This window comes from Eurosta solidaginis, chromosome 2 (assembly GCF_040869045.1).
Source record: "Eurosta solidaginis isolate ZX-2024a chromosome 2, ASM4086904v1, whole genome shotgun sequence".
In the NCBI taxonomy this organism is placed as follows: Eukaryota; Metazoa; Arthropoda; class Insecta; order Diptera; family Tephritidae; genus Eurosta; species Eurosta solidaginis.
Window position 1 is genome coordinate 205,566,214 of NC_090320.1, and position 137,944 is coordinate 205,704,157.

Sequence of the window (137,944 nt, forward strand, 5' to 3'; positions counted from 1 at the left end):
TAAGGGAGCAGTGGTAGCAAGCTACAATGCTTGGATTTAAGTCGAACCGACCAACAATGCAAAAGTGCTGAAATTTGCATGAAAACAACAACGCGTCAACAAAAACAAGCAACGAAAAAAACGAAAAGTAGAGCAACAGCAAGAATATAAAATTGGAATAACAACATAAACTCGAAGCGCATGGAAGTAAAATCGAACAAAAAAAAAACCTTGCAAAAATGTAATATCCCCACAGCTGTAAAATTGCAGGCGCGCTGCTGGTAGTCACTCAAAAACAACAGCACCGCCTAATAACAGTTTTTACGCGGGCGAAATAAGCGCAGCGCGGCATTAATATTGTGGTAATGCCGTTACGCGCACAGTGGCTATAAGGATTGTGGTGGTCACCTACACCAATGGTGCGCTCAAGCGCCTTTAAGCGGCATGAAAAATCAGCCGCGCGTATCATGGAATATACCTACCGCGCTTACGTATTTATATGGGCGCACCGCAGTTGAGTGAACACAGCAGCAGCAGTAGAAGCATCAACAACAATAGTAAAAATAAACGACGCCATTCACAGTAACCAACAACAACAAGCAGAAGTAGCAACAATGTGCTCACCACAAACATCGAAACACTTATCCCTTTCATACGGCACATCAATACGAACACGAGCATGGTATGCGGTTGCAGGTGGTGGCGGGGTCAACAACAATACATACATGCATGTATGCATGCTAAGTCACACCCTTTTTCGAACTCGTCGTACCAAAGAGGATAGATATGTATCTGTCCTCTTCGGCTGAATGAACATTTTTAGCGCCGCCGCTTTAAATGTTTATTTGTGCAATGCGCTATATTTGTCTCTTTCACGCGCATGCAGCAGTTGTGATTTTTCGAACTTTGAAAACATTTCCCCTGTTTCTTAAAATTGTGTTGTGGCAATCATATAGAGACCCTGTAAATGTGAATGTTTAAACGTCCTTATTATGCTCTCAATACAAATAAATTAACTCATAATTCTATGAGCTAAATACAGGGAGTAAGGAGTGATTACAAAAGCCTTTCAATAGAGTGCAAAAGCCCTACCATATGACCTAATTATTACTACCTTTATATAAGGTATATTACTTCTAATGTTCGCCAATTTAAAGAAGAAATATTTATCCCTACTATATTCCATATATAAGTATAAATAAAATTAAAAAAAATAAATGTAAGGCGCGATAACCCCCGATGAGATTTTAGGCCGAGCTTCTCTTTCAATTTGCATCGTGCTCCCTTTTAATTTTTCATACAAATATAAGTATAAACCAAAACAAAAATTCAGCCTATAAATTTTCCAATTGTTTTAATGTGTAAACATATTTGCGCAAGGTATGGGGGAATCCTGAATGTAAGCGTAAGGTGTAAGTGTAATCGTTGTAAGTATGCAATATGGGGGATATATGTAAAATGTTAAGGAAGGCGTAGTAATATTGGTATGTATACTGCATGGAGAAATAAAGAATTTGTATTAATAAAATAAAAATAAATGGGTACCTATTAAAAAATTATTTCTTGAATTGAGAACGAAGACTGTTAATTCGACCACAAATCGTTCTCGAAGCGTGAGAACGAAAAATCTGAAATAAACCACAAATAATGTCTGAAATGAGCACAGAAGGTTCACACATCAATACCAAACTGGTCATAAAATACGAACGGCGTGCTTGGAAAAACTGTTCTTAAAACAAGCCCGTCGGCCACGAGTTAAGAAAAAACGTACTTAACAGACCTTTGTCAACGAATGTTCTTAATTTTGAACTTGTTTCGTTCGTTTTAGAACGATTTTTTCTCTGAGTGTACTCTGACCTTCAAGGCGCATGCCACCGAAATTGTATCTAAAGTACAAAGCGGCAACAAAATCCTCAAGTCGCTTGCCGGCAGCACCTGAGGAAAAGAGAACAAACGGTGCGCTAACCACATACAAAGCAATTGACCGACCGCTCATGAGCTACGCGTCACCAGTTTGGTCGCCTGGTCTTAAAAACACTTACTGGAAAAGGCTGCAGGCCTGTAAAAATGCTGCAATCAGAACTGCCACCGGATGTCTCCTTTGGAATACCACCTACATAGTGAGGCCAAAGAGCTCAACGTTAAAGAGCACAACGAAATTCCGAACAGGCAGTTTTTGCTAAATTGTCACAAACCAGGACATCCTAGCAAACAACTGCTTGATCTAGGCCTGCCTCCACGGGGATTAAGGGAACATCTCCATAAGTATTATGACGAGATCCGGCAACTGCCAACACAGCCGTTTCATCCAGAAGAGCATAAGCAGGCCCTTAGCCAAATCCACACAGAATTGGTAAACGCTTTTGCCAGGACGCGCCCGGTGAACCCCTTTATTAATATGCAATATCCTGCCCTTGCAGAAGAAGGAAGCAAACTACTAAAGGAGACACGAGTCACCCTGCCCAACTTCGTTCTGAATACTGTAATAGGTTAAACTCTTACTTGTCCCGAATCTACCCCGACATGCGTAATGTATGTCCTGCATGCGATGTATACCTACATGAAAGCAACCATATTTTCAATTGTATTGTTGAACCTATGCCTCTAACACCAATCTCGCTATGGTCCGCCCCTGTTGAATCTGTCTCCAGTTTCCTTGGAATCCCGTTAGAGGACTTTGATGACAATTTGTGAGTGGTCGTGCCCATTCAATGGGCGAAGCACTGTTAACACAACAAGAACAACCGAAGTCGGTAGACTCCCGTTTTTGTTTTTTTTTTGCGTAGTATCAAACTATTGATTTTCTACCTCGTCTATAAGTCTAAAGTCAGGTAGCTATACTCAATATATTATCTCATAATACGCCTTACATATATTCGTAAGGCTGGTTTCATTTGTCTTATCTTATAAAAAGACTTATAAACATAAATGGTCATGATGCAGCGAGTAATAAGCCGCAAAAAGGGGCTATTTACCATCCCTCTTATACGTTTTACTAGAAATAACATACCTACTATCTCTCTACGAATCTGTAAAGTAGGATGCTTGATAAGTTTTAAACGGCTTGATTTTTGAGGGATCGCACGTTAAGTCCATTAGCGCAAAAAGCAGTTATTGCCTTTGAACGCCAAGGTCTACGAAGCTTATGTCTTGTTTAATGGTATAGTTATCAATCATATAATATTAATTTATTGTGTAGCACATGAACTTGCACATCGGCAGGTTTGGTGACATTACATTTGCGCTACACCATACAACTAGGCTATTCAGATCCGATTGAAGATTTGATATATCCACTAGTGAGCGGATAGGCATATCAAGTTTAACATCCTCAGGGTACATTAGCGGCTTGCAGTACTTCAAATCATTTAGAAGGTCATTAATGAACGGCACGTCCATTTAAAGAAACTTAGGCCTTTTATTTTTGCGTTTGTAAGCATTTGTGTCAGTATCGCGACAAATATGAGCAATAATTTATTTTAAGTTAAATAGAAATTAAGACACACAATAACTAGGTTTACCATTTGTGTGTATTTCTTTATAAATAAGCAATACTGACCATCATATACATATGTAACGAATTTAGGGCAATTCCGCTTATTTGCAACTTTCTAATAACGTTCGAATCACTAAACTGTTGAGTAAATAACTCCACTATTCAATAATGCAAAATGGCCTTTATTAAAGTACTTCACAATAACACTTCTACTGCTCAACAGATAGCGTGCTTAAATCAAAACTGATTCCTCGTGCCTCAGCTGCTGCTGCTTTTATACTTTTTGGTTTCCTCGTTGACATATTTCTAGGCGTTTCTATTTCTAGAATTTGCTACCAGCTATAAAATTACCAGCTCTAACATAACTACAGATGCACGTTATAGCTTCCACAGATAATTGCCTACTTTTGGGAGCATCTCAGATAAGATATATGCATGTGTTTGCGCGTCTCTCTCCGCTGCGTGTACGTACATATGTGTAGACATAATGATTGATTCGTTTATGTAGATACAAGTGACTGCCTCTTTTATTGTTGTTGTGGCTTCATTTACTTAGCATCAGACTAGTGATGTGAGTCTCACTTAGTGTCACTAATATTCGTCACAAATATATACATGCATATACTTATGCAAAGTCGTTTACTTCAAGGGAAATACTTGGATTATTTCAATTAATATGGGTTATTATTCATTTATTTCAATTAAATTGAAAAGCTTTATTTAAAACTTTAATTATGTTTGTTATAAAACGAAATTTAGTCTTCGCTCCTTAACACTCAATCTCTTAATCTTTTTATACTCAGTTGAGCAGAGCTCACAGAGTATATTAACTTTGATTCGATAACGGTTGGTTGCACAGGTATAAGGGAATCGAGATAGATATAGACTTCCATATATCAAAATCATCAGTATCGAAAAAAAATTTGATTGAGCCATATCCGTCCGTCTGTCCGTCTGCCCGTTAACACGATAACTTGAGTAAATTTTGAGCTATCTGGATGAAATTTGGTATGTGGGTTCCTTGGCACTCATCTCAGATCGCTATTTAAAATGAACGATATCGGACTATAACCACGCCCACTTTTTCGATATCGAAAATTTCGAAAAACCGGAAAAAGGCCATAATTCATTGCCAAAGACGGATAAAGCGATGAAACTTGGTAGGCGGGTTGACCTTATGACGCAGAATAGAAAATTGATAAAATTTTGGACAATGGGCGTGGCAAGGCCCAGTTTTAAAAGAAGGTAATTTAAAAGTTTTGCACTATGTAATTTGGCAGTCGTTGAATATATCATGATGAAATTTGGCAGGAACGTTACTACTATTACTATATATGTGCTAAATAAAAATTAGCAAAATCGGATGAAGAACACTTCCCACTTTTTTAAAAAAAATTTTAAAATTCAAATTTTAACAAAAAATTGAATATCTTTACTGTATATAAGTAAATTATGTCACCATCAACTCCAGTAATGATATAGTGCAACAAAATTAAAAATAAAATAAAATTTCAAAATGGGCGTGGCTCCGCCCTTTTTCATTTAGTTTGTCTAGAATACTTTTAATGCCATAATTCCAACAAAAATTTACCAATCCTGGTAGGGGCATAGATGCTATGACGATAACTGTTTTCTGTGAAAATGGGCGAAATCGGTTGAAGCCACGCCCAGTTTTTATATACACTCGACCGTCTGTCCTTCTGCTCAGCCCTTAACACGATAACTTGAAACTTAGTCCACGTACTTATCTGAACTCACTTTATCTTGGTATAAAAAATGGCCGAAATCCGACTACAACCACGCCCACTTTTTCGATATCAAAAATTACGAAAAATTTAAAAATGGGATCTTTCCCCCCTATCCCCCGCTGGATACGCCACTGATTATGAGATACCGGGACACATATTTATCGGGTACAATTTCGCAACTTCTAGTCCAAGCGAAATGCAAAATTGCGCCCTCTTGTTGCAAAAGTTTTGCTTGAACGAACAGGATTTTTCCTAAGTTAGTAACATTTTGTTCAAGTTTTTATGAATCTTCACTCAGGCTGGTCTTGTTTACAAAGAGGTACAAGGTCCCAAATTGGACCAGGCCTAAATTAGGAGGGGTGACCTTACAGGAAAAACCTTGCACAAAATATTTAGGAATCATCCTAGACAGTAAGCTGTCATGGAAGCTCAACGTGGAGGAGAGGGTCAAGAAGGCCTCAACGGCACTCTATGCATGTAAAAGAATGCTGGGGTGTACGTGGGGCCTATCGCCCTCTCTTTCTCATTGGGTTTTTACAGCGACTGTAAGCCCTATTCTATACTATGGAGTTCTTGTTTGGTGGAAAGCCACACAAAAAACAACATACCTCAAAAAATTAGAGGGGGTATGCAGACTATCGATGCTTAGCATTACGGGAGCCCTGAAAACAACCCCGACGGCTGCACTGTATGCCATTTTGCACATCCCACATGTAGACCTGGTAGCAAAGAACAAAGCGTTAACGACCGCAACCAGGCTCGGTGCTTCGGGGCAGCTTGAGCGCCGACCATATGGCCATAGTAGTATAGCGTCATCAATCACAAGACGAACAGACTACATGATTCCCTATCTGCGCTTCGAGGGAGATCTTAAGGCCACAATAGAGGTGGACGGTTGGCGCAAATGGCGGACGAGGCGATACATGTGTACACCGATGGTTCCAAAGTAGTGGAAGGAGTAGGGTCTGCGGTATACTGCGCTGATCCGGAAATAAGCAGATCCTCCAGGCTGCCGGATTACTGTAGCGTTTTCCAAGCGGAAATATTAGCCGTAACCAAAGCAGTAGAAACCCTGGAAGATAATAGCTTAAGCTGCAACCGTGTTAACTTTTATATTGACAGTCAAGCAGCAATTAAGGCAATAATCTCGCATAGCACAGCATCTAAATGCGTGTTAGAGTGTAAGCAGTCTCTGGAGAGAATCGGGACAGGGAGAACCATACATCTATATTGGGTCCCAGGGCATATGGGAATAGATGGGAATGAAAAAGCAGACGAACTAGCTAAAAAGGGCGCATCCCTTGAAGCTTGCTCCGTAGATGTCCCAATTAGATTGGGCGAGATTAAGCGAAGGCGAGAGGTGCACATGATCGACCAAGCGGGAAAGGCGTGGGTTCAAGCGCGGGGCTGTAAAGTGTCGAAGATTATGTGTAGGCCTTACAACCTTAGACTAACACAGTTGCTCCTATCATTAAAAAGAGAGGACTGTAGACTCATGACGGGTATTCTGACTGGACACTGCCTTCTGGCGTCACATGCCTTTAAACTAGGCTTGGTCAGTGATGGCAGATGTAGGAAGTGCGGGTTGGAGGAGGAAACGATCGAGCACGTTCTGTGCTCGTGCCCTGCACTTGCCAGGCTAAGACTCCAGCTATTAGGAGTGATACAGCTGTCAGATCTAGAAGCAGCACGTGGCTTAAGTCCTAGGAAGCTTCTAGTATTTGCCAAGAGGACGGAGTTATTTTATAACATAGGTCCTGGTTTTTGATAGGGTTTTTCAGTTTGGTCGTTAAAACAAACTTCTGGTAACACTACGGACTCAATCAGTCTATGTGAGGTCCTCATGGACCGGCCAGTTCAACCTACCTACCTACCTCACTCAGGCGAACGAATCTAATAATATAATAAAAAACATCCTTTTTTAATGTTTCAAAATAAAGTGTTACGAAAATTAAACTTGCCGAATTACATGTAAAGTTACTCCAGTGGTGAATTACCTTCCTGCGATTTGATTCTTTACTTTTCTATAACTTACAAGTTCTCTTTTTAAAATCTTACGTCAAACATTTATACTACAAGTTTTGTTCGAAACAATCAAGTGTGGCAACTACATGCGACAGAAGAAATTGAGAATGAGCTGAGATGCAACTGAAAGAATTGAGAATCAGTTTTGTGACTACTATTTTCATTTCTATATTCATATGTATGTATATGTAGCAAGCATGCATATTTATGTACTCACATATTCACGTATTTTATGGCGGCCGCCGTGATGTGATGGTAGCGTGCTCCGCCTACCACACCGAAGACTAGTGTTGGGAACTATCGAATGAATTCAACTATCGATAGTTAGTTACTGAATGAGTTTAACTATCGAACGAATTTTTTCATTCATTCATTCATTCATTTGATTTGTTCTTTAGCTTGCCAGAAGCCAAAAGAACAATCTCAGGATTGTTTTAGTTACCCCTGGGGGTAGCTAAAGAACAAACCTATATAAGACAAAAAACGTCGTGTTCCAATGAAACGTGATCCAGATACGGCTAGAGATTTAACATGCAAATGCGACAACAATATGAACCATATGGATCAATTTGTTGTTGCATTTGTATGTTAAATTTCTATCCGTATCTGGATCACGTTACATTGGAACGTAACAAAAACGTTAAATATGACTAAAATGGTGTAAATTTTGCTTCAAGTAAATAATGAAAATATTCAATTTAAATGCCTTTTGTTATGCAAAGCGCATGAATGATATGCAAATGACCTTGGTTCGCAACCCACTGAGTTTTTTGGTCTCCCCCAAACCTGTGGGGAGATTTTATGCCTCTACAACAACAACAACAGGAAAGAGGGTTACTTAAGATGGATTTTTATCTGTATTATTCAAATCTGTTTCAGAGGCATTATTGATTGCCTTAACTTATACATAAGCTACTGTTTTTTTTTTTTTTTTTCAAAATTCAGGTCACGTTTAATTAATATAAAAATTGCACATTAAATTTCACTTATAAAAGAAACATAAAACAAATATTTCAAGCACTTAAATACTAAAAGTCGCTATAGTTGTTCTAGCCAAAATCGGATAGTGCATGAGGGTCTATATTAAATTTTCGCCGCAGAGATGGCAACTGATTGCGTTATTAAACCCCTAAAAAAATTGATTGTAAAGTAAATAACACAAGTATGTACATCGAGTTGACATGAAAAATACCTTCAATGTTTAAATTGCTGTTCAAAAATATTATCATATCCGGTTTCTCCTGTCGTTAATTATTTGCCCTGCTTTCGGGAAAACTCGTTCTGACGGAACCGATGTTGCGGGTATACATAAATATTTTTTCGAAAGCATATATAGTTCCGGAAATGTTGACTGGCTACGATTCCAATAGTCTAGGGGATTATTTGAGCGATCAACAAAATTTTGCCTTAGATATTGCTCCAACTGAATATTTGCATTGACATTGGGCGCGTTTTGACAAATTGTTTTTGCTTCAGCAACTCTTACATCGAGAAGGTCCCAGAGAGATACTTCGCTTTTATCGACCGATGCTTCTCTTGGGGTGTTGGTAGAAACAATTGTGTTTTGTTGCCGTATTAGGGAAGTTACTTCTTCCACTAGCCATTTTGTTTTATTATTTTCATTAATTTCATTACCGAACGCAATTTTTTTAAACCTAGGATCTAGGAATGTTGATTTGGCGCACATTTTGTCAGACTCCAACTGCCCTAATCGTCTCCAAACTACCTCTAACAATTTGCTCTTCAAACTTTCTCCCTCTACAGTTTTCATTTTGCGATTTCGTACTGCGTATTGAAGACCTCTGATCAGGGGGCACTACCAGTGACATCGTGGGATAATTTTCTCCTGACAATTCGGTTGTCATGGCCTCTACGGGCTTGAAAAGATTAGTGTAGTCCAACAATGTTTTCCATTCTGATGAATTGAGGAAATCAGGAGCATTTGGTAAAGAAGTTATTATGGCAGAGAGTGGTTCTTTTACCAAGCATATGCGCTCCATCATTATAAGGGTGGAATTCCACCGGGTAGGGACATCTTGTTTTAACCTCAGTTCAGTAACGCCCATTTGCTTTTGCATATTTTTTAATTTTTCCGTCGCTTGAGAACTATGGTTAAAGTAAGTGACTATGGCACGACACTTGGTTATGAGCACAGTAACTTGTGGAACAGCTTTGATGGCATCAATTACACATAAATTTAATGTGTGCGCTACACATGGGTGGTGGTGCTTCTGTAGCATTTCAATTATAGCCTTTTTAATATTAGCCCCGTTATCACTTACTACAGTAACTATTTTGTCAAAAACGGACCACTCATCAAATATTAACTTCAATTCTGTAGCTATATTTTGGGAGGTATGATTTCCTAAGATTTCCTTTGTTGATAAAACTGCAGAAATCATTTTGTTATCCCGAACGAAATGACTAGTAACTGACAAAAAAGATTTTTGACTATCAGAAGTCCACATATCAGTTGTAACTGAAATATGTGTTACAATGTTGAGCAAGTAATGCAGTTTCTTTCTTACTTCATTGTATTTAAAAGGTAGCATTGTATTTGATAAAACTTTTCTGTTTGGCAAGGAATATAATGGCTGAAGCTTTTTTGTATATTCTACAAATCCTACATTGTCAACGATGGAAAGTGGCTGCAAGTCGTTTGTAATCATCTTTAAAAGAGATTCATCAATATTATTTTTTTCTTGCTCTGAGAGCTCAGAACGTGTGCTGGTAACAAAAAATTTTGTTTGAACAGTCCTTCTCAAACATCCACTATTGGAAATGTCTTCGGTAGGTACTGTTAACGAACTGCGCGCTGCACTCCCTGCAGTAGTTGACGAAAGAGAAGTGGAACTACGTTCCTCTTCTGCAATTACTGGCGCTATTTCTCCTGAAGTTAGATTACTATGTTCTGAGCATGGTGGAATCACCAGGTGAAGTAAATAAAAAGAGATAGAAGGTGTACGCTATCTGAAACGGTAGGGATGTATTTTCAACGGTCAGAAGAGGGTAAAATGTTTACCCGCTTTGGAAAAGTGGGAGTAGAAAAACAAATGCCTTGCTACGAAAGCCATTACAGACTGTTTCTTTTTCAGCATATCAGTGCAACCTAATGCCAATACAAAAGGGATACACAAGACCAGTGCGAACTTATATTACTTTAGGCATCGAATAAAATTAAAAACTTAAACTGCGATGAGTAGTAAAATTCAAGAATGCGTCTAAAGTAAACTGACCTCAACTTCAACTTCAGTTGAAGCTTTTATCGAAAAACCGGACATAACTGGGAGAGGTGTTATCCATTATATAGTTGAACTGTAGGAACTTTGCGCACTTAAATGGGTTTCGGGTTTGATGAAAAGTTTTACAGTCACACTTGGAAGTGATCGTAATACTTTTAAATGTGTTTCGATCTCTAAAAATCCATTGTTCTTTCCATCTGCTCTGTTGATTTGACATTGAGAGTTGGAAGTAAAACATATGACCTTTTAATATATCATACAAACTTGATCAGAAGATCTCCCATAAGCTCTTGACAGTTAATTCATGATGTATTACTAATGGTCCCAAGTTATTATTTACTAAAATATGTCAGGGGATATAATAGGAGTCGGCCTAGAACCAGAAGGTGCTAATCCAAGCGAGCCGGATTCATATATTCTAATTTACAATCCATAACAGCAACATTCTTCTTATCATAGTGGTCTAATTTTTAGGCCAAAACAAACATAGTGAGTAACAATTTTTCGTAATTGTATTTAGAAATCCATTGTTTTAGCGAAGTGTTTACATAAATAAGGTGTAATACGATAGTTTTGTTGTTCTTGCACATTTTTCGAAAGTCTTCAGTAGCGCTGCACAGGCGAAAATCCTTGTTGGATATGACGCGAATTCAAATAGTTTGTTTTAACAAAGACCTGTTTAAAATTTTTTTGGAACAAATTAAACATACTTATATGATGGAAACATCAATAATATAAACGCAATAGTTAAGCACGACCTTACTTATGGAAGCCCACACCAAAGATACCCAAATATGAATCTTTGTAATTAAATCCGGTAAAGGTCCATCGATATTCACCTACTGGTTTAGATGAAAAAAGGACTAAAACTACCATATTTCACACCTGAAAAATGCAAAAAAACCACATTTTTCGGGGACAACATTGGTGAAAATTTTTCAGATAGCCGAATGATAGAACAAAGAAGAATTTAGAGCGAGACAATTGACGGCTTACTTCACCTGGTTATTCCACCATGGTTCTGAGGAAGACTGATGCTTACGGCGTAGAGGGTCATTTAAATTTGATGTGTTGCCAGAAAATTTAAATTTTTTTTTTGCATATATGGCATTTAACTTCATTGCCATTTTTGGTAAAAACTCCCAAACGGAAGATCTCTTCAATCCAGGCCGCATTATAAATATCTACACAAATGAAATCGTTAAAATCACTTCCTCAGTTAAAAATAGTTAATAATTACCACGCTTAAAACGTTTGTCGATTAGGTTGACGTATGCTAAATTTATTTTAATATCTTTTTAACACTGATATATGCACAGCAAAAATTAAAATAGAACGAACGATTCGAAGAAATAGTAATGAGCGAATCATTCATACCAAAAACTAGTAAAATAGTAATGAACGAATCATTCATACCTAAAACTAGTAATTCGAAAAAATAGTAATGAACGAATCATTCATAACTAAAACTAGTAACTCGAAAAAATAGTAGTGAACGAATCATTCATACCTAAAACTAGTAACTCGAAAAAATAGTAGTGAACGAATCATTCATACCTAAAACTAGTAATTCGAAAAAATAGTAATGAACGAATTTCAAATGACTATCGAATGAATGAAAATTAGTGAACTATCGAATAACTCGATAGTTTTCATTCGATAGTTCCCAACACTACCGAAGACCCTGGGTGCACACCCCGGGAAAAGCAACATCAAGAAACAAGCTTTTTCAATTAGAAGAAAAATTTTCTAAGCGGAATCGCCCCTCGGCAGTGTTTGGCAAGCACTCCGAGTGTATTTCTGCCATGAAAACCTCTTAGTGAAAACTCATCTGCCTTGCAGATGCCGTTCGGAGTCGGCATAAAACAAGTAGGTCGCGTCCCGCCAATTTGTAAGAAAAATTAAAAAGGAGCACGACGCAAATTGGAAAAGAAGTTCGGCCTAAAATCTCTTCGGAGGTTATCGCGCCTTACATTTATTTATTTATATGGCAACATAGGTTCCTTCATACAAAGCTGTCGCAACAACTTTTTTTTGTTTATTTGACTACTAAAACGGTCTATTACGAATCAACGATTTGTGCGCAGTTGATTCAACATTTTGTTGCGATGGATAAAAATTAACAAAAATTTCGGTTGAATTGACCCGTATTTCGGATGATTTTACCAGTCTTTTTCTTTCAGTGTACTTTATACATAAAAAAAATTCTGACGTGTACATGAAAATCGCCAATACAGGTGTATTTTTATTTTTTCTCCCCTTTCCGAAAAAGTATATTTGGGTTATAGGACAGAATGTGTGTAACGCGGTGTTAGAACTGAGATAAATTAATTTCTTTACGCTTGGAAACCCCTTGATTATTCTTTTCGAGCTGCCGAAGGAATAAAACGACTTTGGAATAGAGGAAATTTTGTGCTTAAACTGTTTTAAATAATCGGCATAATATTTTTTCTGTATCCCGTTGTACTTGGAATGTAAAATGGCATATGCTACATAGTCACTACTTGATCCGGTTAGTTGGAACACTTAAAAGAACGCGTTTTACACCATTCGTGAAAATGAAATAGTACCTATATTAAGTTTGTGGCGGACACCGTGGTGTGATGGTAGCGTGCTCCGCCTACCACAGCGTATGCCCTGGGTTCACACCCCGGGCAAGCAACATCAAAAATTTTAGAAATAAGGTTTTTCAATTAGAAGAAAATTTTTCTAAGCGGGGTCGCCCCTCGGCAGTGTTTGGCAAGCGCTCCGAGTGTATTTCTGCCATGAAAAGCTCTAAGTGAAAACTGGTATGCCTTGCAGATGCCGTTCAGAGCCGGCATAAAAAAAGGAAGGTCCCGTCCGGCCAATTTATAGGGAAAATCCAGAGGAGCACGACGCAAATTGGAAGAGATCTCGGCCTTATATCTCTTCGGAGGTTATCGCGCCTTACATATTATTTTTTTTTTTTATTTATTTTTTATATTAAGTTTGTCATGAATCTCAAGTCCTTAAAGGAAAAGAGATAGACCCACAAATAAGTATACCGAAATAATCAGGATGAAGAGCTGAGTTGATTTAGCCATGTCCGTCTGTCCGTTTGTATGCAAACTAGTACCTCAATTTTTGAGATATCTTGATAAAATTTGGTGAGCGGTTATATTTAGCTGTCCGATGAGACATTTGTCGGAACCGGCCGGATAGGACCACTATAGCGTGTATGGGGTATACAATCGATTTTTCAGAAAAAATGATTTTTGTCATATCCTCCTCAATTAATAAGATTGAAGCTTCTCACCATAAGCTTTCGTATATTACACATATTATTGTCTAAAAAAATGGATGAGATCGGTAGTATATATAGCATATATCTCATACAACCGATTGTTTAGATAAGAAACTTTTCGTAATTACTGCCCCATTTTCACAGCTAGAGGCTTCAAATTTCACCGAATGCTTATGTATATAGCATATATTGTTGTATAAAATCATAGAGATCGGTGGTATATATATTATATAACCCTTATAAACTGTAATTTCTGCCCACATTTAACGTCTACAAGCTTCAAATTTCATCAAATAATTACGTTTACGATATTATTGTTGAGATTCATTGTCATAGCTATTTCATGCAGACCACAAAAACCTGAAACTTTGCATCCTCACACAAAGTACGTACCTATTTTTTATTTTATATTTATCTTAAAAATCGTTTAGGTATGTAGATCTGTTCACTATATATTTCTTATCTTATACATCGGATTATTTGGATATTACGAATGGGATAAGATTATTGTTCAGCCCCATTCATGAGAGGTATGAAGTCTTCGGCTCAGCCGAAGACAGTCCCGTCCTTACTTGTTTATTTTTAAGATAAGGCAAATATTTTTTAGCGGATATACCTGCCGCGCCCAGCAAGGGCATAGTAGTATGCTAAAGAAACTTCCGGATGGTACATGTAGTACCGAGATAGATTACTACCCTCGCTAACACGGTTGTAATACCGTCATTCCAAGCAGGAACGAGTGGAAGAGAAACCCGGACATAAGGGTCGACGACATCCAAATCTACACTGACGGCTCCAAGATGGAATCGGGCAAGCCTGCAAATCACTGGAGAGCTTGAATGTAGCTGGTAAAGTTTGCATCCTGTCGGATAGCCAAGCAGCGATAAAAGCGCTTTCCTCGCCACACATTAACTCAAAATTAGTGTGGGCTTGTAAGCGAATCATATCCCAGTTATTCACCAATCTAGAACTACGCGTTATCTGGGTCCCGGGTCATAGGGGGATAGAGGGTAACGAGAAGACCGACGAGCTAGCACGCAGGGGCTCATCGGAGATGAACGAGGAAACAACCAGTGTCGAAGTAGGCATACCCTTAGCAGTAGCCAAGGGGAATATCCAAAGCTTCTAATTGAAGAAAGCACAAACAAAGTGGAATAACATCACCACCTGTGCAATATCAAAATCCATTTGGCCAAACTATGATGGAAAGAGGACGAGAAGTCTTCTGAACAAATCCAGGGCTAACACACGCAAACTAATAGCAGTCTGCACGGGTCATTGGGCAGTAGGTACGCATGCGGAAAACGACTACTGCAGAACCTGCAAAGATCCAAATGCCAGGGAGGCAGTAGAACACTTTATGTGCAAATGCGCGGCTCTAGCTAGAGCCCGACTAAGGTTCCTTGGAACCCCGTTTCTAGAAGACCTCAGAGAGTTATCTGTGATAGAAATCCCGAATATTCTTAATTTTATCAAAAACTCTGGCTGGTTGTAATACATTGACCGTAACATTCCGTGGGCACATATTTATACATAGATATTTTCATATTGCACTAATTTTGACTTACCTTATCAGATCCGGTAGGCGTTCCAAGACTTTGGGGTGGGTATGCTTTTTTGTGTAAGTTGGAGACATGGCTACTGAACAAGCGAGCATTAACTCAGTGGATAACTCAACAGGATGTTGTGGTGATTTTTCTTCGGGAAGCTGTAAATGAAGTCATTGCACATATAAAATTAAATGCATACAAACATATCATCAGCAAAGGAATATTTGGAGGATATATTCGATATGAAAGAAAATGAAATAAAAATAAGTCGGTTTCATGTCTTTATCACATCGTAAAAGCGGAACTACATGTAATTAATCAGTAAGGCTAGGTTAGGTTGAGCTGGCCAATCCATGAGGACCTCACATAGACTGATTGAGTCCGTAGTGTTACCAGAAGTTTGTTTTAACGACCAAACTGAAAAAGCCTATCAAAAACCAAGACCTATGTTATAAAATAACTCCGTCCTCTTGGCAAATACTAGAAGCTTCCGAGGACTTAAGCCACTTGCTGCTTCTAGATCTGACAGCTGTATCACTCCTAATAGCTGGAGTCTTAGCCTGGCAAGTGCAGGGCACGAGCACAGAACGTGCTCGATCGTTTCCTCCTCCAACCCGCACTTCCTACATCTGCTATCACTGACCAAGCCTAGTTTAAAGGCATGTGACGCCAGAAGGCAGTGTCCAGTCAGAATACCCGTCATGAGTCTACAGTCCTCTCTTTTTAATGATAGGAGCAACTGTGTTAGTCTAAGGTTGTAAGGCCTACACATAATCTTCGACACTTTACAGCCCCGCGCTTGCACCCACGCCTTTCCCGCTTGGTCGATCATGTGCACCTCTCGCCTTCGCTTAATCTCGCCCAATCTAATTGGGACATCTACGGAGCAAGCTTCAAGGGATGCGCCCTTTTTAGCTAGTTCGTCCGCTTTATCATTCCCATCTATTCCCATATGCCCTGGGACCCAATATAGATGTATGGTTCTCCCTGTCCCGATTCGCTCCAGAGACTGCTTACACTCTAGCACGCATTTAGATGCTGTGCTATGCGAGATTATTGCCTTAATTGCTGCTTGACTGTCAATATAAAAGTTAACACGGTTGCAGCTTAAGCTATTCTCTTCCAGGGTTTCTACTGCTTTGGTTACAGCTAATATTTCCGCTTGGAAAACGCTACAGTAATCCGGCAGCCTGTATGATCTGCTTATTTCCGGATCAGCGCAGTATACCGCAGACCCTACTCGTTCCACTACTTTGGAACCATCGGTGTACGCATGTATCGCCTCGTCCGCCATTTGCGCACCCTTGCGCCAACCGTCCACCTCTATTGTGGCCTTAAGATCTCCCTCGAAGCGCAGATAGGGAATCATGTAGTCTGTTCGTCTTGTGATTGATGACGCTATACTACTATGGCCATATGGTCGGCGCTCAAGCTGCCCCGAAGCACCGAGCCTGGTTGCGGTCGTTAACGCTTTGTTCTTTGCTACCAGGTCTACAGGTGGGATGTGCAAGATGGCATACAGTGCAGCCGTCGGGGTTGTTTTCAGGGCTCCCGTAATGCTAAGCATCGATAGCCTGCATACCCCCTCTAATTTTTTGAGGTATGTTGTTTTTTGTGTGGCTTTCCACCAAACAAGAACTCCATAGTATAGAATAGGGCTAACAATCGCTGTAAAAACCCAATGAGAAAGAGAGGGCGATAGGCCCCACGTACACCCCAGCATTCTTTTACATGCGTAGAGTGCCGTTGAGGCCTTCTTGACCCTCTCCTCCACGTTGAGCTGCCATGACAGCTTACTGTCTAGGATGATTCCTAAATATTTTGTGCAAGGTTTCTCCTGTAAGGTCACCCCTCCTAACTTAGGCCTGGTCCAATTTGGGACCTTGTACCTCTTTGTAAATAAGACCATATCCGTCTTCTCCGCATTGACTTTCAACCCGACATTAGATGCCCAGGTATGAATATCGCGAAGCGCCCGATCCATCAAAGAACTGATCGTTGGAAGGCACTTTCCACTTATGACAATTGCAACGTCATCTGCGTAAGCCGTAAGTTTTACGGGTCCCTCATCGAATTGCCTGAGCAGTTGGTTGATGACCAGCGTCCACAGCAGAGGTGATAGCACCCCTCCCTGCGGCGTGCCCCTGTCCACTGATTTCGTGGCCTCGTACAATCCCCATTGTGATGTAATCTTTCTGCAATTTAACATGCAGCCGATCCATCTGATTAAGGCAGGATGTACTTTAATGTAATTAAGACCATCCATAATTGCCCATTTTGCAACATTATTGAAAGCCCCGGCAATGTCCAAGAAGACTCCTAGAGCATACTCCTTATATTCCAGGGATTTATCTATGCTTATTACCACCCTATGCAATGCGGTGTCTACCGACTTGCCTTTGGTGTACGCATGCTGTGTTGTGGAGAGCAGCTTTTCATCCACGTTGGACTTTATGTACACATCTATCAGCCTCTCAAAGGTTTTGAGCAGAAATGATGTTAAGCTAATGGGTCTATAGTCTTTGGAATACATGTGACCGATCTTCCCCGCCTTTGGTAGAAAAGCTACACGAGCAGTTCTCCAAGAGTGCGGTACATGATTCAGTCGTATGCACCCATCGAATATTATTTTAAGCCATTCCACGACCGCCCTACTTAAGACTTGTAGCATGGCCGGGAATATACCATCTGGGCCCGGCGATTTAAACTTAGAAAACGTCTTCACTGCCCACTCGATCTTGGTATCGGGCACCAAGCCCGGCACTACTAGCTCCGTGATCGAAGTGTGAGTGATGTCTGCTGGCTCCTCTAAACCGTCTCCCGATGGGAAATGTGTATCGAGAAGCACCTCAAGGGATTCCTCACTATTACGTGACCATTCCCCGTTCTCTTTCTTCGCCCTGGTAATTTCACGCTTGTAGATCCTCAGTAGATCCCTGTACTCGTCCCGACACGCTTCGCTTTCCGCGGTCTTTGCGAGCTTAAACATTTCTTTAACCTGTCTTCTTAGAAGACTTAGCTCATTGCTCCACCATGGCGGCTTTGCTTTTCCTCTGAATCTTCTTAGAGGGCAAGCTTTGTTATACGCAGTCACAAGCGTCCTTGTTAGGAATTCATTCGACTCCTCCAGTTCCTCTACATTAGCAACCTCTTTGGGTTGTCCCAGTTTTGTTTCTACATGTTTCTGGAATTTAGTGCAGTTCGTTGACCTAGGGTTTCTAAAGGTTCCTCCCTTCTCTACCCTCTTTAGGGGGATGTTGAAGCTGATATACGCATGGTCGGAGAAGGATGGTCAATCAAGAACCATCCAATCATACCTTGATATATCACGCTCGGAGCTCAATATAATATCCAGAACATTGCTGGATGTTGGACCAATGTATGTAGGGACATTTCCCCTGTTGGCTATCTGCAAATTGGTTTGCAGGATGTAACAAAACATAAATTCGCCTCTCTCGTTCGTATCTGCTCTTCCCCACGCATTGTGGTGCGCATTTGCATCTGCGCCTATGACCAACCGCCCTTTGCGCCCTTCCTCCTGTACTAGCCTTTTACACTCCATCGGTGGGACCTCCGCAGCATGGGCCATGTAGCAGGACGCTCAACGGCCACCGCTACGAGATCCTCAGTGGTGTAATTAGGCAGCATATATGAATGCAGCTGTTTCCTTACCATTACTACAGCTCGCACCCGTCCTTCCGTTTGCGCGTAGTAAACGCCAAACCCGCGCGCTAAGTCCAGAAACCTTTCCTCCCGATGAGAGCCACGGCTCCTGGATCAGCGCCACGTCAAACGAACCCTCCTCAAGGGTTAGGAGGAGTTCGCTCGACGCCACTTTACTGTGTTGGAGGTTTATCTGTAGGACTCGCAGCACCATTGGGCTGTTTGTCCCCCTCCAGCACCTTCGTCTTGACGTCGTCGTGCTCCCCTTGCCCTTTTGCCTTAGAGTATTCGAGGCCCCCTTCAGCCTCTCGTGACTGTTGTGCAGGGTGTTCCTCTGTGTGAGTCACAGCACCATTTAGCGGTTGGTCTTCTTCTAGCACGTTCGTGGTGACGTCGGGGACCTCCACCTGTCTTTTTTCCTTTAGGCTTTTGAGGTCCTTTTCGACTTCGCCCACCTCTAGCGTGTTAGGGTTTTTATCCTCGGGACTTCTTTTCCTGAGTCGCATGTAAATTTTGCCAGTGCCAAAGGACATTTTACCAAGCTGCGTGTACAAAATATCCTCCGCCTGTAGAACTGACCATCCTCGGTAGGCCGAGATACAGTAAGTACCTTCCAATCCTGTGTCGGTATGTTCGGATTCTGATTCTGCAGAAGTCGCAGTGTATCCTCCGACTTCATCACGCATGGTATCCATACCTTAACTTTTGGTACCGTGGGGATTTGCGCTTTATCCACCACCTCAAACCGCGCGTTCGTGCCTTGCCTTTGGAGGTTTGGAACCACTTCCTCCAGCCACTGCAAGCTCGCGATGTTGTCGCACGCTATCATCTTCACACCGTTATACCATCCCCCCGAATCAAAGGTTGGAAGGGGCTTACTTGGTTGTTCCCGCATTATCTTAAGCATTAAGCTAATAAGCTCCCTTTCCACAGATCTCCACCTTTCAGTAGTCATTTATCCGAAAGGACTGCTACGATCAACCAGCGCCACAGTCAGTGACTGCTTTGCCACATCACTCATCTTCTCGGGAAAAGCAGGAGTCTTAGTGTTATCTCCCTTTGGCACCTCCGAGAAAGCCGAAGTCTTAGCGTTAACTCCCTTTAGCACCTGCGAGAAAGCCGGAGTCTTAGCGTTATCTCCCTTTGGCTTATCTCCTACTTCCTTAATTGGAACTTCCCTCTGACTCGCAGCTTTCGAGGTAGTTGCTACCTCGCTATTGGAGCCCATCTGTCTTACAGCTTTGGGCCTACTTGTCTTGTCTATGCGACTGCCCTGCCTCGCGGCTCTAGGACTGGGTCCTTTCTGCCTCTTGAAAGCAGGCTTGTCGCCTTCCGCCGAACGTTGCCTCTTCATTCTGCCGTTCGACGCTTCTTCCTCCTCGTACCGGTTGCAGAACCGAGGGTTTCTCGCAGCAAACCTTTTGAACTGCTTTCGACCTATTTCTACCGCTTCATGGGCCCATTCCATGCGCTCGATCTCCACTTCTGTTGGTTCGACCACTGCTCCCAAGCGTTGAACAATTCTTAGTGCCGCACGGTACTGCGAGAGAGCTATTTTACTTCCTCTGCTCCGTACCCTTCTCCACTCTTCTACTCCGTTTTCATTTGTGTGCTTCTCCAACACGGAGTTCATTGAATCAGCGCTACTCTCGCTCCCCGAGTCCGACGCATCGCTTAATTCCTTATTACAGTCAGTTAATGAGTCGTTCATCTTGGTCGTACGACCACCTGCCCGACAAGGCGGGCTCAGCGGTCCAGTATTATATACGGGGAAACAACCGTTCGCCACAGTAGCGCCCCTTGCTGTGGTAAGGCCATTAATAATTCCCGAGGTGGCCCGGTATCGGGAAGGCTCCGTTCGAATACAGCCGAATTTATCCCCTGGCTGCAAATCGTCCAATAGGCACGGTCCGCATAACACCCTGGATTAGGGGGTTGGCAGTTCTTGGTCACCGACATCCCGCAGCCCTCGTATGAGGCGAAACGGCGTAGATGTCAGTCCTAACCAGCTCCGCCTCATAGTCGGGCGCTATGGAGTTCGGTTAAGCCCTCACACCAACGACAAGGTGCCTACCCTAGTGAGCCTAAGGACAAAAATCACAAAATGCTAAAAGCAAGGGAGGTTCAAAGTAACATGGAGAACCTGCAACTTGCGGTAAAAAATCATAGGCAGTTCAATGGCCCTGCGAGTCTTCCTGATAAACCTCCAACACAGTAAAGTGGCGTTGAGAGAGGTTCGCTCGATGTGGCGCTAATACAGGAGCCATGGCTTTCATCTGCAGTAAAGATTTCTGGACTTAGAGCGCGCCGATTCAGCGCTTAAAGAAGGGGAAGCACTTTAGAAACCCTAGGGCAACGGAATGATACAAACATTCGAAATTTGAAGAAGCAAGACTTGGAGAACCTTTTGTCATCTCCGTGAGAACTACGTATAAGAGATTGTCCTCTAAGAAGAAGAATGCTTTAACGAGGTGGCGAGGTCTAGGAAAGTTCAATCGAGGGGAGTCCACGGACTGATAAATAAAGGCGATTGACGGAGAATTGCCACGTAGTGGGTACTTCTTATCGGACACTTCCCATCGGGAGATGATGCGGGCAAGTTTGGTTGCAACGTCTACATTCCAAATATGGAGCGCATAGTATCAGGATTGATGCCAAGCACCAATAAATATAGCTTAAAAAAATAGCGTGTGGTTCTTGATATATTAAATGTTACAATTATTATCTCTGAACGAGAGTTATTAAAATAGAGTACAATGAACCCCACACTTTTTACTTTGAATTTAATTACACCGTTAATAACATACATTTTCTTATAAGTAAAGTTATTATGAGTCAGTAATTTATGGTAAATTATTCGAGCTTCAACTGGTTTAACAAACTATTTGTGATTAAAAACGATTTTCTAATTTTTAGTTCAATAACCTATAAAGAGGTGGTTTTTTTGTTTCTAATTATTATTTATTTACAATAATAATAGTATTTTTCGTTAATTATTGTTTTATGGGTATTTGAAAGTTATTTTTAACTTTTCAGCTCGAAGTTATATTAATTGAAAATTTTTTAGTTCTTGTTCTTGTCCTGGTTTGAATTCATTAAAAATATGGTTATGGCCTTCCCCGAAATAGTCACATGGTCAAACGAAAATTTCCTAAACGGCCACTACAACAAATTTTGAAGTCACAAAATCATTCGACCTTATGGCCATTTTAAGGGCTAGTTAGTTGTGACATAACCATAACCAGATAAAGATTTTATTTATCGTTTTGGATACGTTTTGACTTATTTTTTGCCGTATATGTTTGTAATTTTTTGCGTTTTTTTATTTTTATGAAATATTGAGGATTTTTAGGTTAAGGCACCAATAACTCATGCGCGGTTCCAGGCGGACCGCCCCCTCCCCCTAGAGCTTTGTAAAACGTATTTTCATTATTTTCGACTGTGAAAAATTATGAGAGATATTAATTATTAATTTATCCAAAAGTGTGCAGAATTTCATTGTAGTTTGAAAATGAGGCTGTGAGGCTAGAAGCTAAATAAACAAAGTTTTCCGAAAATAGGACCACATGGTCTTGTTTTATGATTTTATTTTATTCAAGAATTGCATCATGTACAGAGTAAATATTGACTGTAATGAAATATATAATACTAATATACATAGTAGTTTCTTATCACAAACCGGATTTTTACTAATTTTTAATTTTTCTTGCTTGGTCTACTATTCATGTTATTACTATATATATTTAAAAAAAATTTCCCCCCCTAGAAGTGCTGCTGGAACCGCGCCTGAATAACTGATGCCAATTTAATATGGATAAGTAAAAACAGGGTTGGCGTTATGACTACGTCAACTTTAACTTGGGCTTTATATTGTGCTATATATATTATTATGTCCTTAAGCTAAGTTGGCTTTATGTTTTTGACTTTATACCACCCTACCAACATATTATTGCATCGGTCCTTGATAACGGGTTTTTTACTTGCCCTTATGGCAATTTTTATAAGGTTAATTGACCTTATGTACTTTACCTTATGTCACTCCTGCATTAAATTATTACATTGTCAATAGTCCATGATACATGTGTAAAGTTTCGACTGACCTTAATGCCATTGGAAGTGTTCATGAGGTCAATAGACCTTATGTCCGTTGAATTTAAGTCACCTCACCATAAAATTATTTTAATTTCATCGGCCCTTGGTACGTGCGCAAAGTCAAAATTGACCGTATGGCCATTTGAAGTAGTCAAAAGGGTCAATTGACCTATGTCCGTTGAACTTGTGTCACCCTACCATCTAGTTATTGCATTTTCATCGGTCTTTGATAAGTGTACAAAGTTTGAGTTAAATTTGTCCTTTTGAAGTGGGTCAAGATCGAGTCCAAAGGAGCCAGAGCATATTCATCCATTCGCCAGCAAAGCCAAGACGCGAATTCGATGATTATTGATGAGAACCATCTATTTTCGCCTCTTTATAAGAGGAAAGATAAGACTAAGCTTATAGTGCTTACTCGATTCTTTTATAACGTTGAAATGTATGATTGGCGATGTTAATATATGAGTCGGCTCCTTATTTTTGTTTCGGCGGATGTTTTGCAGATTGTTATCGATATTGCTGGTCTTCTACCGTATATTGATTCGGAACAATCCAAAAAATAGTACCATTAAGGTACTAGCCCGACCATCGCAGGAAAGATTTGATACGACCACAGTTAACCTTCTTCGTCATTCAGAGCATTCTAAATAAACAGGACTCGCTACGGGAAGGTAGGATTTACAATTGGGTTGGAGAAGTTAAAATTGCGCTGGCGCTAAACAACCCCTTCAAGTCCAAATATAATTCGTGCTCTGCATAGTTGAGAGCAATAAAACCCTTACTTACCTGCAAACTCTGGAATAATACATCGAATAGCACACTCAACGAATTTCCTAGTATGGCATGACGCGCAATTTGAGGACAAAGTGTACATGCGTTACGATACAGTTGCACAGCGAGCACCACAGCTCTAAAAAAGATAATAAATAATAAGAGAGTTTACTGAATATTTAACCAATTTCTATATATAAACCGCAATACCTTTTTGGAATGTCATTGTTCTCTTGCATACTTCTACTTATCACATTTGTAGTGATGACACCTAATCCATCCATGAGCAGAAAGCACTGAAAGTCGAATACTTGAGCCTTGCTCATAAGTCGCAATAGTTGACTAACAGCACGTTCCAGACCCTGAGAGCCACCGCCTTTGCTCACGAGATTCAAATATTTCGGCACTTGACTTTCACGCTTCATATGTAATGGCACTGGTTGTTGTTCCTTCATATACTCCTCGACGCTGTGAAGAAAAAAGTTAAATATTCAATAAGAAATTTAAATAAAATTGTACTTATATTTCAATTTACCTCTGCGACATACGCTGTTTAAGCTTTTTGATTTTCTTTTTATAACCACGCGTGTGTTCACGGCTGCCAACATCTGATACCGTCGACGACAAGTCACCATCCTCAGTCACACCACCAGCAGCAACTAATTCGCCATTCTCATCGCGTTGCATACCATTTTCATCTACATTGCGCGTAGGTATTGTTAGCTCTAGCGCGCGCTGTCGTATATGCTCGATATTTTCTTCATGACGACGCGCCGAGTCCTGTTGCTTTTGCAATATCTTGCGCTGCAACTCCTCGGTAGTTTGCTGTTGTTGAGTTTGGCGCGCCAACAAACGTTCCTCCCTATCGCGTGCTTTCTCACGCGCCAATGCCTGTCGCTGGCGCTCTTTTTGCTCTTGCATTTTACCAATACGCTGCTCTTTTTCCAAGCGTGTTTCATTCATTTTCTCCAACTTACGCTGACGCTCTTTTTCTAACTCTTGTCGTCGGCGCTCTACTGCTGCTTCACGCGCTGCTTTTTCCTCCAGTCGCTTTTGCCGCTCTTGTTCTAAATCCTGTAGGCGTCCTTCAGCATCCTTACACGACTCGAGCAAATCCAAGCGCTTATTTTGTGCTTCAATATTTTTTATAAAATTTATCTCCTTTAACTTATTTTCTTCATCGTGCGCTTTCTCAACTATTTGGCGCAAATATTGTTCACGATTCTCTGCGGCGCGCTGCATTTTATCTTCCATTTTCAGACGCTTATCTTCAATCAATTGACGCTTTGCCGCTTTCACATCTTCAACACGCGCAAGTAGTTGTTGTATTTTAATAGTTTTTTCCTTTTGCACTTGTTCGCGCTTTTGTTGCGCGCGTGCATGTTTTGCTTGATATTTTTTAAGGGTCTCATGTAAGGAACGGCGGCGCGAGGGTGAGGAAAGTTTTTGATGCAACTCCTGTGCGCGTCCAGGATGACGCGCCACGTAGGCTTGAAGTGTGGCTAATACTTCTTCGCGTTCAACGCGTGACATTTCGGAGAGTAAGGCATGATAGCGCATTTCCAAGCTGAGATTTGGATCCATCGCATCGTCACTCCCTGGAAAAACAGCAATCGATGAAGCATCGTTTAGTAATTTTTCCGCTGTTTCGTTGCTATCGTGTTCATGATCGATTGCCACTTCACCATCAGTTTCATCTGTTTCTGTATCTACATCGATTTCAGTATTTTCTAATTCGCGTATTTGCCGTTCCAAAGATTCTTGCTCTTCTACCAACATGCGCTGGTCTTCGTCGCAATCTGTTTCGCTTGCGAAAGTCTCTTCACTTTCATCACAGCTTGACAGTTTCCCCGCGCCGACTGCGCTACCACCGTGGTTGCTGCTGCCACTAAAAATGGTGGCTGCTTTAGCCGTTTGTGCAATGCTTTCGTACAGATCGCCTATAGTTTTGGAGAAATCGCGGTTGGTTTGTATTTTTATGTCAATCTTATTTTGATCAGCTTGCTCGTTGCTATCGGGCGGAGATTCGTTATTTATCACTTCATCGTTTGCTATAAAGTATAATGCAGTTATTTATATACAGCTTTAATATATTTCAATTACAAGTTCTTACCATCAACAACCGTTTCTGTCGAGCTGGCCGCCGAACTTTCCAGTGAACCTGCGCGTCCATTTTGGAGGCGCTGTGCATACTTTTCACTGCGCATATACTCCTTATGTAGCGATGTCATCTTGAGTCCTGTCAGATCAGATTTTTGACGTTTGATAATTGAACCGCGCGTTGGTACATTAGACGCACGCGCTGACCCAGCACCATGATTGGCGCCATCTCCGCCGCGTTGCGTCGCCGATCCCCCTGCCGATCCGTCTAAGCTTGCGTTCTTGCGTTGCGTTGGCAGTGAATTTACTTTTGCTTTAGCGTTCTTTATCTCAGGGCGCATAACATTTTTTACTGGTTTCTCCACGAGTTTCTGCGTTTTTGTCCCTTTCACTTGCTTGGTGCTTGATTGTTTTTGATTGGATATTATGTTATTTTCCGAAGGTTTTTTCGTTGACACTTTTTTGTTGTGCTGATGTACTTCATTTTCGACAATCAACTGCTCATTAAAAAGCGCCAAAGTAGGAAGACTGGCATAACCTGTTGGTTGACTAAAGCGATTGGCCCAATGCATGCTAGAGCGTCGACGATTCTTCACCGTTAACCAACCGTCATTCGTGTCCGACGGCAACTGTTTTGGTTCGGAGTGGCGTTCGTCCATATGCGGCACGGCAACAGATGCTTGTAATATAAGACTACCTCTAGAGGAGGACGTTATAAGCTCTGTACTTGCTTTAAGTGTTGAAGTTGAGCTGCCAATATCTTCGCGTGAAGACTTCCTTGAAGATGTCGCCCTTGCCGTCTGGGCAAAGCGTTGTGGCTGTTGCGCACGTCCTGATCGCGTTTTCTGCTCCTTTGGCTGCATTTCAATCATGGTACGTGAACGCGCTGATAAACGAGTGGCGACATTTGTAGGTGGTCCATAATGATCTGCTTTGCTTGCGGGACGCTGTGTCGGTAGGTAGCGTGCGCCAACGCCAGCGCTTGTTCCACCACTGGATAAGCGAACGGAAGTCGTTTTGGGTACCGAAGCAGTAGTAGCAAAGCGGCGTGAACTGGTATAAATAGTGCGCAGTGGTTGAGGAGGCACAGTTTTGTTTGCTACTGAGGCTCCGCTCACAGCACGTACAGTCGTGGACATTGGTTTTATTGTATTAATAGGCGGTATGCGTATGGCAGCAGGTCGATTTAAGACGTTTGAATACTTAAGAGGCCCATTTTGGGTGGTAGTAATCGGAACTGTTGCTTTCTTTGTGGAGTCATGTGCGACCGCTGCGGGAGTGCTTTTACTCTGAACTATATGTTCTATTTTTTTGAGCTCGGTAGTTGGTGAATTGTTGGCATCTTTGAGTAGTATTTTATTCTCCATTTCATCCAGCTTTTGTATCGTCATTTCCAGTGCAGTTGGCTCCCGATGCTTGCCAAAATGAGTGTCTCCTGAATCAGTGGCGTTAGCGTCAATACCGTTGGATACAATAGTAGTTTGTTTGTTGATTGCAGATATATCAAATGACGTATCATTCTGCTGCACTTCTTGTGGCAGCTGTTCTGTTGAATGTCTTTGCTGCGCAAGCAACTGTTGCTCAACTATTTGACGATCGCGCTCACGTTTTTGTTGTTCATGTATAAGCTGTTGTTGCTCTAGCTGTTGCTGCTCCTCCAACTTTTTATGTTGCTCTTTCAGTTGCTTTTGTTGCTCCTCAAATTGCTGCTGTTCCTTTTGACGCTGTTGTTTTTCGTACTCTGCGATTTGGCGCAATCGTTCTTGTTCTGCTTCTATAGCTTTTTGCCGTTCTTCAGCATCTTTTTGCATTTTCATTCTTATATCAGCCAAAGTTAAATGATCATCTTCAAGATCTGTTTGTGCATACTGATGACATCTATCCTCCAATACTATTGATTGGGCTGCATTAAGTTGTACTGCCTTTTCAATCTCCATGCCAGTTTCTATTGGTTTTAATGCGTCTGAAGAGCGCTCAGTTACTATGTGTGGCTTACCTGCAGCGAATAACTCACGCACATTTACGCGCATAGCACCTTTTGGCAGTGGGTCACAAGCTCGTAAGCTTTTGCGAGGTGATGCCGAATCACCACTTCCGCCTACGCAGCATGGCGAAGACTTACCGGACATGCAAGCGCAAGCTGACGGACTGGATTTTCCGGACATAGTTGGGCTAGTCAGACTTTTCGTACGCACCCGGGGTGCAGGATTGCTTTTGCGCACCTCCCATGCAAGCGAATGTGGTCGTTGCTGTAGTGGACGTGACTCGTAGTCCCAGGAAACTTTAAACCATTCGCTCAAAGCTTTAAAGTCGCGTACATAATTTTCAAGCACTAATATTGCTTCCTGACACCATGATATGTTCTCACAACATTCCACGGTTTGATAGATTTCATTGACAGCACGTTGTAGATTGCCAAAGAGCAATGCCCAGTAACGTGCTTGTAACTCTGATTTCTTATCACGCCCTGTAGATGCACTGCGCACGCGAGATCCCATGTTTGCAGTTTTAGTTGACGAGCGTATAGGTGAGAGGGCGTTCTTGAGTGGTATGGGAGACTTGGGAGGCCCAACGGGAGGTCTGCGCATATTAGGTGATATTTCTAAGGAGCGTATTATAGATTAGAGTAATTACTTTCCGGATGTTGTGACTAATTAATATACTTACTTCCACTAGTATTTTGTAAACCATCGGCCGGCAGTTGCTCTCCGCAAAATTGGTAGACAATTAAATTTTTTGCGTCTCGTCCCTCACGATGCAAAACTTCTTTCACTTCCATAGTTCCACACTTCAATTGCCGAATGTGTGTGTGCGCTAATCAGTGACTTCACCTGGTTCAGTTGCTACTGCCTTTGCTGCTCTTCCTCCCACACACACCACACCTGTGCAGTTTTTTACCCCTTCTTACTTAAATCCAAGGGCAAAATAACTAATTTCAATATGGAATAAAGCTTGAGGAGAAACTTCACAAAGAAATACCGCTTTTGTTTAATAAGTAAAGTTTCAAGAAGTCCAAACACCTAGTAAGGTTGTGGTTCCCCCTTGTTATTGGATTAGTGTATTATATTTGTGCTTTGCTTTACCGTTTTCAAACTCTTCACTATTGCGCAATTGTTTATTTTGTTTTTAGTAGACTCACGCTGTAAAAGCGAGTTCTACGTTACTTTTTCTTTTTTTAACATTCAAAGATATCAAAAATTCCAGTCAATTAGTAATTTAAGTCAAGAAATTCAAAAAAATTTCACAAATTCTCGAAAAATGTAGCGTATTCTCCCTTTCTACTGTTTACGTTTTTTGTTTTTTGCTTGAATGACTTCTTTTGACAGGTCGCATGTCGAAATGAATCATGGTTCAACTACCCTACAAGAATACTGACTATCATATGACTATCATCTGATTGTCAGCAATGTCAACCTAACGATCAGCGCCTCATCATAGATTAGATTGATACGAATCTTTTGTTTACGCTCTCATATTTTCGCTCTCACGAGGGATTTATCTTCTAGTTGTTGCTGGCAACAATCACAGATAAATCCCTCGCGCCAGCTGAAGCGGGTGCCAGAACAAAAAATGTGCCAAAAATTTTGGTAAACTTTAGTTTGACTTACAACTGTAGAATAGCTTTCAACAATTATGGGAAAAAGGATAAAAATACTTGTTTTAGTGTAAGTATTATTAGTTCGAAGGCGGAGGGTAAATATTATTTCCCATTCAAAAGTTATCACTAAAAACAGGTTTTGTAAATATGAACTCCCGATGCAACCAGTCCATTTTGATCACAGAACCTGGAACGCCAGACATGTAGGATAAGCCCTATACATTAAATAATGTTAACTGTTATATCGTAGGTCCGATTTACTGAAATTTCAAAAGAATGTATGGTTTTCACTGCGAGTTAAATGCGTTACAATATTTGACTAATTAATTTAATCGAAATGTTAGTTTTACTTAGATTTGTTTATATTTAACTCTAACTAGTCGTATTATTGTAAAATAACTTTAAGGAAATAAATATTTTCCGACTATCATTTTATTAATTGATTGAAACTATAATCGCCGAAATGTATGTCAAAAATCCCCATTTTCAGATCTATTCATTTTTGTTTGGAGTGGCATCATTGATAAATGTTATAAAAAATGTGCATTTTGACAGCGCTCTCTCGAAACAAAGAGTTGCAAATCCATTCATCTATGGCCTCATACAAACTTTCTATCACAAACTTAACGGGACTTGCGCAAATGTGATGTTAACAATTGCGTACAGCTGGAGTCATTGGTGCTGTATGTCGTATCGCTGTATCGGTATCCCTAACGTAATCAGCTGTTTATCGTTAAGACGGTAAACCAAAACCCAATTGGTTGGCTACGATACGGTTACGACTTTAGCGGCACCAATAATCGATTGCATTGATTCTCATAAGATTGGTCGAATCAGCTGTTATAAGGTTACCGATACGGTTACCGATAAAGCACCAATGTCTCCAGCTTACGTGTGAGTTTTTGTCTCATTCTTATACACCAACATGGCCTACTGATTAAGTATATAGGCGTACTGCTGCCTCTCATTCCTTTTCCTGGATCAGTGCTGGCACTCTAACTATCAAAAAGTGTCATAAATGATAGTTTACTGTAGATATCAGGTTTGACTGTTATACTATCATAAATGACCATTGTTATATTCCGCCAAAAATGAAACAATGTTTTTTGCTTTTTATTTACTTTATTTCATTACGTTTTTAATTTTGTACGTGATAAAAGCATACGTGTTTCTTATTTGTTTAAAATAAATAGTTTTATAAGAATACGAGTTCAGAATGTCCAATTTAAATTCAGAAAATAAAAAAAACAACAGAAGAGCGCTTTCCTCATGCGGAAACACATTTAAAAATGAATCACCACTAACCACTATTATTTTTCGCGTATCAATTTTTTGAGTGCGCGCCACATATTCCGACAGCTTTTGGTAGTTTTTAATATTATTTTCGATTTTTTTCTTTTAGCATGGATCTTTGAAATGCTCTCTTTTTCATTTTTTAAACTTATTTTTTATATGGTTTTCGTCGGTTGAAAATGGCGGAATTTAAAAAAATAACAAAACAACCGTGATAATCATTTGATTGCCATATGACAGTCAGTAGTGACAACATGATTAAATCGGATAAACTGTTCTCGTATACATAAAATTCCGTTGAGAATTATGTATCTGTCTCACATGCATAATGGTATCTGCTGTATGTTCTTTTGTTCTGTACCAGGTGTCCGAAGCTTTCCCAGTTTGAGTCCTTTTTCATAATTATAGGCTGTCGTTGGGTACATGCGGACATGCGTGAGCGAACAAAGGAACATACATAAATTTGATTATCAATGTTTACGTCATCGCAGGATCAGCATTGTCAATTACAAGTGTGAGTGTATTAGTAAAACTATCAGCGTTTCTTGTAGGTTATATTGAACCATGAAATTTATGTTACAGCTGATTACACGGTTGCAATGCGTGTAGTCCGAATCCGTATTAAAACTGGTTTCTACCCGGTAGAGGTTAGTGGTTTCCTTTTGTAAGACATTTAGTTATTTAAAAAAAAAGCTGTCCTACTATCCTCTCAACCAAAGGGAATAGATATATAATAGAGCGCACTGTAGAGTTAGAGTTATAGTTTAAGAAGGTTGGGGGGCCAAGGACCCAAGGGAATTCGATCTCTAGGTGCCAAGGTCACTCTGTTTTTCAACGTAGTGCGGCACTTAAGCAATATCTAAGCAAAACCAGCTCCGTCGTCAACAATGTATTATACATTGTTGTAACACTGCAGGACAGAAAAGGTTGGTCACATTCCTAAATTGCGAAAAAACACAATATCTCAATCTGATTAACTTGTTAATCAGATATCGAGATATCAAAATCAATGAAAGAGGGACACTGAGACAAGCACGGAACTCGGGTTGGAGTTGCCGTGCAACCGGGTGTCATTACCCGAAAATGGAAGGGGAAGATGGATATTCCTCCTCGGCCAAACCAAGGCTGGTTGACTTGAACACCCCAGCTCACCGATTGGTACCAACTTGTTGGGCCGAAGATCAACGGACATTGATCTGTGTTTTACGGAGGTAGGTCTACCAAGACAGGGACTCCTGTAAGCACTCATCGACTGTCCAATTTTGTATAATGTTAATACACATGTCACTGAAGTATGATGAATTTTTCAGCTGAATTCATTGTTTAATTTGCCAGTGACAGCCTCTTTTATGAGGTCGGCGATTGTTAGAAAAAATTGAGCAAAGGATTTTTATAAAATTTTGCGCAAAGAATGAAATAAAGTGTAACAAAGTGTGCGAAATGTTAAAAAAGGCCTACGGTGAGTCTGCATGAGTAAAACAGTGGAGGCATTCTGGATCGCCAAGACCGAAAAAGGCTCGACAAGTGCGGCTTCTCATGGCATTTGCACTACGATAATACACCTGCTCACACTTCATTGGTTGTTCGTTAATTTTTGGTAAAAAATAATAATGTAACGAGGCCCCAGCCTCCATATTCACCAAACATGGCTCCGTGCGACTTTTTTCTATTTCCAAAAAAAGAGAACTTTGAAGGGCCGTCGTTTGACAAGCATAGATGAAATTAAAAGTGCATCGCTGAAAGAGTTAAAGGCTATCCCAAAGATCGAGGTTGAGAAGCATTTCGAGGATAGGAAGAAGCGCTGGCACAAGTGCATAATATCTAATAGTAGTAATGTAGATGAATAAATATATATCTTTTTCAAAAAACAAAAATCCCGTTATTTTCTGAACACACTTCGTAAATTGCGTTAAAATGAATTGCTATTGATATATATGACCCAGTCTATGAAAAGGTGGCTTTTGACTAAAAAAAGACAGCTGTTAACAGCAGTTTCTCACAATTTCTTTTTTGAGTCATAAGCCCCCTTTTCATAGACCGGGTCACATATATTTAATTGTTATTGAAATATGCTTAAACTTATAAGCGCATATGGAATTTAAAACAGACACCAAAGTTGAAGCAATACGGCGAACGAAAAAGAGAAAACAATCCAATTTGGCTGGCGCCTCCATTCTCTTTTGTTGCAGCTTTTTGAAACAGCTAATAGAAAATTATGTCAAAAAGCTGTAACTAACTTCAAAACCTATTTTAATATGACTATGCGCCATTCAATTTTTTTGTTAACATTAGACTTAAATATTATTTTTAAGTGGACCTGGTCGTCAAACCGATTTCGAGATTTTTCACTTAGTATTTTATTACAGTAAACGAAACCTTCTTGCCAAGTTTGAACACGATATCTTCACTGACTTTTGATTTACGGCTTCCCACGTCCATTTTCTGAAGTGTAACCAAATCTAAATTTTTTTTTTGTCCTAAAGCCAACGCACATATCAAATTTCCTCACTTTATCGGTCTTTGGTAACAAATTATAGCTATTTTTCCCTATTTGTGAGTGATCAATAACCGATTTTGTTAATATTCAAAAAATATACCAAAATTTAACATAAATCAATTTTGATTCACGGCTCGGAAAAATTTTAGTTTTTCTTTCTAAATGTTGGCGGTACGAAGCCTATTTTCCAAAATTTTACTATATTTCATTTTCGTTCATAATGCAAAATCAAGTTTCGTTACCTTACCACTTCGGTAATGAACTAGCCCATATTTTCCATTTTTCGATGAGTGTGTTCGAATTTGTGAATTTTTACAAAGTGTTTATCTAATAACAAAAAAACTGTCAGCGCCAAATTACAGCTTTGTGTTTTCAATGGCTTTTGATTTATTTTAAATTTTTGTCTTCTTCTAATTGCGGCGGTACCGTGCCCATTTTGCGTACAAATTTCGCCTGCAGCGTCTATGACGCGTAGCCTCGTGTGCACCTTGCCTAAATCAGACTGATTGCTCGTGCCTCAGCTGGAGCTGCTTTTATACTCTTAGGTTTCCTCGTTGACATATTTCTAGGCGTTTCTATTTCTAAAATTTACTACTTGTTTACCAGCTATAAATTTATCAGCTATAACTACAGATGCACGATTATAGCTTCTCGCATAGGCATATGCGCTTGTATATGTGAGTGATACTTCCGCCGATGATTGCCTACTTTTGGCAGTTAGAGATGATAGTATCTCTTAGTGTTGCTAATACTCGTCACAATATCTTATTTTTTTGTCAAGCTGTCGTGCTAATAGACGGAAGGACATGGCCAAAGCAAAATGTTGCTTATGATTTTACATGCAACTGTTATCCAATGAAAGGTTTAATACTGTAACGAATGTTAGTAGCACTGAGCGATGCTATCGTCTCTAAGCCGATGCTAAGCAGTGACGTGAATGCACATCAATAATTCAATCATTATGTATCTAGATAAACGAAACAATAATTGCGTCTACATATATGTACCATGTACGTATACGAGCAGCGGAGAGTCAATGCACAAACACATGCATATATCTTATCTGAGTTGTCACAAGAGAGAGCAATAATTTGTGCACGTAGTTGTGGCTGGCGATTTTATAGCCGAAACTAACAAGTAAGTTCTGGAAATCGAAGAGCCTAGAAGTATGCAGCGTAAACTATAAAAGCGGGGCAGGCGAGTAAGAATTAATTCAGTTTGATTTGAGATTTCGATTAAGCGCTATCTAGCGAGCTATAGCAGAATTATTTTGAATAGTAGAGTTTCATTTGAGCTATCAATCAGTTTGGTTATTAAGCTTGCTATTCGCTGCAAAGAATAAGTGTTATTGTGAAGTACTGTAATAAAGGCCATTTTTCAATTATTCAATATTGGAGTTATTTATTCAACAGTTTAGCGATACGAACTTAGCAGAGGGTTGCAAATAAAAGGATTTGCAAGTAAATTCGTTACAATACCCTATTGCAAAAGCCACAAAACACGGTACAAAAATATGAAGTCAAAACACGTGATTCATGATGATTGGCAAATTGAAGACCGGAAAAATTCCTGCGGATGCGATGCTGGGAAGACAAGGGAGACAACCAAACAAGCCGCGAACCCACTCGTTGAGGTATGTGTATTCCGCTAGCGGACTGAGACGAAGGGAGAATGATAATATACCAAATGAAACAAAACTAGGGAACGAACCGTTCAAGCACGAAGGCAAGGAGTTAAGAAAAACATCTACCAAGGCAAGCATTACCACAAGCTTTCTTTCTAAATCCGGCCTATATACGGTATAACTTTTCTGCACAAAAACTGTTCTCTGTTTCAGCCCTTGGCCGCTGTCACTGCCTAAAGTAGAGTACCATGCATGGCTCAATTATATATGTAGTTGGCTCATTTGTATTTTTTTTGTATTTATTAGGCAATTCATCCCAGCACAACAATTTGGCAAAAATTATTTTATAGTGCTAGTTGGTAAAAGGCATAAAATAGGAACAATTTATACTTGAAACTTAAAGCTAATGACTATGGCTAAGAAAAGGTTACAATAAATAATATATTTAATAAATAGTAAATAAATAAAATAAACGAATGATAGAGTACATTTGCTTAGAAGAAATCAGTATTTTAATAGTCTAGGTTATTATAGAAACTTGTTAATTCTTTATTGAAGAGCAGAGCATTGCTTATAAGCCTAAGTCTAGAAGGGAGCGAGTTCCAAAGACGTATGGAAGTAAAGAAGAACTGGCGATCAGATATTAGCATACGATGTCTGAAGTGGGTAAGGAGAACAGATCTAGACAACTGGAGAAAATTTAGCCTCCGATACAGATAGTCAGGTTCCTTCATATATATTAATTTATGTAGCGTAGTGAGCATTTTAAGTTTAATAAGGTTATCGAAAGAAATGTTTAGCAACCTGTAAGCATGATGAGAGACGTAGTCAAGTCTTTTCAACCCATAGACGTATCTAGCAATGCTGTTATAAACAACATTAAGTTTCCTATTACATACATAGTCACAATTAGAGTAAACCTCACAACCATAAAGGAGCGTAGGTATTAAGTACGCTTTTGCTATTAGTAGACGAATATGTAACGGAGTAAAATATTGTGTAAGCCAGAGTGTACGAAGCATCCCATACACTTTTTCCACTGTGCGGAAGATGTGATCTTTCCATGTCAAGGTTTTGTTAAAAACTACACCTAGATTTTTTTCCGTGTCAACGTATTCTATAATAGTGTTGTCTAAAATTAAATTTTCCATTCCACTTTTATCTAGTGACCTTCTATGAATCACTATACATTTCGACTTTTTAGGGTTAAGACATAAGCCGTTCATAGAAGCCCACGTAACAATTTGACATAAATCGTAATTTAAGTTATTAATACATGAACTGGTACGATCACTAGGACAGCACATATACAATTGTACGTCGTCAGCATAAATGTGAATATTACAATACTTGAGAACATCAGGCAAATCGTTTATATACAAAACAAATAAGAGGGGACCAAGGATTGAGCCTTGTGGGACTCCTTTTAAAACACTGACGAAGTCAGAATTTCTGCTACCAACACTTACTGCCTGAGTTCGGTCGGCGAAATATGATCTGATTAGGGCTGTTGCATAATTGGAGAAATTAAATAGGTTGTCCAGCTTCTTGCAGAGAACGGTGTGGTCGACCGAGTCAAACGCTTTTGAATGGTCGAGAAGAGTCAGGAAAGCAGTAAAATTTTTGTCAACTTGTTCTCGAATATCCTCTATCACCGATAGGAGCGCCGTTTTACAGCTACGATTTGACCTGAATCCAGACTGGGAATCTGTGAGAAGGTTATTATTGTAACGAATTTACTTGCAAATCCTCTTATTTGCAATCCTCCGCTAAGTTCGAATCACTAAACTGTTGAATAAATAACTCCAATATTGAACAATGGAAAAATGGCCTTTATTAAAGTTCTTCACAATAACACTTATACTTTGCTACTCGCTGGCTTAATAACCAAACTGATTGATAACTCAAATGAAAGTCTACTATTGGCCGCCAGATCGCGTGCTTAATCAAACTGATTGATAGCTCAACTCAAACTGAATTACTTTTTACTCGCTTGTGCCGCTTTTATAGTTTACGCTGCATACATCTAGGCTCTTCTATTTCCAGAACTTACCAACTATTTCGAGTGTTTATAGTTCTCATATAGTTTCTACTTGTTTACAATTTTCTACTTTTCAGCGTCTCTCAGATGTATGTGAGTTTGTAGTTTACAGACTCTCGCACACACATAGGCGTATATGTAAATGCACCTGTGTGTGACATCTCTCGGCTGCCTTATATATGTGTAGACATGATTTGATTATTGACGTAAACACCGCTTAGCATCGCCTTAGTGATGGTATAGCTTAGTGATGCTAATATCCGTGACATTATCCTGCACATAAGTATTTATCTGGCAGTGCAAAATTCGTTCGACGACCTTGGAAAGGAAAGGCAGAATAGCTATAGGTCTATACTCATTGTTTTGCTTGGGGATTGGGATTACCTTAGCAACTTTCCAACATTTGGGAAATACACAGGACGTCAGCACAGAATTAACCAAGTAGGTTAAGTGAGGAAGGATTTTAGGAAGAATTATTTTTAAAAATTTCGGACATATACCATCGAACCCCATAGCGTTAGACTTTACTGAAAGAATGGCTTGAACGACATCACAATCATCAACACTAGCAAACTCAAGAGGACCAAAATCAACATTAGCGCGAATACAGTATTTGTCAGCACATATATTGTCAGTTGAGATTGGCAGATTTACAAAATTTATATTTATCTCGTTAATGTCTACATCAGGGAGGACAAAAATATCGCATTTGGATTTTCCGATACCAATATGTTTAATCGACTTCCAGGTTTTCTTCGAACTCAAAGCAGCACTAAATCTCATCAGCTAATTTTATTATTTCATTGCATGGTCGATGGGATTGTCAAAAGGAGATGGCAAACTCAAAATGAAACCAACAAATTGGCAACTTTTTCTTACACATACAAAAACTGCTGATAAGATGAGCCAACCTGTATAATTGAACCATGGGTACCATGCAACCTTGTACACTAATTTGACATTTGAAAGAATGTGTAAAAGAAAAACGCAAAAATTTTCACACACATTCCGTTAGTCACACAGGAAAAGAAAAGACGTGGATATTTTTATTGGGATTGTGATAGAGATTTTCCACTTGGAAAATCTTAAATAAATAGCACAGTAAAAGGATATTTTCCAATTAAGTCAACAAAAAAGTGCTAAGTGAAAGGAAAAAACATAGTGACCAGTTTAATTCATACCCTGAAAAGGGGTAGTGAAAAAATTTATCTGCAGACTGCTTGTGGCTGGTGTAGAGGAGTTGTGCAAAGTGAAAAGGCGCTCCGAATTCATGATGTCACTGCTGCTTCTATCTATATTTTTTTTTTGCATCGTGTTAATTAGTGGCTCTATTTAAATGACCACTTGAGAGTATACCAGTCAAATAAAGCATTCCATATATTTGTTAGTCAATTTATCTTAGTACAATGGCATTGATGCAATTCAATTGAATTTTATAAACGAGCGTACAATTTATTAATTGCATGCTAATGAAGTGAGAATTTGGCACGAGACGAAGCTCATATATTTGTTCCACACAAGTGATTTTCAAAATTGTGCCGATATAGAGTATGAAACCAAAAGAGGAATTGTGCTAAGCGAACTATCACATAAAACAAATGCATGAGAAAAATAAAAATACGTCCATTAGTGAAGTAAAATGAAAATTATTGAGACAAGCAAAACATTACAAACAAAGAAAGCAAACACATATGCATATACACATCCCTCCAAAAGCAACGATTCGTAGCGCTGAAGCAGGCGATCACATCACGATTCCGCCCACAAAACAACCCGCCACACCCATTATTGAAAGAATACTGTTGCTGCCGTATAATACAGTTACGGCTGCCAAAAAGAGTACATGAACACGGAATATAGAACAAAAATTGGTAATAGTCTAGTTGAGGGGTCGACTGCTAATACGCTACCAAAAATATCGAGAGAGGTGTCAAACGACGCGTCTTGACATCAGTATTAATAATCCGAAGGCGGAAAATAAAAATTTTAACGCGTTCAAAAGATATTAACGAAAAACCGAAAAAAGACCCGCGGGTACCTCCGAAATCGGGGGTCGGATCCATAGTATTTTTGCGCAGAACACATTTCTGCATTGGCGGCCTTCGGCCGCGATTATAAAAAATAACCCTGGGCTACGCCATGCCAAGTCCGGGTGTGTGGTATAACCGTGGCTACCGCCACGGTGATGCACAATTTTTTTTGGGGGTACAAACACAACAACAACCACATGGAAATCGCCAACTTCAAATGCAAATATCTCCGGATAGAGATAAAATTTTTCTTTTCCGCCATCAGATTATTGTTCTCGAGATTAATACGCGTCGTTTGACACCTCTCTCGATATTTTTGGTAGCGTATTAGCAGTCGACCCCTCAACTAGACTATTACCCAAAAATTAAAATTCTACTTGATTCACAACGGACACCACACTCTTCCACACGTTTTACTCACATCATCGCATCATTCTTTCTAATACTCTTAAAAAATAAAGAACAGAAATATAGTGTCATCACAGAAAAACAATTGTCCAAATAATCCCCCTAATCCTCTTTCAAAAATAAAATACCCGTCCATTAAAAAAAATAAAAACAAAACTTTTACACAAACACACACAAAACGACTGCAGCATGTCTGCATTGAAAAATGCCGCAACAGACGGCAAAACCAACGATGAGTTACGTATGGAAGTTGAACGGTTGACACGCGAACTAGATCAAGCTGCTAGTGAGAGAGCACAATCTGCCCAATATGGTTTGTCCTTGTTGGAAGAGAAATCGGCGCTGGAGCAAAAATGTGAGGAATTGGAGACTTTGTATGATCATGCCAAACATGATTTGGATATTACACAGGAGGTAAGTTTGAGCTAATATTTGAGTACTCTATATAATAAACCTTCCCAGCAAGCATTCGGAGACGTAAATATATCAGAAAACGGTCCCGATTTGGGGTGTTCATGCTCTTTATAAGCTCATTTAGGTACCCAAAATGTTACGAAACTTCCTATATACCTACGTGTAAGATCTACGGATCTATCTCTTTATATTGTTATAAAATCTCAAACACGTCTTGTCTTCTCAAATATTACACAGCCAACTGATTTATTTAATTTTCATATTTCTGACACATATTTCTGAGGGTGCTATATAAATCTAATATTACTAGATACTACATTACTCTTTTCTTTTAATTTTGAAAATTATGTTGCTATCCTAATCTTCTTGATATAATAAGAATTACTGCATGTGTCGCTGTGGTAGCCGTATTTGTCTTTTATTAGATGCCGGTGTTGCTTGCTCAACAGGAACCTTCTTAAGATGTACCACCTTTCTTCTATATATTTTGTTAATCGCATGACTTTGGAGTACTATATCACATCCTTTCCTCTTTATGACTTGGAGCATTACCGGATCATAAGTTGATGCTAACTTATTTACTTTTACAGCTTGCTTAAGTACACCGTCTCCTTCTTGTATGTCAATTTCCTTTGCACTTCGCCGTTTATCCGCATATTTGCAGCAATACAGCTCCCAAGGCCACTGGACTAGCATCAGCATACATTTGTGTATGGTCTTCAATACTATAATAACCACGCAAAGCATTACTCGTAATTAACTATTTTAAGTTTATCAAAGGATTGCTGTTGTGCCTCTCCCATTTGAAAAACGCACCTTTCTTCGTCAAAGATTTAAGTGGTTCTGTTGTTGTAGCCAAATCTGGTATACATTTACCTAGAGAATTTACTAATCCAAGAAAACTACGAATTTCATCAGATGTTGCTGGTCGTCGAAATTGTTTGATAGCTATCACCTTGTCTTCATTAGGCATAATTCCACATTTATTCAACCTATGACCCAGAAACTCAATCTCGTTAACTCCATATAAACATTTATCGTTATTTAAAATTACTTCATTTTCCTCAAGAACTTTCAAAACTTTGTTGATGCGCTGATTCAATTCTTCTTTAGTTTTACCATACAACAGTATATCATCTATGTAAACCAAACATCCTTCATACCCACTTAATATTTGATCCATAATCTTTTAGAAAATCTCTGGGGCACCTGTTATACCAAACATTAAACGCTTGTATCTAAACAATCCTTTTCGTGTAATAAATGTTGTTATTTCGGGAGACTTTTCCGAAATTTCTATCTGATGAAAAGCTTGTTTCACATCAATTTTTGCAAAAAAATCATTTCCTTTACCGATATTAGGTAAACAATTTTCCATAGTTGGCAGCGGATAGTTTTCACGTTGAACAGCTTCAATAGCTCTTCGCATATCGATACAAATAAGAACATCTTTTCCATTATCTTTCGGCACTACAACCATGGGAGATATCCATTTGGGTGGACCATTGACTTTTTCTATAATGTCTTGACTCAATAATCCCTCAATTTTCTTTTCAACTACTGCTTCCAATGAAACTGCAATCCACCGATATGGTTGTATAACTGGTGCTACTGGAATGCTAACAACGACATTTTTAATTTTCCCAATTGGTTTTGGTTTTTCTTTTGTAGTACTTTCTTGTTAGTACTTGTCCTCCATATGCTGTAAAAACTTTACCAGTTTCTTTACGTTGATTAAATACCTTTATTTTCTTTGCTTTTAATTGTGTCCATGTCATAAAATCTATTAGATTGTACTTTGAACCCGAATCTACAATAGCAATAGCTTGAACTTTGTCAATTTCGCATTTAATCTTATTTCCAACCTCATTTTGAAAAATACAAAACACATAATTATCATTATCTTCCAAAGCTATACTTTCATCAACAAATTTCACAATATCATTGGTTGTCTTTTGTCGTTTTGATGTCATGTTCATTTTCATTTTCCAATTTATTTGAAAATTTTCCACCAGATATATTATTTATTGACATTCGCCTTTTACTTCTACATTTAATGCTAAAATGATTACGCCCTCCACACTTATTACAATTTTTTCCAATAGCCGGGCAACGCTCATCATTTGCTCGATGTCCGGATATACTGGAAACATTGAGTTGTACTAACTTTCTGCTTTGATTTTAAAGCAACATCATTTATTATTATTATTATATTTGTTTATTACGGTCTTTAAGACCTAGTTGATGTTAAGTAAACATTTGTTTCATTAAATATTAAGTGTTTTACAATATAAAAATAATTTTACTTTAAACTTATTAATATTTTCACAATATTTTATCTCAGTAAGTAGTTCATTGTACATTTTGTATCCAGTGTATTCTAAAGTCTTCTTTGCGAACTCTGTTCTTACTCTAGGCAGTCTTATATTATTGCAGTATCTAGTTCCATAGCTATGGATCTCGTGATTATATAATATTTTATTGCTCAGGTAACTCGGTAGCATTCCTAATCTTACATGATGTATAAATTTCAAAGTGAAGTAACTTATTGACTGTTTTATACTAAGCCAGTTTAGCCGATTCAGCATTATAGTTTTTGATGTTCTTGGGGGACATTTTAATATAAATCGCATTGCATTGTTTTGTTGTATTTGTAGTCTTTTAATTTGCATATCACTCGCTATCAGCAGAATTGTAGGACAGTATATAAAGTGCGGCTCAATAATTGAACGATACACCATTATTTTATGACGTTGACTAATATGTTTGCATGTTCTGTACATGAATCCTATTTTCGGCGCAATTTTTCTTTCAAGATAATTTATATGTTCTCCAAAATTCAGGTTTTCATCAATTAAAACTCCTAGTTACTTCATTTCATTTACTCTTTGAATTAAATTGTTTTTTATCTTCAGGGTTATATTGTTTAAATCGTTATTACGTATGATGTTCTGGTTTTTGCAAAATACCATGAACTTAGATGTTGTTGTTGTTGTAGCAATGCTCGCCCCACCTAATAGCCGCGACCGATCACAAAATGTCATCAATATCCTCTACCGGGAGTCCAAGGAAACTTGCCGTTTCAACAGGGGTGGACCATAAGGAAAGGGGTGTTAGAGGCGTTGGTTCCACATTACAATTGAAGAGATGGTTGGTGTCATGTGGGGACACCTTGCAAGCGGGGCATACATTTTGTATGTCGGGGTTGATTCTGGATAGGTAAGAGTTTAACCTGTTACAGTATCCAGAACGAAGTTGAGCAAGAGTGACACGCGTTTCCCTGGGGAGTATGCGTTCCTCTTCCGCAAGTTTTGGATAATTTTCGTTAAGTACTAGATTCACCGGGCAATTCCCGGCATAAAGGTCCGACGCCTGTTTATGGAGTTCACCAAGGACCTGCTTGTGTTTTTTCACTTCATACGACTGGGTTCTCAGGTGCCGTATTTCCTCAAAATGCTTACGGAGATGACTCCTTAAGCCCCTAGGCGGTGCTGGTTCATCAATCAGATGTCTGTTGGGATGCCCAGGTTTCTGGGTATTCAACAGGAACTGTTTGGTCAGCATCTCATTTTTCTCCATGATGGGGAGTATTCTCGCCTCATTATGCAGATGGTGTTCTGGGGACATAAGAAGACAGCCTGTGGCGATTCTGAGAGCAGTATTTTGGCAGGCCTGTATTTTCTTCCAGTGGGTGATTTTTTAGGCTTGGCGACCATATGGGTGACGCGTAGCACGTAATCGGCTGGCTAATTGCTTTGTATGTAGTCATGAGCGTTTCTTTATCTTTTCCCCAAGTACTGCCAGCGAGGGTTTTGAGGATTTTGTTACGGCTCTGAATTCTCGGAACAATTGCGGCTGCGTGCTCACCAAAATTTAGACCCTGATCAAACGTCACACCCAAGATTTTGGGGTGTAGGACAGTCGGTAGCGTAGTGCCATCGACGTGGATGTTCAAATGGTCGACATTTGGGGCGTCCATGTTGTAAATAAGGTCGCGGAAGATTTAGTCGGTGATAATGCCAGGTTTCGCGAGGCGAAAAAACTGGGGAGATCAGTGAGGTAGCCGTTTATTTTACTGCATAGCGCATCGATCTTTGGGCCTGGGCCTGTGGCTATTATTGTGCAGTCATCGGCGTACGAAACGATTGTGACTCCTTCCGGTGGTGAAGGTAGCTTAGATATGTAGAAATTAAACAAAAGTGGGGATAGGACACCACCCTGTGGCACCCCTTGTTTAATTCTCCTTGGTTTTGATGCTTCGTTACTAAATTGCTCCGATGCCTGCCGACCACCCAGATAATTTGCGGTCCACCTTTTAAGACATGGGGGAAGGGTAGACCCTTCCAGGTCCTGCAGTAACGAGCCATGGTTGACCGTATCGAAAGCTTTTGATATGTCTAGCGTTACGAGTACTGTTCTATAGTGGGGGTATTGATTTAAACCGCAATTTATCTGGGTGCTATGGAGTTTTCTGAAGCCATGCTGATGAGGGGCTAGCTGCAAATTTTTTTGGAAATAAGGGAGCAAAATGGCTTCAAGCGTCTTTGCCACTGGCGATAGGAGAGATATCGGACGATACGACTCACCTATGTTGGCTGGTTTCCCAGGCTTTAGTAGCGGGACCACCTTGGCCATTTTCCATTTCTCAGGTATGACAAAGGTGGAAAGAGACAGATCTTTCCCTAGGCTTTTAAGCATCGGCATGGCTATGCCGTCTGGGCCCACTGCTTTGGATGGTTTAGCACAACCAATGGCGTCCTCAACCTCTTTAGCGGTGATGGTGATTGGTGACGCGCTGAATTTGTGTTTATGTGCGGGTCTATTGGCTCTCCGTCTATCTTTGTCGACCGTAGGATGCATTATATATTGTCGGCAGGAAGCGCATTTTTTCGCGTCCGACAGCAATTTGTCGCCAAAGGCGATGGAAACGGATTCGATAGGGACTTTACGGTGGACCCAAGTTAGAGAGGTTACAACCTCTTAGGTGCTCCTCCCATTTCGCCCGCTTGTGTTCATCCACAAGCAATCTGATGCGTTGGTTGATATCCCTTATTTGGGGGTCGCCTGGATCAAGCTGTCTTATAAGGTCACGTTCTCTCGCTAAGTTTGCGGCCTCCGCCGGGAAGTGGGGCCGGATTTCGGGAATTCTCCCGGCGGGAATGAAATGTGCCGAGCGGAGTTAATGACCTTACGGAAGGCACGCTCCCCTTGGCGGGCATCAGTCGGGATAGGGAGGGCAGCAAAGCGGCTGTCTGTAAAGGATTTATATTCTTCCCACTTTCCTTTTTTGAAGTTTATGAAAGTGCGTTTTTCAGTGACGATGAAGTCGGCGGTACGCTCAAGCGAAATAAGTATGGGCAGGTGGTCGGATGCCAATGTTACCATCGGCTGCCAGTTGACGCAGTTTACGAGTTCTGCGCTCACGATTGAGATATCTGGCGAGCTGTGACAGCTTCCTACCATACGCGTGGGGGCGTCTCCGTTTATTGTGCAGAACGTCGTTTCTTCTATTTGCTCCGCCAACATCTCACCCCTACTGTCCGCCCGCAAGTTTGAATGCCATAGATCATGATGGGCATTGAAATCACCTAAGATAATGCGATTGTTGCCAGTGAGTAAGGCCCTGATATTAGGGCGGTATCCACTGGGGCAACAGGTGGCAGGAGGGTTGTAGATGTTAATGATTTCTAGGTTTGCATCGCCTGACCGGACAGATAGGCATTGACGTTCTAAGACATTGTCCCTGCGGTCGATGCCAGGATCAAATATATAATATTGCACAGAGTGGTGTATGATAAACGCGAGACCGCCTCCATTTCCGCTCTCGCGGTCTTTCCTGTGGACGTTATACCCAGAGCAGGTCTGCAATGCAGATCTTGCTGTGAGTTTAGTCTCTTGAATCGCAGCAATGCGGATGTTGTGCTGCTTCATGAAATCGACTATCTCCGTAATCTTCCCAGTTAGTCCATTACAGTTTAACTGCAGGATTCTGAAGTGCATAAGGGGAGACGTCGCCACTCTGGGGGTAAGTGACGGGTGACTACGCCTGGGTTGTGGAAGGCCAGGACGCAATTGCTGTTGTGGCCCTGGGACTGGGCGTCCTTGGGCAAGCATTGGGGTACCCGGATTATTTGGGTTTGCGACCTGGTAACATGGCGCGATGAAACCCGTCGGGGGGTTGCCGTCGCGGAGACCAGAACATCTGGGAAAGTGGCACCCCCAAGGCAGGAGCTGCATTGGGCAGATGTCGCAAACCTATATATTCTGTGCTGGCAGACGGTGCAAACGGAGGTAGGGACTAAGAGTCTGTTTCCCTGACCTGCACGATTGCTGCCGGAAAGGAGGGGGGGGGGGGGGGGGGGTGGGGGGAGAAGACGGGGGCAGGGGCTGATGCTCAGCATTGCTACCAACTCTACTACGAAGGTAGTAGTTATGAGTGGTATCAGCTGTTTGAGTTGTTGGCGCCGTGGGGCGCGAGCAGCAGCGGGTACTTGTTGTGGCTTGCTGAGCAGCGTGGCTGCTGGAAGGTAGTGGGGGGGGGGGGCGCTAAGGCGTAGACTACGGGACGCCCTTGTGCGTGAACAGAAAGGAGCAACACAAGATTTATAAAAGTTACGTGGACGTCGGGTTTTGGGATCAAGCCCAGAACAACCTGTCCGATGCAACCATCCCTTGCACGAGACACACTGAACAGAGTATGACCGTCCTAAAAAGATTCTTTTCCGGCAGATGCAGCAAAACCATTTCTCAGGACCGGGGTCAGGAGACGGACCCGGATTGGATTCGATGCCTTCCCGGAGTAAGAGAATATGGAGCAGTCCTGCTGCAAGGAGCTGCTGGGAGGATGACAATTTGTGGGAGGGACGAAACAAATTAGATGGGGTCACACTGAAATGACAGTCCTTGGTCGGGAAAAATCCCGAGTCGCTCCGGTACATAGAACCGACTACCTTGGGAAGGGAAATGAACTTAGTCTTATCTATATATAGCTTCAATTTTTTAAGGCACAACCAGTTGTATAGAGAGTCAAGATCTTCTTGTGCTTTCTGCATTGCACAGTCGGCATATTTCTCACTGATGATGAGCAGTGCATCATCCGCAAAAAGACGCTTATTGCGTTTATCTTATTCACATCCGAAAATGTTGGCATACATTTTCCTTCTTTATTGGGAAATGCCTTTTCTTGCTTTGAAATCGACTCAAAAACTTTGGCCGTAGTCAATATTGTTTGTAAACTTGCATCACCTTGTTTTTGCATTTCTCTTCTAAGCGCAACTGAACGACATTTTTTAATAATCTGATCTCTCACATGTTCCTCTAATTTATCTCCAAATTGCATCGCTCTGCTTGTTGTTTCAAACGCATTGCATATACAGTGACACTTTCATTAGGCTCAAATTCCATCGATCTCAAAACATACCTCTTGTAAGTAGCATTCTGTTGTGGAAGAAAGAAATCATTTAATTTATTGATTGCTTTTTCGTATACCGTTTGTTGTAACACATATCCACTAGCAAGAGGACCGCGATTTACACATTCTGATTGTGGCAACTGATCATATACGTCTTGTACTTCCTTTCCAGCGAAATGTAACAATAAATTCAGCTTATGTTGCTCATCCTGCACACCACTAGCTTCTATGAAATACTTAAATGATTGTAGCCAACTTTTCCATTATTGCCCACTATTCTCCCCTCATTCATATTCTATACAAATCTTTCTACCGATAATTGCATTTTTGCATCACCTATTAAGTAAAACAACATATTAATAAATAATTTAATAAAAATGAAAAGAAAAACACCAATTTTCTGCATTTAAGCAATAAACTTTCATAACATTATTTAAAAACACCACTTATCGGCATTCAAGCCATATCATCTGCATTTAAGCAATAAATATTCATAACAGCATTTAAGCAAGCATTTTCCAATTCCTTTTCATTTTAATCAATTTGAAAAATTTTGAAATACTTCAATCGTTTAAAATCATTTTTCATTTCCAAAAAAAAATTAATTTCAATATTTCAAAATTTTCAACTTTCAACAATATATCATCGATATTTAAATCATTAATCAGCATTTAAGCAAGAAACTTTTTACATAACTTTTACATAAATACTATAAAATTCGAGGCTAATTTTGCAAAATGTATATTTCTTGTGATATCATTCACAAAACTTTTACCAAATCTTCTCTGATCCATTATTTAAAATGTCTTTATCGCCAATTTCCTTAAAGCCTCTAGCTCAAAAAGGACACAAAAGTATTTTCCTCGTCGCCAATGTAAGATCTACGGATCTATCTCTTTATATTGTTATTAAATCTCAAATACGTCTTGTCTCTTAAAATATTACACAGCCAACTGATTTATTTAATTTTCATATTTCTGACACATATTTCTGAGGGTGCTATATAAATCTAATATTACTAGATACTACACTACGTATATATTAATTTTGTAAGGAAACATGAAAACTCAATTTAATTTTTAATCAAATATAAATAAGCTTATAATTGTTTCAATTAACTACAGAAACGTTTTAAATCAATGGTAATTTTTGTTTTTATCGACCTGCTATGACGGCCGCCGTGACGTGGTGATAGCGTGCTCCTCCTACCACACCAAATATCCAGGGTTCACGCCCCGGGCAAAGCAACATCAAAATTTTAGAAACAAGTTTTTTCCAATGGAAGAAAGTGTTTCTAAGCGGGGTCGCCCCTCGCAGTGATTTGGCAAGCATTCCGAGTGTATTTCTGCCTTGCAGATGTCGTTTGGAGTCAGCGGAAACCATGTAGGTGCCGTCCCGCCAATTCGTAAGAAAAAATTAAAGGAGCACGCAAATTGGAAGAGGTGCTCGGCCTAAAATCTCTTCGGAGTTTGAACGAGTTAATAATCCAGAAAACTAAGAGGCCACTAATCTTTCCCTCTCCAACTTTGCTACTCTGAAAATTCTGGAATTCTGATGTGGTGCCGCATGAAAGCCTGACTTTCCAACTGTTGTTGCGTTGCGATGAGGCCAATTTTCGAAGGTTTTGAAGAGTGTTATGTTATTGTTGTAGCGAAAATCACATTCCCCGAAAGTTTTGGAGAGTGTTATCGATGTTGATGATCCTTTGCCGGATATATCATCCGGTACCTTTCGCAATTAAGGTTCACGCCCGACCATTTCGGGAACGATTTGATAAGCCCACATTGAGCCTTCTGTTGTAGTTGTTGTAGCAGTGCTTTGCCCCACCTAACAGACGCGACCGATCACAAACTGTCATCAATATCCTCTAACGGGAGTCCAAGGAAACTTGCTGTTTCAACAGGGGTGGACCATAGCGAAAGGGGTGTTAGAGGCGTTGGTTCCACATTACAATTAAATAGATGGTTGGTGTCATGTGGGGACACATTGCAAGCGGGGCATATATTTTGTATGTCGGGGTTGATTCTGGATAGGTAAGAGTTTAACCTGTTACAGTATCCAGAACGAAGTTGAGCCAGAGTGACACGCGTTTCCCCGGGGAGTATGCGTTCCTCTTCCGCAAGTTTTGGAAACTTTACTTTGAGTACTGGATTCACCGGGAAATTCCCGGCATAAAGGTCCGACGCCTGTTTGTGGAGTTCACCAAGGACCTGCTTGTGTTTTTTCGCTTTATACGGCTGGGTTCTCAGGTGCCGTATTTCCTCAAAATGCTTACGGAGATGACTCCTTAATCCCCTAGGCGGTGCTGGCTCGTCAATCAGATGTCTGTTGGGATGCCCAGGTTTCTGGGTATTCAACAGGAACTGTTTGGTCAGCATCTCGTTTCATTCCCTGATGGGGAGTATTCTCGCCTCATTATGCAGATGGTGTTCTGGGGACATAAGAATACAGCCTGTGGCGGTTCTGAGAGTAGTATTTTGGCAGGCCTGTAGCTTCTTCCAGTGGGTAATTTTTAGGCTTGGCGACCATATGGGTGACGCGTAGCACGTAATCGGCTGGCTAATTGCTTTGTATGTAGTCAAGAGCGTTTCTTTATCTTTTCCCCAGGTACTGCCAGCAAGGGATTTGAGGATTTTGTTACGGCTCTGAATTCTCGGAACAATTGCGGCTGCGTGCTCACCAAAATGTAGATCCTGATCAAACGTCACACCCAAGATTTTGCGGTGTAGGACAGTCGGTAGCGTAGAGTCATCGACGTGGATGTTCAAAAAGGTCGACATTTGGGACGTCCATGTTGTAAATAAGGTCGCGGAAGATTTAGTCGGTGATGTTGTTGTTGTTGTTGTTGTAGCGATTAGTTACTCCCCGAAGGTTTTGGGGAGTGTTATCGATGTGATGGTCCTTTGTCGGATACAGATCCGATACGCTCCGGTAACACAGCACCATTAAGGTGCTGGCCCGACCATCTCGGGAACGATTTATATGGCCACATTAAACCTTCAGGCCATCCCTCCCTCCCCACCCCCAAGTTCCATGAGGAGCTCACCAAAATGTAGATCCTGATCAAACGTCACACCCAAGATTTTGGGAATTAGGACAGTCGGTAGCGTAGTGCCATCGACGTGGATGTTCAAAATGGTCGACATTTGGGACGTCCATGTTGTAAATAAGGTCGCGGAAGATTTAGTCGGTGATAATGCCAGGTTTCGCGAGGCGAAAAAACTGGAGAGATCAGGGAGGTAGCCGTTTATTTTATTGCATAGCTCATCGATCTGTGGGCCTGGGCCTGTGGCCATTACTGTGCAGTCATCGGCGTATGAAACGATTGTGACTCCTTCCGGCGGTGAAGGTAGCTTAGATATGTAGAAATTAAACAAAAGTTGGGATAGGACACCACCCTGTGGTACCCCTTGTTTAATTCTCCTTGGCTTTGATGTTTCGTTTCTAAATTGCACCGATGCCTGCCGACCCCAGATAATTTGCGGTCCATCTTTTAAGACATGGGGGAAGGGTAGACCCTTCCAGGTCTTGCAGTAACGAGCCATGGTTGACCGTATCAAAAGCTTTTGATAGGTCTAGCGCTACGAGTACTGTTCTATGGTGGGGGTTTTGATTTAAACCGCAATTTATCTGGGTGCTAATGGCATTTAGCGCGGAGGTAGTGCTATGGAGTTTTCTGAAGCCATGCTGATGGGAGGCTAGCTGCAAATTTGCTTGGAAATAAGGGAGCAAAATGGCTTCGAGCGTCTTTGCTACTGGCGATAGGAGAGATATCGGACGATACGACTCTCCTATGTTAGCTGGTTTACCAGGCTTTAGTAGCGGGACCACCTTGGCCATTTTCCATTTCTCGGGTATGACAAAGGTGGAAAGAGACAGGTTGAAGACCTGCGCTAAATATTTGAACCCCTCTTTCCCTAGGCTTTTAAGCATCGGCATGGCTATGCCGTCTGGCCCACTGCTTTGGATGGTTTAGCGCGACCAATGGCCTCCTCAACCTCTTTAGCGGTGATGGTGATTTGTGACGCGCTGAATTTGTGTTTATGTGCGTGTCTGTTGGCCCTCCGTCTATCTTTGTCGACCGTAGAATGCATTATATATTGTCGGCAGAAAGCGCTCGCGCATTTTTTCGCATCCGACAGCACTTTGTCGCCAAAGGCGATGGAAACTTTGTCTTTGTGCTTAGTCGGATTTGATAGGGACTTTACGGTGGACCAAAGTTTACCCACACCGGTAGAGAGGTTACAACCTCTTAGATGCTCCTCCCATTTCGCCCGCTTTTGTTCATCCACAAGCAATCTGATGCGTTGGTTTATATCCGTTGTTGTTGTTGTAGCGATTAGGTTACTCCCCGAAGGCTTTGGGGAGTGTTATCGATGTGATGGTCCTTTGTCGGATACAGATCCGATACGCTCCGGTAACACAGCACCATTAAGGTGCTGGCCCGACCATCTCGGGAACGATTTATATGGCCACATTGAACCTTCAGGCCATCCCTCCCTCCCCACCCCCAAGTTCCATGAGGAGCTTGGGGTCGCCAGAGCCTCGTCTGTTAGTGAAACGGGATTCGCCGCTCGAAGGTGAGGTTGACAATTGGGTTGGATAAGCTATATGTTGCGCTACACAACCCCTTGAATCCCCTTGGTTTATATCCCTTATTTGGGGGTGGCCTGGATCAAGCTGCTTTATAAGGTCACGTTCTCTCGCTAAGTTTGCGCCCTCCGCCGGGAAGTGGGGCCGGATTTCGGGAATTCTCCCGGCGGGGATGAAACGTGCCGAGGCGGATTCAATGACTTTGCGGAAGGCACGCTCCCCTTGGCGGGCATCAATCGGGATAGGGAGGGCAGCAAAGAGGTTGTCTGTAAAAGATTTATATTCTTCCCACTTTCCTTTTTTAAAGTTTATGAAAGTGCGTTTTTCGGTGACGATGAAGTCGGCGGTACGCTCGAGCGAAATAAGTATAGGCAGGTGGTCGGATGTCAATGATACCATCGGCTGCCAGTTGACGCAGTTTACGAGTTCTGCGCTCACGATTGAGATATCTGGCGAACTGTGACAGCTGCCTACCATACGTGTGGGGGCGTCTCCGTTTATTGTGCAGAACGTCGTTTCTTCTATTTGATCCGCCAACATCTCACCCCTACTGTCCGCCCGCAAATTTGAATGCCATAGATCATGATGGACATTGAAATCGCCTAAGATAATGCGATTGTTGCCAGTGAGTACGGCTCTGATATTAGGGCGGTATCCACTGGGGCAACAGGTGGCAGGGGGGATGTAGATGTTGATGATTTCTAGGTTTGCATCGCCTGACCGGAAAGATAGGCCTTGACGTTCGAAGACATTGTCCCTGCGGTCGATGCCAGGATCAAATATGTGATATTGCACAGAGTGGTGTATTATAAACGCGAGGCCGCCTCCATTTCCGCTCTCGCGATCTTTTCTGTGGACATTATACCCAGAGCAGGTCTGCAATGCAGATCGTGCTGTGAGTTTAGTCTCTTGAATCGCAGCAATGCGGATGTTGTGCCTTTTCATGAAATTGACTATCTCCGTAATCTTCCCAGTTAGTCCATTACAGTTTAACTGCAGAATTCTGAAGTGCATGGGGGGAGACATCGCCACTCTGGGGGTAAGTGACGGGTGACTACGCCTGGGTTGGGGAAGGCCAGGACGCAATTGCTGTTGTGCTGGAAGGTAGTGGGGGGGGGGGGGGGCGCTTAGACGTAGACTACGGGACGCCCTTGGGCGTGAACAGCAAGGAGCCACAAAAGATTTATAAAAGTTACGTGGACGTCGGGTTTTGGGATCAAGCCCAGAACAACCTGTCCGATGCAACCATCCCTTACACGAGACACACGGAACAGAGTATGACCGTCCTAAAAAGATTCTTTTGCGACAGATACAGCAAAACCATTTTTCAGGACCGGGGTCAGGAGACGGACCCGGATTGGGTTCGATACCTTCCGGGAGCAAGAGAATATGGAGCAGTCCTGCTGCAAGGAGCTGCTGGGAGGATGACAATTTGTGGGAGGGACGCAACAAATTAAATGGGGTTACACTGAAATGACAGTCCTTGGTCGGGAAAAATCCCGAGTCGCTCCGGTACATAGAACCAACTACCTTGAGCCTTCTAATCCATTCCGTCCCCACCTCATAGTTCCATGAGGAACTTGGGGTCGCCAAAGCTTCGGTTGCTTAATGTTTAGATGATACATGCATATTCGTAACAGTATTCGCATCGGGTTAGGTTGGCGATTTGGTTGCTATGAATTGCGCTTATCAGCCCCATGAATCCGTTGTTGTTGTTTTAGCGATAAGGACACTCCCCGAAGCCCGCAATTTATCTCGGTGCTAATGGCATTTAGCGCGGTCGTTGTGTTGCGAAGTTTTCTAAAGCCATGCTGATGACAGGCTAGCTGTAAATTTGCTTTGAAGTAGGGGTCAAGCGTCTTGGCTACTGGCGATAGGAGAGATATCGGGCGATATGGCTCCTATGTTAGCTGGTTTCCCAGGCTTTTGTAGCGGGACCACCTTGGCCATTTTCCATTTTTCGGGAATGACAAAGGTGGAAAGAGACAGGTTGAAGACATGTGCTAAATGTTTAAAACCCTAGGCATTTAAGTATCGGTGTAGCTATGCCGTCAGGGCCCACCGCTTAGATGGTTTGGCTTGACCGATGGCATCCTCAACCTCTTTGGTGGTGATGGTAATTGGGGACGCGCTGAATTTATGTTTGTGAACGTGTCTGTTGGCCCTCCGCCTAGCTTTGTCAACCGTAGAATGTGTAATATATTGCCGGCAAAAGGCGCTCGCGCATTTTTTCGCATCCGACAGCACTTCCTCGCCAAAAGCGATGGAAATTTTGTCATTGTGCTTGGATGGATTCGATAGGGACTTTACGGTGGACCAAAGCTTACCCACACCGGCAGAGAGGTTACAGATTCTTAGATGCTCCCCCCATTTCGCCCACTTGTGTTCATCCACAAGCAATGTTGTTGTTGTTGGTTTATGTCTCTTAAGATCAGGTTCCCCCAGCGGGTTAGGGGATCAGAATATACCCGCGGTAGGTATGCCTGTCGTAAGAGGCGACTAAAATACCAGATTCAAGGGGCTGTGTAGCGCAACGCTTCAGGTTGCCAGCGCAATATATATCTTCTCCAAACCCAATTGTCAACCTCACCTATCCACGGCGAATCCTGTTTCACTAACAGACGAGGCTCTGGGGACCCCAAGCTTCTCATGGAACTTGGGGGTGGGGAGGGAGGGAATGGCCAGAAGGTTTAATGTGGCCACATAAATTGTTCCCGAGATGGTCGGTCTAGCACCTTAATGGTGCTATGGTACCGAAGCGTACCGGATCTGTATCCGGCAAAGGACCATCACATCGATAACACTCCCCGACTACAACAACAACAACAACATCACGTTCTCTCGCTATATTTGCAGCTTCCGCCGGAAAGTGAGGCCGAATTTTGGAAATTCTTTCGGCGGAAATAAAGCGAGCCGCGGCGGATTCAATGACTTTGCGGAAAGCACGCTCCCCTTGGCGAGCATCAGTCGGATAGGGAGGGCAGCAAAGCGGCTGTCTGTAAAGGATTTATATTCTTCCCACTTTCCTTTTTTAAAGTTTATGAAAGTGCGTTTTTCAGAGCGAAGAAGTCGGCGGCACGCTCGAGCGAGATGAGTATTGGCAGGTGGTCGGAGGCCAATGTTACCATCGGCTGCCAGTGTTACCATCGGCTGCCAGTTGACGCAGTTTACGAGTCCTGCGCTCACGATTGATATATCTGGCGAACTGTGACAGCTTCCTACCATACTACCGTTTATTGTGCAGAACCTCTTTTCTTCTATTTGATCCGCCAACATCTCACCTCTGCTGTCCGCCTGCAAGTTTGAATGCCATAGGTCGTGATGGGCATTGAAATCGCCTAAGATAATGCGATTGTCGCCAGTGAGTAACGCACTAATATTAGGGCGGAGGGATGTAGATGTTGATGATTTCTAGGTTTACTTCGCCTGACCGGACAGATAAGCCAAGACGTTCCAGGACATTGTCCCTGCGGCCGATGTGGGGATCAAATATACGATATTGCACTGAGTGCTGTATGATAAACGCGAGTCCGCCTTCATTCCCGCTCTCGCGATCTTTTCTGTGGACATTGTATCCAGAACAGGTCTACAGAGCAGATCTTGCTGTGAGTTTAGTCTCTTGAATCGCAGCAATGCTAGGACGGAATTGCTGTTGTGGCCTTGGGACTGCTCGTCCCTGGGTAAGCATTGGGATGTCCGGTGTATTTGTTATTGCGGCCTGGCAACACGGCGCAATGAAGCCCGTCGGGGGTTTCCGTGAAGACCAGAACATCTAGGAAAGTGGCAGCGACCGTGGCAGGAGTTGCATGGGGCGGATGTCGCAAACATATTGTTACGAATATTAGCAAAACTAAGGGGTGCTGCCATCTCTAAGCCGATGCTAAGGAGCGCCTTGAATTGAAGAGAAAAACGAAACATCGCAGACAGTTACGAGCACAGACTTGAACATGATTTTGGCTGCAATATCTGCTCAAACATCGACAGTATCATCTCAACTGGAAGAACAGAAAACGTATATGTCATCACAGATGGAATCCCAAGAGTCACGAATAACATCGAAGATTGAAGCACAAGAAACGCGTATGTCAGAAATGTCGAAACAGATTACATCGAAGATTGAAGCACAAGAAACGCGTATGTCAGAAATGTCGACACAGATTACATCCAAGATGGAAACTCAACTGGAAGAGCAAAAGACATATATGACATCTCAGTTGCTGAGCAGTTGAAAGCACATGTGGCCCGCATATCCTCGCAGCTGGAGGCACAGGAAATAAGGGTAACATCAAAGCTGGAAGCACAGGATACAAAAATTGTGCAGCTCGAGGACAAAATTGATGCCGAGATAGAAGCTTCGAGAGGTCGTATACAGGAGTTGCAAATGAATCGCCCAGCTGTTTCAGCCATTAATTCAAAGGTAAAAACACCATCCTTTGACGGTTCTGTTCCTTTCCAGGTGTTTAAGATTCAGTTTGAGAAGACCGCAGCAGTGAACAACTGGAGTGCTGAAGATAAAGTTGCTGCACTATTCGTGGCATTGAAAGGATCTGCTGCTGAAATCCTACAGACTATTCCCGAGGGAGAGCGGAACAACTACGAAACATTGATGAGCGCTCTGGAGAGGCGATACGGAAGCGAACACAGGAAGCAGATACACCAAATAGAGTTGCAAAACCGCTACCAAAAAGCTAATGAGACTTTGCAGGAGTTTGGGTCAGATGTCGAAAGGCTTGCACATTTGGCGAATGCCGACGCATCCGTGGAATACACCGAAAGGGTAAAAATTCAGAGCTTTATAAATGGCATACGGGACGTCGAAACGAAGCGAGCCACATACGCAAACCCAAAGCCAACATTTGCAGAAACGGTATCACATGCATTGACTCAGGAAACAGCGTCACTTTTGAGTAAGCCCGCATACAAAGCTCATCGCGTGGAAGTGGAAAGGCCAGAGTGGGTAGACGCAATATTGGAGGCGCTGGAAGGGTCGCAAAAGCGGAGTGAAAAAGTTATCAAATGCTTCAAATGCGGGTGGCCGTAAACGCAAAGCTGGAGGAGATGAGCAAGAGCGTGTCAGTTGTAAAGAACGAAAACTTGCCCCAGCTATTGAATGTCCTGTGATATCTGTGTCGCAAATTGGTAGAAAATCGAGCAGTCTTACCGTCAGAGGGAATATGGATGGCAAAAAACGTGTACTGACTGTAGATACGGGCGCATCTCATTCCTTGATCCGATCTGACTTGGTCAACAGGAGAGTAAAAACGTTACCTGGAGCAAGGTTGTACGGTCACTGGCGAGTATAACCAAGTCCAAGGAGAAGTGGTATGTGAGGTATTAATTGGAAAGGTCATGGTTCTACACAAATTCATTGTGACGGAGATTGTTGATGAAGTCATATTGGGAGTGGACTTCTTAGTTGACCATGACATCAGGATCGATATGCGGAGAAAGATTATGCTCTATAAGAACCAGGATATACCACTTAACTTCAGTTTGGAAAAAGGGTTCAGCAGTAAGCGAGTGCTGGTGGAGGAGATTAGATAGAGACCACGAAAGTCAAAAGAAAAGGTTGATGGATCGAATAGGCCAAATAAAGCGAAATTAAAAGTACCTGCGAGAAAAAGACCGGCATCGAAAAACCCTAATGGACGCACTAAAATGACTGAAAGAATTTTTCAGAAAGAATGCAAGGGTGGTTTCAAGCCAGCGCGCACTACTGTTGTGAAACGTCCAGAAGATAATGATGATGCAAAGTCAATCCGTCAGGTGCAAGCTCTGCGAAGAAGTTCATTGGCCAAAGAACAGAGTGTGAAGGAACGAACCAGGGTATTGAGTAGTACGATGAAACACAGGTACCATGGGAACATTAATTCGAAAGGTTTCTTGGCGGGAGATTTGGTACTGTTTTACAACCCTCACCGGCGGAAAGGTGTTCCATCCAAATTTCGGTGCAGTTGGGAAGGCCCGTACAAAGTTGTGAAGAAGATCAGTGACACCATCTACCGCATGCAAACCATTGGGAAACCACGAAGTAGAAGAGTGGTACATTTGGAGATGCTGGCAGCGTTTAGATCGAGAGATTTGTCTGATCGGGACGATGAGACTTAGGTGGAGGGCAGTGTTACGAATATTAGCAAAACTAAGGGGTGCTCCCATCTCTAAGCCGATGCTAAGGAGCGTCTTGCATGCACATCCATAGATCAATCATTATGTATCTACATAAACGAATAAAACATTATGTCTACACATATGTACGTACACGCAGCAGAAAAGAGATGCTCCCAGAAGTATGCAATTGTAATTGTTGAAGTGTCGCACACAAATACACGCATATGAGAAGCTATATATGTGCATCTGTAGTTATAATTATATGACGGCAACTAAGCAAATTCTGGAAGCGCCTAGAAGATGCCACGAGGAAATCACAGAGTATAAAAGCACCAGCGGTAGAGGCGCTATAAGCAGTTTCGATTAAGAGGCTATTTAGCGAGCAATAGCAGTATTGTTTTGAATAATCAGTTTTCATTTGAGCTATCAATCAGTTTAAGCTATTCGTTGCAAAGTATAAGTGTTATTGTGAAGTACTTTAATAAAGGCCATTTTTCCATTATTCAATATTGGAGTTATTTATTCAACAGTTTAGCGATACGAACGTTGGCAGAAAATTGCAAATAAGGGGAATTGCAGTAAATTCGTTACAATATATATTCTGTGCTTGCAGACAGTGCAAAAGGTGGTAGGGATGGCTTGCTGAGCAGCGGAGCTGCTGGAATGTAGTGGAGGGGGGGGGGGGGGCGTTAAGACGCAGACTACGGGACGCCTTTGGGCGTGAACAGCAGGGAGCCACAAAAGATTTATAGAAATTTCGGGGACGTCTGGTTTTAGGGTCTACCCCTGAACAACCCGTCCGATGCAACCATCCCTTGACAAGAGTATGACCGTCCTAAAAAGATTCTTTTCCGGCAAACGCAGCAAAACCATTTCTCATGTCCGGGGTCAGGAGACGGACCCGGATTGGATTCGATACCTGCCCGGAGCAGGAGAGTATGGAGAAGTCCCGCTGCGAGGAGCTGCTGGAGGGATGACAATTTGTGGGATGGACATAACGAATTAAATGGGGTTACACTGAAATGTCAGTCCTTGGTCGGGAAAAATCCCGAGTCGCTCCGGTACATAGAACCAACTGCCTTGGGAAGCGATTTGGTCTTCCAGTCGGCAGTTATCGCTGATAACTCAAGCTGGATATTGTTCTATTCACCATTTTCATTTATGGAATGTAAACAGGCTAGAGTGGTATTACGACTGTAACCAACTAGTTATAAACAGTTAGATAAATTCGGGATTAGCCAACATAAGCTCTACCAGAAGTCTCTCTGAAAAAACAAGTGGATGTTGTTGTTGTTGTAGCGATAAAGATACTCCCCGAATGTTTATTGATGGTTTGTGGTCCTTTGCGGGATATATGTATGTATATATCCGGTATGTTCCGGTAACAAGCACCATTAAGGTACAAGGCCGACCATCTGGGAACGATTTGATATGACCACATTTAACCTTCAAGTATCCATGAGGAGCTTGGGGTAGCCATAGCATAGGCTGCTAAAGAAACATGATTCGACATGCTTAGATGAGGTAGACAATTGGGTTGGAGATGATATAAAGCTAGGGAAAAATGGCGTTCCACTTGATTGCCTGGAGATCATAAATTTCAAACTCGGAGTCACTACGACTCTCTATGACAGTATTTTAAATCCCAACGTTTGGCCAGCTGACCTTAATGCTCGACCCTTTCAGCAATATGAAAGTCAATCTAACAACACTCAGCTCTTATAACTCGAATAATGATGAAAGAGCTACGTATTTAGTTGACAGAGTGGGTACATCATTAAAAAATTATTTTCAAAACATGCGTACTAAGTCGAAAGACTTTCTCTTGTCCTCGTCTCGGATGGACTATGACGTTTATGTTCTCGTCGAAACCTGGCTCAGTGAGGATCTTTCTTCGATGAGGAATTTGTTTGATCCAAAAATGTTAACTTATCGTAAAGACAGAGATTATATCAAAGCTGCCGCGTGTGTATTCTTAGCCCCCTAACCCATTGTAGGTCTTCGAAAACAATATTATGAGATCGGGTGATTAGTACATAGCCTTGGTCGACAAGGACACGCTACACCATTTTTAGCGGAAGTAGGAGGAAACCTACCAAGGAAGATGTATGTCTTCATTACTTCCCTCTGGCTTTTGTAATAGGCTAAAACAGTACCTGTTTCGACTGAAAAGCCTGAAGAAGGGTCTGAAAGTAAATATTGCCACACACGAGTGTTCTGCGGAATCAATCGCGGTAACTACCTCACTAAAGTCAAACATTTTCAGAGTGATCGTGCCCAGAAACGCCTAACTTTGTGAGTAGGCTCTTATTAGTTTTGAGTAGTTTTTTATTTTATAACTGAAAAATCTCAAAAATTTGATTTATGTACCACAATTTTGGTCATATGGACGCATTACAGTAGCGCGGGTGTTTCAATTGAAGCAAGGCTAAGTTCGGGTGTATCCGAGAGCTTTGGAGACAAAATTGTCTTTTTCATGGATACATACAAATTGTAATACTAAAAAGTGGAGCACCTTGCATTTGCTATCGTTCTTCAGCTATCAATTCGTTTTATTTGAATATTTTTTTTAAATATGAAAATTTGGTTAACTTTGAACGCATTTCTCTATCGTTTTTTTTAAATCACCCCTGAAATATTTTCGAAGCGCTCTTAATTTTGAGTCCGATAAGAGTCCGAAATTGTAGACCAAGGGTGACGTTTTTGTAACGATTTTCTTTTATCCCTTGTCAAATAAGGGAAAATCACCATGTAGGAAAATGAACCTAGGGTAACCCTGGAATGTGTTTGTATGACATGGGTAACAAAGGTGTTAAGTATTTAAATGGGAGTAGGCTTTAGTTCTATAGATGGACACCTTTTCGAGATATCGCCATAAAGATGGACCAGGGGTGACTCTATAATGTGTTTGTACATTATGTGTATCAAATTAAAGGTATTTAAGACGGTTTTAAAAGGGAGTGGCCTGAAGTTGTATATCTGAAGGCGTTTTCGAGATATCGACCAAAGTGTGGACCAGGGTGACCCAGAACATCATATGTCGGATACCGCTAAATTATTTATATATGTAATACCACGAACAGTATTCCTGCCATGATTCCAAGGGCTTTTGATATCGCCCTGCAGACCTTTTTCATTTTCTTCTACTTAATATGGTAGGTCTCACACCCATTTTACAAAGTTGTTTCTAAAGTTTTGCGTCAAAAAACCAATCCAATCACCATTTTTCATACCTTTTTTCGTAGTTGGTATAGAATGATGCCATTTTTTCATTTTTCGAAATTTTCGATATCGGAAAAGTGGGCGTGGTCATAGTCGGATTTCACCCATTTTTAATACCAAGATAAAGTGAGTTCAGATAAGTACGTGAACTAAGTTTAGTAAAGATATATCAATTTTTGCTCAAGTTATTGTCTTAACGGCCGAGTGGAAGGAACGACGGTCGACTGTGTACAAAAACTGGGCGTGGCTTCAACCATTTTCACAGAAAACAGTTACCGTCATAGAAGCTATGCCCTTACCAAATTTCACAAGGATTGGTAATTTTTTGTTCGACTTATGGCATTGAAAGTATTCTAGACAAATTAAATGAAAAAAGGCGGAGCCACGCCCATTTTGAAATTTTCTTTTATTTTTGTATTTTGTTGTCATTAATGGAGTTGAATGTTGACATAATTTATTTATATACTGTAAAGATATTCAATTTTTTGTGAAAATTTTACTTAAAATTTTTGTTTTTAAAGTGGGCGTGTCCGTCATCCGATTTTGCTTGTTGTTATTTAGAACATATATAGTAATGGGAGTAACGTTCCTGCCAAATTTCATCATTATATCTTCAACGACTGCCAAATTACATCTTGCAAACCTTTTAAATTACCTTCTCGGTGCTACGCCCACTGTTCAAAATTTTACTAATTTTCTATTCTGCGTCATAAGGTCAACCCACGTACCAAGTTTCATCGCTTTATCCGTCTTTAATAATGAATTATAGCACTTTTTCGAAATTTTCGATATCGAAAAAGTGGGCGTGGTTATAGTCCGATTTTGCTCATTTTAAATAGCGATCTGAGTGATACCTCAAAATTTACTCAAGTTATCGTGTTTACGGACAGACGAGCGGACGGACGGACATGGCTAAATTAATTTCATTTTTCGCCCAGATCATTTTGTTATATACAAGTCTATCTATCTCGATTACTTTATGCCGTTACGGGGTACCGTTATGCGAACAAAATTAGTATACTCTGCGAGCTCTGCTCAGCTGAGTATAAAAATATGGTTTCTGTATTTACGCTCAATTTCAAGAGGCATTGTTATTTGAAATTATGTACGCGTGATAAACAAATAAATAGTGGATGTTGTTAATAAAGCCAAACAGTGAGTTTTTCAATATTAATTTTTATAGTCTGGTGTTATTGTTATAACGGTTGTTTGAGAAGCATAATGAAATGAAGGTATCTACAAAAATGCCAGGAAGAAATATAAAATGTTAGTAAATTAAATTGAAAAACAACAAGGCCGCGGGCACTGATGGATTGCCTGCAGAGCAAATACGGCGGCGAGGAGTTGGTAAGGCGCATGCATCAGTTTCTTCGCAAGATATGGGCTGACGAGTGCGATTCCGACGATCGGAATCTAAGTGTTCTTTGCCCAGTCCACAAGAAGCGGGATACTGCAAACTGCACCAACTATCGCGGAATCAGCATTCTTAATATCGCATATAAAGTTCCGTCAAGCGTATTGTGCGAATGATTGAAGCCCACCGTGAATCGGCTGATTGGACCTTATCAGTGCTGCTTCAGACCTGGTAAATCTACCATCGACCAGATTTTCACAATGCGCCAAATCTTGGAAAAAACCGCAAAAAAAAGAATCGAAAGCCGCTATGTCTGAATTTGGTTTCCCCGCAAAACTTATACGGCTGTCCAAAATGAGGTTGAGCAACACCATCAGCTTAGTTAGAATTAGGAAGGACCTCTCCGAGCCGCTCGAAACAACTAAGCGAGGGTGCCCCCTATCGTGCGAATTCTTTAATTTGATGTTGGAGAAAATTATACTAGCTGCAGAACTTAACCGCTCTGGAACAATATTCTATAAAAGCGTGCAATTACTGGCATATGCTGATGACATTGATATCATCGGCCTAAACACCCGCGCCGTTAGTTCTGCTTACTCCAAACTGGGAAAAGAAGCGGTAAAGATGGGTTTGATGGTGAATGAGGACAAAACGAAGTACCTGCTGGCATCGAGCAAAGAATCAGCGCATATGCGCCTTGGGAACAACGCTACTGTTGGCAGCCATAATTTCGAAATAGTAAAAGACTTCGTTCATTTGGTAACCAGCATCAACACTAGCAACAACATCAGCTCTGAAATCCAGCGAATAATCACTCTTGCCAATAAATACTTCTTTGGACTAGGTAGGCAATTAAAAAGTAAAGTCCTCCCTCGTAAACGAAAATCATACTCTACAAGTCACTTATCGTTCCCATCCTGCTATATGGTGCAGAAGCATGGACCATGACAACATCAGATGAAAACCCCCAGCGGATTAGGGGATCAGAATGTACCCGCGGTACGTATGCCTGTCGTAAGAGGCGACTAAAATACCAGATTCAAGGGGCTGTGTAGCACAACCCTTCAGGTTGCCAGCGCAATATATAGCTTCTCCAAACCCAATTGTCAACCTCACCTATCCGCGGCGAATCCTGTTTCATTAACAGACGAGGCTCTGGCGACCCCAAGCTCCTCATGGAACTTGGGGGTGGGGAGGGAATGGCCTGAAGGTTTAATGTGGCCACATAAATCGTTCCCGAGATGGTCGGGCTAGCATCTTAATGGTGCTGTGGTACCAGAGCGTACCGGATCTGTATCCGGCAAAGGACCATCACATCGATAACACTCCCCAAAGCCTTCGGGGAGCAACCTTATCGCTACAACAACAACAACAACATCAGATGAGTTCTCTGGGAGTGTTCGAGAGAAAAGTTCTTCGAAAGTTTTATGGACATCTACGCGTTGGCGATGGCGAGTACCGTAGAAGATTTAACGATGAGCTGTGCGAGCTATCGAGCAAACATTAAAATAGTCCAGCGAATTAAAACGCAGCGGCTGCGCTGGCTAGGCCATGCTATGCGAATGACGGATCACGCTCCGCAGAACAAAGCTCGTAAAAATTAGTTTTCAAATATCGTTCTCTCTCGAGATTTAACAATAAAAATTTCTTCCACGTAAAAGTTGTCTTTCCAAACTTCAGAGGAGTCTTTTTTCGTAAAAAAGCAACATAAACATTGCCCGAAAGTTTCACAAACTGCTACGGCTTAGGACGCTTTTCCGGAAAATAATAAATTTTTCCGAGGTTCATGCTCTTTTAGGTACAAGGCCGGCTTTCGTGCGTCATTTGGCAGCGGATTCGTCTCGCTAGGTGTTGTTGTCATGCTTATCCCGTTATATGTACGTTGTGCAGCGATTTGAGGGGCCCAAGATTATTACCGCTGTAGGCATGCCTGTATACCCGAAGGTTCAACAAAAAAAAAGGTATAGTATTAATATTTGATGAGGTAGTTGTTGTATTATTATTATTATTATTTATTTATTATTACGGCGTTTTAAGCCTAAAACTTAGATTATTACAAATTATAAATAAAAAAATAAATGTAAGGCGCGATAACCTCCGAAGAGATCTAAGGCCGAGCTTCTCTTCCAATTTGCGTCGTGCTCCTCTTGATTTGATTGATAGATCCAGTATGTTCCAGTAGCAAGCACCATTAAGGTACTAGCTCGGCCATCTCGGTAACGATTAATATGAAAACATTAAACCTTCTAGTATTTTGAGCTATTTGGTGGATAACTATTTGAACTCCTCTGCTGAAAAGAAGACCAAATATCTGGCATGCTTTCCTGGATTCGGCCAAGTTACTTTTGTAAAATAGCGTGCTGGGTCGTTTAGTAGTTATTTGACATAAAGCTCACTTCAATAATATTAGGAGCAATTACGATGAACAAACTCTCTCAAATGGAGCATCTCTTCCCATGCTTCATTATAGAAAATCGAAAGTCAAGCATTTGTGGTTGTTATTGTTGTTGTAGCAGTGCTTCGCCCCATCCAATAGGTGCGACCGATCACAAATTGTCCTCAATATCCTCTAATGGGAGTCCCAGGAAACTTGCTGTTTCAACAGGGGTGGACCTTAATGAGAGGGGTGTTGAGGCGTTGGTTGCACAATACAATTAAAGAGATTGATGGTGTCATGTGGGGACACATTACAAGCAGGACATATGTTTTGTATGTAGGGGTTGATTCTGGATAGGTAAGAGTTTAACCTTTTACAGTATCCAGAACGAAGTTGAGCTAGAGTGCCTCGCATTTCCCTGGGGAGTATGCGTTCCTCTTCCGCAAGTTTTGGGTACTGTTCTTTGAGTACTGGATTCACCTGGCAATTCCTGGCATAAAGGTCCGACGCCTGTTTGTGGAGTTCACCAAAGACCTGCTTGTGTTTTTTTGCTTCATACGGCTGAGTTCTCAGGTGCCGTATTTCCTCATAATGCTTACGGAGATGACTCCTTAAGCCCCTAGGCGGTGTTGGCTCATCAATCAGATGTCTGCTGGGATGCCCAGGTTTCTGGGTATTCAACAGGAACTGTTTGGTTAGAATCTCATTTCTCTCCCTTAGGTAGGGGGGGGGGGGGTATTCTCGCCTCATTATGTAGATGGTGTTTCGGGGGACATAAGGAGACACCCCGTGGCGGTTCTGAGAGTAGTATTTTGGCAGGCCTGTAGCTTCTTCCAGTGAGTAGTTTTTAGGCTTGGCGACCATATAAGGGACGCGTAGCATGCAATTGGCTGGCCAATTGCTTTGTATGTGGTAATGAACGTTTTTTTTTTGCCTTTCCCCAAGTACTGCCAGGAAGGGATTTGAGGATTTTATTACGGCTCTGGATTTTCGGTACAATTGCGGCTGCATGCTCACCAAAATATAGATCTTGATCAAACGTCACTCCCAAGATTTTGGGGTGTAGGGTGGTCGGTAGCGTAGTGCCATCGACGTGGATGTACTAAATGGTCGACATTTGGGACGTCCATGTTGTAAATAAGGTCGCGGAGGAGTTCTCTGAGGTCGTGCTTGTGTTTTTTAGCTTCATACGGCTGTGTTCTCAGGTGCCGTATTTCCTCATAATGCTAACGGAGATGACTCCTTAAGCCCCGCTTCCCAAGGCAGTCGGTTCTATGTACCGGAGCGACTCGGGATTTTTCCCGACCAAGGACTGTCATTTCAGTGTGACCCCATTTAATTTGTTGCGTCCCTCCCACAAATTGTCATCCTCCCACCAGCTCCTTGCAGCAGGACTGCTCCATATTATCTTACTCCGGGAAGGCATCGAATCCAATCCGAGTCCGTCTCCTGACCCCGGTCCTGAGAAAGGGTTTTGCTGCATCTGCCGGAAAAGAAACTTTTTAGGACGGTCATACTCTGTTCAGTGTTTCTCATGCAAGGGATGGTTGCATCAGACAGGTTGTTCTGGGCTTGATCCCAAAACCCGACGTCCACGTAACTTTTATAAATCATTTGTGGCTCCTTGCTGTTCACGCCCAAGGGGTCCCGTAGTCTACGCCTAAGCGCCCCCCCCCCCCCCCCCCCCCCACTACCTTCCAGCAGCCCCGCTGCTCAGCAAGCCACAACAAGTACCCGCTGCTGCTAGCGCCCCACGGCGCCAACAACTCAAATAGCTGATACCACTCATAACTACTACCTTCTTAGTAGAGTTGGTAGCAATGCTGAGCATCAGCCCCTGCCCCCGTCTTCTCCCCCCCCCCCCCCCCCCCCCCCCCCTCTTTTCCGGCAGCAATCGTGCAGGTCAGGGAAACAGACTCTTAGTCCCTACCTCCGTTTGCACCGTCTGCCAGCACAGAATATATAGGTTTGCGACATCCGCCCAATACAGCTCCTGCCTTGGGTGGTGCCACTTTCCTAGATGTTCTGGTCTCCGCGACGGCAACCCCCCGACCGTTTTCATCGCGCCATGTTGCCAGGTCGCAAACCCAAATCATCCGGGTACCCCAATGCTTGCCCAAGGACGCCCAGTGCCAGGGCCACAACAGCAATTGCGTCCTGGCCTTCCACAACCCAGGCGTAGTCACCCGTCACTTACCCCCAGAGTGGCGGCGTCTCCCCTTATGCACTTCAGAATTCTGCAGTTAAACTGTAATGGACTAACTGGGAAGATTACGGAGATAGTCGATTTCATGAAGCGGCACAACATCCGCATTGCTGCGATTCAAGAGACTAAACTCACAGCAAGATCTGCTTTGCAGACCTGCTCTGGGTATAATGTCCACAGGAAAGACCGCGAGAGCGGAAATGGAGGCGGCCTCGCGTTTATCATACACCACTCTGTGCAATATTATATATTTGATCCTGGCATCGACCGCAGGGACAATGTCTTAGAACGTCAAGGCCTATCTGTCCGGTCAGGCGATGCAAACCTAGAAATCATCAACATCTACATCCCTCCTGCCACCTGTTGCCCCAGTGGATACCGCCCTAATATCAGCGCCTTACTCACTGGCAACAATCGCATTATCTTAGGCGATTTCAATGCTCATCATGATTTATGGCATTCAAACTTGCGGGCGGACAGTAGGGGTGAGATGTTGGCGGATCAAATAGAAGAAACGACGTTCTGCACTATAAACGGAGACGCCCCCACACGTATGGTAGGAAGCTGTCACAGCTCGCCAGATATCTCAATCGTGAGCGCAGAACTCGTAAACTGCGTCAACTGGCAGCCGATGGTAACATTGGCATCAGACCACCTGCCCATACTTATTTCGCTTGAGCGTACCGCCGACTTCATCGTCACTGAAAAACGCACTTTCATAAACTTCAAAAAAGGAAAGTGGGAAGAATATAAATCTTTTACAGACAACCGCTTTGCTGCCCTCCCTATCCCGACTGATGCCCCCCAAGGGGAACGTGCCTTCCGTAAGGTCATTGAATCCGCCTCGGCACGTTTCATTCCCGCCGGGAGAATTCCCGAAATCCGGTCCCACTTCCCGGCGGAGGCCGCAAACTTAGCGAGAGAACGTGACCTTATAAGACAGCTGGATCCAGGCGACCCCCAATAAGGGATATAAACCAACGCATCAGATTGCTTGTGGACGAACACAAGCGGGCGAAATGGGAGGAGCACCTAAGGGGTTGTAACCTCTCTACCGGTGTGGGTAAACTTTGGTCCACCGTAAAGTCCCTATCGAATCCGACTAAGCACAAAGACAAAGTTTCCATCGCCTTTGGCGACAAAGTGCTGTCGGATGCGAAAAAATGCGCGAGCGCTTTCTGCCGACAATATATAATGCATCCTACGGTCGACAAAGATAGACGGGGAGCCAATAGACACGCACATAAACACAAATTCAGCGCGCCACCAATCACCATCACCGCTAAAGAGGTTGAGGACGCCATTGGTCGCGCTAAACCATCCAAAGCAGTGGGCCCAGACGGCATAGCCATGTCGATGCTTAAAAGCCTAGGGAAAGAGGGTTTCAAATATTTAGCGCATGTCTTCAACCTGTCTCTTTCCACCTTTGTCATACCCGAGAAATGGAAAATGGCCAAGGTGGTCCCTCTACTAAAGCCTGGGAAACCAGCTAACATAGGTGAGTCGTATCGTCCGATATCTCTCCTATCGCCAGTGGCAAAGATGCTTGAAGCCATTTTGCTCCCTTATTTCCAAGCAAATTTGCAGCTAGCCACTCATCAGCATGGCTTCAGAAAACTCCATAGCTACCTTCACCACCGGAAGGAGTCACAATCGTTTCCTACGCCGATGACTGCACAATAATTGCCACAGGCCCAGGCCCAAAGATCGATGCGCTATGCAGTAAAATAAACGGCTACCTCCCTGATCTCTCCAGTTTTTTCGCCTCGCGAAACCTGGCATTATCACCGACTAAATCTTCCGCGACCTTATTTACAACATGGACGTCCCAAATGTCGACCATTTTGAACATCCACGTCGATGGCACTACGCTACCGACTGTCCTAATTCCCAAAATCTTGGGTGTGACGTTTGATCAGGATCTACATTTTGATGAGCACGCAGCCGCAATTGTTCCGAGAATTCAGGGCCGTAACAAAATCCTCAAATCCCTCGCTGGCAGTACCTGGGGAAAAGATAAAGAAACGCTCATGAATACATACAAAGCAATTAGCCAGCCGATTACGTGCTACGCGTCACCCATATGGTCGCCAAGCCTAAAAATTACCCACTGGAAGGAACTACAGGCCTGCCAAAATACTGCTCTCAGAATCGCCACGGGCTGTCTTCTTATGTCCCCAGAACACCATCTGCATAATGAGGCGAGAATACTCCCCATCAGGGAGAGAAATGAGATGCTGACCAAACAGTTCCTGTTGAATACCCAGAAACCTGGGCATCCCAAAATACATCTGATTGATGAACCAGCACCGCCTAGGGGCTTAAGGAGTTATCTCTGTAAGCATTTTGAGGAAATACGGCAACTGAGAACCCATCCGTATGAAGCGAAAAAACACAAGCAGGTCCTTGGTGAACTCCATAAACAGGCGTTGGACCTTTATGCCGGGAATTGCCCGGTGAATCCAGTACTTAAAGAAAAGTATCCAAAACTCGCGGAAGAGGAACGCATACTCCCCAGGGAAACGCGTGTCACTCTTGCTCAACTTCGTTCTGATACTGTAACAGGTTAAACTCTTACCTATCCAGTATCAACCCCGACATACAAAATGTATGCCCCGCTTGCAATGTGTCCCCACATGACACCAACCAACTCTTTAATTGTAATGTGGAAACTACGTCTCTAACACCCCTTTCCTTATGGTCCACCCCTGTCGAAACGGCAAGTTTCCTTGGACTCCCGTTAGAGGATATTGATGACAATTTGTGATCGGTCGCGGCTATTAGGTGGGGCGAGCATTGCTACAACAACAACAACAACAACTCCTTAAGCCCCTGGGCGGTGTTGGCTCATCAATCAGATGTCTGTTGGGATGCCGAGGTTTCTGTAGCTTTTTCTAGTGAGTAGTCCTTAGGCTTGGAGACCATATCGGGGACGCGTAGCATGCAATCAGATGGCCAATTGCTTTGTAAGTGGTAATGAGCGTTTCTTTATCTTTACCCCAATTCTGCTAGCAAGAGATTTGAGAATTTTATTACGACTGGATTTTCGGTACAATTGCAGCTGCATGCTCACCAAAATGTAGATCCCGATCAAACGCCACATCCAAGATTTTGGGGTGTAAGACAGTCGGTAGCGTAGTGCCATCGACGTTGATGTTCAAAATGGTCGACATTTGGGACGTCCTTGTTGTAAATAAGGACGCCGATGATTAAAAAAAAAAATTAATAAATAAATGTAAGGCGCGATAACCTCCGAAGAAATTTTAGGACGAGCTTCTCTTCCAATTTGCGTCATGCTCCTTTTTAATTTTTCCTACAAATTGGATTGACGGGACCTACTCCTTTTATATGAGTTTTCACTGAGAACTTTTCATGGCAAAAATACACTCGGAGTGCCAAACACTTCGAGGGGCGACCCCGCTTAGAAACATTTTTTCTAATTGAAAATCGGTGGTAATGTTAGGTTTCGCGAGACGACAAAACTGGAGAGGTCAGGGAGGTAGCCGTTTATTTTGTTGCAAAGCTCATCGATGTGTGGGCCTGGGCCTGTGGCCATTATTGTGCAGTCATCGGCGGAAACGATAGTAACTCCTTCTGGTGGCGAAGGTAGCTTTGATATGTAGAAGTTAAACAAAAGTGGGGATAGGATACCACCTTGCGGCACCCCTTTTTTTAATTATTCTTGGTTTGGATGTTGCGTTCCTAAATTGCACCAATGCCTGCCGACCACCCAGATAATTTGCGGTCCACCTTTTAAGGCTTCGGGGAAGGGTGGACTCCTCCAGGTCTTGTAGTAACGTGCCATGGTTGATCGTATCAAAAGCTTTTGACAGGTCAAGCGCAACGAGTACTGTTCTATGGTGGGGTTTTTGATTTAAACCGCAATTTATCTGGGTGATAATGGCATTTAGCACGGTGGTTGTGCTATGTAGTTTTCTAAAGCCATGCTGATGAAATTTGCTTTGAAGTAGGGGAGCAGAATGGCTTCAAGTGTCTTGGCTACTGGCGATAGGAGATATAGCTTGTTTCCCAGGCTTTAGTAGCGGGACCACCTTGGGCATTTTCCATTTTGTATATAGCTTCTCCAACTCAATTGTCAACCTCACCTATCCGTGGCGAATCCTGATTTGTTAACAGCCGAGGCTCTGGCGACCCCGTACTCCTCATGGAACTAGGGAGTTGGAAGGGTGCATGTGGTCATAACAAATTGTTCCCGGGATGGTCGGGCTTGGTACCGGAACGTACCGGATTTGAATCAGGCGAAGGACCATCAACATCGATAACACTCCCCGAGGCCTTCGGGGAGTGTCCTTATCGCTACAACAACAACAACAACATTAACCCGGATTAGAGCTCGATCGAATACTCAGTTCGGATACGGCTACCGAACAGTTCAGCTCATCTTTGCTTTGGTTTAAGCCAAAAAATTTGCTGAGCATTCCAACTCTCGTAATTGATTCTTTTGCAACAAAGGTCATTCGTTTGAAAAACACCCTTTCTCAAACAATTTTTTATAAACGCCCTATCTCAGCTCGAAATGTATTGAATTTAAATAAGATAGGACCCTATTTCAAACAGAGACGTTTTTCAATAAATATTTTAGATAGTCTATTCTGAGACAGGTTTAGGTTAGGTTAAACTGGCCGGCCCGTGAGTATTTACCTCACATAGATTGAATGAGTTCATAGTGTAACCAGAAGTTTGCTCGAAGACCAAATTGAAAAACCCTTCCAGAAACCAGGACTATGTTATGAAATAACACCAACCTCTTGGCAAAAACTAGAAGCTTTCTAGGATCTATACAACTTGCTCCTTCTAGATCTGATAGCTGTGCCACTCCTAATTGCTGGAGTCTTAGTCTAGCGAGTGCAGGACACGAGCGCAAAATATGCTCGGCCTTTTCCTCCTCCAACCCGCATTTCTCCTATCAGTGAAAAGACCTAAATTAAAAGCATGTGACGCTAGAAGTCAATGTCCAGTCAGTATACCCATCATGAGCTTACAGCCCCATCTTTTCAATGATAAGAGTAAATTTGTTAGTCTAAGGATGTAGGGCCTGCACATGATCTTCGACGCTGGAAAGAACCGCGCTTGGTTCCACGTCTTGCCTGCTTGTTCAATAATTTGTAGCTCTCGCCTTCTTATAATCTCGCTCAATCAGATTGGACGAGATTATGTTACATGCTCCGAGCAATGTGCCCTGTTTAGCTGGTTCATCCGCTTTTTCATTTCCATCTATTCTCATATGCTCAGGAACCCAATATAGATTATAGTTCTCCTATCCCAATTCCCTCCAGGGATTTATTACACCCTAACACACATTTGGATGTTGTGCTATGCGAGATTATTGCCTTAATGGCTGTGTGTAAAAATCGACGCGACTGCAGTTTAAGCTATTTTCCATCAGTGTTTCAACCACTAAAGTCATGGTTACTACTTCATCCTGAAACACAACTACAGTGATCTGGCAGCTTGTAGAATTTATTTATTTTCAGATTAGCGCACTATACCACAGATCCTACTCCTTTCATTGCTTTGGAATCATCGGTTTACACGTGTATCGCCTCGACTGCCATTTGATCGCCTTTGTATCAACCTTCCACCTCTGTTGTAGCTCTAAGAGACCCATCGAAGCCGAGGTATGGAACTAGGTGGTCTGTTCGTTCTATATGCGATGACGTTATTATATTTGCATTAAGTCTCGTTGCAGTTGTTAACGTTATGTTGTTCGCCTTCAGGTCTGCAGGGGGAATGTGCATAATGACATAAAGTGCAGCCGTAGGAGCCGTTTCAGGGCTCCCATTATGCTAAGCATTGAAAGCCTCTACTTTTTGGGAACGATACTTTGTTATGTGGCCGTGCACCAAACAAGGACTCCATGGTATAGGACAGGCTTTACGATCGTTGTAAATATCCAATGAGAGAGAGAGCGATAAATCCCCCATACACCCCAACATTCTTTTACATGCATTAAGTGCCGTCGAGCCCTTCTTCACTTTCACCTCCACTTTAAGCTTCCACGACAACTTACTGTCTACAATGGTTCCTAGATATTTTGTACAGGATTTCTCCTGCTGTATGAACCATCCTAGTATAGGCATAGTTCAATTCGGAACCGTATACCTCCTAGTAAACAATACGATATCCGTCTTCTCCGCATTGGCGCTCAACCCCACATAAGATGCATGTATTTCCTGACGCGCCCGATTCACCAAACAGGTAATTGTTGAAAGGCACTTTGACATCGGCAACGTCATCTGCGTACGCCGTAAATTTGAATTGTTCTATATTCAACCGTCTGAGCGGTTGGCTGAGTACCAGCATTCACAGCAGAGGTGATAATACCCCTCCCTGCAGCGTGCCCATGTCTACCGATTTCTTGGCATCATACAACCCCCACTGCGTAGTTATATTCCTGCAATTAAGCATGCAGCCGATCCATCTGGTAATGGCTGGATGTACTTTAATGTACTGTAGACACTTCACAATCGGCTGTTTAGAGACATTATTGAGAGCCTCGGCAATGTCTAAGAAGACTCTTAAAGCGTAGTCCTTACATTCCAAGGCGCTTCAAGGGACTCTTCACTACTACATGACCATTAAAAAGTAATTTCCCCGTTCGCTTTCTTTATTAGTTCCTGGACTTTATTTTCCCTAGCTAGGACTTTCCTTAACCCCTCTGTTTCGGTGGAGCACTCGATGTATCACGTTCACAGCTCCAAATAATATTTATTTATTTATTTATTTATTAGTCTACAAATTTAACAAATAATCAGACTAAATATAGTTACGGATTGCAGATAAATTACAGAAGCATACAGAGTGAATCAAATTTATATTAGCCGTGTTTTTTAACACGCGTATATCCGTTTACGCTTAAACTTTATATGGACTGCTAAGCGACAAACTTTAAATACACCTCTGAAATTGCTGCGCATAAATTTTGTTCTACTAAATTTCAATACGCATTATACTCAGATGTAACTGAAATATGTGTCTTTGTTTCACCCTCTATACTAATTCTATGTATTCTATGTGTGTCCACAATTCATCGCAACTGATTCAGCTATATGTTATACCCTCCTGTGTCTCCGCTTTTCGGTACACCCTGTTGCTGTAGCTAGTTGTTTAACCACAGCCGCTAGATGGGTCTCCTAAGCATTATCTAAGCGAGGATATGCGTTTTTTACGCGCAAACGAAACGTATACGCGTGTAAAAAAACATGGCTATTATAAAATCTGTATATATGTTATTAAATCAGTGGTCGGGATGGACTGTGATGCCGGGCAATGGGAATTGATTATTAGTGCTGTCGGAATGGACGTGATTTCGAGCAGCTGATGTATATTTAACACACAATAAGTAGGGCTGCGATGTGTGGGAGGTTGGAAAGGACGTGATTCCAAGCCACCCAACCAAATCATTGCGTATTTTAGGTAGTCAGTAGATATTTTTTTATTACGTGGAGTGAGTCACACGATGCAATGTTTTTGCAGTGCTCATTGAAATCAGCACACAGACAACGAAGAGGTTGTTGCATTTCAAAATTCGATCTGCATGTGCTTATATAAAGCGGTTGAAATTGTCTAGATGGTCTAAAGGGAACATTAAATAAAATTTCACCAAGCAGAAACGGGCTATTTACCACCCCTCTAATAAGTTTTACTACAAATAACACACCTGTCATCTCTTTACGACTCGCAACGTAGGGAGCTGAATAAGGTTTAAGCCGCAGGAGTAGGGAGGAAGAATCCTTGAGGGGTCTCACGGTAAGTCCCTTAGCGCAAAAATCAGGAATTGCTGGATACTGTTGTAGGGTCACTGACTACCTCTGTTGGCTATTTGCAAATTGCTTTGCAGTATGTAACAAAAGCAAATTGTATGGCATCCTCCCCACGCATTGTGGTGCGCATTTGCATCCGCACCTATGACCAACCGTAGGCCGGGTGTTCTTCAAACAAATTCCTGTAGAAGGCCTTTGACAAGCTGAGCCATTTTTGTAGCGGGAGCCGAGGTAGTGTAATATTATATTATTTCCACTTTTTGTATCCCCTGAAAGTTAATATTTTTACATTTTTAAATTTATTTTAATGTGCAGCCGGTATGTGTTGTGTGTAAATGTAACAATTTTCTTAAGCTTTAAAATTTTTATTGTTAAATCTCGAGAGAGAGCGCTATTTGAAAACTAATTTTAAGAGCTTTGTTCTGATTAGATTTTTATTAATATCCAAGTGGTTTTTCAATTCGAAAGCGCCAAAAGTAAGAGGGACTTAGTAAATTTAAAACACAGCCAAAATGGTTTAATTTACTAACATTTTATATTTTTTCCTGGCATTTTTGTAGATATCTTTATTTTATTATGCTTCTCAAACAACCGTTAAAGCAATAACACCAGACTATAAAAATAAATATTGAAAAACTCACTGTTTGGCTTTATTATTTACCAAAAATATCCACTATTTATTTGTTTAGCACGCCTACACATGTCAAATAACAACAATGCCTCTTGAAATTGAGCGTAAATACAGAAATATTTTTATACTCAGCTGAGCAGAGCTCACAGAGTATATTAATTTTGTTCGCATAACGGTATCCCGTAACGGCATAAACTAAACGAGATAGATATAGACTTCTATATATCGAAATGATTTGGGCGAAAAAAAAAACCTTTAGCCATGTCCGTCCGTCCGTCCGCCCGTCCGTCTGTCCGTAAACACGATAACTTGGGTAAAACAATAACAAGCTCTGAATAACAAGCTGTACAAAAACTATTTAAGTAGTACGGAGAGAAATATTAAATCTAATCCGAAGAAATTTTGGAACTTCGTGAAATCCAAAAAGGCGGCCTCAAGCATTCCCACGTCGGTTGAGTACGATAATAACTTCGCTACTACCCCATATGAAGCAGCAAATCTGTTTGTTGACTTTTTTAAGTCAAATTACTTGTCTGATGTTGGAGAGTCTCCTGATTTCTCTGGCGATATTCCGTCATTTCTTAGTTTCGGTACGCTTCAAATTACCGCTAACGATATTACGGAGGGTTTAGTTTGTCTCAAGCCTTCTTCTCAGAAAGATTGTGATGGACTGTCAGCAATGTTCCTCAAAAACTGTCCAGCATTAGTTACTCCATTGGAGATTATATTTAATAAATCCCTTTCTTCAGGGACGTTTCTGAACGATTTAGCGGTCTTTACCGAATTCTGTATTTCTTCGTTTTCGTCAGGACTCCAGGTTGATTGCATTTACACGGATTTTTCAAAGGCATTGGATAAAGTCTCTCATACGATTCTATTACATAAATTGGTATGCCTTGGATTTCATTCATCTTTTTTATTATGGCTCAAATCATACCTATCCGGTAGAAGTTGCGTAGTTACCATTGATGGTGCACTCTCGAACCCTTTTGTTGCCACTTCAGGCGTTCCTCAAGGAAGCATTCTAGGTCCACTCCTTTTTATAATTTTTATTAATGACATTAGTGAATGCTTTTCGCACTCAAAATTTTTGCTCTATGCTGACGATTTAAAAATTTTTTCGAATGTTCGTGACATATCAGATGCCTTTCATCTGCATACCATCTATGTAGATTGATGGTGTGAGAAGCCACGCCTCTCCCTTAAAATAAAGGAATGTTTTCATTTGACATATTGCATGCGTCTAAGCATCCTCGATACATCGTATCGGATTGCTAATGATGTGCTGCAAAATGTAACAGAGTTTAAGGACTTGGGAGTGGTATTTGATGTTGAGCTTACTTTCAACTGCCACATAAACTTAATACTCTCAAAATCGTATTCCGTTCTCGGCTTCATTCGTCGCAACTCCACGGAGTTTTCTGATCCCTATACGTTTAAGCAACTATTTACCTCTCTTGTTCGATCACACTTAGAGTATGCTGTTTTCATTTGGAGACCATATGATCAACTCTCGATAAGTAGAATTGAACGAGTTCAAAAGGTCTTTCTATAACACGCTCTACGTCCCTTAAGGTTTGAGGAGCCTGTCCCGCCCTACGATTCTCGGCGTTTGCTAATTTGCTCTCTTTTCTTTTCTCTAGCTTTCCTTTGCTTTCAAGGCTATTAATGGCATTATTGATTGCCCAATGTTTCTTGAGCGGATTACTTTTAATATTTCTCAGAGAAATCTTCGAAGTTCTACCCTTTTTATTTGGAAAACTTTAGAACAACATATGCTAGCAAAGCGCCTATTGCTCGTGCACTAAGAGAATTATATGCTCTGTTCTCTTCGTCAACTAAGCTTGACTTTGCACTATCAAAATCGGATTTTGTAAGAATTGTAAATTCAATTTGTCTATGAGATATTACAATCAATTACAATACATACTTCTTCTCATTTGCGCGAGATTATTTTACATTATTCTAGTCTGTAAGGTATCCTGGACTGTAGACTTAATTTAAATAAATAAATAAATAAATAAAATTTGAGGTATCTTAACGAAATTTGGTATGTAAGTTCCTGGGCACTCATCTCAGATCGCTATTTAAAATGAACAAAATCGGACTATAACCACGCCCACTTTTTCAATACCGAAAATTTCGAAAAACTGAAAAAGTGCGATAATTCATTACCAAAGACGGATAAAGCAATTAAACTTGGTAGGTGGATTGACCTCATGACGCAGAATAGAAAATTAGAAAAATGTTGGACAGTGGGCGTAGCACCACCCACTTTTAAAAGAAGGTAATTTAAAAGTTTTGCAAGCTGTAATTTGGCAGTCGTTGAAGATATCATGATGAAATTTGGCAGGAACGTTACTCCTATTACTATATATGTTCTAAATAAAAACTAGTAAAATCGGATGACGGACACGCCTACTTAAAAAAAAAAAATTTTTTTAAATAAAATTTTAACAAAAAATTTAATCAGCCCAATTCTAAACGAAAATTCCGTGCGAGTTTTTTTCTTCTCCCATTCCTCGTATTCTAAATAAAAATTCCTTGTGAGTTTTTTCACTTCCCCTTTCCTCCTATTCTGAACAATGTTCGAAAAAGCGGAAACCGGTTATGGGAGAAAAGTGGGTATTATGAATGTTAGAATACGAGGAATGGGAGAAGGGAAAAAACTCGCACGGAATTTTTGTTTAGAATCGGCCTGATTATGAATGTGAGGGAGAGGGAGATTTCTCTGCCATTTCATAGGAGTTTTTTCACTAGTTAAATTAAAGGGAATGCATCAAAATAGTTAAAGGAAATTGGTTATTTTAAGAAAGAACACTTATTTGTACATTTGTGCTAAAATATGTATTTACATTCTATCACAATATACTCACTGTTAATACAACATCAACAACCACAATATTCTTTATTTTAAGTCGAAAAATATATCATAAGCAACGGAAGAGCTTTTCGCATATTTGATGCAGCCATCCAGAAATACATTTTGGCATATAGCGAAAGGCGAACTCAACTCGACTTGGCCGCCAGAAAATTGCTTTGCAGAATGAATGCAGGCAACTCCGGCGGATTTGTGTTATCCCGCCGGTCTTCTTCTTATGCTCCTCTGTTGATGTTGCTGTGGCACAAATTCATTACTCATTTCAGTGAATAACACATGAAATGCAATACTGTGCATTGTTTATATTTTATTTCTAAGTTTCAAACAAATTTGCAACAATAATTAAACTTCAATTTTTTTAAACGAAATAAGAAATGCGCAACGAAATTTCAATTCACAAAACAGCTGACTTCGAAAATTCGAAATTCCTATTCCCCAATTATTCTTCTCCCTAGGAGAAAAGAATTGGAGGAATTTTTCCGCGGGAATAAAAAAATCCGCGAGAACAAAATTCCGCGAGAATATTTAGAATTGGTCTGAATATCTTTACAGTATATAAATAAATTATGATAAATATGTATTTCTTCTGCGACTTATTAATTCCTATAGAACATAATTTGTGAAAACTGGCACGAGGTCAGGTGTATTAAATAAAATTGAAGAAGAAAAACTTTTTCAAAAATAAGCTTTTATTATTGGTTAATAAAATTAACTAAAAAGTAAAAAATAAATTGACTGAAATAATTGATTGAAGTTCATTGTAACCTTAAACGATAATTAGGCTTTTTCGTCTGCGACAAAAAAAGCGTGTTAAATTTTGATGGTATAATTAAGAACATTTAGGACCTCCTTTTCTTGCTATCACAATTTCACACGCTTTTATTAGAACAATTAGTAACTACTGTGATATAAACTGTAAGACTTAATGATTTAGGTGTAAAGTTTTAATGTTAAAAATATATAATTATGTACAATATGGAATTTTTTTGACGCAGACAAAAAAGCCTAATTATCGTTAAATGTTACAATGAACTTATAAAGTGTTATATTTCTTTACAGTCAATTTATTTTTTACTTTTTAGGTAATTTTATTATCCAAAAATAAAAGCTTATTTTTAAAAAAGTTTTTTTGTTTCATTTTATTTTTTACTTTTTAGTTCGTTTTATTAACAAGTAATAGAAGCTTGTTCTTAGAAAAGCTTTTTTCTTAAATTTAATTTAAATATAATTTTTTTTTAATTTTTAGTAGGGTAAAATATTGTTTAAATTAGTTATGTAATCTTTACTTAGTTATTTGTAACGTTTCTCATCCTATTCATTTCTTTTAATGCATCAACATTACAAGGTTTCTTCGAAGTCAACTTTGAACAGTCAAGTTCTTCTATTCGAGTGTTAACTAACTTAAAATCATATTTTTTTGTGACTGCCTATGTCGCGTTCAGTTTACAACTACTCATTGCAGATCTCTGCTCTGTTCTATCGCCAAAAATCTGTAAAGCAAAATCAATTACGCAGAAAAGTATGCAACGAAAAGTATGCAACATTTAGCGATAACAGCCTAACTTCTACGTTTGTTGCATACACAAACAAAGCGAAGTTACCTGCGTTCTTGAGGACTTAGGCTTTCATTCCCTTGTGAATACAAATCTTTACCGATCACTCTGTTATCGATTAATTTATCGAATTCTCGCAAAGTTATATTGTATTGTCATCGGAGTTATATCTACATGTGTGCCAAATTTCAGCTCAATCGGACACCGGGAAGTGTATCAGCCAAGTGAAAGTAAATAAAAGCTTATAAAAAAGCTTATAATAAAAACACAACGTTTTTTGTTTTTTCCCGATATATTTCAACCTCCTTCGGAGATCGTCTTCAGGGGCTACAACAAATATTGTATAAAGAATTTTTAATAAATATAGTAAACACTAGAATTAACATATATATATATATTGTATATATATTGTATATATATATACATATATGTATATATAGATAAATAAACTATATTTTATTTTATTTAAAGAAAATATTTATTCACATAAATTGTAAAATTCGAATACTATTTTTTTGAAGTATTAAACAATTTTCTTGAACAAAATTTTATACGATAAAACAAAAAAAAAATATTCACATTAATAAAGTACAAAATTAATAAGTGAAATTTAAGAATAATATAAACCGTATAATATGAGTTCAATTTTACTGATAACAATTAAAATTGAACTCATATATGTATGTATATTGTTGTAGCCCCTGAAGACGATCTCCGAAGGAGGTTAAAATATATCGGGAAAAAACAGAAAACGTTGTGTTAATACACCTGACCTCGAGCCAGTTTTAACAAATTATGTTCTAAATAAATTATCTCAACATTCAACTCCAATAATGACATGGTGCAACAAAATACAAAAAATAAAAGAAAATTTCAAAATGGGCGTGCCTCTGCCCTTTTTCATTTAATTTGTCTAGAATACTTTCAATGCCATGAGTCGAAAAAAAAATTAACAATCCTCGTGAAATTTGGTAAGGACATAGCTTCTATGATGATAACTGTTTTCTGTGAAAATGGGCGCAATAGGTTGAATCCACGCCCAGTTTTTAATCACATTCGACCGCTCGGCCGTTAAGACGATAACTTGAGCAAAAATCGATATATCTTTACTAAACTTAGTTCACGTACTCTCTGAACTCACTTTATCTTGGTAATAAAAATTGGTGAAATCCGCCCACTTTTTCGATATCAAGAATATAGAAAAATTAAAAAATGCCATAATTCTATACCAAATACGAGAAAAGGCATGAAACATGGTGATTGGATTGGTTTTTTTGACGCACAATATAACTTTAGAAAAAGCTTTTTAAAATGGGTGTGACACCTACCATATTAAGTAGAAGAAAATGAAACAGTTTTGCAGGGCGAAATCAAAAGCCCTTGGGGTCATGTTAGGAATACAGTTCGTGGTATTACATATATAAATAAATTAGCGGTATCCGACATATGATGTTCTGGGTCACCCTGTTCCGCATTTTAGTCGATATCTCGAAAACGCTTTCACATATACAACTTAGGGCCACTCCCTTTTAAAACCCTCTTTAATACCTTTAATTTGAACACATATCGTACAAACACATTATAGAGTCATCCCTGGCCCCCCTTTATGGTGATATCTCGAAAAAGCGTCCACCAGTAGAACTGTGGCCCACTCCCTTTTAAAATACTCGTTAACACCTTTCATTTTATACCCATGTCATACAAACACATTCCAGGGTTACCCTAGGTTCATTTTTCTACATGGTGATTTTTTGACAAAGGATGAAGGAAAATCATTCCAAAAAACGTCACCCTTGGTCTACAATTTCGGACTCATATTGGACTAATAATTTAGACCTCTTCGAAAATATTTCAGGGGTGATTTAAAAAGAAAAAAAAAACGATAAAGAAATGCGTTCAAATTTAACCAAATTTTCATATTTAAAAAAAATAATATTCAAATAAAACAAATTGGTAGCTGAAGAAAAATAGCAAATGCAAGTTGCTCCACTTTTTAGTATTACCATTTGTATGTATCCATGAAAAAGACATTTTGTCTCCAAAGCTCTGAGTATGTATTGTTCGGTTACACCCGAACTTAGCCTTGCTTCAGTTGAAACACCCGCACTACTGTAATGCGTCCATATGACCAAAATTGTGGTACATAAATCACATTATTGATATTTTTCAGTTATAAAATAAAAAACTACTCAAAACTAATAAGAGCTTACCCGCATAGCTTGGCGTTTCCGGGCACGACCACTCGAAAATGTTTGACTTTAGTGAGGTTGATTCCGCAGAACACTCGTGTGTGGCAATATTTACTTTCAGACCCTTCTCTAGGCTTTTTAGTCGAAACAGGTACTACTTTAGCCTATTACAATAGCCCGAGCGAAGTAATCAAGTCACGCGTTTTCCTTGGTAGGTCGTCTCCTACTTCCGCTAAAAATAGTGTAGGCAAACGAGTGGAACGCCATTTTTCCCTAGCTTTATGTCTTCTCCAACCCAATTGTCTACCTCATCTACGCGTGTCGAATCATGTTTCTTTAGCAGCCTATGGCTACCCCAAGTTCGTCATGGATACTTGAAGGTTAAATGTGGTCATATCAAATCGTTCCCGAGATGGTCGGCCTTGTACGTTAATGGTGCTTGTTATCGGAACATACCGGATCTATATCCCGCAAAGGACCACAAAACATCGATAAACATTCGGGGAGTGTCTTTATGGCTACAACAACAACAACATCCACTTGTTTTTTCTGGTGGAGCTTATGTTGGCTAATCCCGAATTTATCTAACTGGTTATAACTGGTTAGTTTCAGTCGTAATACCAATCTAGCCTGTTTACATAAAGCATTTACATATAAATTACAATGGTGAACAGAACAAAAATCCAGCTTACGTTATCAGCGATAACTGCCGTCTGGAAGACCAAATGAGGCGAATCCAATCTCAATATTTTCTTTCCAACTCACTGGATGTCTTCCGTCCTCTGTTGCTAGTGTCCATTGCCGATAGAATCATCTTTTGGGTTGCAACATTTCTATTCATTCACATAGCACGACCTAGACAGCGAGGGCGTTGGTTTTTAATTTGCTGCTTTATGCTCAAAGCCCATTACTTTCTTGGCCGTTTGGTTCTTATTCATGCTTTCTGTCTTCCTCACCCTTCCTTTTTCCTCCCTCTTTTACGCATTCTCTATAAATATTTTGTTACGTTATTTTGTTGTTTTTCTCCTATTTCACTACTTTTCCGTTTGCAGATTAGTGCCCTTTACTCTTTCCCTATGCATGCATGTATTCACGTTCCCCTTTTTCTTGGGGAATTCCGATTATGTTGCACCTTCTGCTAACGTTCGTATCGCTGAGCTGTCGAATAAATAACTCCAATATTCAGTCAATTATACTTCGATATCACGTACTTCACAAAGCGTGTTTAAATCAAACTGATTCGTCATTCCTCAGCTTGCGCTGCTTTTATACTCTCTGTTGCCTCGCCCGCACATTTCTCCTAGGGTCTAGACGTTTCACCTTCTAGAACTGTTGTATCTCCTGCTTGGTAATTGAGCTATATGCTTGTGTATGTATGAGTAACAACTTCGGCTGATGACTACATGTGTGTGTTAGATATCTCTTCACTTCGAGCTGCTAGTTATGTGTGTGCATGTACATAAGTTTGGCTACTCACTGTATTTGTTGTTGTGATTATTTACTAACAGCATAGTGATGCCAATATTCGTCACAATATTTTTATCCTCCCTCGCCACCGAAGGAGGAGAAGCCGATATATAACAAATTTGAGTTTTCTATAGGAAGTGGAGTGGTACTGTTCACTTTCCCAAACTTGCATGCTAAATTTTTTTCAAGAATTCTGTATTTTTTATATATTTTAAAATCGCCCACCTTTCCTTTCTTTTCCCCACTTATTTATATCTCATCTATTTTCGTATAACTCTCTTCTCTCCCATATCCCTCATGATCACTATACCAAAGGACAGGATGTGTGTACATATGCTCGAACTAGAGATATCTGAAAAGGGCGTGACACCACTCACTTTCCCGAAATTGAAAACTACTTTAACATTAAGATACATACACCTAAACTTGTCTTAACACTAACCTAAAGTTTCCCTTTCCCTACCCTATTTTTATACTCAGCTGAGCAGAGCTCACAGAGTATATTAATTTTGTTCGCACAACGGTATCCCGTAACGGCATAAACTAATCGAGATAGATATAGACTTCTATATATCAAAATTATCTGGGCGAAAAAAGAAATTCATTTAGCCATGTCCGTCCGCCCGTCTGTCCGTAAACGTGATAAGTTGAGTAAATGTTGAGGTATCTTAATGAAATTTGGTATGTAAGCTCCTGAGCACTCATCTCAGATCGCTATTTAAAATGAACGGAATCGGACTATAAGCACGCCCACTTTTTCGATATCGAAATTTTCGAAAATCCGAAAAAGTGCGATAATTCATTTCCAAAGACGGATAAAGCGATGAAACGTGGTAGGTGGGTTCACCTTATGACGCAGAATACAAAATTAGTAACATTTTTGGACAATGGGCGTGGCACCGCTCACTTTTAAAAGAAGGTAATTTAAAAGTTTTGCGAGCTGTACAATGAATACTTGGGAGCTGAGTATGTAATGTTCGGTTACACTCGAACTTAGCCTTCCTTACATGTTCTCTCTCACATTACATCAAAAATCAGTTTTTATACTCAGTTGAGCAGAGCTCACAGATTATATTAACTTTGATTGGATAACGGTTGGTTGTACACGTATAAAGGAATTGAGATAGATATAGACTTCCATATATGAAAATCATCAGGATCGAAAAAAAATTTGATTGAGCCATGTCCGTCCGTCTGTCCGTTAACACGATAACTTGAGTAAATTTTGAGGTATCTTGATGAAATTTGGTATGTAGGTTCCTGAGCACTCATCTCAGATCGCTATTTAAAATGAACAATATCGGACTATAACCACGCCCACTTTTTCGATATCGAAAATTTCGTAAAACCGAAAAAGTGCGATAATTCATTTCCAAAGACGGATAAAGCGATGAAACTTGGTACGTTAGTTGAACTGATGACGCTGAATAGAAAATTAGTAAAATTTTGGACAATGGGCGTGGCACCGCCCACTTTTAAAATAAGGTAATTTAAAATTTTGCAAGCTGTAATTTGGCAGTCGTTGAAGATATCATGATGCAATTTGGCAGGAACGTTACTCCTATTACTATATGTATGCTTAATAAAAATTAGCAAAATCGGAGAACGACCACGCCCACTTTTAAAAAAAAAATTTTTTTAAGTCAAATTTTATCAAAAAATTTAATATATTTACAGTATATAAGTAAATTATGTCAACATTCAACTCCAGTAATGATATGGTGCAACAAAATGCAAAAATAAAAGAAAATTTAAAAATGGGCGTGGCTCCTCCCTTTTTCATTTGATTTGTCTAGGATAATTTTAATGCCATAAGTCGAACAAAAATTTACCAATCCTTGTGAAATTTAGATTCTAGGACAGTAACTTATTTCTGTGAAAAAGGGCGAAATCGGTTGAAGACACGCCCAGTTTTTATACACAGTCGACCGTCTGTCCTTCCGATCGGCCGATAACACGATAACTTGAGCAAAAATCGATATATCTTTACTAAACTCAGTTCACGTACTTATCTGAACTCACTTTGTATTAGTATAAAAAATGGCCGAAATACGACTATGACCACGCCCACTTTTTCGATATCGAAAATTACCAAAAAACGAAAAAAATGCCCAAATTCTATACCAAATACGAAAAAAGAGATGAAACATGGTATTTGGATTGGTTTATTGACGCAAAATATAACTTTAGAAAAAAACTTTGTAAAATGGGTGTGACACCTACCATATTAAGTAGAATTAAATGAAAAAGTTCTGCAGGGCGAAATAAAAAACCCTTGAAATCTTGGCAGGAATACTGTTCGTGGTATTATATATATAAATAAATTAGCGGTATCCAACAGATGATGTTCTGGGTCACCCTGGTCCACACGCCTTCACATATACAACTACCACCACTCCCTTTTAAAAGCCTCATTAATACCTTTAATTTGATACCCATATCGTACAAACACATTCTAGAGTCACCCCTGGTCCACCTTTATGGCGATATATCGAAAAGGCGTCCACCTATAGAACAAAGCCCCACGCCCTTTTAAAATACTCATTAGCACCTTTCATTTGATACCCATATCGTACAAACAAAGTCTAGAGTCACCCCTGGTCCACCTTTATGGCGATATCTCGAAAAAGCGTCCATCTATAGAACTAAGCCCCATGCGCTTTTGAAATACTCATTAACACCTTTCGTTTGATACCCATATTGTACAAACGCATTCTAGAGTCACCCCTGGTCCACCTTTATGCCGATATCCCGAAAAGGCGACCACCTATACAACTACCACCACTCCCTTTTAAAACCCTCATTAATACCTTTAGTTTGATACCCATATGGCGATATCTCGAAAAGGCGACCACCTATGGAACTAAGGATCACTCTCTTTTATAATACTCATTAACACCTTTTATTTGATACCCATATCGTAGAGTCACCCCTGGTCCACCTTTATGCCGATATCCCGAAAAGGCGACCACCTATACAACTACCACCACTCCCTTTTAAAGCCCTCATTAATACCTTTAATTTGATACCCATATCGTACAAACACATTCTAGAGTCACCCCTGGTCCACCTTTATGGCGATATCTCGAAAAGGCGTCCACCTATAGAACTAAGCCCCACGCCCTTTTAAAATACTAATTAACACCTTTCGTTTGATACCCATATTGTACAAACGCATTCTAGAGTCACCCCTGGTCCACCTTTATGCCGATATCTCGAAAAGGCGACCACCTATACAACTACCACCACTCCCTTTTAAAACTCATTAATACCTTTAATTTGATACCCATGTCACAAACACATTCTAGAGTCACCCCTGGTCCACTTTTATGGCGATATCCCGAAAAGGCGTCCACCTATAGAACGGAGACCCACGCCCTTTTAATATACTCATTAACACCTTTCGTTTGATACCCATATTGTACAAACGCATTCTAGAGTCACCCCTGGTCCACCTTTATGGCGATATCTCGAAAAGGCGTCCACCTATAGAACTAAGGCCCACTCCCTTTTAAAATGTTCATTAACCCCTTTCATTTGATACCCATATCGTACAAACAAATTCTAGAGTGAACCCTGATCCACCTTTATGGCGATATCCCTAAATGGCGTCCACTTATAGAACTATGGCCCACTCCCTCATAAAATACTCTTCAATACCTTTCATTTGATACATATGTCATACAAACACATTCCAGGATTACCCTCAGTTCATTTTCCTACATGGTTATTTTCCCTTATGTTGTCACCATACCTCTCAACTGAGTATGTAATGTTTGGTTACACCCGAACTTAACCTTCCTTACTTGTTATTAATAGTCTGCCACCAAATTGGTTCCTGATGTGGCATAACTGATACAATTAGAGTATCTATCTTTTTATCAAGGTGGCAACCATGAATACTGCACCCACATCAGTGGGAAAAACTATTATTAAACCCTGTACCAGGACATCTTACCGGCCACGCTTCACAGTCATACATTTGATTTGGCTCCTAACTAAATTACGTATAAACATGCAGCGACTCACGTTTCAGCTATAGGCACGGCATATCTGTTATAGGCTGGTTGCGGTAGTAGCTCCTTTAACGGTATTACAATGGTTATTTACTTACTTACTTATGTACTTGACTAGCCTAGCCGACGAATGTTTAACACATACATAGATGAAACACTTTAAAACTGGCAATGTAATCTAAAAAACGACAACAACCCGTAAAGCAATTAATTGTATACTGTGAATTTGCTGTGCGACGTTGCGGTATTTGTTAATTGCTTTTTTACCTCGGGTGGTGGGCAAAATACTTCAGGAGGATTCACGAAAATGTAGAATTTCTATCCATCATTATAATTTTTGTTGCTGGGGTGGTTAATTTGTGTCCATAATGCTGTTGTTGTCTTTAACCAGTGTTGTTCTCTTACCAATTTTGGATTTTTGTTTGTTTGGATGAATTCCTTGGTGTTGAAGCCTGCAATGGAAATAAGTTGATTTTTTTCACGGATTTTAGTTGTCTCGAAAATTTGTTTGACTACATTGTTGCTTGGTGCGTCAAAGCTGGGTACTTATCTAAGATACCAATAAATATAGTCGTATTGTCTAACAGCAAAATATCTGAAAACTGTCAAACAATTTGTTAAGAAGATAACTAAAGGTGTTTTTGTCTAATGAGGGAAGATCACTACTCTAAAAACATTATTAGTATTGGGTCTTGAGAAACTGTAACATATGGCAGAAATCTTATAAGAAGTCAGTAATCATATGTTCTGATTAATTCGCAATGTGTCATACATGATATGTGTGTATAAAAATATGTATAGTGTGTATTATTTTTACTTTCAGGGCAGCAAGGTGCATTTACGGGACTAATAAAGTAATGCGTTTCGCATAGTTCAGAATGTGGAATAATGGTAGATAAATAATTAAAAAAAATATATATATATACAAAGAAAACAAATGAAAATAAAAATTAATGGCAAACAATTGCAATTGTTCTTTTAATGCAATTCTATCCTTACAAAATGTCTAAAGTACTCCTTTGAGAACAATGTGCTCAATCATAAATAAAAGAATAATTGCTACATTAACAAATATCCTTTTTCAAGAATACCTTTTACTATACGCCCTCACAAAATCACCACCGCCAAGATGTCAACACCTGTTTCCAACGTAAAACTACTAAGAATTTTTTTCCAAAGTAAACACACACGAAATACCAACATTCAAAGTAATCACCGTAATTTGGGACCTCAATCTGCCAACAGAAGCAATGTTTAATTAACTAAAGCAAACAAAAGCGACATTTATGGCACCCAAAACATTTCAACAACAGAGTACTACCCAGCGCAGCGGATTAGTTTAGCTCATGAGCCCCGCTTCCCACTTACACTCACATTGATAAGATTTTGCAATTTACATACATAAATACATTCTCTCAGGGATACATATTAAACAACAATTCATGCGCCGAGCTGTGAAATGACAAAAACTTAAAAATAACTAACGCGGCGTATTAATAGTTAAAACGAGTCAACACTTTAAACCCAAAATGAATTGGCTCATTTTCAGTTTGCCAACTATTTTCCAACAAAAATGAAACAAAAAAGTCAAAAACTGGCGCATGCATTACACGCCCATTAAAAAGTTTTAATTTTTTACTAGATCAAAATTGTTTCAATATTAGTCTTGAAATTTTTGTGGTTTTGCTATACTTTGGGAGACGGACTTATGCACATGCAAAGCTAGATTTTCCTAAAGGCTTATTACTTCTCTAGACTGACATTTTATTTGGGGGAGGGGGAGGGGCGAATATAACAATTTTTGTCTGCCTAATTTGCGCTAAGAGTTTGCTATATCGGAGAGTACACAAAATTTGTTCGAGCAATAAAAAAAAATCATACGAAAATTATCAACTGCACGCATGAACAAGGACGAATCATGAGGCCTCCATCTCTCTGAGACTAACGCAAGGCTCACAAAAGTTTCTGTTATGAAATATAACACAATGAGCTTACAGAAGAGATTTACAAGGTATAATCGAAAAAGCTGCCGCCTTGTCCGTCGTGATGTCACGTTGTTTAAATGTTTCCCAAAATTATTAAATAAACTAAAAATTGCTTCAAATAAATCTTTTCATACATTTAAAGCAATAAGGGCAACATCCGCTTAATTCATACAAATAGACAACAATGGTTAATTCTTTGTAGTTCTATAAATAGAACAAAATCAAAAATACAAGTTTCTTTGAAACCGCCACAACAAGATTACATACAAATTATGTACTGTGCAAAAGAAAAAAATATGCAAGGAAGGCAATTGGGATAAAGTTTATAACAACTAAGGCATGACGTGCTGAATGCGTTTGTAACACTTCAACCATCGTAGGAGTGCGGGTTAAAATCCCACTCCCGGGAGAAAAGGCTTTGAAGAGATTTACAAGGTATAATCGAAACAGTTGTCGCCTTGTCCGCCCTGATGTCACTTTGTTTAAATTTTTCCCGAAATTATTAAATAAATAATGAGCTTAAAATAAGAGACATTATAGATCTCTTATTTTTAAATTTACTACCTATTTCTTACATATTTTGTACCGGTTATTGGCATATGTATGTACAAATGGATTTTGCGAGACCGTTTTAAGGTAACCATATAAATTTCGTTGCAGAACAGTTGAGCGCAATATAAAGGCTACCGTGTTGATAAGCACCTAGAAAAGTTACACAAGCTCATGCAGGTCAATACACGAGTTCTATGAATAAATGAGCAAGTTTATAAGGATGTTATTATTTTTGTTAGTATGAACGTGAGCACTGTAATGCTTGTAAATTGTATAAAAATTTTACCAGTTACTAGTTTCTGTTGTTTTCGTAGAAAGTCCACATGAACTTGGTTGTTCAGCAAGTACATACATATGTATTTGACATTACTACGTACATACTCACTTGAATGAATTCCAAGCGTAGCATATCTATGTGCGGCACGTTGGCAAAATTATAACTATTTAAGTACAGAGCCACAGAGACAGAGAGCTGAGATTTGCCAGATTGGACAAATATTGCATGTAGTAATGATAAAGAGACATTCAAACATTTAATCTCACATGTGCATGCGCAAGTACGCAAGATGTATGTAATAAATTTAAGAATTGCAAGATGCTCGTTCATGTAGTACAAAAGCAATAGTAAACCGAAAGAGTGATAGTATGACGCTCAGGAATCTGTTTGATAAAGGATTGTTAAATGTAATATTGTAATTTGAAAGGAATCGCTTAGTAAACTACTCTGCGCTCATTCGAGATTTTTAAACACATGCACATGTTTGTCGTTGTAAGCATGTATGTAACATGCCTGCAATACCGTCAGTGTTGTAACAATGAAAACACTGTGACCTGCTCACCATTTACTGTAAATTCAAGTCAATTTTAAATCAAATTACGTTACTATTTACAATATAATAAAGGTATGAGCCTATGTAAAGGCAAAGAGAGTGTTTGACGCATGGTTGATGCAGCATTTCCGACACCGGCAACATGCGTATGCCGTAGTACCATGATTTTGCTTTTCGCATTGGTCAGAAGTGGAATAATGTCAACGAGTTGTTGAATCTTTTCTTCTATCTGGGTTTGTGTGATTAAAAGCTAACCAATAGTTATACTACTAAGCTCAGAGCATAATGCTTTCGCTTAAATCTTAAAATCTTGGAGGAAAATAAAATTTTAGTAGGTAGGGAGAGTAAAAAATGGCTTAGTTTTAGTAGTACTAATACTTGGTTTAAAATATATACTGTGGTAACTTTTTATCTTATACAAAAGTACAAGTCAGTAGAACTACAAGAAAAGTTTGACGGCCTTCCGGTCGCAAATTTTAATGAAGTAGAAGTTGAAAGTTTTCGTACTATTAATGAAAGTTTTTTTGTACTTTAGTACTGAAATACTTTAGCATTTGTGGAAAAAGCCAAATTCGACATATCTCCACATAAGAAAAGGCAAATTGAATGAACAAATGGAAAGGAAAACTCACAGAAAAAAGAAAGAGTGGGAAAAAAGAAAGTGGGGGAGGACGGGAAGACGGTTAAGTAAATGGAATCAGCGGGAGAATAAGAGTAAAAGTAAGAATAAGGGGAGTAAGGGGCTAACGAAGGGTAAAAATATTAAGATAAAAAAATATTAAGAGCAGGAAAAGTAAGAGGAATTGGGGAGTGAAAGGGTAAAAGGGTTAGGGAAATCGAGTTGGTTGATTAAGGTCAATTAAAATACGCATAGTGCACGGAAATAAGAGAGAGAAAAGATGGTAAGATATAGGGGAAGCAGGTGTTCGGTTAAAGTTCTAGGATTTTATTTTCAGGTCTTTGGAGTATTTGACCGTATATCGCCAACCGCGAGTTTTCGTATTACAGGTCTCTAAGATACTCATTCGAATCTTCATAATATTCTTCCCAATTGCCCGTTATCTCATTGACGCCAACGGTTTGTATCCATATTACCTAGTCACTCAGTTCCGTGGAAATAATGCCGACACTTCAAGTTTCTCTTTAGATAAACATTTGTTTAAGTCTTTTCCTGAAAAGATGCATTTATCGCCTTCACACCGGGATTACTGCCAACCGCTGTTCACGACCGCTGTTGTCGACCTCTTGGGAGAGAAAAATAATTCATAAAGAGTAGTCAACAATTTAAGTTGGTTTTGAAAGAACTGATTCCATTTTGAGAATACATATTTTAACAACCGAATATATTCTGTATTTTACCAAAACTTCCTTTTATTCACTCCAGGCATTGGCGAAATTCCAAACTTCACAAAAGGTCACTACAAAAACTGGCATTGAACAAGAGGAGTCATTGCTTACTGAAACCGCAGCGCTCGAGACCTCATTAAATAGTAAAATTTTAGATTTAGAAAATGAAACGAAACAATTGCGGCATGAACTTGAAAGAGTTACCAACGAACGTGATCGTATGCTGCAAGAGAACGCCGATATTGGGCGTGATAAATCAGACAACGAGGTAGAGAAGTTGCGTCTTAAAGCCGAATTGAAAGATTTAAAGTTTCGTGAGACACGTATGCTAACAGAATATACAGAATTGGAGGAAGAAAACATATCGCTACAAAAGCAGGTGTCGAGCTTGAGGAGTTCACAGGTAAGACGAAATATTTTTAACTCGCCAGTAAGACAATAAATATGTAACATCATCAATAGGTTGAGTTTGAAGGTGCCAAACATGAAATACGACGCCTTACCGAAGAGGTAGAGCTACTAAATTCGCAGGTCGATGAATTGGCAAATTTAAAAAAAATTGCCGAAAAACAAATGGAAGAAGCTTTAGAGGCTTTGCAAGTGAGTGTCGAAATAATATTTTTTGAGGAAGTGGCTATTCGTCCGAAAAACTGTTTTTTTATCGTCCAGAGTGAAGGTTAAATAAAGAAAAACAAAAAAAAAAAAAAATTATAAACAAATACGAAAATTCGTTTTCAATATTTTGTTCTGAATTTAGCGGACGAATAGTTATGACCTCTTTTTTGGCCTCCTTTTTTGAGATTAGCTTAAAAATGTTTAACATTAAATTTTCATCTCAAACAGTGTGAACGTGAGGCAAAATATGCGCTCAAGAAAGAATTGGATAGTCATTTGAATCGTGAGTCCATGTACAAGATAAGCAATCTAGCATATTTACGTAGTAATATGGATGATAACATCAGCGCTAATAGTGATGGCGAAGAAGAAAATTTGGCTTTAAAACGACTTGAAGCCGATTTGACTACAGAACTGAATGCGACAGATGGCACCAAATGTGATCTTTTCTCAGAAGTGCATCTGAATGAATTGAAAAAATTAGAAAAACAACTGGAATCGATTGAAAATGAAAAAATTTTACTCACAGCCAATTTGCGTGAAGCACAAACTAGTTTGGATAAATCACAAAATGAAATACAAAATTTCATGGCACGTCTAGCTCTGCTCACAGCGCATGTCGATGCCTTACTGCAGTTGAAGAAACAACTCGATATCAAAGATGATTCCATGGAGGCAGTTAAAAGGCGAAATGATGAAAAAAATATACGACAGCAGCTTTTGGATATATTATCACAATATAATAGCTGGTTTACATTATCCTCCAAGGAGATTGACGGTCTTAAGACTGATTTAGTTGAACTACAAAAAGGCTTCAACTATACTGACGCAATGACAACATTACGTAATGAAGTCACAAATTTAAAAAATAAACTACTCTCCACTGAGCAAAAGTCATTAGATCTGCAAAGTGATGTGCAGATCCTCACAAGTATTTCACAAAATGCCGGACAAAGTTTAGGTTCGGCACGCTCCACATTAGTTGCCTTAAGTGATGATTTGGCGCAACTGTATCATTTAGTTTGCACCGTTAATGGTGAATTACCAACACGTATTATGCTCGATCCAAAGAGTGATGATATGAGGTATTATTAAAATTTCATGTTTCAAAATTTTTTTCATAATATTGTGTGGAGCACTAGATTTTGTGGGCGGAGTAATGAAATAAGCTTTCAAATTATTTGCCTCTTTACTTGTTATTGATATAGCCTAGCCTGCTTGTTATTCTTCGCTCACTCTCATGTCCATTTCTCTAACGGGAACGGCTGTCTGAGATGTGAGAGTGATTCACTAGTGACTTAGAAAGAAAAGAAAGAAATTTTCACCACGAACTATCATTATTCCGCTCCAAACAATGTTGCTGAAATTATTGCACTGTCTAAATAAATGCGTATTTCTGTATTTTTTAGTTTCGAAAATGATTCCCTAACTGCCATACAATCGCAGTTTAAATCCGATATTTTTGCTACCCGCTCGCATACAATTGAAGACCTGCAAGGACTAGCTGATTCTGTAGAAATAAAAAAATATGTCGATACAGTGAGTGATCAAATTAAGCATTTGAAAACCGCTGTGGAGCATACAATTGAACATAATAAGAATAAAGTGCGGGGTGATGCTTTTGAAGGTGTCTTGAACAATTTTTTAATCTTATATAAGTTTTAAAATTTTTTCTATTTTTTAATTTTCTATAATTTTACAGCCGACAAATATAACCGGGAAGAAGTTGAAGAATTACAAGAACAAATTGTACGCCTTAAGGGGTTGTTATCATTGAAACGTGACCAAATCGCTACATTACGTACTGTATTGAAATCAAATAAGCAAACAGCTGAGGTCGCGCTCACTAATCTCAAATCGAAATATGAGAATGAAAAAACAGTAGTGAGTGAGACAATGGCCAAATTGCGCAATGAATTAAAAATACTCAAAGAAGATGCAGCGACATTTTCAAGTAAGTTGTGTTGAATAATATTGTGCTTATGAAGGGGAACTTCTCAAAGATTTCGAACATGATCTCAAAATATTACTGAAAATAATCTCGAATTGATGATCTCGAATTGTTTCCGAAAGCATGTCCGAAATGATCTCGAAATGTTTCCGAAATAGTCCCGAAGTAATCCGAAAGCAACTTCGAAAATGTAGTGCGAAAACCTAAAATGATTTCGAGAAAATCTCGGAATAATACTGAAAACAATCCTGACATAATTCCGAAAGTATTCGCGAATGATCTCGAAATAGTCGCAGAGCTAAATCGGAAATAATCCCGAAAGCGATCAAAAGATTTCGAAAACAATCGTGAAATTATTTTGGGAAGCTTCCGAAATATTGCCATAGGTATTTTGAAACAGTCTCGAAATCATGCCGAAACTGTCACAAGATAGTCCCGAAAGCAGTACCGCAATAATGTGAGTGTTTTCCCGAAATAGTACAGAAGTTATTTCGATATAGCTCCAAAAAGATCTTAGCTTCGAAATGATCTCAAACAATTGCGAAATAAATTCTGAAATGGTCACATGATTCCGAAGGAGTTCCCGAATCATCCTTAAAAGGATGATCGATAGATACCCCAGAAACAGTCCGGAAAACAATGCCAAAACGATACAGAGACAATCTCGAAATTATTCGTAAACAGTTCCATATTATCAGAAAAAACAATCCCGAAATGGTAGTCTCGAAATGATCATAAAATGCGCCCGAAATGTCGCCGGACGTTCCTTCCTGGCGGGAAGTGAATGGTATGTATATGATCAATTAACTCACGAGTTGCTCACTTTTCAAAAAGAACCAACAGGGCGACATTATATTCAGAAAAGGAAACGCCATAAATTAAATATGGTTTTATGGCGATTTGTAAACACAATGACCTCGGCCTATTTGATGTGAATTACCAAATATGATTGGTCTTGGCCAAAAATAGTCTCAGTTGTGCTAACTTAGAAAATTTTGGCGTTTTACGCTAGCCACCTTTTTACAAGATAAATAATCAGTAGATCCTTTTAAAGATATATGGCCAGTAGATCCTTCTAGGCTATTGGCGTGCCGAATTTCAACAAAATCCGTCTTCCCATTCTGGAGTGAGTGAGTCACAAAGACAAACGTCTGGATCCTCCAACCATCAAAACTTTTACATTTATAATATAAACAAGACTATTGTCCAATTTCAAAGTCATTATAATTAATTATCTTTTCCTTTTAAGGTTTGCGTGCAATGTTTGCTGCACGTTGTGAGGAATATGTCACACAAGTAGACGATTTGAATCGTAAATTGGAAGCCGCTGAAGAAGAGAAAAAGACATTAAATCAGTTGTTGCGTTTGGCTGTGCAGCAAAAAATCGAATTGACTCAACGTATGGAGGAAATGGAAATTGATCGGTGGGTGCCAATGCGTCGTTAGGCGACATTTAGTATAGATAAAATAAAAAACGCCAACCGTTCTACAATCAAATCAACGTTGCGCAGATATATTCCCCAAGTGTTTGTTGTTTCTAAATAAGTGCTAAATCATGATTTATACCTTTATTAAACTAATGATAATTCTTTCGCGTTCAAAATTTCTGCTTAGTGCTTTTAGCTATCCACATATACACGTTGAATAATTGCTCAATGCATACCTTTTTATAATTTGTACCATTTCCTTCCGTTTTGCATATAAAATGAATGAACATTTTGACTGTGTCCATCCTTAATAATTTAAGACGCTCTCCGAATTGGTAAGCCGCAGAAAAAATTTAACCTAACCAAGTTTTTGCTTCTTTATGCTATGTTACAAAAAATATTTAGCATGTACTATGTAAACAATATTTTAAATATCTGACATAACAAGAAAAAAGTACTCGGACAATGGTCACAAAATTCGCTAAACATATTCGAATAGCTTTGCTTATGATAATCAAACGGTTGAAGTGCTCAAAAAAATACAAACGAATTTAGCAAAAGTGTATATAAATGTAGGATTATTACTATTTTCCAAATATAAGTTTATGCGAAAGAAATACTGTGCACTTCAAAAGCAACCCCACATCCCGTGAGCCAATTGCATGCGCTCTCTTTTTTTTCATAATTTGGTTATTCCAAGCTCAATCATTGAACATATATTTTTCTTTCGATTATATAAATTTTAGTTAAATTTTGTGTAAAATTGTATTCTGTACATGGGTGAAAATTTATAACAGCCTTGGAAAAAACGTTGTCATCAATCATTGCAAATTTTGAGGTACTTGAAACTTGTAATTTCTCAGACTAAAATAGAATGGTCTACAAACTGCATACTCAAAGAGTTTCCCGAAACTCTTAATACAAATATCGACCTATTCTTATAGAAAAGTCGTAACTTAAAAGTTTTGTTAAGAAGGAAGTATCTCAGACATACTGTTAATAAAGGCGTATCTGAGCGAAGTCGTTAATAGAGTCGATTCTTAGGAGACCGGTTAGAAAGGTTGTAAGTAAGTAAAAGTTTCAAATTTAACTTAATAATTTTTTAATTTTTGATGGCCTTGTTTATTTAAAAAATGTAGGATTTTGTGAGCTCGAGGTCTTGCTTTGAATAAAACACTATGTTAATATTCATATATTTATTTGGTCGATATTTCGACTTCAATCTGAAGTCATTTTCAAGACTTTTTTGTTGTGTTTTTAAAAAAGTCTTGAAAATGACTTCAGATTGAAGTCGAAATATCGACCAAATAAATGTATGAATATTAACATAGTGTTTTATTCAAAGCAAGAACTCGAGCTCACAAAATCCTACATAATTTAACTTAATTTATTTACAGATAGTAGAAATTTAGTTCGAGAGATGTCCGCGAATTTAAGAACTGAAGTTAAACAAGTAAAGGTTTCTAAGTTCGGGAGTAAACGAACATTATATACTCAGCGTGAGCTTCAATTGTACGTTTGATTTCAGATAAATTACTTTTCTACATAACACGTGGCACCACCCGTTTCAAAAAAAATTTCCGCATTTCCTCTTACAATAAAACTTGATAAATGAGATATCATTGATTCAAAACTATTTTTTCCCAAGTTATAGCTTATTATTTTCGTCTACGACTCTTTTAAAAATGTTTTATATAAAAGTGGGCGTGGTCTTTAACTGATCTCGTCCATTTTTTCTGGTAATAGTTCCTGCTATAGGGAAAATTTGTGTACCAAATTACGATCCGTTAATTTTTCTCCCGAAACATAGAAAATTGCTTAGTCATAAAAGGGGCGGTGCCACGCCCATTTCTTAAAATTTGAAGTTTTTCCTATTTATTGTTATAATTACACTTGGGAAATGAAATAACATTGATATAAAGCTCTTCTTTGCTAAGTTATAGCTTATTCGTCGACGACGATTTTAAAAATCTTTCATATAAAAGTGGGCGTGGTCCTTAACCGATTTCGTTAATTTTTATTCAAAGCATTCCTTACATTAAAGGCAACCTCTCTGCCGAACTTTGTTACCAAATGTTCAACGATTTTTGATTTATGATTAATAATATTTGTAAAATTTATTTTATCACAAGTGAGCGGTTCCACGCCCATTTAAAAAATTTTTTTCAAATTTTTATCAAGAGTCCACACGTCAAATTTCAACATTCTTGGTATATTATTTACTAAATAATCAGGTTTTTTGTGTTTTCCATAATGTTATATATATAAAAAGTAGGCGGGGTTATCATCCGATGTCGCTCATTTTCAATACCAATCTATTCTGGGTCCAGATAAGCTCGTGTGCCAAAGTTGGTGAAGATATCTCAATATTTACTCAAGTTATTGTGTTAACGGATAGACGGACGGACGGACGGACGGACATGACTCAATCAAAATTTTTTTCGATACTGATGATTTTGATATATGGAAGTCTATATCTATCTCGATTCCTTTATACCTGTACAACCAACCGTTATCCAATCAAATTTAATATACTCTGTGTGCAAAGCACGCTGAGTATAAAAAGTATGTGGCTCCTTTCTACAGAGGAAGCATCCTCTATGAAATGAAATAGCTGAAAACAAATTTGGTTTTTTTTTTTTACTATTCAGTCTTTAAAATTTTCAAAATGGTTGGAAGAAAAGCCATTTTCAAATTCGAATTTCCAAAATTTCTCAAATCATATTTCTATGCAATCTGATAAGATGCAGATAAAAAAAATATTTTTTAAATTTAATAAATAGCTTCAAAACTTCTAAGAATTTATTTAAATACCAATATATATTTTTTAATTACATTAAGATTGTATTTGTCAAACATTAATTATTTTTCTATATAAAAAAATACAAAATTGTGTGAAAATCTATATCCCTTTACTTTGGTAGTGGTGTACCAGATAATCCCGACAATTTTAAGAAATCCCGAAAAGACAGTATCCAGACAAATTGTCTGTAATAATAGAATATATATTGAAGAGCAATGAATACTATGTAAACAAAATTCGAAGTATTAGAAAAAATTCGAATATTCGAGAAGTCCTTAAAAATCTGAGTGAAAGTGTATATAGTTTAAGGTTGCAGTTTTATTTCCCCACATGTTCATGCTTCATGTCTTGAAATTAGCATTGATTCTTGACAATTTTTACAGATACTTTCCCCCCATTATTCGATTATTGTATATAATAAAAAGTTGATTTATTATTGAAAAATTTGGATAAAGACACAATATTCTTCAAACACAGCGTTGCATTGACTACATGTTTCAGAACACCTGATCCTTCATCATATCCTTTACGGATACGAAACATGCATAACACGCATCGCTTTGTCTGAAAATGTTTGTGACTTTATCCAAATTTTTCGAGTTTCCTTTGCTTCGCACTACAAAACTGCATACTCAAATAAAAAACTGCATACTCAAAATGTATGTAAGTATACAATAGGTGGGCCAAGCATTTTTTTCATTTAGCTATAGTGAAAATATTACTCAGGATATCCAGAAGGAAAGCCTGTAAAAATATTAGCTTTTTTGTTTTAATGTTTAGAGGTGCCTCATCCCGACTTAAGTTTTTCTATACAAATCGTATGGGGAATCTCATACAATTTGAAGGTAACATTAACCTCGAAAAAGTGCTATGCTTTTCAACTTTGCAAAAAAAGTTTTTAGAAATTTTTTGTAGATCGTGCCATTCCTATAAAAATCTTGTAACGAATTTAGGGAAATTCCGCTTATTTGAAACCTTCTGCTAACGTTCGAATCGCTAAACTGTTGAATAAATCACTCCAATATTCTGTATTGCAAAATGGTCTTTATTATACTACTTTGGGAGTAGTACAACTATACTTCACAATTATACTTCACTTCGCAACTGAGATAGCGTGTTTAAATCAAACTGATTCTGATTCCCCAGTTTGCGCTGCTTTTATACTCTCTTTTGCCTCGTCTGCATATTTTCCCAAAGGTCTAGACGTTTCACCTTCTAGAATATTCTTCTTGGTACACGGCCACCGTGGTGTGATGGTAGCGTGCTCCGCCTACCACACCGCATGCCCTGGGTTCACACCCCGGGCAAAGCAACATCAAAATTTTAGAAATAAGGTTTTTCAATTAGAAGAAATTTTTTCTAAGCGGCGTCGCCCCTCGGCAGTGTGTGGCAAGCGCTCCGGGTGTATTTCTGCCATGAAAAGCTCTCAGTGGAAACTCATCTGCTTTGCAGATGCCGTTCGGAGTCGGCATAAAACATGAGGTCCCGTCCTTCCAATTTGTAGGGAGAATCAAGAGGAGCACGACGCAAATTGGAAGAGAAGCTCGGCCTTAGATCTCTTCGCCTTACATTTATTTTTTTTTATTTTTTACATGTAAATTTGTAGTTTATGCGTTTCTTATAGTCATGTGCGTGTGTATGTGTGAGAAACTACCTCGGCTGATGACCACATGTGTGTGTGTGAGAGATCTCTTCGTTGCCTTGTACATAAGTGTTGCTAGCTTTAATGCGTACATGTATATACGAGCTATAGTTGTGGATACTAATAGTAAGATCGCTGGTCTACTTTTTATAGACACTATTTATGTACATATATTTAATTAGCGAGACAGGCTCATATTGATTTATACAATTGGTTTTGTTATTGATATTAGAGAGAAAATTACAAAATTCACCACGTCGTGGTTCCTAGGACATGTGTCGAAATTTCACTTCGTCACCAGCTAGGTTTTCGGGAGCTAAGTTTTTGAATTCTAAATCGCCAACAATCATTGTTCATACTGGTATGAAGGCAGATGCCTCAATCATCTAAGCTTTGCAGATGCCATTCGGAGTCGGCGTAAAATATATAGGCCCCGTCCCGCAAATTTGTAGGAAGAATTAAATAAAGGAGCACCACGGAAATCGGAAGAGAAGATCGGCCGAAACTCTCTTCGAAGGTTATTGCAGCTTATATAAATTTTTTTAAATTTTATCAATAACAAAAGAAAAAAATTGTTAAAAAGTGGAAAATTCTCGGCTTGTATGGAAAGAGTAAAATCACGATGCGCCACCTCTTAACTTTAAAATAAAAGATTGAAATTCAGGCATAAAACAAATTTTTTTTGGCCCACCCTAGTAAATACCTATATTTCAAGGCGTTGATTCCAAACATTAGCCGATTTGATATGGAGTATGAGCCAATTGCATGCCCTCTCTTTTTTTCATAATTTGGTTATTCCAAGCTCAATCATTGAACATATATTTTTCTTTCGATTATATAAATTTTAGTTAAATTTTGTGTAAAATTGTATTCTGTACATGGGTGAAAATTTATAACAGCCTTGGAAAAAACGTTGTCATCAATCATTGCAAATTTTGAGGTACTTGAAACTTGTAATTTCTCAGACTAAAATAGAATGGTCTACAAACTGCATACTCAAAGAGTTTCCCGAAACTCTTAATACAAATATCGACCTATTCTTATAGAAAAGTCGTAACTTAAAAGTTTTGTTAAGAAGGAAGTATCTCAGACATACTGTTAATAAAGGCGTATCTGAGCGAAGTCGTTAATAGAGTCGATTCTTAGGAGACCGGTTAGAAAGGTTGTAAGTAAGTAAAAGTTTCAAATTTAACTTAATAATTTTTTAATTTTTGATGGCCTTGTTTATTTAAAAAATGTAGGATTTTGTGAGCTCGAGGTCTTGCTTTGAATAAAACACTATGTTAATATTCATATATTTATTTGGTCGATATTTCGACTTCAATCTGAAGTCATTTTCAAGACTTTTTTGTTGTGTTTTTAAGAAAAAAAAATCTGACATAATTTAACTTAATTTATTTACAGATAGTAGAAATTTAGTTCGAGAGATGTCCGCGAATTTAAGAACTGAAGTTAAACAAGTAAAGATTTCTAAGTTCGGGAGTAAACGAACATTATATACTCAGCGTGAGCTTCAATTGTACGTTTGATTTCAGATAAATTACTTTTCTACATAACACGTGGCACCACCCGTTTCAAAAAAAATTTCCGCATTTCCTCTTACAATAAAACTCGATAAATGAGATATCATTGATTCAAAACTATTTTTTCCCAAGTTATAGCTTATTATTTTCGTCTACGACTCTTTTAAAAATGTTTTATATAAAAGTGGGCGTGGTCTTTAACTGATCTCGTCCATTTTTTCTGGTAATAGTTCCTGCTATAGGGAAAATTACGATCCGTTAATTTTTCTCCCGAAACATAGAAAATTGCTTAGTCATAAAAGGGGCGGTGCCACGCCCATTTCTTAAATTTTGAAGTTTTTCCTATTTATTGTTATAATTACACTTGGGAAATGAAATAACATTGATATAAAGCTCTTCTTTGCTAAGTTATAGCTTATTCGTCGACGACGATTTTAAAAATCTTTTATATAAAAGTGGGCGTGGTCCTTAACCGATTTCGTTAATTTTTATTCAAAGCATTCCTTACAGTAAAGGCAACCTCTCTGCCGAATTTTGTTACGAAATGTTCAATGATTTTTGATTTATGATTAATAATATTTGTAAAATTTATTTTATCACAAGTGGGCGGCGCCACGCCCATTTAAAATTTTTTTTTCAAATTTTTATCAAGAGTCTCATTTGAGTCCACACGTCAAATTTCAACATTCTTGGTATATTATTTACTAAATAATCAGGTTTTTTGTGTTTTCCATAATGTTATATATATAAAAGTAGGCGGGGTTATCATCCGATGTCGCTCATTTTCAATACCAATCTATTCTGGGTCCAGATAAGCTCGTGTGCCAAAGTTGGTGAAGATATCTCAATATTTACTCAAGTTATTCTGTTAACGGATAGACGGACGGACGGACATGACTCAATCAAATTTTTTTTCGATACTGATGATTTTGATATATGGAAGTCTATATCTATCTCGATTCCTTTATACCTGTACAACCAACCGTTATCCAATCAAAGTTAATATACTCTGTGTGCAAAGCACGCTGAGTATAAAAAGTATGTGGCTCCTTTCTACAGAGGAAGCATCCTCTATGAAATGAAATAGCTGAAAACAAATTTGGTTTTTTTTTTACTATTCAGTCTTTAAAATTTTCAAAATGGTTGGAAGGAAAGCCATTTTCAAATTCGAATTTCCAAAATTTCTCAAATCATATTTCTATGCAATCTGATAAGATGCAGATAAAAAAAAATATTTTTTAAATTTAATAAATAGCTTCAAAACTTCTAAGAATTTATTTAAATACCAATATATATTTTTTAATTACATTAAGATTGTATTTGTCAAAAATTAATTATTTTTCTATATAAAAAATACAAAATTGTGTGAAAATCTATATCCCTTTACTTTGGTAGTGGTGTACCAGATAATCCCGACAATTTTAAGAAATCCCGAAAAGACAGTATCCAGACAAATTGTCTGTAATAATAGAATATATATTGAAGAGCAATGAATACTATGTAAACAAAATTCGAAGTATTAGAAAAAATTCGAATATTCGAGAAGTCCCTAAAAATCTGAGTGAAAGTGTATATAGTTTAAGGTTGCAGTTTTATTTTCCCACATGTTCATGCTTCATGTCTTGAAATTAGCATTGATTCTTGACAATTTTTACAGATACTTTTCCCCCATTATTCGATTATTGTATATAATAAAAAGTTGATTTATTATTGAAAAATTTGGATAAAGACACAATATTCTTCAAACACAGCGTTGCATTGACTACATGTTTCAGAACACCTGATCCTTCATCATATCCTTTACGGATACGAAACATGCATAACACGCATCGCTGCGTCTGAAAATGTTTGTGACTTTATCCAAATTTTTCGAGTTTCCTTTGCTTCGCACTACAAAACTGCATACTCAAATACAAAACTGCATACTCAAAATGTATGTAAGTATACAATAGGTGGGCCAAGCATTTTTTTCATTTAGCTATAGTGAAAATATTACTCAGGATATCCAAAAGGATAGCCTGTAAAAATATTAGCTTTTTTGTTTTAATGTTTAGAGGTGCCTCATCCCGACTTAAGTTTTTCTATACAAATCGTATGGGGAATCTCATACAATTTGAAGGTAACATTAACCTCGAAAAGGTGCTATGCTTTTCAACTTTGCAAAAAAAGTTTTTAGAAATTTTTTGTAGATCGTGCCATTCCTATAAAAATCTTGTAACGAATTTAGGGAAATTCCGCTTATTTGAAACCTTCTGCTAACGTTCGAATCGCTAAACTGTTGAATAAATCACTCCAATATTCTGTATTGCAAAATGGTCTTTATTAGACTACTTTGGGAGTAGTACAACTATACTTCACAATTATACTTCACTTCGCAACTGAGATAGCGTGTTTAAATCAAACTGATTCTGATTCCCCAGTTTGCGCTGCTTTTATACTCTCTTTTGCCTCGTCTGCATATTTTCCCAAAGGTCTAGACGTTTCACCTTCTAGAATATTCTTCTTGGTACACGGCCACCGTGGTGTGATGGTAGCGTGCTCCGCCTACCACACCGCATGCCCTGGGTTCACACCCCGGGCAAAGCAACATCAAAATTTTAGAAATAAGGTTTTTCAATTAGAAGAAATTTTTTCTAAGCGGCGTCGCCCCTCGGCAGTGTGTGGCAAGCGCTCCGGGTGTATTTCTGCCATGAAAAGCTCTCAGTGGAAACTCATCTGCTTTGCAGATGCCGTTCGGAGTCGGCATAAAACATGAGGTCCCGTCCTTCCAATTTGTAGGGAGAATCAAGAGGAGCACGACGCAAATTGGAAGAGAAGCTCGGCCTTAGATCTCTTCGCCTTACATTTATTTTTTTTTATTTTTTACATGTAAATTTGTAGTTTATGCGTTTCTTATAGTCATGTGCGTGTGTATGTGTGAGAAACTACCTCGGCTGATGACCACATGTGTGTGTGTGAGAGATCTCTTCGTTGCCTTGTACATAAGTGTTGCTAGCTTTAATGCGTACATGTATATACGAGCTATAGTTGTGGATACTAATAGTAAGATCGCTGGTCTACTTTTTATAGACACTATTTATGTACATATATTTAATTAGCGAGACAGGCTCATATTGATTTATACAATTGGTTTTGTTATTGATATTAGAGAGAAAATTACAAAATTCACCACGTCGTGGTTCCTAGGACATGTGTCGAAATTTCACTTCGTCACCAGCTAGGTTTTCGGGAGCTAAGTTTTTGAATTCTAAATCGCCAACAATCATTGTTCATACTGGTATGAAGGCAGATGCCTCAATCATCTAAGCTTTGCAGATGCCATTCGGAGTCGGCGTAAAATATATAGGCCCCGTCCCGCAAATTTGTAGGAAGAATTAAATAAAGGAGCACCACGGAAATCGGAAGAGAAGATCGGCCGAAACTCTCTTCGAAGGTTATTGCAGCTTATATAAATTTTTTTAAATTTTATCAATAACAAAAGAAAAAAATTGTTAAAAAGTGGAAAATTCTCGGCTTGTATGGAAAGAGTAAAATCACGATGCGCCACCTCTTAACTTTAAAATAAAAGATTGAAATTCAGGCATAAAACAAATTTTTTTTGGCCCACCCTAGTAAATACCTATATTTCAAGGCGTTGATTCCAAACATTAGCCGATTTGATATGGAGTATGAGCCAATTGCATGCCCTCTCTTTTTTTCATAATTTGGTTATTCCAAGCTCAATCATTGAACATATATTTTTCTTTCGATTATATAAATTTTAGTTAAATTTTGTGTAAAATTGTATTCTGTACATGGGTGAAAATTTATAACAGCCTTGGAAAAAACGTTGTCATCAATCATTGCAAATTTTGAGGTACTTGAAACTTGTAATTTCTCAGACTAAAATAGAATGGTTTACAAACTGCATACTCAAAGAGTTTCCCGAAACTCTTAATACAAATATCGACCTATTCTTATAGAAAAGTCGTAACTTAAAAGTTTTGTTAAGAAGGAAGTATCTCAGACCTACTGTTAATAAAGGCGTATCTGAACATAGAAAATTGCTTAGTCATAAAAGGGGCGTGCCACGCCCATTTCTTAAAATTTGAAGTTTTTCCTATTTATTGTTATAATTACACTTGGGAAATGAAATAACATTGATATAAAGCTCTTCTTTGCTAAGTTATAGCTTATTCGTCGACGACGATTTTAAAAATCTTTTATATAAAAGTGGGCGTGGTCCTTATCCGATTTCGTTAATTTTTATTCAAAGCATTCCTTACAGTAAAGGCAACCTCTCTGCCGAAGTTTGTTACGAAATGTTCAATGATTTTTGATTTATGATTAATAATATTTGTAAAATTTATTTTATCACAAGTGGGCGGCGCCACGCCCATTTAAAATTTTTTTTTCAAATTTTTATCAAGTCTCATTTGAGTCCACACGTCAAATTTCAACATTCTTGGTATATTATTTACTAAATAATCAGGTTTTTTGTGTTTTCCATAATGTTATATATATAAAAAGTAGGCGGGGTTATCATCCGATGTCGCTCATTTTCAATACCAATCTATTCTGGGTCCAGATAAGCTCGTGTGCCAAAGTTGGTGAAGATATCTCAATATTTACTCAAGTTATTCTGTTAACGGTTAGACGGACGGACGGACGGACGGACTTGACTCAATCAAATTTTTTTTCGATACTGATGATTTTGATATATGGAAGTCTATATCTATCTCGATTCCTTTATACCTGTACAACCAACCGTTATCCAATCAAAGTTAATATACTCTGTGTGCAAAGCACGCTGAGTATAAAAAGTATGGGGCTCCTTTCTACAGAGGAAGCATCCTCTATGAAATGAAATAGCTGAAAACAAATTTGGTTTTTTTTTTTACTATTCAGTCTTTAAAATTTTCAAAATGGTTGGAAGGAAAGCCATTTTCAAATTCGAATTTCCAAAAATTCTCAAATCATATTTCTATGCAATCTGATAAGATGCAGATAAAAAAAAATATTTTTTAAATATAATAAATAGCTTCAAAACTTCTAAGAATTTATTTAAATACCAATATATATTTTTTAATTACATTAAGATTGTATTTGTCAAAAATTAATTATTTTTCTATATAAAAAAATACAAAATTGTGTGAAAATCTATATCCCTTTACTTTGGTAGTGGTGTACCAGATAATCCCGACAATTTTAAGAAATCCCGAAAAGACAGTATCCAGACAAATTGTCTGTAATAATAGAATATATATTGAAGAGCAATGAATACTATGTAAACAAAATTCGAAGTATTAGAAAAAATTCGAATATTCGAGAAGTCCCTAAAAATCTGAGTGAAAGTGTATATAGTTTAAGGTTGCAGTTTTATTTTCCCACATGTTCATGCTTCATGTCTTGAAATTAGCATTGATTCTTGACAATTTTTACAGATACTTTCCCCCATTATTCGATTATTGTATATAATAAAAAGTTGATTTATTATTGAAAAATTTGGATAAAGACACAATATTCTTCAAACACAGCGTTGCATTGACTACATGTTTCAGAACACCTGATCCTTCATCATATCCTTTACGGATACGAAACATGCATAACACGCATCGCTGCGTCTGAAAATGTTTGTGACTTTATCCAAATTTTTCGAGTTTCCTTTGCTTCGCACTACAAAACTGCATACTCAAATACAAAACTGCATACTCAAAATGTATGTAAGTATACAATAGGTGGGCCAAGCATTTTTTTCATTTAGCTATAATGAAAATATTACTCAGGATATCCAGAAGGATAGCCTGTAAAAATATTAGCTTTTTTGTTTTAATGTTTAGAGGTGCCTCATCCCGACTTAAGTTTTTCTATACAAATCGTATGGGGAATCTCATACAATTTGAAGGTAACATTAACCTCGAAAAGGTGCTATGCTTTTCAACTTTGCAAAAAAAGTTTTTAGAAATTTTTTGTAGATCGTGCCATTCCTATAAAAATCTGTAACGAATTTAGGGAAATTCCGCTTATTTGAAACCTTCTGCTAACGTTCGAATCGCTAAACTGTTGAATAAATCACTCCAATATTCTGTATTGCAAAATGGTCTTTATTAGACTACTTTGGGAGTAGTACAACTATATTTCACAATTATACTTCACTTCGCAACTGAGATAGCGTTTTTAAATCAAACTGATTCTGATTCCCCAGTTTGCGCTGCTTTTATACTCTCTTTTGCCTCGTCTGCATATTTCTCCAAAGGTCTAGACGTTTCACCTTCTAGAATATTCTTCTTGGTACACGGCCACCGTGGTGTGATGGTAGCGTGCTCCGCCTACCACACCGCATGCCCTGGGTTCACACCCCGGGCAAAGCAACATCAAAATTTTAGAAATAAGGTTTTTCAATTAGAAGAAATTTTTTCTAAGCGGGGTCGCCCCTCGGCAGTGTTTGGCAAGCGCTCCGGGGGTATTTCTGCCATGAAAAGCTCTCAGTGGAAACTCATCTGCCTTGCAGATGCCGTTCGGAGTCGGCATAAAACATGTAGGTCCCGTCCGGCCAATTTGTAGGGAGAATCAAGAGGAGCACGACGCAAATTGGAAGAGAAGCTCGGCCTTAGATCTCTTCGCCTTACATTTATTTTTTATTTTTTACATGTAAATTTGTAGTTTATGCGTTTCTTATAGTCATGTGCGTGTGTATGTGTGAGAAACTACCTCGGCTGATGACCACATGTGTGTGTGTGTGAGATCTCTTCGTTGCCTTGTATATAGGTGTTGCTAGCTTTAATGCGTGCATGTATATACGAGCTATAGTTGTGGATACTAATAGTAAGAGCGCTGGTCTACTTTTTATAGACACTATTTATGTATATATATTTAATTAGCGAGACAGGCTCATATTGATTTATACAATTGGTTTTGTTGTTGATATTAGAGAGAAAATTAAAAAATTCACGCACGTCGTGGTTCCTAGGACACGTATCGAAATTTCACTTCGTCACCAGATCCAGACCTTTGCAGATGCCATTCGGAGTCGGCGTAAAATATATAGGCCCCGTCCCGCAAATTTGTAGGAAGAATTAAATAAAGGAGTACCACGGAAATCGGAAGAGAAGGTCGGCCGAAACTCTCTTCGAAGGTATTGCAGCTTATATAAATTTTTTTAAATTTTATCAATAACAAAAGAAAAAAATTGTTAAAAAGTGGAAAATTCTCGGCTTGTATGGAAAGAGTAAAATCACGATGCGCCACCTCTTAACTTTAAAATAAAAGATTGAAATTCAGGCATAAAACAAATTTTTTTTTGGCCCACCCTAGTAAATACCTATATTTCAAGGCGTTGATTCCAAACATTGGCCGATTTGATATGGAGTAGCTCATTTGTAATGCACATAATAATCTAAGCTGCACTTCTATAATCATATTGTATACAAAATTTTGTCTTTTTATTTGCTTTGTATCATTCTAATAATTTCTATAAAATTTCTGATCTACAGTGAAACCCGTTTTGCACGACGTTCAATGCCACCACAACGCGGCAGCAGCGGCAAATCATTTTCTTCACGTCCATCAACCCGCAATCCGACTGGCAGTCAGAATCAATTCTAACATAAAATAAGCGTGCAGCGTAAAATTTTAGCATTAGTTTATACATTGCTTAAGTTGTAAATTAACATTTCTATGTAAACTGTCACGTGTCAACAAGTAAGAGGTTTGAAGTATTCACTTATTATTTGACGAATTCTCAACACTGTAAATTACAACAGAAAAGTGATGAAAATTTACTAAAACGCAACATGTGTACGATTTTGAGCGATTAACAAGGATTTGAATGAAAATATATTGATTTTCAGAAATTTTTTTCGCAATCTCTCAAACGTACAACATACTAATACTTCCGCCCATAAACTAAAGACACTGCAAAAAATGCATAAAAGTGACTTCAGTCAATATGTTTTCATTTTATTAACTTTAAATAATTCAAATATTTATGCACATTAGGGTGGGTCAAATTTATTGTTGAAAAGGCACATCCAGTTTCTGAATCTATGGGTCATACTGAGTAATATTGTCCATGGGACCATGGGCCTGAAATTAATTTCGAGCCTCCCTAATTTTCTTAGGAAATTTTATATCCTAATCAGAATAACGGCTCTCACAAATAAAATACAAGAAAATTAATGTCAAATTTGGATTCGGATTGGTATATAAAATTTTCTAACAAAATTAGGGAGGCTCGAAATTCATTTCAGACCTATGGTCCCATGGACAATATTACTCAGTATAACCCATAGATTCAGAAACTGGATGTGCACCTGAATTCCCCCCCCCCCATTTTTCCCAATACCGCCCTAATGTATATGCTCAAAGGGCCTTATTTATACCTATATACCTACGGTAACTTATTTATGTATTATATTTGTATTGTTTATTGAAATTAGTTGCACATAGTTATTTGTATTTGTTAAAGAAATTAGTAGCACGATAATTTCTGCTAAAAAAGTGAGTATGATAAAAATACAAAATGCAATCTTAAATCTCGACCACCAGCGTTCATGCTTCGACCAGCTAGAAAAAGAAAAAAATGCTGAGTTATATTGCTCTTAAAATATAAACTGCTTTAAAATTATTAGAGCTTCATGCCAGAAATTTTAAACTATGCACAATTCAGACAGGCTCGTTTCATCGCACTGCCTAACTCTAAACTTATATAAAATCCAAAAGTTTGGGGTTTGTTGGAAAACTTCAAATTTCCAAGTTTTCCTTAGAAGTACAGTTAACTTGCAGGGTTTCTACGATGTAAAAAATTTTCAAATTTTATGATTAGAGCTTTAAAAGTCTAAAACTTCTACCGTCCAAAAAGTAATCCAACACTGTTAGCAGTGTAATAAAATGGTCAACATAACCTGATCACTGAAGCTGCAGTGATTCTAAAAAAGACTCAATTGGCTCAAAATAATTAAACAATATATGGCATAAAGCTTTGGAAAATTCTTGTTCTTACGTTTGAAACCCTTCAAAAACCTTGTTTTCTAGAGTGGCAAATTATCGTGTTATAAGTTATAAAACAGACCTCCCTGAACTTATAAAACAGACCTACATGAAGAAGGCAGTGTAGCTTCGAAACGCGTAGGGGATAGAGAAACTATTTTATATTTTCGTTGTTGTTGTTGTATTAACTATAAAGTCACTCCCCAAAGGCTTTGGGGAGAGTTATCGATGTTGATGGTCCTTTGACGGATTTAGATCCGGCACGTTCCAGTAACAAAGCTCCATTAAGGTTCTAGCCCGCTCTGGAGCGATTTTTATGACCACATTAAACCTTATGGGCCAGCCCGTCCTCCCCACCCCCTAGTTCATGAGGAACTTGGGACTGCTACAACAACGACAACAACAACATGAGGAACTTGGGGTCGCCAGAGCATCGCTTGCCAAATATGTGTATGATACATTTATATTTGTAACAGTATTCCCCTCGCGTAGGTGACTTTGACAATGGGGTTGCGGAAGCTTTGAAGCTATAAAGTTTTGTATTGCGCTTATCAACCCCTTGAATCCCTTAATATTTTCGTAATATACATATTTAGCGGCCAAAAAGCTGCAAAAACTCTGGGAATGCCTCATGAATCACATATGAATTGAAACGCTTCTATTCAAGAGATCTGAAGCCGGATTTGGTATTGAAAAAGTTTTTTCTCAAAACTGATTAATTTTGATGACGAGTTTTAATTTTTTTCGAAAACTGCTTTCTCAAATTTTTGGTTGAAAAAAGTGAACTGAGTTAGTTTTAACAAAATATATTACAATACATTTTTTTTCATATTTATTTTATTATTTTGTCTCAAAATAAATGCAAATAATTCTGTGTGCAAGTAATCTATTTTTTTAATTAGCACAAAAAAAATTTAAAATTTTTTTACAATATTTTTTTTTTCTTTTTTTTTAAATTTTTTTCAATAAAATGAAATGCAAATAATTTTGTGTGCAATTTTTTGGTTCGCATTATTTGAACTTTATATGAACACATAGCAATTATGTCTAACACCTTTGCTAGCGTTGATTTCTTCAAAAAAAAAACAAAATTATTTATTTAACTAAAAGTATTGTTTAAAATGGTTTGTTACTTACACTTGCGTATACATTTAAATATTGTTAAGTGGTATTTTTTTCCAAAAGATGTATTGTAAGTCTACCAAAAATATATTAAGTTCCATTATTGCTACAAATGCAGCTAGAACAGTATAATATACACTTATACATATACATTATTTAAAACTAGTTTCAAAAACGAAAAATGAACTGGAAATTTATTTATTTGCTTAAAACGACTGTACGCTAAAAAATAAAAAACATAAAAAGAATGTTAAAGATTACATGGTTTTCGAAATCTTGTTTTGGGCACTAATAATGAAAATTGGCTATTTTAAATATTAGTTTACAGCAAAACTATATAAATTAAAAAATGAACTAAAAAAACTATTTGCTTTGAAAGCGCGTTTAGCAAATTTTTGTGTGTAATTAATCAATTGAAAAATGAAAAATCACAAAGTTCTAATAACAACGAGCATGCAGATTTATTGAATATTATGAATTAAAATTGTTACCAAATTATTTGCTCTAAAATGTAAAAAAAATGAATTTTCAAGCTGTTGAGTGAGTATGGTATAGCTAAAAAAAATTATTTACAAATTTTATTAGTTATTTTCTTTTTTGTTTATTTTCCTGAATTTAGGAAAAAACTTAAATGACTTGCAAAGCGAAAACTATTTAAAATATTTTCAAGCATGTCTTCGAAAAAATTCGAGAAATCGAGAAGTGTTTTAAACAGTATCCTTGAAAAATATCTACTTAGTATTTCAAAGGTTTGAAATCTTTCAAAACTCGCGTGGATTTTTGAAAATAGTAGTGTTTATAACTTATGAAAATAAAGTAAAATAAAAATAAATAGATAGCACACCACAAAAAAACTCAAAAATTAATAGGAATTTTGAAAGACTTTGAACTTGTACTTATACTAAAATTGCTTGGACAACGAAACTGTTAACTCAAAAATTTTCATAAAACTTTAAATAAAAATTTGGAAATTACATAATATTTTTTTGAAAAATTATCGGATTTTTACTTTTTTTTCGAAAAAATTTTCGAATTTGTTTTATATCGAATTCGTAACACGCTTTATTCAATTATTTTTTTAAATTTACAAAAATAAATATCGAAGAAAATTAGACAAAATTTGCAAAACATTTATGCTGTTATTTTGCTACCCGCAAGTGTACTTGTATGTTTGATTTCCTCATAAAGGTGTGTAATTTGCCCCATGCTAGACTTATGGCGCAAGTGCAGCTGAATTCTAGTTATATAAAATTTGCATACATTAGAACAACTACAACACAATTATTTATATAAGCAGTAATTTATTAAAATACGCAACTATGCTAAAGATATTATTTAATAAAAAATAAAATAAAATAAATATTTATCGTAGGCAATGCATACATACATATGTTGTATAAATAATAAAACTAAGTCGCTAAACTAAAACAAAAAACAAAATAAAATATAAAAATTGTAATAAAAAAAACTAGTACACGAAACACATACTTACATTCTGAAAAGTATAACATAACGTCCATGAAATTTTGACATTTATTTGATAATTATTACTCTTTAAACCTCCGAAATGTATGTATGTAAATATGTATGCGCGTATTCGAAGTTCGAACTTTATTCAAACCCTGTTGAATTTTTTTGAAAACGTTTTCGAAATTGGTTTAAGAAAAAGAAAACAGCTGGTATAATCCTCATTACAATCCTATCTTTAGTTTTTGTTGGCCTGCCTAATTATTTAATTTGTAATATTCATTGAGTTCAAAGCCCTTCATATATTTATCATAAGTTTTGCAATTATTATCGCCACAATTATGATTAACGCTGACAGTTGTTTATCTATAGGTTTTCAAATAAAAAAAATATTAAAATTTATTACGAAGGGTGCAGTTTGGCACTTCAAATGCCCCCACCTAAGTCTTGAAAGCTTTGTCCTTGGATTTCAAAAGGTTTTATCCTTCTCTTTAGGGGAGTGCTGAAGCCAATATATGTATGGTCTGAAAAGTATGACCTCTCAAGGATCCTCCACTCATATCCTGATCTATCATGCTCAGACCTCAATGTGATATCAAGCAACTTACATGACGTTGGCCTTATACTGCCCCTGTTAGCCACATCTCTGTAGTATATAATCTTTAATATCGTCCCCTCCCCATACGCTGTGATGCTCATTCGTCCATGTCACAAGGCATCCTCAGTACTCTTCTTTATCTACCATCTTTTTTGACTCTTCTGGTTGAGCTTCCACTTTATGGACCATGTAGTAGGATGCTAGGATAAGGAATTGTTCATTTTCCCGCTCTATTGAACTACCGCTAGATCTTCGGTGCTGAAGTTAGATAACATGCGCTAGTGTTGGTGTTGCCTCACTATGACTGCAGACCTAACCCCCCTGCTTTGAGTCTTTGCATATTAAACGTTGAATCCGCTGAGTGTTGAGCCCAGAAACCCTCTCTCCAGATGAGAGACATGGCTCCTGTATCATTGCCACATCAAACAAACCCTCTTCAAGAGCCAGGAGGAGCTCGTTAGGCGCCACTTTACTATGCTGTAGGTTTATCTGTAAGACTCGCAGCGCCATTGAGCTGTTTGTCTCTTTCCAAATTCTCCACCACTCGCTCGATGCAATGCATTTCTGATTTCATTTTCTGGAGTCCGTTTCTTGCTCCTCTGCTTGCAGCGTCTTATGGTAATTTGTAAGTCTCGTAGCACCGTTGAGCTGTTTGTCCACTACCAGCTCCGTCGCCTCGACTATTGTGCTTATTGTTAAGACTGACAGCACCATTTACCTGATTGTCCTCGTCATTTGCTGAAACTTTCAGGCTCTCGAATTCCTTTTATACCTCCCATGCTTTCAGCGTATGGGGGCTATTGTACTTTGGACTCATTTCTAAGGCGCATATAAATACTGCCAGCTCTCCAGGATATTTCCCACAGCTGTAAGTGCAACAGATCCTCCGATCCCGAGGATGTAGTCCCTCCGTGGGTCGAGATACATTAAGCACCTGCCAAGCCCGTGTTGGTATATTAGATGTTGCACCATGTTAAGCGTATCCTCTGTCTTCGGCATACATGATGTCCAAACCTTCGCATTTAGTATCGTGGGGATCAGTGATTTATCTACCACCTTCACATTGCGCTTCCTTGTCCTTGAAGGTCTGGAGAAACTGTCTGCAGTTATTCTAAAGTCGCGTTGTTGGTGTAAGACGTCAGTTTAACCCCATTATACCATCTAGCTGTTTCGAAGGCTGGTAGTGTTTTCTTTGGATAATTATTCATTATTTTGATCATGATACTAACTAGTTCCCCTTCTACGGATATCTACCTTTTGGTGGACATATGGCCATTGGGGTTGCTGCAATCGACTAGTGCTACAGTCAGGGACTGCCTTAATTAGTTTACAATTTAGGTTCAAATGTCCTAGAATATTAAACAGAAAGGCACTCTTAGACAGTGAGGCCATTGTTATGACACAGAAGTGAGCTCAAAATGGTCCTTAAATCAACATACATAGAAAGTAACAATACTTTATCAGACATACGCAATCCAGGCTTTCTTGAAGACACAACTTGCTGGAGGAAGACAGCACATGCGATATCCAAGGTAGTGAATATTTTCAGTTATTATTGCTAGTTCATATTTAACATTGTCTTTTACATAAGTTTATTAAGTTTATTAAGTTGACACGTGATCGCTAACAGCCACTATCTACTGGAAATAATATCGCTTCCCAAGGCAGTCGGTTCTATGTACCGGAGCGACTCGGGATTTTTCCCGACCATGGACTGTCATTTCAGTGTGACCCCATTTAATTTGTTTCGTCCCTCCCACAAATTGTAATCCTCCCAGCAGCTCCTTGCAGCAGGACTGCTACATATTCTCTTACTCCGGGAAGGTATCGAACCCAATCCGGGTCCGTCTCCTGACCCCGGTCCTGAGAAATGGTTTTGCTGCATTTGCCAGAAAAGAATCTTTTTAGGACGGTCATACTCTGTTCAGTGTGTCTCGTGCAAGGGATGGTTGCATCGGACAGGTTGTTCTGGGCTTGATCCCAAAACCCGACTTCCACGTAACTTTTATAAATCGTTTGTGGCTCCTTGCTGCTCACGCCCAAGGGCGTCCCGTAGTCTACGCCTAAGCGCCCCCCCCCCCCCCCCCCCCCCCACTACCTTCCAGCAGCCTCGCTGCTCAGCAAGCCACAACAAGTACCCGCTGCTGCTCACGCCCCACGGCGCCAACAACTCAAACAGCTGATACCACTCATAACTACTACCTTCGTAGTAGAGCTGGTAGCAATGCTGAGCATCAGCCCCTGCCAGGTCGCAAACCCAAATCATCCGGGTACCCCAATGCTTGCCCAAGGGCGCCCAGTCCCAAGGCCACAACAGCAATTGCGTCCTGGCCTTCCACAACCTAGGCGTAGTCACCCGTCACTTACCCCTCGAGTGGCGGCGTCACCCCTCATGCACTTCAGAATTCTGCAGTTAAACTGTAATGGACTAACTGGGAAGATTACGGAGATAGTCGATTTCATGAAGCGGCACAACATCCGCATTGCTGCGATTCAAGAGACTAAACTCACAGCAAGATCTGCATTGCAGACCTGCTCTGGGTATAATGTCCACAGGAAGGACCGCGAGAGCGGAAATGGAGGCGGCCTCGCGTTTATTATACACCACTCTGTGCAATATCATATATTTGGTCCTGGCATCGACCGCAGGGACAGTGTCTTAGAACGTCAAGGCCTATCTGTCCGGTCAGGCGATGCAAACCTAGAAATCATCAACATCTACATCCCTCCTGTCACCTGCTGCCCCAGTGGATACCGCCCTAATATCGAGGCCTTACTTACTGGCAACAATCGCATTATCTTAGGCGATTTCAATGCCCATCACGACCTATGGCATTCAAACTTGCGGGCGGACAGTAGGGGTGAGATGTTGGCGGATCAAATAGAAGAAACGACGTTCTGCACAATAAACGGAGACGCCCCCACACGTATGGTAGGAAGCTGTCATAGCTCGCCAGATATCTCAATCGTGAGCGCAGAACTCGTAAACTGCGTCAACTGGCAGCCGATGGTAACATTGGCATCCGACCACCTGCCCATACTTATTTCGTTCGAGCGTACCGCCGACTTCATCGTCACCGAAAATCGCACATTCATAAACTTCAAAAAAGGAAAGTGGGAAGAATATAAATCTGCAACAGACAGCAGCTTTGCTGCCCTCCCTATCCCGACTGATGCCCGCCAAGGGGAGCGTGCCTTCCGTAAGGTCATTGAATCCGCCTCGGCACATTTCATTCCCGCCGGGAGAATTCCCGAAATCCGGCCCACTTCCCGGCGGAGGCCGCGAGCTTAGCGAGGGAACGCGACCTTATAAGACAGCTTGATCCAGGCGACCCCCAAATAAGGGATATAAACCAACGCATCAGATTGCTTGTGGACGAACATAAGCGGGCGAAATGGGAAGAGCACCTAAGAGGTTGTAACCTCTCTACCGGTGTAGGTAAACTTTGGTCCACCGTAAAGTCCCTATCGAATCCGACTAAGCACAAAGACAAAGTTTCCATCGCCTTTGGCGATAAGGTGCTGTCGGATGCGAAAAAATGCGCGAGCGCTTTCTGCCGACAATATATAATGCATCCTACGGTCGACAAAGATAGACGGAGAGCCAATAGACACGCACATAAACACAAATTCAGCGCGTCATCAATCACCATCACCCCTAGAGAGGTTGAGGACGCCATTGGTCGCGCTAAACCATCCAAAGCAGTGGGCCCAGACGGCATAGCCATGCCGATGCTTAAAAACCTAGGGAAAGAGGGTTTCAAATATTTAGCGCATGTCTTCAACCTGTCTCTTTCCACCTTTGCCATACCCGAGATATGGAAAATGGCCAAGGTGGTCCCGCTACTAAAGCCTGGGAAACCAGCTAACGTAGGTGAGTCATATCGTCCGATATCTCTCCTATCGCCAGTGGCAAAGACGCTTGAAGCCATTTTGCTCCCTTATTTCCAAGCACATTTGCAGCTAGCAGCATGGCTTCAGAAAACTCCATAGCACTACCTCCGCGCTAAATGTCATTAGCACCCAGATAAATTGCGGTTTGAATCAATACCCCCACCATAGAACAGTACTCGTAGCGCTAGACCTATCAAAAGCCTTTGATACGGTCAACCATGGCTCATTACTGCAAGACCTGGAAGGGTCTACCCTTCCCCCATGTCTTAAAAGGTGGACCGCAAATTATCTGGGTGGTCGGCAGGCATCGGTGCAATTCAGAAACGAAACATCAAAACCAAGGAGAATTAAACAAGGGGTGCCACTGGGTGGTGTCCTATCCCCACTTTTGTTTAATTTCTACATATCTAAGCTACCTTCACCACCGGAAGGAGTCACAATCGTTTCCTACGCCGATGACTGCACAATAATGGCCACAGGCCCAGGCCCTGAGATCGATGAGCTATGCAATAAAATAAACGGCTATCTCCCTGATATCTCCAGCTTTTTCACCTCGCGAAACCTGGCATTGTCACCGACTAAATCTTCCGCGACCTTATTTACAACATGGACGCCCCAAATGTCGACCATATTGAACATCCACGTCGATGGCGCTACGCTACCGACTGTCCTACACCCCAAAATCTTGGGTGTGACGTTTGATTAGGATCTACATTTTGGTGCGCACGCAACCGCAATTGTTCCGAGAATTCAGAGCCGTAATAAAATCCTCAAATCCCTTGCTGGAAGTACCTGGGGAAAAGATAAATAAACGCTCATGACCACATACAAAGCAATTAGCCAGCCGATTACGTGCTACGCGTCACCCATATGGTCGCCAAGCCTAAAAACTACCCACTGGAAGAAACTACAGGCCTGCCAAAATACTGCTCTCAGAATCGCCACGGGCTGTCTTCTTATGTCCCCAGAACACCATCTGCATAATGAGGCGAGAATACTCCCCATCAGGGAGAGAAATGAGATGCTGACCAAACAGTTTCTGTTGAATACCCAGAAACCTGGGCATCCCAACAGACATCTGATTGACGAACCAGCACCGCCTAGGGGCTTAAGGAGTCATCTCCGTAAGCATTTTGAGGAAATACGGCACCTGAGAACCCAGCCGTATGAAGCGAAAAAACACAAGCAGGTCCTTGGTGAACTCCATAGACAGGCGTCGGACCTTTATGTCGGCAATTGCCTGGTGAATTCAGTACTTGAAGAAAAATATCCAGAACTCGCGGAAGAGGAACGCATACTTCCCAGGGAAACGCGTGTCACTCTTGCTCAACTTCGTTCTGGATACTGTAACAGGTTAAACTCTTACCTTTCCAGAATCAACCCCGACATACAAAATGTATGCCCCGCTTGCAATGTGTCCCCACATGACACCAACCATCTTTTTAATTGTAATGTGGAACCAACGCCTCTAACACCCCTTTCCTTATGGTCCACCCCTGTTGAAACGGCAAGTTTCCTTGGACTCCCGTTAGAGGATATTGATGACAATTTGTGATCGGTCGCGGCTATTAGGAGGGGCGAGCATTGCTACAACAACAACAACTGGAAATAAAAATTGTATATGTTGAATACAACCTTCACCACAGTCATTCCACCGAGAGAGGAGTGGGGAAGAGGAATTATCTGGGGCATGGGACCGGTTAGCTTGTTCACGGATGGGTCGAAGTCGGATGGAAAGGTTGGTGGGGGGGGGGGGGGGCGGGGGGGGTGGGGGGGGGGGGGGTCTTTTGTCAAGAACTAAATGTAAGCCGCAAGTTTAAGTTGGTTGATCACTGCAGTGTATTCCAAGCGGAAGTTGCTGCGATTAAGGATGCGGTGGATGAAATGCTATCCAGTGCTCCTACGTTTAGGGAATTTAACATCTACTCTGATAGCCAAGCGGCTATCAAGGCCTTGAGCTCAACTACAGTGCGATCGAGGGTGGTCTGGGAGTGCCTGACCTCGCTTGCGATTGCATAGAATTATTTTACAATTAAGATTATCTGGCCCCAAACCATAGTGATATCCCGGGTAACGCTCAAGCGGATCTCTTAGCCCGCATCGGTACAACTGAACCGGATGAAGATGGCTGTAGAGATTTCGGGATTCCGCTGGCCACCTGTGGATTGCTCCTCCATAGCTGGGCCTCGAGTCAGCTCAGCAAACGTTGCGCGGACACAACGTCTTGCGGGGTAGCAAGATCTTTCTGGCCGAAAGTGGATGGCAGGAGGTCTGCTGAAATAATTGGGTTCACTAAAGCTCACCTATCAATGGTCATTGGGGTTTTTACAGGGCACTGTCCCACGAGTATCCATGCGGTACGTCTCAATATACTGGAAACTCCATCCTGCCGCAGCTGTATGGAGAATGATCAGGTGGAATCACCAAATCACTTTATGCTTGATTGCCCAGCTTTTGCCAGAACTAGGCGAAAGTACTTCGGTCGCGACTCACTTGGATCTCCCAAGGATTTATCTAAAGTTGAGATCGGTATCATTCGGAGCTATATCGTTGCTACCCAACGATTCTCTAAGTAGCTAGATCTAAGTCACCGTTATTTTTGGTGTATGTGGTATCAACGGAACTTCGTTTTGTCCAAGTGAGCTATCCTTATCAAGGCAGCTACCACCTAACCTAACCTAACCTAAGGCTCATGTTGCCGTGGTGAATGTGTACCAGGTGGTGACTCGGACTCCAGCAGATTACCACAGTAGTATGTAGGAATCGCTCACCCGCAGTGCGCCACACTTATTCCGAAAATGATTTTCAGTGGCTTGCCTCACTGAGTTTTACTAAAGACGTGTGTCCAAATCGGAAGCAGCCGGTCGCCTTTTTGTATGCTCTTAAAATGTATCTCTTTGCCACACGTACTACGAAATATTGAGATTGCCAATGTCGGATCTCAAGTTGTGGTCTGATCTCTTTCGTCCAGGTGGTACAAAATGTGGTGGTTGGATAGCATGACTGGTTCATTATAGTGCAAAAGCAATAAGTTCAACAAGGTTATCACTTTGTCTTGCATACATACAATCACTAAGAAATCAGAAGCGGCCTAAACTCTTCGGGTTCTTTGAAAAGCAAACACCGTACGCAGAAAGTCACTGTAGCTTGAGAAAACATACTCTGTTCGCAAATTTACATGAGTAGCCTAAAAGTATGCAGGATATTTTCTATTAATAACTAATACAGTGGTTACCAAACAATTGAGATAAAGCCAGGGACCGTCACAATAATAACAAAAGTAAAATTTTAATTGGTTTTCTCTTACACTGTTGAGGGCACAACGCGGAAATTGGTCTGCCCCTAAATTCAATTTGAAGAGATATGACGAAGAATCGTTCCAATATAAATCAACGTACGACCCTGCCGGAAGAAAAAAAGAGCAAATCAAAATTATTTTGGATGCAGATCAAACAGTGTTATAGGTCTGTTTATTCAGTGTATTTTTCAACTCCATTCAAAGTTGACTAGAGTTTAAATTCGCACTGAAAGATCGCATATTAAACGAGGGACTTTTTCCATTCTGTCCGATTTTGTAAAGGAGATGAGCTAGAATACCATCCCCAAAGCTTTGGGGAGTGTTATCGATGTTCATGGTGCTTTGCCGTATATAGATATCTATTAGCGTTTTAGCTCGACCTTGTCGGGAACTATTTAGTTCTAGGTCACCCGTCTTGGGGTCGCCAAAGCCCCACCTGCTAAATACATTTTATTTGTAGCACGATTCACCTCGGGTAGGTGAGGTTGAAAATTAGGTTGGGAAAACTGTGAAGCTACAAAGCTTTGTATCGCGCTTAACAATTCCTTGTATCCCAAAAGATATGAGGCGTGGGCTTTCAGTATGGCAAAACCAAAGTGCTACGAGAGAATCGAAGGAACGTAAAAATAAACAAAGATTTGGAGGCTTATCGGACGTGATTGAAAAACTACTTATTATTATTAATACGATTTTTATTATTATAAAAAGGCATTTACATTGCGACCATTATTTAGATCTATTGTGCTTGACCTTTCAGCCTATTTTTATATGGGGAGGCTTTTAATGTATTTAAGTACTTTTTACCCTATATTACGAAGGGTTTAAGAGTCACGCGACTTAAATGGGAGAGGCTGCCTTGCCAGAGCGACGTATTAACAGGGAATGTCAGCCGGCGTTCCATCCTCCAGCTCCCAAAAGCGACAGATGTGTATCGGAGAAATTTAACTTACTTAGGTGATATAGTAGACTACAGTGTCCCGTATAATAACCAGCGAGAGTTCGTAGGTCCTTTCTGCTTAAATTAATGAGTTTGGCCGAAACTCTCGTTTCTGGGATAATGCAAAATGTTGCTGCTGTTTAGCCTGGGAATTCAATCCAGTATCGTCTGAACTGTTTTGTTTCCCATTTACTCATTGTGGTTGGTGGTGTCGGAGTATTCGTACGCAATATATATGAGCACGATATTTCACGTTTTTCCCTACCAAGTGCGGATATTTTAAAACTTAAATTGAATATTAATAAGGAACTAATTAATTTCGTATGTTTTTATAGACTTCACTCAAAATCGGTACAGGTATTTCATGAAGAATTTTCTTCTGTTTTAGATGAGGAAACCACAGCGAATTTAGTCATAATAGGAGATATCAATATTGATTTATTAAGCGCTAATGCTACAGTAGATAACCATCTTGAATTGTTGGCCAGTCATGGCTTAACATCTTTAATTAATAGTATTACCCGTCCAGTTTCTGGAACAAATATAGACCATTTTTATGGACGCTTCGTAAATAGTACACTTAGCCCATCTGCTGTTTTGAACTTTGATTTTGAAGTTTCTGACCATTGTATGACTGGACTGAAAATCAGTTGTCTAAATAATGTGCGTAATGTTAAGAATAAGAGTCCCGGCAGTCGTTCAAAAAATAAATTTTAGCGCTCTTTATAATTCACTTCGTTATTAAAAATGGGAAACTGTTTATGCTGAAATGAATGTGAGTAAAGCTTACAATTTATTTTTAACTACGCTTCAATCGCACATAACAAATTCTAGCTTTGTTACTTCACCTAAACGTTCTGAGACTATTCTTAAACCTTGGATCAATCGCGATCTACTTAAGAAAATTAAACTTAAAAATAAATTACGCGTCAAATGTCGCAAGCATCCTACAAACACTCGCCTCCGGAAGCGTGTAAAACACCACACATGCAGTTTAAATAAAGAATGTCATTATAGGCATGACAGTTTTTATAAAAATAGATTTTTAGCTGCGAAGGGTGACGTGAAGAAAGAATGGAATGTCGTCAACGATATTCTTAATCGGAATAAGGAAGACCAAACTAATTCGTTTGTTCTAGATATCGACGGTAAACTTGTTTCTCACCCGTTAGAAATTGCCACTCACCTGAATGATTTTTTCGTTACAATTGGAAAAGAGTCCGATCCAAATAATAATATACGCTGCACTTGCAACAGCCGCTTAATTTACTCTGTAGATAGTTCTCCAGGTTGTAGTTTCTTCTGTGAACCAATTTCTGGGTCAGAGATTTTAAGTTTAATAAATTCTTTAAAAAATACTGATTCTTCTGGGAATGATGGTATCTCAAATCGTACTTTAAAGAACATTGCTTTCTATGTTGTTGACATTTTAAAGCATTTATTCAACTTAAGTATAGTCACAGAAGTGTTTCCAGCCGATCTAAAATGTGCTATTGTCATAACATAACATAAGAAAGGTAATAAGAAAGACAAAAATAACTACAGACCTATTTCTCTCTTGCCATCAATCTCTAAGGTTTTTGAGAAGAGTGTTAAATGCAGAGTCTTGCAATATTTGGAGAAAATCAAGTTTTTTAGTCCATTGGAATATGGATTTCGGTCAGAAGTATCTACTGAAGACGCTCTTCTTAACTTATGCTCGTTTATTTATAAAACAATGGACTTGTGCTAGTCTTTTTGTTGATATTACAAAAGCTTTTGACATGGTTGACCATAATATTCTTTTAAGTAAGTTGCACTCAGCAGGTTTCCGTGGAAACATTCTAGATTGGTTTAAATCATATCTAAATTTAAGAAGTCAAAAGGTGAAAGTAAACAATAGTCTAAGCTCACCTAGAATAATTGATTTGGGTGTCCCGCAGGGCTCAGTCCTAGGACCAATTTTATTTCTGATTTATATAAACTCGCTTTTTTCAATGTCTTTTGTAGGAAAAGTCACAGCATTTGCCGATGACTTGGCAATCGCATATAGATCAAACAATACTTTTAATATTTATGTGGATATAAATCACGATGTGAGCCTCCTAAGAGAATGGTTCGCTTCTCATAAGCTTATTGTAAGCAATAAAACTAAACTAATGTATTTTGGTCTTGGTGGAAAGGAAGCAACTAGTGGTGATATTATTTTTTACTCTGTAAGTTGTTTGCGGCACAAACTTTGTACTAGTGCTTGTATTGAAAACGAGTCTCGAGTTAATTATTTTCCTTATTTAAACTGTGACGCAATGTGTTTCAACGTCGAAGTTGTCAATAATTTTAGATATCTGGGTGTTATAGTCGATCATAACCTAAGCTGGTCTTCGCATATCTCAGCCGTGAAAGTTTACTTGCTAGCAACTGTTCACTCTTTTTATCGCCTGCAAAAACTATGTGCATATAGTGTATTGAAAATGATGTATTATGGACTTGTACAGTCAAAACTTCAATATGGCATAAGTTGCTGGGGCAGTGCATATTCTAGTAGAATTCGACCACTCTTAATGTTACAAAAGTGTCTTATACGAAGGATTTGTAACGCTAACCGTTTAACGCACTCGATGATTCTCTTTATAAGATTAAATATTCTCCCTGTAAGACACTTGTACTACTTTAAAGTATTAAACATTTGTTATGAGAAGTGGTTATCTACATAGCCCAATATACACTTCACGTATGTTAAGGAGCAATTCTAATGCAACTGTTACTGTTCCAGCCTCACGCACAACTCTGTGTCGAAACTTCTATACCATAGTATCGTGTATGATTTTCAATAAACTTCCCGAAGATATACAAACATTTCGAAGAATAAGCGTTTTCTTAAAGCAGGTAAAACTGTGGCTTCTTGGGTTGGGCCATGAAGATATTGAAGTTCTGTTACGGCCTATCACATAATTGGCTTCCAATTTAAAAACATTGCAACATATTTTATTACTACTTTTTTAGTTTTATTTAATGAGTTCACTTGTAAGTTCCTTGCTATATAATGAACCGATGTACTTTATTTCTATTGAATTTAAATACTTTATTTCATTTTATTTTAAAAACTTTTTGATAGATTTTTTATCATTAATTTGTAACCTTTATAACATTGCAACATGTTTTCTTTGTTCTTTCATATTTTACACAATATGCTCACTTGTAAGTTGCTTGCTACGTAATGAACCGATGAGCTTTTTTCTATTTATTTTAAATACTTTATTTTAATATTTTATTCATCATCAATGTTAAACCTTTCTAACTCCGTTTAAATGTTATTTGATTGCACCCCGCATTCTAACTTCCATTGTAATCATTAGAAGAAATGGCGTTATCACTGTTTTCATTTTGATCACTCAACGCCATTAGCTATTATCTTATTGTATATACTTTATTGTATGTTCACTAATGTACTAGTGTTAAAATCTGTTTAAATGTTAAATCTGTTTCCCTAATGTGTGCCTTTGTGAGTCGTCAAAAGGGTTCTGAACCATAGGGTGCTGCTCAAGCATCCTCCTTGTCTAGCTAGTCTGCCTGTTCATTGCTTTCATGTCCCTGGTGCTAACAAAACTAATTTTTGAACCACATATCATTTGGGAATCCAATGCATTCATCTATCAGCTTACTAGCTTAGAATTAATTGTGTAAGACTGCAAGGCACGTTACGCTATCTGGCTGTTATAGACACTATGAGGATACTCCTCGAGGATAAGCCTCTTCCCATACATTCTCTACCTCAAACTTTTATTGCACAGATTTCTGCCTGAAAAATAGTGGGATAGCATCTCGTCCGTATCGATTTCTTAAAGTTTGGCCCATAGAAGCCAGCTCCCTGTTTCCCAAAGAGTTCTGTCCACAATGGACACCTAAAAATTCCGTGAAATTCTGAGCGTACCGTGCCATTGCACCACGTAGTTGCAACACTGGATATCCTATGGATTTGCTTATTACTTCATATTCCGTGTCATGTTTCCGCGAGGGTGTCCTCTTTCTCTATTAGAATAAGAATAAGGATGGGCGTTATTCCCACTATGTGCAACAGCATGGGACGCTTTCATTGCATCGGTTATGCCAACACAAACTAATCGATGCAGTTTGCTTGATTTTGTTATTGCTGTTCTTTGAGTGGTCTTGGGCCGTCAAACTAAGGAAGCGCACATATGTCACTACGGGCTTCACAAGCGTATTGAATATCCAGTATACCATTTTGTGAGATAGCCCCCATGAGTTGCCATAGGTCGAGTGCAGGCGAAGAAATATCTGTAAAGAAAATAGCCTAATAGCATCCTTTGTGAGGTGAAAAAGCAAAGGTTTATTCATTTGTGCAATTGTGTTTTTTATACCTTTCATGAACATGAAATGGTATATTAACTTTGGTCCGATGTTTGTAACGTTGAGAAATATAGAAGATAGGCTCACCATTAAGTATACCGAATTGATCAGGGCGATGAACTGAGTTGATATAGCCATGCCCGTCTGTCCGTTCGTCTGTCTGTTTGAACGCAAACTAGTCCCTCAAATTTTGAGACATCTCAATGAAATTTGGCATAAGGATATATTTTTGTATTATATTAGACATTTGTCGGATCCGGTAGGATCGGACCACTATGAGATATATCTCCCATACAACCGATCGTTCAGACTAGACGATTTCGGTCATTCCTCCCGCAATTTAGAAAGTATAAACGTGAAACTCGGTGATATATATTCTAATATATCATAGAAGATATCCTGAAAAAATCACTTTAATCGGAGCTATATATAGTTATATCCCATACAAGCGATCGTTCAGAAAGAAAGATTTTCGGCCATTTCTCCCTTAATTTGGAAAGTATAAACGTGAAACTCTGTGATATATATCTATATATATAAAATCTAATTCTGTGTGTGGGTTTTTCCTATGGAAACGTATTTCCCACACTTCAATCATCACCAAATTTTGGCTATAGGTTCCTTCGATCAACACGAAGGTTTTAGGCTAAAAATAATTTGGATATATAAAAGGGGCGTGGCACCTCCCATACAAATGAAATTTTTGGTACTGCATAACTCGGAAGGTATAAATCCCAGAACATTGAAATTCAGTAAGGAATTATATGAGGTCAATCCCTAACACCACCAAGAAAATGTGGAAATGGGAAAAAGGGGGCGTGGCAACTCCCACACAAATGGAATATATCATACTGCATATCTCTGGATGTAGTAATGCTAGGATAGTGAAAATTGGTAAGGAGCTATATGACGTTAAGCCCTAACACCTCCAGTAAAATGTAGAATTGGGAAAAAAGGGGCGTGGCACTTTCCCTACAAATGGGATTTTTCAGAACTATGGCTGCCGTATAAACTTAGGTTACTTTAACACTTAAAGTTTGACTGCATTGTTGAGTTTGGCTGTTATTAATTTTGGACGTTTAGTAATCTACCGCCGTTAAAAAAAACTTGGTAGCTTCAGTCTATCTACATCTATATATATAAAAATCAAATTCTGTGTGTGGGTTTTTCCTATGGAAACGTATTTCCCACACTTCAACCATCACCAAATTTTGGCTGTAGGTTCCTTCGACCAAGACGAAGGTTTTTCATATTTCAGAATTAAGAATTTTAAATTAAATTTTTATTTGCTATGCGAACGAGCAATCTTAGCGTGTGCGTACATAATTCAATTCAATTTACAGAACAATAAAATAAATTATCAACAAACAGAATAGAAAAAATTACGCAACATTCATTCGATTTCGGGCGTTACAACGTACGCCGGGTAAAGCTAGTTTTAATATATCATAGAAGATTTTCTGAAAAAATCACTTTGATCGGAGCCATATATAATATATATATCAACAACCGATCGTTCAGATAGAAAGATTTTTGGCAATTTCTCTCTTAATTTCCAATATAAAAACGTTAAACTTGGTGATTTATTCTAATATATCATAGATTTCCTGTAAAAATCATTTCGATCGGAGCTATATATAATATATATCCCATACAACCTCGTTCAGATAAGGGGGTTTTTTGCCATTTTTTATTTTATATTTATCTTAAAAATCTTTTAGGTATGTACATCTGTTCACTATATATTTCTTATCGTATACATCCGATTATTTGGAGATTACGAATGGGATAAGATTATTGTTCAGCCCCATTCATGAAATGTATGTAGTCTTCGGCACAGACGAAGACAGTCCCGTCCTTACTTGTTTTTTTTATTATCTTTGGCATCATTGATCTAGAATAGACAAATTTTTGTCATTTGCCTTTTTCAGTTGATCATCGTTCATGTTGAAATTTTCTTATAATAAGGCCCGGTTTTTCAGTAGTTGCTTAAGCTAAGCTTAAACTAAGATTGCTTAAACTCTAGTCAAATTCAAACTCCAATTAAACTACTGAGCATTTTTTCAGTCACAATTTAGGGCCGCCTTCGGCGTATTCTTTTTGTGCGGCAACATTGTTTTTTTATTTAGATAATTTGTAGATATGGCAATAGCTGGATTTTGTTTACCCAATAAACATGAAAAAAATTCTCCAGCGAAATATAAATCTAGTTCTGATATCCAACATCATTATTTAATTATTCTTAAATCAGATAGTTCTCGAGTTGATATCCAACTTCATCCAGTCACTGTCCAACCTTTGAGGAATTTTGTAAAATTAAAAGTTTTCCAGTTGATCTCCAACGTCTTTAATATTTGCCAATTATTATCCTAATTTCGAGAGATTTTCAGAAATGTGCAGTTCTCAAATGTATATTCAACACATTTCTCCAGTTGATATCCTACATTGCATATCGAGCTGAGGTGGAGTTGAAAAAATACCCAAGGTGGTACCACCAAAACCTCCCAAACCTACAGCTGTTTATTGTTAGAAATAAACTCCTCGTTGATAGCAGTAATGAAGCGTAATCAATCAAAAATAAATTAAATTTATTTTATTTTATTTTTGTGAAAATACTGTAGTATGGAATCTTACATTCGAGTCCAGTTAGAGAACCAAAAGTTGGGAATTAAATTTTTTCAACTTAAGCAATAACAGTTTTTGCTTTATAAAAATTCCCTGTTTTGTGAGTACACTTTGATTCTCGAGTTGTGCCACTGCTTCGAAACAACCCTTGAGATGTGCCTAGTTATCAACATGAGCTCTATTGGTACACGAAAGCAAATAACTGATAGGTTAACTAGAGTTTAACCATGCCAGATCGACCTCTTAAGCTCAGCTTAAACTTCAGTTAAAGTAGACTGAAAAACTGCAGAATAAGTTTAAGCGTAGTTTAACTGACAAACTGAGTTGAACTTGTACTGAAAAACCGGGCCTAAAAGTTAATAACCTAATACCTACATGAATATACATACATACATATATAAAATCACCTGAACATATTTTACACTCATACCGAGCCATTCAATGTAATTTCGTTGAAGTAAAACTAAACAAAAATTAAGGAATATATTATATATGAACGTATGCATAGTACATATATTAAACCATATTTGTTCTGAATTGTTTATATTATATATATGTTCTTATATAAGTAATCACTTCTAATACATATTGCATTAATAGGCAAAAATAGTTATATAATTAAGCATTTATTTAACTTTAACATTTTTTATTAAAATTTGTAATAAGAGTTGGTGTTTGGATTTTATGAAAATCTCGTCAAACAATTTTGTTGGTAAAGTAAAAATACCAATTAAATAAGTACTAAATAAAAAAGTGACTATCTTAACTTTTTTATATATACATATATGCATGTTTTTTTGGAGACAAGGCAAACAAATTTCGATTAGTCAAAAAATATTAATAATAATTTTATTGTAAGTAAATTTTACCGTCCCTTTTTGAATTGTAAACCGAGTTTATTTCAAATCAGTCCAAAACTCGGCAAAACAAAGTAAATATTTATCACATAAACTAAGAGTTAATGTTATACATATGTCCTAAAATTAGCAAGTACAGAATACAACAGTGAATGAAAAAAAATATAAATAAAATAAAAAACAAAATAAATTAAAAAATAAAAACTTTAACATATAATGCCCAACATACTGAAATACATATTTTTAGTTCAAACTATTTGAGCAGTAAATTAGAAAAGAAAAATATAATAAACAAATAAACCTTAAAAATTAAACTGTTTACATATTTTTGAAAAATGCAAAAGTAAATATAAATTATTTTCATACTTGCATTAATTATGTAGTACATAAATATATACACGAATGCTAAATAGCTTACCTACAAAACAAGCGAATATGTTTTTATTGACAAATAAAATAACTATTACGTGGAGTAGATTAACATAAAAGTTTAAGAGGCAAACTTAAAAATTAATTAAGTAGTAGTACTATGGTAAAAGAGTACAGGGTACGAATGGTGTTTCAGTACAGATTGGTTTTCTACTTCGCCATTTGGTCATTTGGTAATTATCCATTTGATCTTGCAAAATAGTGACGGATATACGGAATACATTCTTACCGTCACATTCTTCTGTAATTATCAGAAGTTTATAATAGAGCTCTCCATTTTCATCGAACACACCAAGCATATGTAGCGCTACTCAAGAACTTTTTTTACACAATTTGACAGGAGAAAATTAGTTTAACAATCATTTTGACAATGCTGCTATTCTTTAACTTTTGTTAACCATAAACTCGTTAAAATAAACCCAGCTGTTATCGTTGTCGACTTGACAATTGGCAATTTATCGTAGTCTTTTTTGATGTGGTTACGTTTTCGAGAAAATTAGTTAAATTTATTTACTGACTTAAACACCCAAATTAATATTATTTTAAAGTTTAATTTGTAAAATTTTTCAAGATAATGAAGTTTGTCGCGGAACGCAACTTATAATAATGCAAACAAACGCCATTCTGAAAAAAAAATACAGTATATGTTCGAATAATATAAAAATAATATCAATAATAATTTTTGCTGTTTCTGAATTCAAGGTTTTCACTGTAGTCCATTACTGGTTGCATTGTCGATTGAGATATTCACTATGATTAGCTTTTACCTACTCTTGTTAAGTATTCATTCAATTTGAGAAAAAGTGGAATCTCTAGTCAGTAGCGTAGATAGCTTTTTGTGAGGGGGGGATTTAATTTGAAAAGTTAATTTTACTTTCGAGTTATTTTTATTGGTTCTTTTATATAATCATGAGAATCACTTATTATATTGTATAAAAACAAACAAAAAATAGGGATACATCACGGTGCTGCATATTTGAATTTAACATCTCTTGGTTCGCTATCGAATTTCATAGAGTACTGAATTTGTGCATGGTAACGCAAACTCAAACCTACCATTCTAGTGGTCTAATAATGGAATAAAATGGTTTTTTATAAATGAAGTGATATCGATACGAATTACATATATGACTAGGTGAGTTCAAAGAATATTGAACAATCATAGATAAATGTATCAATGATTAATGATTAAAAAGAAATCATATATTGTATACAAAATGCTCAAAACTTATTTCTTTTGCTTTTTTCCAATTGTAGAATTTCGTTTTTATTACTTGCCCCAAAGTTTGTGATCCCTTGCCCCCACCTTTAGCGAATGCTACACATGAAATACAAAATGCACGCTGGTGCAATTCTGAGTAGGAGAGCCAGGAAAATTCTTCCAGCCATTTATAACAAAACTTTAATCATTGAGCTTCGAACTTTTACAGCAACGGAAACGCATAATCTTTAGATGCACCTAAACATTTTTTAATAAATTGAACCTTGGAATTTACTTAAACGTGTGTTGACAAAATTTCCGATGTGATTTCTATGTACAACTTCTTGAGGGTGAATTTTTCAACACTCTATTCACTTTCCTGGAGGAAATTCGTATAATTTCACTGCAGCGTGACTTTTGCGATCGAAGTTGATAATTCTGAATTTATTTTTCAATTTCGCTATTCTTAGCACAGGGTGTTCTTGCAACTAGCAATCTTTTCATCATTAGATAACAACGTAAATGCGAACGTTATTACAAAATAGTTTGTCACTGGCCTCTAGGCTTGCTTATTGTTTAACGGACATAAGTAAACTGAAATGCCGCGGCACAATGAAATTTTTCATATACATAGATGCGTTTAACACAAGCTTATGCATTCCAGTGACATCGCCACAATCAACCACGATGTTGCCTTTATAAATAAGAAGGAACTTCAGACTTTGGCGATTGATGTTACTTCGCCTTGCCCATTCACATACAAAATTTCGCGAAGCACTGTTATGAACATTCTCCCTATACAACAAAAATACTTGCTAACATATTTTGTGTCGTATGCATTGCAAGTGTGCCAGCACCCTTAGCCAAATCAAATGTCAAATTCTCCTTCTTATGCAAGTTGGTTGCTTTTTCATGTCAGATGGCGCCAATGTCGCCAAGGAGTCGATACCCTTGATCTCCCCCGCCCCCCTTATCTACGCCACTGTCAGTAATGTAATGTAAACGCTTACAAAAATGTCAAAGATGAATTGGGAAAAACAATAATAATTGGTTTATGTCACAAATTTTGTATTTGTATTTTGGATTCAGTGTTTTTGACATTATTTTTATATTATTTGAGTATGCCATCTTTTCATATATGTTTTTTAGATTGGCGCCCACCAGCAAGCAAATCGACAACAATAACAGCTGGGTTTAAATTATCTAGTTTAGGGTTGAAAAAAGTAAGCATAAAGCAGAGTTGCCAAAGATATTATTAAACTAATTTACCGCTGTCAAATATTGTTGAAAAAGTTGACGAATAACGAAAAGCTAGACGATAAACAAAAACGTAAGCTTCGGAGTACCATTAGACGATATTTCCAACGCAGGTATTGTTCGTTAACCGTCTCGTTCGTCAAACGGAATGAGGTTGTAAAATCCTTTTGCCTCCTACATTATTTTTCTTAATTTTTTTTAGATTTTTAAAAAAATATTACCTACTTGTATAATAGTAGACTGAAACATTTTTCGAATTCTGCACCTAAAAATAAATATTTGATATCAAAAATTTAAGAAAATATTTACTATCTACCTACCTATATGGTCTAATAAATATACCGATATGTGTGTTAATGCCTATTTAAATACGTCAAAACAACACAAATTTATTATACAATATTAATAAATAAATAATACGACTAGTTTTCATACAGAAACATAAAGGCGCATATTCACAGTCAAAATAAAGTGGCTCTTTAAGTTTGTTGCAGCTCTTTTGGCAAATAATTCATACATAGTAAATGTGAAAGAGCTGCAACAAAATTTAAAAATTATTTTATGCGCCACGACTATGAATGCGCGCCAAAATATTTAAAGTTATCGAAAAGCGATGTTCTAATAAAATTAGCCTAGACTGTAGACGTTATGCATATTCTACATAGCAATTATAAAGGTATACATACACCCAAAGCTACTATTCTAGGGCTTGATATGTTTGCAGACTACCAACAAGAAAATTATTTTACAAGTAAAGTAAATAACATCAGCAATATAAAAATATTTGTATAGAAAAAAATCAACAAACGATAACAATAAAATAATCGATAAATTTAGTAAACACTTATGAAAGAAGTAGAAATATTTAAGTTGTAATTAAAAAAAAAAAAAAGAATTTTATGAAATTTATAAAATAAAAAAAAATAAATAAATAAAACAAAATATTTCATAACTTTTTTAGTATTGTACTTTTGTTGTAGCAGGTGACCTTAGATTCAAGGGGTTGTGTAGCGCAATATATAGCTTCTCCAATCCAATTGTCAACCTCACCTTCGAGCGACGAATCCCGTTTCACTAACAGCCGAGGCTTTGACGTCCTCATGGAACTTGGGGGTGGGGAGGGAGGGATGGCCTGAAGCTTTAATGTGGCCATATAAATTCCCAAAGCCTTGGGGGAGTAAACTTATTGCTACAACAACAACAACAACAACAACGCGGACAGTAAGATGACGCCTTTGGCCGACAACAGGAGGTCGACAATTACTATCCGTTCGGTGCAATCATCCAATGTTCGAAACACGGTGGCAGGAGTGTACATTGAAATATCATCTTTTGTGGGGTAAAAACCCGAGTCACTCCTGTACATGGAACTGTTTGCCGCAGGTAACGTTTCCAACGAAAAGAAAAATTATCTTTACCAGAGTAGCAATATCCTTCTGATCAAAGGTGGATGGCAGGCGCTCTGCCTATCTTCTAGGTCTCAATAACCTACTTGAAATCTTGCGGTGTGATGCGGGATTCAACGGCACCTTCACTTGGCGAATTATGTTTATTTGGAAGGTGAGACTCTGGCGAGCCCAAGCTCCCCACGGAAGGAGGGGCTTGCATGACACAGAAGGTTCAACGTGGTCATATCAAATCGGTTCTGCGATGATCGGGTTAATACCTTACGGGCGCTATGTACCGGACCTATATCCGACAAAGAACCATCAACATCGATAAAACTGACCCAAACCCTCGGGGAGTTTCCTTATCTCTACAAGTGGAAGAATAAGTCCTTGTGATGCCACTTGACATACTTACAAAAATCTGTATTTTTGGTAGTTATCCAAAATTGCATTCAACTGAGCGTTTGCCACTAAAGGCAGCTCTCAGTGGCTTGGTGTTTATGTCTCGACAGACCAACATCAAAGAAAAACAAGTTTCTTCAGTTAGTAAAAGGTATTGCTAAGCGGGGTCTGACCTACCTGTTACTGGGATAATGGACATAATTGTGCTATGCCTCCATACAAAGACATCTTATTGGGTTTCTGAAATTCTTAAAGGAAGGAAGATTTGTAATTCTGATGGTATACAAAAAATGATTTGACATAGATCACAACTCCACCTGCCGTTCTTACCTTAAGCAGCAGGATATGACTTTCCTTACCTTAAAAAGCAGAACTTGACTGAATGGTGCCGCGGACCAGGTGCTTACGCTGACAGAATTTGGAATCCCTACTTACTGTGATCTAGAAAAATTCATGACGTGTGAAGCTTTTATGGATATTTTGTTCCGATATTTTAACGTAGCGATACTAGGAAATTCCTAATGGACTGCGTCGGACAGACTTCCCCGGTGCTCGAAACATGGACATATCCAGCACGAGGTAAATGCATAACAATATTCTTCAAGCTACATGTTTGTCTTTTGGTCGAATTACACGAAATCAGAACGACCACGTTGTCATAGACGGACTGCATGCCCCCAGCGCCCGCTTTTGCGCTACCAATGATTTCGCAACTTTAATCTCACAACTACTTTCAGAGAGCACAAGTCAACTCAACGGAATGTACAACAACAGAACGCAGGAGTATATCTCGAAAGCAATTCGTATCACCGCCGAGCAAAAATTGGTTACCGGTGACCGCAGAAAACCAACTGGTACAATGAAGGACGCCGCGTTTCAACCAAAAGAAAAAACAGCCTAAACCTATTTTACAAGAAGATTGTCTGAATGCTACAATGAGTTGAAAAGGGAAGCGAGACGCCTTTACAAGAAGAAACAAGTAGAGGCAGAAGAGCGTGACTATGAGGAGTTTGAGCTGGTTACCACCAGGAATAACGCTCGGAAACTTTATCCGGTGGCAGGCGTAAGGTTTTTGTCTGGGCGAACTTCTGTTACAACGAAATCGACGACCTTGTAACCGATGTCCAGAGAGTACTTATCACGGAGGGAACTCTTGTTGGACGGCCATAACCGTTTAAACAGCTAAGCGGGAATTAAATAAGTAAGATACTGGCAAATGAATACCATTCCATATTTTTTAATTTTAACAATTTAAATTTTTTATTATCTTTAACTATTTTATAACTCTTTTTTTATTATTTAGTGCTCACTACAAAATTCTAATTTAAATTTATTGTTGAGAATTGTTGTTTGGAAAAATGTATGTAATGATTTACCACTTTTTCCAAGGCGAATTCAGTACTAGGTGTTGTTATCGCAACAGCTGATTTCTTCTTCTTTATTTTCCATACAACGCCTTGTACTACAATATGTCGCCTTCAAAAAACGCGAGTACTCTATAAATAACTTAAGGAATACTCCTTTGGGAGTATAGGACTGCGCCAAATCTAACCTGTATTCATACAAAAAATGTGCTCCAATTAACATTGCGATGTCCTAGGAGAGGAGTAGGTGATCCCACTCTCGCTTTGTTTGTGAGTATTCCATAGAGTACATACGTGAAGGTACTTTCCAAAGTACTTTCACTGTAGTACTCCATGGAGCACCCACAGAGGATCATATGCCAAAGTACTAAAGAGGAATTGTGTCGGAAAGAATTATCGAAGTGAATTTAGTTTAGAATGAAAGTAAATGAAGAGGGGCAATACAACTTTTATATTTTATACTACGAATATTCTTATGTTATTTAGCATTTGCGTGAATAAAGAAACTAATATAATACGCATACGCATACGTGAATAAAGAAACTAATATAATATGTATACATAAAACCAGTGCACTGTTGCATTTTATCAGAGTTGCCAAAAGTAAAATATTGCATGCAAATAACTATTAATAAAATTTTACTTTGGCAACTGTGATAAAATGCAACAGTGCACTGGTTTTATGTATACATATTATATTAGTTTCTTTATTCACGTATGCGTATGCGTATTATATTAGTTTCCATTGTAAACTTTACCAAGTAGCGCAACTAACAGCTGATCGCTCAAAATTTACACACACACACAAACATCACTAATGGCCATATTACGGAAATCTTAGGGAAATTGAAGTTAAATTTTTAAACAGACATAAAATGTTATAATTTTGGAATATATAGCATCTAGGACACCTTAATTGCAGTAATTGAAAGAAAATGTTTGTTCATACTCAAGTATTTAATTATTTTTTCTAAATTTATCTTTAATATTGATGCAATGATTGATCCCATGCAACTCTGGTCTTCCTACTGTTCTTTATTCCACTACATTCGCGTGCCTATTTTCACGGCTTGCGAGTGCCTTCCACTCTATTCGCAACATAACCTCGAATTAAGCTGCCAAACTATATAGTAAACAATGTTAGTTTCTTTATTCACGCAAATGCTAAGAATATTCGTAGTATAAAATATAAAAGTTGTATTGCCCTTCTTCATTTACTTTCATTTTAAACTAAATTCACTTCGATAATTCTTTCCGACACAATTCCTCTTTAGTACTTTGGCATATCGTCATCGTGTCGTGATCACTGTCGTTAAAAAACGAGCAATGATCGGCTGATGGTGGTCCGCAAACGCATTGCAAAGGAGTATTGTTAGAGTACTCCAAGATGAAGAAAATGGAACACGTAATCCAACAATTTTTGCAGGGTCAGTTAATCAGAATCAATGAAAATATTCTTTTGAATTTGACACTCTTCTGCACGTCGAA

The 137,944-nt window shown here is 39.0% G+C and overlaps 2 protein-coding genes across 7 annotated transcripts in view; one reads left to right on the forward strand and one right to left on the reverse strand.

Moving 5' to 3' along the window:
- ssp3 (short spindle 3) overlaps nucleotides 1–29,224 on the reverse strand; it is a 288,289-nt gene extending 259,065 nt beyond the window's left edge. For all 4 annotated transcript variants that reach the window (XM_067766975.1, XM_067766978.1, XM_067766977.1 and 1 more), the window contains exons 1-6: nucleotides 28,599–29,224; nucleotides 25,945–28,533; nucleotides 24,367–25,882; nucleotides 24,042–24,299; nucleotides 23,847–23,970; nucleotides 15,324–15,463 (exon numbers count right to left, since the gene is read on the reverse strand). In XM_067766975.1, the coding sequence (XP_067623076.1) occupies nucleotides 15,324–15,463; nucleotides 23,847–23,970; nucleotides 24,042–24,299; nucleotides 24,367–25,882; nucleotides 25,945–28,533; nucleotides 28,599–28,710 (4,739 nt within the window). In that variant the 5' untranslated portion in view covers nucleotides 28,711–29,224. The remainder of the gene's footprint in view (nucleotides 1–15,323; nucleotides 15,464–23,846; nucleotides 23,971–24,041; nucleotides 24,300–24,366; nucleotides 25,883–25,944; nucleotides 28,534–28,598) is intronic.
- An 8,784-nt stretch (nucleotides 29,225–38,008) lies between these two features.
- On the forward strand, nucleotides 38,009–113,860 carry BicD (protein bicaudal D). Of its 3 annotated transcripts, XM_067766974.1 has the most exons (9): nucleotides 38,009–38,855; nucleotides 39,476–39,836; nucleotides 92,380–92,745; nucleotides 92,805–92,942; nucleotides 93,186–94,042; nucleotides 94,367–94,584; nucleotides 94,660–94,911; nucleotides 96,158–96,332; nucleotides 109,776–113,860. In XM_067766974.1, exons 2-9 carry the CDS (start codon nucleotides 39,612–39,614, stop codon nucleotides 109,885–109,887), a joined length of 2,343 nt encoding a protein of 780 aa, XP_067623075.1. In that variant the 5' UTR covers nucleotides 38,009–38,855; nucleotides 39,476–39,611; the 3' UTR covers nucleotides 109,888–113,860. The 3 variants fall into 3 exon arrangements, 2 of the variants coding, with proteins under 2 accessions (XP_067623075.1, XP_067623074.1); XR_010949758.1 differs by lacking the exon at nucleotides 38,009–38,855 and having other exon boundaries at nucleotides 39,360–39,836; nucleotides 96,158–96,670; nucleotides 109,776–109,908; XM_067766973.1 differs by lacking the exon at nucleotides 38,009–38,855 and having other exon boundaries at nucleotides 39,361–39,836.
- Nucleotides 113,861–137,944: the final 24,084 nt, after the last annotated feature.

What these genes read in the sequence shown, in the direction of transcription:
- BicD (XM_067766974.1), top strand. Translation starts at nt 39,612, where the DNA reads ATGTCTGCATTGAAAAATGCCGCAACAGACGGCAAAACCAACGATGAG. An exon ending in CCAAAGAGTGATGATATGAG is followed by an intron (nt 94,043 to 94,366) that starts GTATTATTAAAA and finishes TGTATTTTTTAG; the next exon opens with TTTCGAAAATGATTCCCTAA. An exon ending in AGATGCAGCGACATTTTCAA is followed by an intron (nt 94,912 to 96,157) that starts GTAAGTTGTGTT and finishes TTTCCTTTTAAG; the next exon opens with GTTTGCGTGCAATGTTTGCT.